The sequence below is a fragment of the Crotalus tigris genome, unplaced genomic scaffold (genome assembly GCF_016545835.1).
Source record: "Crotalus tigris isolate CLP2741 ecotype Arizona unplaced genomic scaffold, ASM1654583v1 scf7180000023718.2468807, whole genome shotgun sequence".
NCBI lineage: Eukaryota > Metazoa > Chordata > Lepidosauria > Squamata > Viperidae > Crotalus > Crotalus tigris.
Window position 1 is genome coordinate 1,051,187 of NW_024100137.1, and position 144,179 is coordinate 1,195,365.

The 144,179-nt window shown below is 37.1% G+C and overlaps 6 protein-coding genes and 1 long non-coding RNA gene across 11 annotated transcripts; 5 read left to right on the plus strand and 2 right to left on the minus strand.

Annotated features, from left to right (window-relative positions):
- Positions 1-3,725: 3,725 nt before the first annotated feature.
- On the plus strand, positions 3,726-32,573 carry LOC120297890 (vitellogenin-2-like). The gene is made up of 34 exons (XM_039321040.1): positions 3,726-9,907; positions 11,174-11,419; positions 11,977-12,144; positions 12,316-12,461; positions 13,266-13,500; positions 13,615-13,766; positions 13,944-14,121; positions 14,253-14,375; positions 14,611-14,814; positions 15,252-15,469; positions 16,479-16,576; positions 18,092-18,210; positions 18,423-18,524; positions 19,294-19,407; positions 19,495-19,681; positions 20,212-20,281; positions 20,615-20,800; positions 21,296-21,410; positions 21,984-22,161; positions 22,256-22,368; positions 22,668-23,477; positions 23,514-23,663; positions 24,675-24,728; positions 25,338-25,418; positions 26,335-26,514; positions 26,617-26,759; positions 27,549-27,687; positions 28,117-28,228; positions 28,856-29,042; positions 29,789-29,880; positions 30,285-30,382; positions 30,697-30,847; positions 31,205-31,366; positions 32,227-32,573. Exons 1-34 carry the CDS (start codon positions 9,899-9,901, stop codon positions 32,337-32,339), a joined length of 5,433 nt encoding a protein of 1,810 aa, XP_039176974.1. The 5' UTR covers positions 3,726-9,898; the 3' UTR covers positions 32,340-32,573.
- A 4,580-nt stretch (positions 32,574-37,153) lies between these two features.
- On the plus strand, positions 37,154-49,447 carry LOC120297862 (di-N-acetylchitobiase-like). Its single transcript, XM_039320987.1, has 7 exons — positions 37,154-37,415; positions 40,616-40,754; positions 43,363-43,571; positions 44,177-44,348; positions 45,225-45,322; positions 45,441-45,602; positions 46,090-49,447. The coding sequence occupies exons 1-7, from the start codon at positions 37,275-37,277 to the stop codon at positions 46,276-46,278; spliced, it is 1,110 nt and encodes a 369-aa protein (XP_039176921.1). The 5' UTR covers positions 37,154-37,274; the 3' UTR covers positions 46,279-49,447.
- Positions 49,448-51,780: 2,333 nt separating this feature from the next.
- On the plus strand, positions 51,781-65,191 carry LOC120297863 (di-N-acetylchitobiase-like). Its single transcript, XM_039320988.1, has 7 exons — positions 51,781-51,969; positions 52,959-53,097; positions 54,943-55,151; positions 61,033-61,201; positions 62,178-62,275; positions 63,152-63,313; positions 64,568-65,191. Exons 1-7 carry the CDS (start codon positions 51,832-51,834, stop codon positions 64,754-64,756), a joined length of 1,104 nt encoding a protein of 367 aa, XP_039176922.1. The 5' UTR covers positions 51,781-51,831; the 3' UTR covers positions 64,757-65,191.
- Positions 65,192-66,801: 1,610 nt separating this feature from the next.
- Positions 66,802-93,776, minus strand: SPATA1 (spermatogenesis associated 1). 5 transcript variants are annotated; one of them, XM_039321001.1, is made up of 14 exons: positions 93,684-93,776; positions 90,470-90,654; positions 86,378-86,484; positions 83,896-84,013; positions 82,757-82,810; positions 82,328-82,664; positions 81,356-81,601; positions 78,322-78,469; positions 77,926-77,986; positions 76,695-76,818; positions 74,155-74,280; positions 73,750-73,928; positions 70,094-70,192; positions 66,802-67,578 (listed from the first exon to the last, which is right to left on the minus strand). In XM_039321001.1, the coding sequence occupies exons 2-14, from the start codon at positions 90,518-90,520 to the stop codon at positions 67,474-67,476; spliced, it is 1,755 nt and encodes a 584-aa protein (XP_039176935.1). In that variant the 5' UTR covers positions 90,521-90,654; positions 93,684-93,776; the 3' UTR covers positions 66,802-67,473. The 5 variants fall into 5 exon arrangements, with proteins under 5 accessions (XP_039176935.1, XP_039176932.1, XP_039176933.1 ...); XM_039320998.1 differs by having other exon boundaries at positions 93,572-93,763; XM_039320999.1 differs by lacking the exon at positions 93,684-93,776 and adding an exon at positions 92,726-93,154.
- Positions 93,777-93,940: 164 nt separating this feature from the next.
- Positions 93,941-98,916, plus strand: GNG5 (G protein subunit gamma 5). The gene is made up of 3 exons (XM_039321004.1): positions 93,941-94,174; positions 96,536-96,665; positions 98,392-98,916. Exons 1-2 carry the CDS (start codon positions 94,094-94,096, stop codon positions 96,659-96,661), a joined length of 207 nt encoding a protein of 68 aa, XP_039176938.1. The 5' UTR covers positions 93,941-94,093; the 3' UTR covers positions 96,662-96,665; positions 98,392-98,916.
- Positions 98,917-100,417: 1,501 nt separating this feature from the next.
- On the minus strand, positions 100,418-107,616 carry RPF1 (ribosome production factor 1 homolog). The gene is made up of 9 exons (XM_039321017.1): positions 107,369-107,616; positions 106,972-107,028; positions 105,551-105,631; positions 104,776-104,871; positions 103,409-103,562; positions 103,068-103,150; positions 102,810-102,991; positions 102,607-102,733; positions 100,418-100,827 (listed from the first exon to the last, which is right to left on the minus strand). The coding sequence occupies exons 1-9, from the start codon at positions 107,573-107,575 to the stop codon at positions 100,786-100,788; spliced, it is 1,029 nt and encodes a 342-aa protein (XP_039176951.1). The 5' UTR covers positions 107,576-107,616; the 3' UTR covers positions 100,418-100,785.
- A 37-nt stretch (positions 107,617-107,653) lies between these two features.
- LOC120297878 lies at positions 107,654-111,694 on the plus strand. Its single transcript, XR_005553913.1, has 2 exons — positions 107,654-109,318; positions 109,789-111,694. It is a non-coding gene; the product is annotated as an uncharacterized LOC120297878 (long non-coding RNA).
- Positions 111,695-144,179: the final 32,485 nt, after the last annotated feature.

Genomic DNA, 144,179 nt, shown 5'->3' on the forward strand with positions numbered 1-144,179 from the left:
CTGACAATGGTGAGGGCCAAGAAAGGAGAGGAAGGAGCACAGGAGCTCATAACCTATCACTATGAGAGGCCTTGCAATAGCCACAGCATGCAGACCAGACTTCCAAATGATCTCTCATAATTGCTGCGGTCACCAACATTGTTATCTGAGTGTGTAAGTTCTACAGAACACCAGGAGCAAGCATGCCCAACTTACCCCCATCACTGATGTAAAAATGGACCCAGCCAGATACAGGTCCTCGACTTAACAGTTCATTCAGTGACTGTCACTGGAAAAAAATGACTTATGGCCGTTTTTCATACGACCATGGCAACATCCCCAGGGTCACATGATCAGAATTCAGATACTTGACAACTGACTCACATTTATGATGGTTGCAGTGTCCAGGAGTCATGTGATCACCTTTTGCGATCTGACAAGCAAAGCCAGTTGTTTCACGGAACAACTGTGTTACAAAACAACCTCAGGGATTCACTTAACAACTGTGACAAGTCATAAAATGAGGCAAAACTCAATAAATGTTTCACTTAGCAACATAAATTTTGGGCTCAATTGTGGTCATACGTCAAGGACTACCTGTACTATATAACTCACCAACATGCAGAGGTGAACCATAGTCAGATCCATTACCACTGCAAAGATCCCAGAGGCCTCTGGCAACTGAGAAACAACATGCTGGACTAAGATTGACCTTGGCTTGGTCCACCTGGTCTATTGTTACATTCTTAGCTCTTTCTCTACCCTTGCAAAGGAGAGATGGTTTGAAGGTCATCTCCCAGGGATCCGATATTGTATCTTAAACCTTCAACGGGTTTAATTAAGCTAGTTATAGCAAGATGCAAGCAAATTTAATAAAAATAATAAACTACTAATATTGTGTGTTGTTTAAAAATAAATTTATGTCTAAATTGTAACGAATACCTTGAAGTTTTAGGAAACGTGAGAAGATTCTGCCTATTATAAATACGAATGGATCAGGAGCAATTCTATTTGCTTCTATCTTAAATCACAGCAACCACCCAAATAAAGGAAAAATAAATTAATAGCAATGCAACAAAGCAAATTGCCAAGCAGTAGAGACTTCTTCAAGCAAGATTAGCAAAAATGCTTCTATAATGGCATTTCTTACAGTGACATTTGATTCCTGTCACAAAGCTAAGAGGAAAAAAAAATGACTCACGAATAAGTTATACCTGAAAGAAATAGAAATATTCTATTTGTCATTTGCTTATGACATTCACAGTTTCATGCAATATTTGGCAATATTTGACAGTGAACAAAATTAGATCTTTGATTGACCGGTCAATTGAGAATATTTGACTATTGAAGTGACTTGCCAGGTCAGTGAAAATTTCAGTAAGGTCATATTCAGTTAATTAGTATCTAACAGTGAAATTGCAATGAAGAGTTGGCCCACTGAAAATAATCTGTATTTATGACTATGTGCAACAAGCTGGACCCAGTTTAATTTAGTAAGCATTTATTTTCATAATTTGCTCCGCTGCATTCAGTACAGCTAAAATATGAATTAATGATTTTATTACATTTATAAATTAACCCTCATTCATCAAGTTCCAGGTTAATGAACTTATAAGGCCAAGGAACAGGAACTAATGTGACATAATGTAAGCTGAGAGTGGAATTAGAATACAATAAATCATTAAAGCATTCTTCAGTTATCTTTAGCATTTATAAGGGCTGCCTAATAACCTTGTTCTCATAAAGAATAATAAAAATAAAATAATAGAAAGCAAGAAATTGCAGCAGAAATAATACATTTTTATTAAATTATTTTTCTTAGCATAAAATACAAAAAGAAATAAATAGAAATAAAGACAATGGAAAAAAGAGGGGAAAAGAATAAAGGCGATAAAATGAGGGAAGAGGATAAAAGAAAGAAACCAAAAGCAGCAACTTCTGACATTTTTGGTGCAATAAGATACGTAATAAAGTTATAGTATCAATTTTTTAGTTTTTTGTTTTGTTATAATCATTAATACCGGGAGAAATATAGTAGTTTCACCTCATGTCTAAAACTATATATTACAACAGGTAACTAGCGGCTTTGTTATAAATATCAAAAGTTGTTAAGAAGGTGTCAAATGAATCTCACTGGAATGCTACCACCAAAATGATTTTCCCCATCAGCCATCCTCCTCAGATTACTTAGTGGTCAAATAGTAGTCCAATTGAGTTGAGATGGTTAAAGCAGGACTAGGACTAATTCTGTTCTTACATAATTCTTCAATCAATCTCACTCACAGACCAGAATTAAAAAAGTAAAACATTGAAATAAAACAGAACAGAACAGAACAGAGATAACAGTATATTACAGATAGTGGTGAGTTGTAAGACAGATGGCCAACCTCTGCCTAATTTTACAGATAGCAGAATGTAACTACATTCAAAGAAAACGTATAACGCTGATCCAATAGTAAAAACTGCACACAAAAAAGATCAGAATTTCCTGGATATTGCATCAAGTGAAAAGTTATGAGTCTATGAATCTTTACAGAGGTACAGTATAACAAGTCATGTTCTAAGGATTCAGTGGCCCCTTGTGCACGGGGTGGGGTGGGGGGCAGAATCTCAGCTCATATGGGACTTTTTTGTATCTGCCCTCCAGAATTGCTGTGATGAGAGCATCACTACATGCTAGAGTTAGTGCCCTTTCAAAATATAGAAACAGTTACATAATAATATACCTTGTTTCTGATTTATAGGGGCTACATAAATTTTGGCTTAATTTCAAGAACCTCTTATAACTGACGTGTAGATGTATACAGTGAGAATGATTAATCAGTGAAACAACTTGTCACCGGAAGTTCTGGATGCTTCATTATCGCAGGTTTTTCAAAAGACATTGGGCAGCCATTTGTTCATAATGTACAGGAGTTGGACTAGAAGGCTTCCAAGATCCTTTTCAACTCTGTTATTCTGCATTCTGCTATCTTTCCTTTTCTTAATGGTCTCCAGGATAAGGAAGAAGAGTATTTTTTTTTTAGAAAGGGATATCATAAAATGTGACAGAAAAGAATGGGGCTTCACTTTATTCTGACCTTACTGTAATCTCTGCCCATAAGTGCCTTAAAACAACTCATTCATAAAAGAGAGAAAAAAAATCTTATACCTGTTCTAAACACTTAAAAACTGAGTCACTTATAAACAGATCTCTTATATAGAATCTAATCTGGACATATTATAAAATAGAATAAAAAGCAAAGAATTCTGCTTAGTAACAATGAGCCTGATTTTTGCTTTCCTAAGGTGACTTGTTTTAAGAAGAACAGAAGGTTCTTATTGATCCATAGGTCAGCCTGAACCCAGCCTTCTGGAAATTTCTGGCTCATAGTCATTTCCATTTTAACCAGGCATTTACCTTGGAAGCTAGAGTATTTGCTGATCATTGCTGATATTTTCACTTTCAAATAAATTCTTTGGCCATTGTGACCTGCATCACAGGACTATGTAACCTTGGCAAGTAGTGTTGCCAGAATGTAAAAATAATTTTGAAAAATATATTGTGAATTAATATATTTTAATTTTTAGTCTTATGAATACTTATTTATCCTTCCCAGATCTTTATATGACTTGTCAGTATTTGCTTCTGGGTGTTTTTTAGAATGGTTGCCAAGATTTCAACAAAATGTGAAAAAAAATTAAATATATTAAATAATATTTTTTTTTCATTTATCATACATTAAAGGACAATTTTGGGGGAAATAGTCAAAGTTTCTGGATCTCAGGTTTGATTTGATTTAAATCCTATCACAGTTCCATAATTTCAAAACTTTCATGATTTTTACCCATTACCCTGTAGGCTGAGCCTGATGGAGGGGTCAAATGCATCATCATTCATGAGTCCCTTTGCACCAGCAAAAAGTTTAACACCACTCCACCTTGAATTCCTACTATTGTTATCTCCCACTAATTTCCCTTGGCTGCTAATAGTTCAGATTCATGTCAAGTATCAGGAAAATCAGGAGATCCAGACAGTTCAAATGGGTATAAAGTTATTGTAAGTTTGAGCTTTTACAAGAATCTGAACTACTAGCAGACAAGGGAAATTAGTGGGAGATAAGAGTAGGAGGAATTCAAGGTGGGCTGGACTTAGATCTCTTGTGAGCATGAAGGGACTCAAGACCCCTTCCTCAGGCTCAGCACAGTCATTTCCTACATGCCCCCTTTCTTTCTTTTCTTTTGGATCCTTTAGTTATCTGACTGACTTCTTCAGCCATCTCTCCCCTCCTTTCAGCCTCTCTCAGTAACATGCGGCATTGAAAATGAAGAAGAAGGGCCCAGTATAACAACTCTTAATCCTGGTTTTTTCTAGTTGTCTGAAAGTTACCAAATGAAGGATAACAACAACAACATCCTTCCAGAATATCTGTATATCACGATCTTCTTTTCTCTCTCTCCTTTACTAATTTAAGATCTAATAGATCCCTTTTCCAGTGCTAAATATTCCAGGCTCTCAGTGTTTTTTTTTAATGGTTGGCTGAGTTTTTAGTTTGATAACTTGGAATTCAATTTCAAAAGTTGTCTGTATTTTGATGCTATTAACATATGATCATGACATCTAGGAATTAACAGTAATGAATACAAAAGTATTGTGAGAGTGTCTTTTGTGATCTTACACGTAGATGCAATTAATTAATAGGTTAGATGCAATGAATTACTGTGGAACTGGGAAATCCCTATCACGATAACATTATCATACCACTGTTGGATCAGATTGTTGGATCTTTCTAAAAATGTAATTTTAAGAGCAAATACAATGACTCAGTTACAGACAAATAAATGATTTTTAAAAAAACATTTAGGTTCAGAAAGTAGGCCTAAAGGGGTGGCAGTGTGGTGCCATGTGGCTACAGTTCTTTAAGTGACAAGTTGACTGCACATGCATGAACAGATGCATTGCAGATACAGGACTCATAGTGATGCTTTTTATCAATAGTGAGGTCCAGCATGAATGAACGTAGATTTGATTTATCCTAGCAGTGCTGTTGTAGCTGAAAAATGTTACTGCAGCTGGTGTTTCTCTGGGTGTTTCTCACTGGAATTTCCAAAATTAAGCCTTTGAGGATAGGCAATCTTGTCTGCAGATCTCATGGCCCCGCTGCCTATTCTGGAGAGGTTCCTTAGCTACATTACAGGTGACAAAATGTTTCCCACTACTGTAGTGAAATTCAGCAAAGGAAAATTCTGCTAACTTTAGGGAATCTACTGTATTGTTTCACTATCTTCCTCTTCACAGGTAGTCCTTGACTTACAACCATTTGTTTAGTGACTATTCAAAATTAAAACAGCACTGGAAAAGTGACTTATGATCCTCTTTCACCCATAAATCCACTGCAGCATCCCCATGGTCACATGATAAACATTTGGGCTCTTGGCAACTGCTTCATATTTTTGATGACTACAGTATCCCTGGGTCATGGGATTATCTTTTGCAAGATAATCCGACAGTCCGACAAGCAAATCCAATGGGGAAGCCCAGATTCACTTTACAACTGTTACTAACTTAACAACTGCAGTGATTCATTGAACTAATGTGGCAAGAAAGGCCATAAAGTGAAGCAAAACTCACTTCACAATTGTCTTAGCAACAGAAATTTTTGGGCTCCATTTTGGTTATAAGTTGAGGACTACCTGTATAGGATTTCTCTATATGTATACACTAGATACATGGGACTTACTCCAGAGAAAGGACATATAGGATTGCACTGTCCTGTACAAGAAAAAAACCTCATACATCAACTAACCTTATAGATGTTATGCAAGATACCAGTATATTTTCCCCACAATGATCTGTTAAGTAAATATTTGCATCACACATTGGTCAAAATAACCCAGGCAAAGTTTTCATTCCCTAAAATACTGCCCAAATGGCCATCAGCCAGAAGCAAAAAATGGAAATAAACCCTCTTTAAAAAATATTTTTATGACATATTTGATGACATTCAAAAATAACATACCAATATATGTATGGTGAACTTTAAATATGGGCATATTTATGGGAAAAGAGAGAAAAAAAGGATTCTTTTCTCTCCAGGATTAAAAGTAGGATCAGTTCAGTAGTCCAAAAAAAAAAAAAAAAGTTTGTTGAAACTGATTAAAAAATGTGCAATCAGCAAAATCTTGGTTGACACAGATCACATGATGCTTCTCATCTCTCTATAAAATACCCAAGAATGGTGAGAGTTGCCATTCACCTTCACCATGAAGGGAATCGTCATAATTCTTCTAGTGGCCCTTGTGGGTAAGTATGCTTTTCTTTTTGCTATGTCTCCATTGTATCATTTTGCGTAGTTTAGTCAAATATATATATTTAAACTAAAAGATGATTCCATCGTACTATGTCCATATTGTAATCGCTTGAATTTCTTTCCTCAGCTGCCGAGAAGTTCCCAGCCCGTAAGTTTAATACCATGCATGTTTTTTGAACCAACATTTTTTCCACCATTGAAAAAGGGGTGATGTACTAGCTTTTGCAGATAAGTCGCAAGTCTGCTAGTGCTTGCTATTAAATCTTACAAAGAGTAGGACTATTATCTTGTCACATTAGCAAAATAGCAATAATCCTTCTGCAAGATATTTCTCTAACATTGTGAGCCACTAGAATAGTATATTAAATATAATCAATAATCAGTAAGTCAAAAGAGAAGTTATATTAACATCTGATAAATATCATGGTATATGTATGGGGGAGAGTTTTGGGGAAAAAAATTTAAAAAAAAAGAAGAGAAGTTATGTGCTTTGATCAATTTGAATGAATAGTTGTAGCCTTATATACAATGTTATAATCAAGTGCAGTACAAATATAGAATTAACACTAGAAAAAAAATAAAACATTTTCATTAACATAATATAAAATAAAACCTTTAGAAGGTACATGCTAAATAAAAATAACTTCTATACATTTATAATGACTTGCATGTCATTCAATTGTCAGTTCATATGTCAAAACCATTAGCTAGTTTTGTTCCATGTTCTTAGACAAGAATTTAAGAAGACTCAAGCACACAGAAGTATGGTCTTTATTTTTTTAAATTTATTTTTTATTAAAAAATAAATAAAAAGACAATTTTTTTGAAGAAACAAAGAAAGAAACAAAACAATATTAGTTTCCCATCCCTTGAGAAACATGACTAAAGAATTTTAAACTACTATGCTAGTAATTCTATTTGCAAGTTATTAACCTGTCATCTATATACTATATTAATGACAAAATAGTTAACCGGAAAAACAACGATAAAAAAGATAATATCCAATAAAAATGTAAATCAAATAAACTGTCCAGGAACACACTGTGATTTTCCTTATGAAAAAGCAGGAATTAATGAAAACAGCCAGATACACAAACAGCAAAAAGCAAAAAGAACAGATAAAACACAGCAGTGGGTTGAATAAATCAGCATTCAACCAGCCAGTTAACTTTTAAAGATAAAAAATAAAGCAAAACAAAAACTTCAAAAAGTGCAGTTAAAAAACAGAGAAAATAGATGTTACGAAGAAAAGGTGCATGAAAGACCAGTGACTTCCTGGATGTTTCCTCCTGGATGGATCCATGGCCATCCAAAACTCACGTTGGGTCATTCCTAAGTGCCCCCATTTAAATCCAGGGAGCAATGCTGCCAAGGAACCAGTTTTGGCAGCAATATCAGCAGATTGTCGGCAGGAGAGAAAAAAATCTTCCCTACCAGTCAGCAGCCATCTTGGGGAGGAAGTGTGCTCTTTATTTGCAATTCTGCTAATTAAAAAAACCTGCCTGATTATCTTATACTTCAATATAATTATTTAGCAAATTATACAATTAAAACATGTCAGTCTGATTATTATTATTATTTATTAAAGGCAATGGCTGTAAATGGAACATTTTAGTAGTCTTTGTGGAAACTGGTCAGCCTTGGAGAACTCTGGTGGGATTAACAACTTTTTATCATTAACCAGCATACAATATAGGATTTTTTTTTGCAAATATATTTTACATATAAAACATATGCTATGCTGTTAAAACTAACATTATAACGTGTTCATTTTCTTTCTACCAGGGAACCAGAAGTCCCAAGCAAGTAAGCTGAACAATTACAACAAGTCTAAGCTCTTGTTGAAATGACATTAAACAAAACTGTTAATTAATCAGTTGATACTCATTTCAGGACCATCACATTTAAATGCAAAGCATTATATAATTACTTTTTTGCTTGCTAAGGGAAGCATGAAACAGATGTGATTTAGTATGCAACAGTTCACTATTTAAAGGAAACAATGATACATCAAAACAAATGAGAACCCTGAAAATTTAAAATAGCCTCCCTGGTTTTCAAGTAATTTAGTTAATTTAGTAATAAGTCTGGCTAATGATTTAGCCTTTACAGTATGTAAGCAACGGATCAGCATTTGTAGGAGATGACTAGGATGAGCCTGAGAGAGGGATAAAACATATCATCAGTCTTGAATCCCTTCATACTCACAAGAGATCTAAGTCCAGCTCACCTTAAATTCCATTGACTCTTATCTACTGCTAATATGCTTTGACTGTTAGTAGTTCAGATTCTTGTAGAGAGCTTAAGCTTGCAATAAACCTATATATGCATTTGAACTGCCTAGATTCCTGATTTTCTGCACTTGGTGACACTGTTACTAAAGTATTTTCCTGGTACAAATATGAATATACTGCCCAGAATGTGGTTTATGTAATCACTCTTAAAACCTAATAGCTGGTGGTGAGGTACAACAAAAACAGAGACTGTGTGGAGCACTAAAAAAAGATAAGGATGGTATCAAAAGACTGCCATGATTTGCAGAGAGACCCATTCCTGCCAAAGGGAAAATGCCACACAACTTGTGTAGGAGAGGGAAAGATAAGACATAGTCAGACAACTTGACATTTGGATGACAAAAAAATTGGAAACAGTGGGAGGTAAAATATCCTGAAAGGGGGGGGGGGGTCCCTAGGTGACTGGAATTTTGAACAGACCAGTAGAACTATGTTGTAATTCCCACTTGTATATTTTTTACAATAAAAGTAGTTCAGAATGTTATTATATTCACTAAAAATTGCATTTGTGTCCCACAGAAACCCAGAATCCTGAACTTGGTAAGTCTAATGATAATAAGACAACTCATCAGCATACTTGTGTTAGAAGATGATCATATAATAAAACATAACATTGCAATTCTCATTTGGATATTTTAAATAAGATGTATATTTTATTGTTTTATTCTACTATTGTACTCAACAATTTTCCTTTTTTTTAATCTAGGAACTGAAAATGTTGACATCAGTAAGTATATTTGTATTTATATTTAAAACAGCATATTAAAATGACATTTTGGCTGTCACTGCAGGGTAAAGGAAAGAGCATTAGCTGACTTGGGTAAGACACATGAGTTGTAAAAAAAGAAATTCTTCATTTAAATCTTGCTTAGTGGTCAAAATTATATAATATTGATCTATATTTTGGGGTTCTTTTTTTAAAAAAAATACAGTTAAGTGATTATTCAATGCACAAAATTAATAGCAACCTGCTCAAATGGAATACATTCTTTTTGTTCCCTTTTGTAATTTGCACAGCAAATCATAAAGAGGCCCCAAATTGGCATATATAAACAGTAAGGCTTAATGAAAATATCCTACAATTGTCCCATTAGTGTTAGTTTAATAATCATGGAATTTACTCAGTTAAAACCTGTAGCCTAATATAAATGTCTTCTTTATTGAACACAGCATAAATGTTTGTTTCTATTTCTAGAACTAGAATTTCCTGCTGGAAAAACATTGATATACAATTACACTGTCATATTTGAAAGTGGAGTTGAAGACCAAAGTTATGGAAAGGCCCTTCTAAGGCTAGCAACTGATGCAGTGATCACACCAGGTCAATCAGAGCATATGATTCAGGTAAGCTTTTTCTCTAAGGATAAAGTTCCTTTCAGTCACCCTTAAGCCCATTCAGTTGAAGGGAAACTATGCTGTACATTCATGCAAGAAATATTCACATATATGGACCACAGATTGAGACAAAGAGCTAAGCTTTGTATCACAAAATGCAAAGAGATTGCCAGCTTTGTTTTGGCTTCTCAAAGTAAAATAGGCTTCATATTGAAAAGGTGCAAATAACTCCATAGCAAGCAGATAAAACAGACACCATAGAGAGAAGAATGTTTACTTGATACTGTACAGTAATGTACATTCATTCTTAGGCCTAACATTTTCTGTACAATAGACTAAGGGAAAAATGATACTTAAGCTCCAATACTTTATTTGTCTGCAGTTAAAAAAAAATCAAGCAATCTTAAACTATTCATTCATAAGTACATTCTACTCCTAACAAGAACAAGTGTGATTATAAAACTGAGACATAATGGAATTTTAAATTTGTGTTCCACAAACTAAAATGTAGTTAGCTGCTGAACTAGGATGGACCTGGTGTTACTTCTGTGGGTGTTGGTCCTCTGGGTCTTTATGCAGTGGGAAATATTGCAGAATAACCGCAATACTAAAGCTGAAGCTAGGGAGCAAGCAGCTTCCTGTGGCCTGGAATTTTTGTATGTCTTGTCTCCTGCTCTTCTTCCCACTGGGGTAGAGATGACCTGGGGACATGACACCACTTCGCTAGCCTTTTGAAAATAGATCTAGGTGATTTTGCAGCTCTTCCTCCCAGTGAATGATAATTTTCTTTTCCACATTGCAAAAACGAGTGCCATATGAAATCACGATAGGTGTGAGATGCTGATTGATGGACAATTATACTCCCTTATTGGTCAATTGGAGGAAATACTCGTCAGTACATCAGTATTTTCCCATGGCATCATGAGAACAGTAGGGATGAGGTCAATTGTAAATCAGATAAGAGGCTCTGCTGGTTTACATCACTATGACAATTAATTATTAACGGGAACAGGCTTTTTACCGTTGAATGTTGCTGTGATTGGCTAGTGCAGAAATCGTCTTTCTTTTTTTAAAAAGCGGGGAGAATAGCAGCTCAGTAAAATAATATTAGTGCATTTTTTTATTTGCTTCCTATTTGTATTTAAAATACATTTTGTAATGGGGAAAAAAAGCACTATCCCTTCCAAATGAACATTTTTTAATCTCTCTTACTGGTACCTACAAAACTTAACAATTGCTTCTTTTCATGCTTTCCACCCTCCATTTTGTTTTTAGTTTAGGAATATGAGAATACAAGATGCTGTTGGATTCCACCCAAGAAGTTCCTTGTCAGACCCACGAAGGGAATATAAACAGCTCCTTGACTGTCAGAAGTTTATAGTCTATGTCACCTACAATGGGAGATTTGGATCCATCCGTATATCAAAGAATGCAGATCCACTTTGCAGGAACGTTTTCAAAGGCTTCATGTACTTGTTCGTTGTCACACCACGGTCCCCGAGAGAGTATGAAGTACTGGAGGTTAGGCTTCTTTTCATATTTTTTTCATCTTTCCAGGCTTTACTTTACTGCAGTAGAATACCTCCTTTCTTCACAATTTACATTAGGCTAAAAAACATCTGTGGCATATTGTCTAAAGTTGACAGCGTTTTGAATCTATTAACATATGAAGAATTGAATGTCTCCTACCTTCCTGACCAATGTGATTTCAAAGCATATTGGACTGCTCTTTTAATTTTCTACTTTCCTTACCTTTTTTTCTGAATAGGGAAATAGTGACTTCTAGATGGTAGGATTTGAACCAATCGGTTTAGGTATCAATTGCTATTCTCCCTAAAATATGTGGCTATTCATGCCCAAAGGCTTCTTTTCTATTTCCTGCTAGCTTTTGAAAAATGTCAGTAAATGAATAGAATGTAAAAGAACAGATAAAGGAGGGAAAAATGATGCCTCTACGGTGTAGCCATTTTTAATGCACCTACTTTTATTTAAACCTGCTGCAAATCTCTTCCTTTGACTCTCATTGGGAATGTGAGTTTCCATGTTCTCGTACAAACTGAGTTTCTCAATATTGACAGGAAGGACTTGAAGGCGAATGCAACACCAGATATGTTCTCTATGAGGAGAAAAAGAATGACGGCTACTTGTTTCACAAATTCAGGGACCTGAACAACTGCAAACAAAAAGTTATGCTGAATGTTGGAATCCCCTACCTCCAGCTTTTCCAGCCTCTCAACTGCTTACAAGTAAGAGGGCTCTATAGTTTCTCTTAGCTTTAATGGAGGGCTTTCCTTCTCCAAACTACAAATATGAGATCCTGAACTGGGATACGAGGGGAGGTGAGTCCCCCATTTTTCCTAGGTTACAGTTCTGATCTGGACCTGGACTCATGAACTATGTCTCTTTTTGTTGTTTAGAGAGAGAAATTTGTTCAAGGTGCGTCTGCCATAGTCACCAAAGTGAAGCGTGACCGTAACGGAGATCTGATCGCTCAAGCCAAGGCTGAACAAATATATGACTTTCCTTTAGACGGAGAAGGTAGTACTGGATATATGAAAGCTGAGTAAGTAGCAACATCAAAAAAACCATTTTACAGTATGTTCAGTCTTCTTTGCCTTTTAGTCCAGGGTCTGCAACCTTGACAACTTTAAGACTTGTGGACTTCAGCTCCCAGAATTCCTCAGCCAGCATAGGCTGCAGACCCCTGTTTTAGTCCACCTTCTCCATGCATTGAAAGGCATTTCTAAGTTTAGAATGGACCTTCAATAGCTCTATGCTTCTCCATTCTGTACTAAACTCCAGTAATCTACCAGCAAATCCAGGGCTGCATGGAAATGGAAACCAATCCAGCAAATATACCTTGGCCTATGCCACTTTTCATTTTCAGAACAAAAGAAGAAGAACTTCATTTTTATGGCCTTAAATTCGAGGAAGGATAACATTAGTTCTCAAGGACTTTGCCAACGACTATATTTGTTTAATTGACAATGGCAAAAATATCTTAGGTGTGATAATACTGATCATAACCTGGCAATTAATCTGATTTGCAGAAAAACCTCACAAAAGCCACAATTTCCTATGGAATCTAATCCATTAGCCTTACATTTAGGGATGAACGCTACAATGTTGGGAATTCAAATGACAAACTTTTAGAAAATGGCAAATAGAAATGGCTTGAATATGTTTCTTTTATCCAATGTGAGGACAAGTCCAAGTCTTTGAACAGCAGTGCATTTTTGTTGGCTTATCTCTTATCTCTAGTTACCTTCTTCTGATTTTCTGGAACAATCCTGCAGTGTTTCAAATGAGTGAGCCCGCATTTCTTATGATTTAGTCATAAATGTGGGTGTGTTTTATTTTCTTCCAGGCAATTGTTGACCTTGAGAGAAGTGAGACCTGAGCAAGGACAGCAGCAGCAGCAGCAACAACAACAGCAGCAGCAGCAGCAGCAGCAGCAGCAGCAGCAGCAGCAGCAGCAGCAGCAGCAGCAGCAGCAGCAGCAGCAGCAAGGAGAGCTTGAACCAATCACTATTCGTTATGAGATTCCCAAAACTCTGTTTTTGCCTGTGTTGGATAATCTCAACAGAGATCCTGTACAACAGGTAGAAAAATATTTGAAATAGCAAACAATTTAACATTTTCTAAACCAAACAGAAAACACCACGATCTTGGCAGTTGGAATGAATACATGCTCTTTTTGATTTTTCCTTGGACAGGCTGAGGAACTCTTGCAAGACTCAGTGCATTGGCAATTCCAGGATAAAATAGTTTCCACCAAGATTATAGTGTTGGTCCGACTCATACAACGTGTATCATATAACGATCTGAATACTCTCTACAATAAGTTTTCAAGACTTCCTGTTGCTAGGTATGTTGGCTGACTTGCATATTGCATACTAGCTTTTACTTTAATCTCCTGAAACCTCAAATCTTGTTCTTCCAGAGGAATTATATTAAGATTCATGGAAAAATCAACCAGAAACCATTTCACCATTAGTGGAGAATTCATGATATTTTAAAGAATGTGTTCTTCTATTAATTGCAGAAGAGTCCTATTGATTTCATGTGGCCATGCGGGTAATTTGATCGCAATGAAGTTCATCAAGGACAAAGTAGTCAGTGGAGAACTGACATATTATGATATGATTTGGCTTCTTCCCACAACCTTCCATTTTGCCAACCCTGATATTACCAGAGTGGAGGAAACTGCTAGAATGACAGCAGTGAGTATATGTTACATCATTGTTTTTATGACAGTATAAAATGTTTTTCAAAATCTACATAGGATGCTTTATGACCCTAGATTATAATGTTCTCCTAAACAATAAGAACAATTTTGTTTTCTTCCCAACAGGAAATACTTGCCAAAATCCCTGACAAAGCATCTATCCTTGGAAAAATGGTTTATCTGGCATATGGGAGTATGGTGAACAAGCAATGTTCCACTTCTCGAACTTGTCATCCTAAATTGCTTGAGGTATGGAGCTAATTCTATCTATAGATCTAGATCTATATTATAGCTATTGCCAATGCAGCTCTAGAGCTAGATCTTGATATATATAGATATTGAAACAAAAGAACACATGTTTTTAGAGTACCCATGCATCCTGGCAGAAAGCAACAGACTATTTGGATACAGAGGTTAAAATACATGCATATGAGTGCACAGACTCATAACCTGTTTGCTTATTTCTTTTATTTATTCTTTATAGCCTCTCCACAACCTCCTAGTTGAGGCAGTTCGGGAAAAAGAAGAAAACAAGATTGTATTAGCTCTGAAAGCTATTGCCAATGCAGGTCAGATCACCAGCCTGAAACAAGTGAAACTTCTGTGTGAGTCTGCTAAATATCCTGAATACATCCAGGTCACTGCAATTCAGACCCTGGCGCAAATCAGCCGGCAGGATCCTACAAAGGTAAGTGGCAGAAGACATGTCTTTTTAAGAGTAGGTAAAAACCATAAATCTAATGGCCTTGATTTGCTTTCAGGTAATTGCAAAACTTTGTAACCCAGCTGAATGTTTGAGCTTCTGTCAAATGATTGCTGAAATCACATTGCAGAAGAATCTTTACAGCAATTTCTGGAATTGGTGGTAGCTTAAATGGGATCCATAGATAGAAAAAAGGAGAGAAAGTAGTTAGTCACTGTATACCAAAGAAAAGCAGACCACAAAGGAATTCCCCAGTCAAAGGCTCAACCACAACAGAATCATAGGAGCCATATTTGGGGTTATTTGGCCATCCTATAAGTCAAGAAAGCACATTTTTACAAAACTCATTAGCAATATTCCCACTGATTGTTTTTATGTTTATTAGCTGAACTCCAAATTCATTTGTTTCTTCTTTCCTCTAGGTTCAAGGTTTTCTCCTTCAGATCTTTATGGATGTTTCACGTTGTGAGCCTGTCCGAATAATGGCTTCCATTGTCCTCCTAGACAGTGCCCCTCCTCTGCCTATAGTAATAGCCATGGCCAACGCAATGCTCTATGAGGAGAATGTGCATATTGTCAGTTTTGTCTACTCTCACTTCAAGTCCATAACAAAGACCTTGGACCCCATGTATTACACCTTGTAAGTAGAGAGACACTTAGACTAGGTATTATATTAGATATAGATATATTTTATCTATTATAGACCAATGTTTTTCTTATAATAGCTTATGGGACGACTTAATTTTTAGCAGCAGCCACAGTTTGCATTCGAGAGATTTATTTCTGACATAAGCAAAAAGTAAGGGAAAAGTAAGCATGGATAAAGGACATTTCACCTCTATTCACCTCTGAGTAGAATATATTCTTTCTTTTTTCTTCTAAAATATTTAAATGTATGTTTTTATTAACACAGGTCATTTGTTCACTATGTAATTGTATAATGAAACAGAATATACATTATATACAATATATATATATATATATATATATATATATATATATATATATATATATATCCAGATCAAGATGATGAACACAACCATGCCACTGAAGCCTCACACCTTTTTGATATGCATCATGACATAGGTAACAAGAGCTGGCCTTCAGTGGCATGGTGGCCATCTTGGGTCCCTCCCTCTGGACAGCTCTTTGACAAGGACTGAGGTAGTCCTACAGATTTGAGGGTATTTTGTTGACCTTTAATTTTTTTTATGTGTGATAGTTTAGAAACAAGGCTCGATGGACTGACTTTTTCCATTATAATATCAGTAATGTCTCAGCCCCACTTCATTTCCGAAGGAGGCGGCAGATGAAATCCTTTCATTTGGATGGTACCTGCTCACAAGTCCATCAGGTCACTCCAGGAGTAAAGGGAATCTGCAGTAATGAAAGCTGCCGTGAATCTATATTTCAGCTGATTAGAGAAAAAGTCTTGTTGGATTGTTCTCATCATACAGTTTGGGAAGTTTGTTAAGCCTGTAGAAGGCTGCAAGATTGTTAAGCTGTAACCCTACACACAACTTTTCAGAGGATACAGGATGTTAGCTGCATTGCATAGCATCTAGTGCTGCCTGTTTTTGAGTCAGTGTATAGAATATTGCCCCAGTTAATAGAACCTAATATCAACAGTGTCCTCTTTTTTCATTTAGGGCTTCTTATTGCTCTATGGCTCTCAGAATTCTGAGCCCCAGATTTGATGAACTGACCTCTCCTTTCAACAAGGCTCTGTCTTTCATCTTTTACAACTGTGAGTAGCTGTTAATTATTTATGCGACAAGTCAGAATATTTGGAGTAGGCTCACCTGCTCCTTTGCTCAAGTGATTCATTATGTTCCAAGTGAAAAGGAATCACCTTATTGCAGGGATCTTCAAACCTGGCCTTTTTATGACTTGTGGACTTCAACTCCCAGAATTCCTCAGCCAGGTATGCTGGGAGTGAAGTCCACAAGTCATAAAAGGGCCAAGTTTGAAGACCCCTGCCTCATTGTGTTCATTTAGTTTCCTGGACAGTAGTCCTGATGTTCAAATTCTATACTGTGTCCTATTTCTTGTATTTTATAAACTCAAAAGTGTAAGAAGGATTATTTGTGTATAAATTGATCCATTAAGGCAGAATCAGACCAAATCACTGACTAGAACTGTTACAGTGATTTACATTGTAATGACTACTTAAACTTTCCCCAGTTTATAATGCCTGAGGATATTTTTGAAAATGCATCCCTTCCCTGCTTTGTGGTTTTTCTAACCATTAATTTTGCAAGATCCAAAAAAATGGGCTACATGCTTCAGGCATCTCCTTTAATTAAACCTTGCTTTATATCATACAAAACATTAAGTGTGAAATTACAGGTTGTGCAAAAGTGATATAAAAATGAACAGTTGATTCTATTGCTCTGGGCCACTTAAAAATGGCTCTGAACTTTTTTTTTTTTTTTTTTTGCAAACTCTCGTTAGGTAGAACCAGGGCTGCTAAACTGGGTTATAAAGATTAGGACTGTGGGACAGCAGTAGGGAGATAATAGAAAATGCTCACTCTTTACTACCATATTGTAGCTGTCTGAATCATTGTAGTCCAGATCTGGGAGTTGTATTCTAAACTTTATTTTGCAATGCAGTTCACATAATGAGCCCAATTGGATGCTTTGCTCATCAATCAAGCAAATGACTACATTTAGATCTAAATAAATATGTAATTTGTGGTATACACAAAAAGCTTGCATCAACATAACTTCTCAGAATCGTATGTTAGCTTAGGCTCCTCAGTAGCAATATCATTCTTGGTTTGGTACTTAAATTAGGACTAAGCCTATTCAGTTAACCAAACAGGTAAAATTTCAAACTCCCCCCCCCCAACTTCTTCTGGCTCATGAAATACAGATTTTAAGATGGACTTGATAAGGAAGCACTTTTAGTTGTCAGCAATATATATATATATATATATATATATATATATATATGTATGTATGTATGTATGTATGTATGTATGTATATATATATATATATATATATATATATATATATATATATATATTGTGGTGTGCATGGATGTGTATGTAGGTGTGTGGGTTTGTGCATGCGTATATATATTGTATATATATTTGTGGCAACAAGAATATATATCACTCTATCTCAATAAAGAAGAATTTATACTATAATAAATTCATGGGAATGTTTTTCAACAAAAATAGCAAAAGGATCTTTTTCAATTTCAAAAACCTAATAATTCCATGATGTCCTTTATGTTGTTCTTTTTCTAAAACAGCTTTACTAAACAATGGAGTTACCTTGAAATTCTTCATGTCTGGTGACAATAGATATCCTTCAACTATCATCTGGAAAGCAGATGCAACATTTTTCCATACCTCTGCTGAACTACTAGAGGTATATATTACATTTTAAAAGTTTATTACTAAAAAGCATTTCAGATGTTAGTATCACCTTACCATGTTACTTAACACATGATTCTTTCTTTCTTTCTTTCTTTCTTTCTTTCTTTCTTTCTTTCTTTCTTTCTTTCTTTCTTTCTTTCTTTCTTTCTCTCTTTCCTTTCTTTCTTTCTTTCTCTTTCTTTTTCTTTCTTTTCTTTCTTTCAGATTGCACTGCAAGTTCAAGGTATAGATAAACTGTTTGAGCAATCAGTTAGCCAGTCTGAACAACACTCTACCAAGCAGAAGATCAAAGATACCCAAGAAAAGGTATATTTATATATTTATTGCTTTGAATATAAATGTTAGAGGAAATGTTGGATAAGATTATTCCAGGAGATTTATTAGGAGGGCTGCCCTGCTAAAATCTTTAATCTGGTAGCAAAATTCTTCCCAGACTGATATTGCAATTTAAGATAATGTAAATCATCTGATCACTTTATTTAAGGGATAGAATCTAAATATAGGTTGTCCTCGACTTACAGTTGAGACCAGAATTCCTATTGTTAAACAAAACAGTTGTTAAGTGAGTCATGCCCAATTTTACGACCTTTTTCATTGGGTTGTTAAGTGAGTCACTGTAGTTGTTCAGTGAATCAAGTGGTCATTAAGCAAATCCAATTTCCCCCGTTGACTTTGCTTATCAAAAGCCAATAGGAATGTTTGCAAACAGCAATCACATGAGCTTGGATATCATAAATACGAGCTTGTTGCCAAGTGTCCCAATTCTGATCACACGACTGTGAGGATGTTACTATGGCTAAAAATATGAAAACTGGGCGCAAGTCACTTTTTTTCAGTGATGTTGTAACTTTGAGAGGTCACTACACAAACGGTTGTTAAGATGAGGACTACCTGTAAATTAAAGTGGTCTTGAGGTATTGTAGAATCATAGCATGTCAGAACTGGAAATATCTTTCTGTAAAGTGAAATATTTGAAGGGGGGATGCATAATAACCCAAAGCATTATATTGTCCGCTGCTCTTTATATACTTGAACTGATCCAATACTAAATTGCTCTCATTGGTTTGGCTTTTAGTTCCCATCATACCAAGAAGTACCTGATAAAGAGCTCTCATTGGGTCTGTCAGTCAAAATTCTAGGAAACCACATTATGTATGTCCACCTTTCAGAAATGTATCAACATTTGAAGGTAAAGATGTCTAATACATTTTCACCATAAAATCCATATTGTTATCTCAGTCAGCTTAAAGCCTCTTGTCTCTTGACCCTTTTTTAGGTAGAAGAGTATAGACCAGCTGTGATCAAAGTGTGGATGAAATTTATTGAAATGTTTTTCAAATTTGTCAGCGTTCAAATGAGCCATCACGTTGTTCTAGATATGGGGCAGGTTCTCCCTACAGCTCCTGGTTTACCATTCCAAATAAATCTTAATACTTTCTTGGGAGCAGATGTAATCTGGAAAGGTAAGGATGGAAATCACCACAATTCAAAATAGCATGGGTAAATCATATAAAGTGGGGCAAATGGCCAGGAATAACACAACTGAAAACTATTAGCAATGCAGGTTACCCAACCAGTCTGAAGCAAGCGAGATTTCTGTATGTTTCTGATAAACATACGTAATTTATAACCTTAATTATATTGTAGTGCTTAAAATGTAGTTGTATTATTGTTGTTTATAAAGGCAACATTGAGATTTCTTTCTCTATGACACACCATTTATTAGCTTAAAAATTTCCAAAGTGCGTATTATCAGGCAATCTTGCTTTATTCTTGTTTCCTTGCTACAAAACTATAGAAGTACAAGCAATGTCATCTTTCACCTGTAATCTTTTCATCTTTTCCCATTCTTATTTTGGCTTTCCCCCCCCTCCATCCCATTGTCAATTATATTATTCATCATCAATTACACATTCATGTAAAAAAATATTAGTACTAGAGGGCCCTGGTCTTTAAGTTGAATCATTTTTAAAATAATGTTTGTTTCTTGTAGCAAAATCAGAAATATCTCAGGATGATCACACCATAGCCAAAATACAATCACAACTCGACAGCAAAGTTCGGTAAGCAAAATAACATTCTTTTCTACTATCCATCCTTCCTCCTCATAAAGTAAGCAGAATTCTGCAGCAGAATGACCTCTACCCCCACCCCCACCTTCTCTATCACTGACATATAGACATACCAAATCAATGTACAGAAGTCAAAACTAGCCAAGCTGCTTTTATGGCTGGAACCGCTAATCTCAAAGGCCTTAAATAACAAAACCTTTACCACTCTTTCATGTCACTCAAATCCTTTTGGTCTGAGGTGGTGTCCTCAATCTTCTTGACATTAGATTTCACTCTGTTATTATAATCTGAAACCGTACCCTACTATTTCTCTTCTTCTATTAGTGTCCATGGTTTTGGAAATATGAATTGGGGAATTAAGACAGACGGTTTGGATAATCGAATAGAAATTTCCGCCGAGATCCATTCGGATACTGCACTCAAAATGAATGTTTCATTGGACATGCTACAAAACAGATTTAAAGTAGAAATTGATAATCTTCAAGAGAAGCGTGATACACTGGTCGCAAGGTAGAAGAAGCTATTTTATAATTTGTTTAATATCTTTTTGTCATGCTACCTGCTGCATTATGTAGGGCTTTCATCTTCTGTATACTGTAAATATTATACATATAATTCAGTCATAGCTTACCAATTGGTGTAAACCAAGAATTATGACTAGCTACTTGTTGTGTGCTCTTTCTCTGAGTTTTTCAATTTTTACTTTGTAACAACATTCTTTCTGGTAGGTTTGATGAGAAATTATAAATATATATAATAATATTCATAAACCTTTGACTCAGTCTATTAAATATCTGGCCTAGAGCCATAAAATGTACCACTGTTTTTCCTCTGTCCTTTCCTCCCTCTACTCCTGGGCCTCAACAAGGAAAATTTCATCTTATTACTTCATTCTCGGGGTGCTTTGATATAAGAGTTTGTGTTCATGTTAACTTAGAGTATATTAAGTTACTGCGGAGTATAATAGAACACTTTCTTATTTCTCCTCACTGAATTTCTACTTAGACATAGGGCACATGCTGTAATAAGGTACCCACGTAATGAGAAAATGGCTCCGATTATTCCAGAACCAATTGATATTGAAGAATGGGATGAAGAACCCGGCAAAGGCAACATCAAAGTAAATATTGTATTTGTTTATATGTGTTGACTGATATTTGGCGGTCTACTGTGCAGTTAATCTGACTGATATCACTTCTTAAAGAACAGCTATTTTTATTTTTGTAAACTTATTTAGAAATCTTAACATATTTTTGTTTATATTTAGGATTTTGTTATGGTTTCAACTTGTTCAAATACATCCTTTTTTAAATATAATGCTAAACAATATATTTAGAGCTATGTGCAAACGACAACATTTGTCAAGCTTCTGATAGTGTATGTAGAATGATAAGGTATGAACTTTGAAAAAAAATAATTAAAAAACTAAATTCATCTTATTATAGAACTGTTACCTATAGAAGTATAATTGGCATACTTTTTCTATCCTAAACATCTGTTAGTTTGGTAGCTACAGAGGCACAGAGCCCCCAATTTTTGGGTTTTGCTCATACTACTCATAAGACCCATCAACCTTTTACTATCTATGAGACTTAGGATTTTCTTTAACACCCAAGTTTGATTTCCATTTCTTGACATAGGTGAAATAGTCGGTTATTATTGTTGAATTCTGACATATCTATCTTCACTTCAGCAACAATCTAAAGGTGATCGCAGACCTCAAGAGCTTTCGGACAGTTGCTGGCCTGTAGCTTGGCTCCCAGTAAACATGTGCTGGAAAACCACTGAGACAAGAGGATATGTGCCCTCCCAGTATACACTGATGCATGTGCTGTGCTCAGAACATGAAATGAAGTATTGGTTTGAATCAGGTATTACTGTGTGGTGAAATGTTCAGTTTGTATACTTGGAAGTGTTCGTGCTAATCACTTTCTAAAATATGTGTCTGCCTTATAATCCATGCAGATCCTGGTATGACTAAGATCCAAGTAGATGTCAATCTAGACTCTGAAAAAATTAGAATGAGAAGAGAATTGGTGCCCGAAGAAGAAGAAGAAGTAAAAGCAGAAAAACAGAAGGTACGTATAACACATGGAGAAGGCACATTTTATAAGGTCTAAGTTAGCTAGGTATAAAACAAGGTGTTCCATATTTATTGTTTATTCATTCAATTTCTATAGCTGCCCATCTCAGTCATATGTGAAAGATCAGTTTTCTCATGGGGTAAATGGATATTTGTATTTTGTCCAATTCCACCTTCCCTCTATCAATAATATAGCAAAATATTACAAGGAAGAAACTCTTAATTCTTAAGAAACTGTGAATTTTTAAGAACAACTTAAAAGAAGCAATATTTTAACCTTCAACTGTGTTGCAGGGTGATGCCAAAGATCAGAAGAAACAAGACCAGGATACCAAGTACCCAAATCAGGACACCACCTCTTCCTCTGATTCTGCTCCTCCAGAGAATAAGAGACAAGACCAAAAGAAAGGTGGTACCAGCAGCAGCACCTCCACCAGCAGCAACGATAGCAAGAACAAGGACACCAGTGAAAACACCAGCAGTAAGGATAGCAGCAGTGAGAGTAGCAGCAGCAGCAGCAGTAGTGAGTCCCAAGATAGTGGAACAAAGGGTTCTTCCCAGACCCAGTCTAAAGAGAGTTCTTCCAGCAGCAATGACAGGAGTGAAAGCAGCAGCAGCAGCGAGAGTAGCAGCAGTGACAGCAGCAGCAGCGACAGCAGCAGCAGCAGTGATAGCAGCAGCGACAGCAGCAGTGGCAGCAGCGACAGCAGCAGCAGCAGCAGCAGCAGTGATAGTAGCAGTGACAGCAGCAGCAGTGACAGCAGCAGTAGCAGCAGCAGTGACAGCAGCAGTAGCAGCAACAGTGACAGCAGCAGTGACAGCAGTAGCAGCAGCAGCAGCAGTGATAGCAGCAGCGATAGCAGCAGCAGCAGTGATAGTAGCAGTGACAGCAGCAGCAGCAGTGACAGCAGCAGTAGCAGCAGCAGCAGTGACAGCAGCAGCAGTAGCAGCGACAGCAGCAGTAGTAGCAGCAGCAGTAGTAGCAGCAGTGACAGCAGTAGCAGCAGCAGCGACAGCAGCAGCGACAGCAGCAGCAGTGATAGCAGCAGCAGCGACAGCAGCAGCAGCAGCGACAGCAGCAGTAGCAGCAGCGACAGCAGCAGTAGCAGCAGTGACAGCAGCAGTAGCAGCAGCAGTGACAGCAGCAGTAGCAGCGACAGCAGCAGCAGTGACAGCAGCAGTAGCAGCAGCAGCAGTGACAGCAGCAGTGACAGCAGGAGCAGCAATGAGGAGGGTACCATCGAGAGCCAAAGCAGTGAGAGCAGTGAGAATGATAAAGATTCCAAGACGGTAATTATAATGTCACTTCTCTGAGTCTAGTTAACGGGAGCAAGGAGGCAGAACCAGTTTCATTCAAGCAAACATGTGTAGCTTTATCCTTTCTGGCTAATGTGAATTACAAGTTGGCCAAGAGCTATGAGAGTCCATCTGACTTAGGAAGGAACTCCCCAGTCGCCTTGCTTGTTAGTCCTAGGTTCTGATCCTTGGAATTTGAAAGCTAAGCATTAGCTTACACATACATCAAGTGGAGCTCACCCACAGAGATTTCAACACAATGTTATAAGACACAGCATTTAACAAGAAATCTTGACATGAAATAGGAAGGTTGGTCTCCATCTTATTAGCTGGCTATTGTGAAACTTCTGGTTGCCTATTGGACTTTCAATGGAGTATTGCAGTAAGCAATTTTACCAAAGAGTGTGCCTGCATTTAATTCCTCTAAATTCCACAAAAGCAGAATGATAGTGAACAACTATACACACTTAAAAGGTAACAAGTTGCGTGGAAGTAAGAACAATGATTTGGTTGATTTCTGTTCCTCTCTTATCATGTTGATCTGTCATCTGCTTTCTGGAGTATGAGAAATCAGCACTGGGTATTTAGTAGTGTTGTGCCCTGCAGTATTGTGTGTTTTGAATTAGCCCACAATGCAATAAGAGATAGAGATAATAGTGCTTGTAAATCAGTTATTTGGGAAAGTTTATAGTGATGGCACTGTTGTTGTATCACCGAATATTCATTTTAAAAATAGCATTTCTATCAAATATGGAAACTTTGAAAGCATCCCAAACTATTATTTTAGCCATAAAAAAGCAGTATTAATGAGGCTAGCCATAAAAAAGCAGTATTAATCAGTTTTAATCAATCATTCAACAAAGTAGACATGGATTTTGATCTTCAAAGAGGATCTTCAGGGACATTCAGAAATAACATTTCCATTCATATTATTTTAAAATTAATAGTTTATGTAGCACAGTGTGAAAATTTCTCTGAGTGTTCTTTTTTATTTATTTTTTTAAGGGAGTACCAAAAGAGATTCATAAATATTCTTTCCGATCTGTGAAGAAAGAGAAGGTAAGGCATAGGAGTACAGAAAATTTAAACAAAGCCAGAAAACTATTGATGGGATGTTATTGGCAATGCAGTACACTATTTCTTTTTGGGGGAATGGTGGAAATATAATGTATTGAGATGAAGGTATCTGATTCTTGAAATTTTTCCATTTTCTCCATCTATCAGTATAATATCTTTTGCTATTTATTATTGAAAAGATGGATAATTTCATCATACAGTTTGTGCCCCATTTGTTTAAAGTATTGATTATTACTTTCCTTTGTCAAAAAAAAAAAAGAGAGAAAACCAAACAGAAACCCTATATAAATAAATCACCACACCGCTTTTTCAGCAGTGAAGTTTCTTGTCTAATCTGAAGTAGAAGAATGGTTTTTCAGCCTGGCACCTTTTGGAGATATTGAGAATATAAATACCGTAATTCCCTGCCATCATGACAAATTAGCTTGTCCTTCATAAATGTGTATTCTTCACATTTTTGGATGGCATTAGGTTAGGGAAAGCTGTTCTCATTGAGAGACTTTCTTCCGCTGCTCTAAAGCTGCTCTAGGGAAGCTACCCTGTTCATGGCACTGCATAATCTGAAATTTGCTTTAATATTTTTGATTTCAGCAGCCAGGAAAACAATCCGATGACCCCTCTGATTCTGACTCTCAGCTGGACTTTGATGAAAAAAATATAAAAGACTCTGCGGTCAGTATCCAAGTACCTTTCTATTGGGAAACATTAATCCTGAAGAAAATTTACTTGTCTGGCTTAAGCATGAGAAACAGAAAAGGCAATAATGAGATTTAAGTAGTTTATATTTTATTTTTACCATTGTATTTGTAGATGTTATTTTAGATTTAGTATGCTACTTGGTTTTAATGGAGCCAGGGCGGCGCAGTGGTTAGAATGCAGTACTGCAGGCTAACTCATTGCTCACTCCTGGAGTTCAATTCCGAACTCAAGGTTGAATTAACTTTCCATCCTTCTGAGGTCGGTAAATGAGGGCCCAGATTATTGGGGGCAGTATGCTGACTCTGTAAAGCGCTTAGACAGGGCTGTAAAGCACTGTGAAGCGGTATATAAGTTTAAGTGCTATTGCTAATCCAACTGAAATTTCATGTACATAGTGAAAATAGTTAAGATCCTAATAGTGTGCAAAAATGATCATATATACAATTGTTATCAATAAAAAAGCAAGTAGCTAAGGATCGACTTTTAAGAGATAGACACCCCCCTCCCAAAGCCTAACAAACAAACTTCATTATTCTTTGAAAGCAAGGATGACAACCTATAATCCTGCAATTGTTATTGGACTACAGCTACTGTCAAATGTGATTGTTGGTCAGGCCGAACTAGTCTTACAGGGTCTGGGGTTTAAGACTATCTGGCTATATTAAACAGATAAGTAATTGAGAAACTTCCAGGTGTGCTTTTTAGCTCTCAGAAGTTATCCAGATGCCAGAGTGACCTATGTAAGCTAAGCATCAACTGATGAGCCTCTTTACTAATACATATGGGAATTAGTGGTAATTATGTTAGTCACTTTAAAACAATGTACTTGTTAAACCCAGAGCAGCATTTAAATAAATTTCTTCCTTTGGATTTTTTTTTTTATCTAAAGTTGGAGAGACGTATGCTCATTACTTTCCGCTACCTCTATGTTAATAAGAAAGAAAGTGGACATGATGTTGTAGTGCTCAAACATTCCTCTGGAGTTAAAGTGACAGTGAAAGACATCGCCCGCCCAACTAAACCGATGGTCTGCTTCACCTATATTGAGCTCAACCCTCATAAAATAATGGTGAGCCTTTTCAAAACATACTGGTTCCCTATGAGCATTAAATCCAAATATCAGTGACATACGTTAAGCAAAATTATATCTGATATATTTCTTCTTTCTTAGGCAACTTTGAGAGCTGGTCAGGATTGCAGAGACAGCAGTCTTTCTTTCTTCGTAGAGACCGGTTTGTTTGCTGGAAAGCCAGCTCTTCAGGCAAAATTTAAGTACCCTAAGGTTCCTGAGAAAGTGAATTATGTTATAGATCAGTAAGTAAATGTTTCTGATGATCTAATGCTGTATGCCACAGCAGCTGAGGTGTGCATGTGTGCTTAAATGAGCCTGAATCCTTCACAACAAAAAGGTGACTTTGCTTTAATCAAATGTGTGTTTCAAACTAGTTCTGGTATCCAAGTCTGGGCAATATTAGAAATTGATCTGTGAATAAATTTGCATTTATCTCATTTTTTAAGAAGAATAGCCTTCAAAAAATAGCTAGTTTTTTCCCCCTGATAAGATCAACAATTATATTTGATGGAGGCAGATCAGAATTATGGAGTACACTACTCCTTCTCTATGAGTATTACTCATACATTTATTTCTATTAACAAAATAGCTAATTTTATTACACCTGATCAACATGAATAAATGAATTGGTTCCTCAACCAAGTACTCCTTCTCAAAGGCAGCTATCTTTAAATAACTAGATTGGTTAAGGAAGGAAAGAGTATTGGCCATTTTATTTGATGTTTTCAAACTATCTATATAACCTATTGCTGTATGAATCTATATTTTGGGGGGGAAGATTCCCTATAAATGCATTTCCACTGCCACTCTATCACCCATGCAGGCAATAGAATAACAAATGTCAAAGCTAAACGCAAATCAGGCTGCTAACTGTTCTTGCCCAAATCAATCTTTAAATATCATCCACCTGCTTTGCAGACTAAATATGATATATTGTGGATTATGAAGTTTGTTCTGAGGGTTGTTTTCTTAGATACAGAATGTCCTTCCTATATCCCTTAAATTGTGTGTCATTTTCTGTCTTTGTCAAGAATTCTTGCAGTACTCCCTGGAATTGCCTACCAAGGAGGCTTCACTCACAAAATCCAAAAGAACTCTCCTAAAGAAATTTCAATAGTTATGGCTCTAAAACGTTCAAGCGAGTGTATCATGGTCATGAAATTGCCAGAAGTGAGTTACACATTTTTTAGACAACTGGGGGTTTTTTTTGTTTGTTTGTTTAAAAACCAGTCAGTTGTACATTTACTTGTTCATTCTAATCAGCTTTGGTGGGATTCTGAAAACAGCTGCTCTATAGCCGTGTAAAAATAGGAAGACTCACAGGAGAATGTTATTGCCATTTTGAGGGTTAGTTTTTGGCCTGCCAGATGTGTTGCTGAATTCTTCCTATGTATACAGTAAGGCCAGTAAGATCTGGCTGTCCAATCAGTCAAGGTAAAGCAATGAGAGAAGGAAATTGATTAGGACTAGTATACTGTCAAACTGTATCTATAAAGTAAATAAAAACAGAATCTTTGTGCCTCATTGAAAATGCACTGGGAAAAATAACTAAAGGTATCAGCTCTACTTATTTTTTTTTGTTTTCATATTTTTTTCCAGGATCTCCTCTACAATGACAGATGCACACTTCCATTTTCAGTGCCAATGGATCCCAAAGTCCAAACTTCAAAAATCTCTGAAATTCCAAAATTGCTTCTTGCTAGTCGGAATGGTCAGCAGTTTTGCTATGTACTTATTATAATTTCTGAACAAACTTGTGGACCTTTCAGTGATGTTGAATATCAGTTCCTATAATTCCCTGCCAAATGATTAGTAATCAGAGCTGATGGGATTTAACACCATATGAAGGTTCACAGGATTCCTTCCTCTACTTCAACTATTTAAAAATATATCATATTATAAAATTAATTTGATTTATTTAAATTCATTTGAATATGTAGAGAAAGCCATATCAACTTAAGATCTAAATTTTATTCCTAGCTCAAATAAAAGGCATATGTATAATTTGTATATAAGAGTATACCGCAAAGTGTTTCATAGCCGATGTGGAGCAATCACTTTAAATCTTATTTCACAAATAATTTAAAACCCAACCAGTCTAAAAATTCATCACTTACTTTAACTTAACCTGTGAGAATGCAAAGAAAATATTAAAATGAGCTGAAAATAAATCTCCCTTTAAAAATATCTGCAGATTCCTACATTAGGTTTCTGTAATCACAAATGTAAAGTTATTTTCTCAAAGTTCTAAAATACAATTTATTAGCTGCTTCTCTAAATAGTCAAAATATTAGAAGCTTAATTCTTCTCTCATTGCGTTTTTACTTGCTGTTATCAGGTGTTTGTGTAGTAGAAGGCAAAAAAATTATAAGCTTCAGCAATCAACTCATTACAAGAGGATTGCCTGACAACTGTTTTATAAATGTATTGGGAGATTGTACATGTCGCAAAAACCTGATGGTGCTGATGAAATACGAAACAGAAGCAAATAACAGTCTTCTAATTGAAATCCATACACATGACATGTAAGTAATTTCCAGTGCATTTTTAATAATCTAGCCTGAACTCAGGATAAGAGAAAATATAATTTCTAAATTATCAGAAAAGAATCATTCTATTATAAATTTTGTAAGTTTTGTGAAAACTTACACAATTTTATTCAATATTTGAGCAAATGAAATATAACTAAGTCAAAGCAATAACCCAAACTATAACAACTGCAATAAAAATGAAATCTCAACATTAGACAGTAGAATAAATCATGCATAGTAAGGATGAGGGTAATAATAAGAGCATCGGCTGCATTAGAAAATTAGAAAACACTTGTGTTACTGGAAGAGAAGAATAACCAGAAGAGTGTTTTGTGTTAAAAAAAAAAGTCAGATTTTTCTCTGAAAATCAAGAATCCAGCTTTGAGGGAGATGGATGGTTCAGAAATGTGAACAATAAATACACAAATGAAAGTTTCAAGATTAGGTTTGGCAGGAACTGTGAAGGAGGATATTCTGTGCTGTGCTTGCAGATAAAAATTCTGTTACCTCTAAACAACCAGCATTTTTCAGCCATTAATTAGGATTTTAGATATTGAGAAACTTGTTATAATTGGCTATTTTAAATGGTATGTCTCTTTATGCCTGATAAAATAAACTTTTATAAGAGAATAAGATAATGTTCAATATTAACTCACTTACTAATGTAAACATATTGATCAAAAACTCATAAATTTTGCACTCAGCAGCTAACTTTTTTTTATGTTTTCTGTTTCTACAAGCCTATGTACCATGAAGTCGCGTAATGGTGAGCTCATTGTAGAAGTAAACGGCACTAGGCTACAGGATGGAGTTCTCCCTCGTAAACTCCAACGTACGTAAAGAAAATAATCTTAATCATCAGTTAATGTAACAACTGAAGAGTTTGCTTTAAAAAAACACCAAAGAAACTAAATTCATTGCAAAGAAATAGAAAATAATGATATAGCATAAATAGAGGAGAAAAACTGAATTTAAAAACAAGTATTGATTGATTCTGGATTTAGAAATAGTCCTTCAATTATGTGTTCCCCATACATAAAGGTAGAATTGTTTATATTTTCTGACTCTAAAATATATTAGAGGGGTAGTTTAATGATCAGGAATGTTCAGAAGGGAATGGGAGAAGAAACGAAGAACAGTAGTCCCTGGACAAATTTTATTTGAGGGAAATTCCATCTATTATCCCTCTTGGTGGAATCATCAATTTAACTTTCATTTCACTTTTTACCCTGACAGATTTGCCTCTTCAATTTAAGAAAACAGTAAACGAAGTGGACTTTAGCATGCCCTTAGCTGGATTAGAAAAAGTGACCTACAAAGGAGATGGTGCCATGGTATTTTTTATTATTATATATTGCTGTCATTATTACAGAATATTTAAAGTTGTAGCATGTTAAATGATAAGAACATACAGGAATGAGTCTTGCTCCTTTAGAGATTAATTAAGTTATTGATGTGCTTAGGAGAACAGCACTTGAATCATATAAGATTTTGAAATAAATTGTTCTGAGGAATCCAGTTTAAACTTCTGGGGGGGGGGGGGGAATGAACAAAGACAATTTGAAATCCACTCAAATTATGTTTGAGGTTACATCTCTTTTCATGCTTGTTGTAAACAAAACCCCATTTTTTTTCTCTTTTTGTGAAGTTTGAAGTTAATACCTTGATAGTAAATTCATGTGGTCTCTGTGGATGGTATGGATCAGAAGCAAGAAAGTTCCGGAGACCAAGTGGCCACTTAGCTAAAGATGAAGTGAGCTTTGTTCAGTCCTGGGTGGTCCCTGATGCATGTGGTGGAGGTAAGTAGACTCTGATGGTTTGCTTTAATAGTCACCAACAATCTGATCCAGATTTTTCCTTGCCTGGCTCAGCATTTTGACATCACTGTTAGCAACTGGATTGAACCATCACTTTAATTTCCTATAATGGTTCAGAAAAGAGTAGCCAATGACTGCTAGGAATTAGTATTGCCCCAAAGTTGATCATTGTATACCTGTAGAATAAATTGTTTGGAATAAATTCATTCAAATCACATACCTTCAAAGCTAATAAGCATGAACATGATGCTTTAACAAATGCTACTTTGAGAAATGAAGCTGTAGAGCTCCTAGTTTCCTTTAGAAGGTTTAAAAGAAACCTATGTTGTTCTCTTGTAGACTGTAAACTGCGACACACAACAGTAAGACATGAGAATCCAATCCTAATGGGCCAAGAAAATCAACAGTGTGCAACCAATCTTCCTGTCGTACGCTGTGCTGAAGGCTGCTCAGCCACCAGTACTACCAAAACCTTAGCTAGCTTCCATTGTGTGCCTGCTGGTAAGTTCATGTAATGTTTACTTACAGTATTTCAGATATTCTTATAACCTGTAATATATAGGCAGACACACTAGATGATTCACTTAAGAAGTATTTTCTGGGAATTTTCTGCAGTCTCTTGGTTTTCAAATATTTTGTTCTTAGAGAGGAGCACCACAGAGCTTGATTTTATTGGGTCATTCAGAATACTATAAACATTTTGTTTGCTCAGTTGTGGGATTTATCTCTTCCCACTGTTACTTCTATGTGGAGAAGAAAGAGCCTTAAAAAAAAAAGTGTTCTGAACGGTACAACAGCCATAAAATTTTAAAAGAATCTTAATGTTTTTAACATTTTGTCTTAATAATTGATTTAAAGTGGGCTTGACTGTTACCTGTTTTCTATGATCATGATACCCCTATATAGATACCTACTGGACTGCAGTCCAGTCTTAACTCATAAATATTTAGAAATATCTCCTATTTATTATGAATAGGCTTAAATACTAAACAGGAAATATGCTCTGCTGTTCTAATTGAGCTCATTATCTTGGCATAAAGGACAGGGTCAAATTAGATTTGACTATTTGCTTGCATAAATTTAGGGAATATGCATATCTGAGCAAGCCGATTTATCCTCTGGATTATGGAAAGTGAGATTGAGGGGAAAAAATTATCCCCTTTCCCTGCTGCAGTCCCAACTGAAAGTCTCTTTCTCAACTTTTCCAACACAATAGCTTGAGGAAAATTATTCTTGCCAAGACTGGGGTGGGCTTTAATAGGGGTGAGGGAGTTTTCTTTGGCCTTGCAGAAAAAAATATTCTTTGTCTTGCACCAAGTTTCTTCCTTTAATGATTTCACTCTTTTTTCCTCTTCCTCCAGGAACAACCTTGCCTACTGACCTGACCGTGCTGGCTGAAAAGTCTGAAGATTTGGTAGACTTAGTTGAATCTCACACATCCTGCTCTTGTGAACAGGAGCGATGTGTTGCATGATCCTTCAACTGAGCAGACTCAGTGCATGTTCTCTTGTTCTCTGCTGTGGGGGCTGATATGTCAATTCTAAGCTACTACACAGTTGTTAATTAAATTATTTTAAGAAGCCTACTGTACCCTCTTAAAGAATCCAATTCTTCCTACAGTAAATCTAAGCCTTATTCCAATATAACAAAGTCAACTCTAAATGAAACAGATAATTTTCTAATAAACACTTGCATTCCAAAAGAAAAATAAAGTGATGGCTTCTTTATTTCATTAGCGAAGTGCAATAAAAGGTTGTGATTGGTAGAGCAAAAATGATTGGATATTTGGATAATAGGAAGTGCTTTTTAAAATTATATATTACTGCTAGAATTTTCATTATAATTTCTGTTTTAAATAAATACTTTCACGCTCAGTGAAAAATGTATGTTTCTCACATCATTGAGAAATACTATATGGTAAATTTCTCACAAGCTATACATGTTAACAGAGAAAGAATAATATTCAAATTTATAGAGTTAAATTACTTGGAGTAAGATAAGCAGACTGAACTACCTTCAATTATAATGCCCATAAAGCCTCCATGCTACATAAGTTAATACATTTTGTTAACTCATTCACATATCTATTCCCCAAAAAAAATACCGTAAATGCCAGCGTATAAGACGACTTCCGCGAGCGCTGAAATCGGCGCCAAAGATGGGGGTCGTCTTATACGCCGAGTCGTCTTATACGCCGGAAATACTGGTAGTTTCCGGCGTATAAGACGACGTTCTAGGAATGCGGCCCGGCTATAAAGACGGGGGTTGTCTTATACGCCGGGTCGCCTTGTACGCCAGCATTTACGGTATTTATCTTGATTTAAACCCTCTTCCCAATTACCAGGATGTCTTTATTTGTTTTAAAATCACAAATTGAAAAATCAAGCCTTCAATGGCATAAAATAATATAGTAATACCGGTATATCCATCCTATCCAGAATCAGTAAAAGGAAAAAGAACTAAGTTTGTGTGAGTGTGTGTGTGTGTGTGTGTGTGCGCGCGCACATGCAAACACACACACACACCCATGTGATTATGTTTTCATAAACAAATCTGACCATTCAATAGCCCATATTTGAGCAGAGATGACAATGGCAGTTTCAAAGTAGGGTGAATGGTGGAGATACCATTTTAATGGAGTAGAAGCTGATCCAGTGTTTACCTTTCTTCAAATTAATGTACTGTAATGAGATCCATGTTCTCCACTGTAGTCTTGGCTCCATGATCTAGTGAGATTGTTACTCCAATCCAGAGGTATTATTCTATATTTTTTAGATCATGGTGTGTGGAATGGGAGCAGAAGAGCCATTTTTAGGTAGCATTTCTCAGTAGTGCTCATCAGTACCCATAATAAAATTGTTGCCATCTAGATGGACAAATATTGCCTCTAATAGTTCAGTATGACAAAGGGTGCAGGATGGAGTGAGTTTGCAAATGTATTGACATAGGCTCCTACTGCTTCATCATCCTACCTGCTCTATTCCAGCCTATGGCTGTCCTTGTTAAAGGCACAAGGACAAAACCCCTTTTGAGAAAATAGGCTGGAGACTCAAAAGAAAACAAACCCCTTTTAATATGGGTAACCAACCTGCCAAATAGTCCAGAAACAAAAGCAACAAACACAATCCAAATGGAGGAAATTGTCCACATGAAACCATACAAAGGAGAGAAGTAGTCACTGGCAAGACTAACAGAACATGATCCCATGAAATACTTTGAAACTGTTGCCTTCAGCAACCAGCACCGCCCACACCTTCTCTTTTTATAAAGCAGACCCAAGGCATTGCCTCTCAGTGCCTTCTCCTCCTCCCCTGGAGTTGTCGTATTGGCTGCTGCTGATCTGCTCTCGCTAATTGCCTGTGTCTACGAGCATCAATCATGATGTCCATCAGGTGTGAATCCTCCAAGTCTGACTCATTCTCCCCACACAACTGAGCTTCATCAGGAACACGACTGGAGGGTCCAGGCTCTTCATCAAACCATGAGTCTTATAATTCATCAGAGCCTCCCTCTGACCCCGATGGCCCTTCAAATGCCTCCTCCACCTCCTCCTCAGATTCCCCAGACTCAGCTGTTGGGAACACAGGCTGGCACAGAATCACGACAATCTAGAAGTCCAATACTTCTACAGATTGGTCCATTGTTGGAAATAAGGAATCTACATAATAATTAAACCAGTGTGGTATTAATTGAATAGAAGAGCCTGTGCATGAGCAAAATGTCTGATCTCATAGCCCAAACCAAATTGGTCATAGTAGGTAGAGCTATATGATCAAAAGAAAAAGAATATGCCCACACGAGCTTCAAGTGGCCATTGGGATCCAAGTAAATCACAGGTCTAATCAATTCTTTTCCAACCACCTCACTGAAGTGACACAAATAGATAGTATGACAGCATTTGTATTGGGAAAAGACAGCTCCTTTTTAACAGCAGACCAAGCACACTACCTCTATATCAGGCTGCAAATGACTTAGAGTTGATGATAAAAAGTCAACAAGTTATCCTCACGGCTTGGTTAGAAGGATATAAAAAAATTAACCATATGCCTTAAAGTAGTATAAGTAGGTTTGCATTTGTCTGATTGTGTGAAACAACAACTACAACCCTGAGGAGTTGCAATGAAAGAGGATTTATGAAACTATATGAAACTTTTTTCTTTAAGCATCTATGAAGTGAAGGCGACATCAGCCAAAGCTTAAGAACTGGGGTAAGGGAATGGGTGAGAAGAGCAGGGAAGGATTAGGCAAGAATTATAGGAACACAGACCTTTACTGCTGCCAATAGAAAGAATATTTCTGTGTAATTTACAATGCTCCACAGCTAAATCAGTTATACTTTCAAATCTCACACCAAGATGGCAGCATGTGAACATAACAATCTAGAGTTGATTGTAAAGAGGTGCAAGGAGACTGTAGGCAAGTATCCTCAGAAGCAATGAGAATCAAACAGCTGCTGATGAGGAACTTTCTGCTCACTGCTGCTGTTATATCAACTGAGCTGCCGTTCTACCTCTTGGCGTTGCAGAGGTCATCATTTCCTGAGAGGAAGAACAATTGAAAGATCTACATTTGCCAGGCAGATCTAGATTCAATTAACCTGACCTACATGTGTTCAAGCTCACTACTTTATTATATTCTGTCTATTATACAGGAATATTATACAGTTCTGAATCTTTTGCAACTGTGCAAGGACTTAAGGCCACCTCCTGTAATGGCTCAGCTCCTAAAGCCACATTTGAGGCATATGTCTGGACAATAAATCTCTTTGATGGGTCTGGAGAAGGAGCTATTTGGTAAAGAGCTGTTCTGGAAAGAACTGTTGGTGGTGCAAGGATTAGAATGCAGTATTTTGCAGGCTAACTCTGCCAATAGTCTGGAGTTGGATCCTGACAAGGCTCAAGGTTGTGTCAGCCTTCCAAGGTTGGATTATTGGGGGCAATATGTTGACATTGTAAACTGCCCAGAGAGTGCTGTAAAGTATTGTGGAGTAATATATAAGTTGAAGTGCTATTGCTATTTAACTTTTCAAATGTAGATTGCTCTCTTTCTGTTCAAATGTCAAATTTCACTTTCTTTTTCAGCAATTGAGTGAGAGGCTTAACTTTATGTGCAAAGTTAGGAGTGAATTACCTTTAAAAATTAGCAAAGCCTGCTGAACCTGTTTTGCATTATAGAGGATTGTCAGGCGAGTACTGCGTGCACCTTCTGGGGATCCCATCTGTGGAAATATTTTAACCCAGAAAGCCTAACTGCTTCAAGTCAAATGCACATTTCTCCAACTTAGGAAATAGGTGATTTTCCTATGGTCTGTGCAAGACCTCTCATACATGGTGTTTATAAACTTTCTCATCCTCTGAGCAAATCAGGATATCCTCCAAATAAATCACTACAAATATGTCAAATACATCAGAAAAAAAATTGGTTCATAAATTTAGAAAACTCTGCTCCACAGTTGAAATACTAGCGTCATATTGCAGCACTAGTCATGCAAAAATGATCTGCGATCTAGTGAAGGAGTGGATCCAATTGTAGTTGCAGTGGTACTCAGTATAGTGAAACTTCATTTGGCACACCTCAATATATCAAATTTTGAATATAATAGTTGCAAATAACAATGATACAAATAATGATGGATAATGATGTTATTGTACAAATGATATAAATCACAATGACTTGCTAGCTTAACAGTTACTTGTGAATAAAACACACCTTTTCCACATTTAGTTTCTTAAAACAAGATTTTACTATCTCAGTATGACTGCAAGAATTCCAATTGGCCAATCTCTTTCCCCTGTGTGAATGCAAATATCACAGGAAAATTATGTAACACAAATGAAGTTTTGGGATGATTATGAAGTATGGATTTTTGCATTTATTATCCTCTTTTTTTCTCCAATCCGATTGAAACGAGCAGATGCATCGACTACAGAATCCAGTTCCCTTCGTGTTCGATCATAAAGAAAAAAAAAAAATTTAGAGAATCTTTTTCACCAGGGGTGTACTGTATGCATGTATATCTGTGAAATACAGAGAACACGCCTACTTTGAAACAAGCAAAACTTGTGACTTCCTCAAGAGGATTCTTCTTCTTAAAAAAATTAAAATGGGGAAGTCACTATTTCTTTCTTGACTCATTTTTTTCGCCCCATATACTGGACGGAAGACAGCATCAGCGCTAATCACGAAGACGGACGCCTCGATCGACGCTAGGGGGCGCTCACAGCCCCTACAATCGAACAACCCAGATCCCCTCCCTCTCTGAGCAGCGCCAAGTTCCCACCTTCCTAGCCAGCCGGCAGCCAAGCAGGTTCTTCCCCAGCAGGGAAGGGCAGGGCGACCGAAGCGGAGGGCAGAGGAGCGCGTTGGGGACGCTGTTAGAGAAGCCGATCCGACCCGGCGCGCCCTGGTCATGAAGAGCTCGGGAGGGGGCGGGGAGGCGCGTCTCTTGACCGCGATCCTCTTCGCCCTGCACTTGCGGTTGGGTGCCGGCGCGTGCCCGTGTCAGGATCCCGCGCTTTGCAAGCCTATCTCAAGCCCCAGAGACTTTGAGGTGAGCTCCCCGACCCCGCCCTCCACCCCCTCTCTCTCCTGGAGGGGGCGGGGGGAAAGCGTTATGCGAAGCCCACAGATCGGGCGGACTGGCTCGCTCAGTCGGTCCTCGATGAAGGTGGAAGTTTACGAGACTTTTGACCTTTGGCTGGGGAAAGTTAAGAACGCGTGGCCCGCGCGCGACCGTGGGAGCCAGTGAGGCTCCCCTTCAGATCCCAAATATCTTTGTTCGCTGTGGATGCAAATACTTCCTTAGCCAGCCTCTTCTGTCTAACACAGGGGTCCTCAAACTTGGTCACTTTAAGACTTGTGGACTTCAACTCCCAGAATTCCCCAGCCAACCACTGGCTGGGGAATTCTGGTAGTTGAAGTCCCCAAGTCTTAAATTGGCCAAGTTTGAGGACCCTTGGTCTAACATACTAGCCTTCTCCCTTTTAATGGATCTTAGACTACACGAACTGTGTGCGGCTGAGGATTTTCCCGTGATTGGTTGTCCAGTCCAAGAAAAATGGATCACTGTTGGAATGGATCGATGCCCTGTGTTCACGCGGGAAGAAAAAACGGAGGTGTCTTCTAGCCTAAGCCTTAAGGGGTAACTCGTCTCTTTTTCAGTTTCCTGGTGCTTCAGTGAAACTCTAGGACAGTGGTTGCAAAATGAAAGCAAAGGGTGACTAATCTGAAAATAACTGGCAAATATTCACAATTGCCAGAAATTACTGGAGAGGGGAGAGATCTGGCTCTCAGCCTCTGCTTTGCAGGGTGCCACAGGGCTGAAACCTTTTCCTGCTCCTGTTTATCATCTACAGTATGTGAAACAGCTGGGTGATGTGATCCATCAGCAGAGGTTGAAATGCCATCATTACGCTGATGACGCTCCATTGTATATCTGTGCTCTGAGCCACGTGGGTAATGCATAATTGAGCTGCTTTCCTAGAGCCTGGAGGCTGTGAAAGTCTGGCTGGCGAAGAAGTCCCTTGGGTTTTACCCTCAAAAGAACAAATGGCTGTGGTTTTTGAGCCCCCCCCCATATCTAGTGAATTTCCATCAGTGACTCTGAATGGGTGTTAACACTCCCCAAGGCAGAGTTTCTGTACAACCTGGGGGTTCTCCTCAAAGAACAGATGGCAGCTATGGCTAAAAAGGGGTTTTTTGTGCCACAATTACATTTTGTGCAGCAGTTGTACCCATTCTTAGACTGAGAAGCATTGCTCATGCTCACTTGTACTTTAGTCACTGGACTATTGCAACATGTTTTACATGAGACTGACCTTGAAGAGTGTTTGGAAGCTCCAGCTGGTCCTGAATGCCACGGCCCAGAGAGTAGTAGGCCCTCACAGTATGCCCACATAATGTTGCTGCTTTGTGAGGTGTACTGGCTCCTGGTGGGCTTCCAGATGCAATTTGAGGTTCTGGTTGTCAATTTTCCAAGTCCTGCATAGCACGAAGCTAGGTTACTTGTGGGACTGCCTCTCCCTGATGATCCCATCAGAAAGGGTAGAGAGAGCATCCTCCAGGTCCCATCAATGAAGCTGTGTTACTTGCTAGATCCTTGGAAAGCGTCTTTTCTATCATGGTATTGTTGTATGGAAAAACTTCTTCCAGAGATATGGATAGCCCCAACCCTGCTGGCCTTCTATACGATAAAGACCTGGGTATTCTTCCAGGGGATTGGGATATTAATGGAGTTCTGATGTGGGTGCAGGTCTATCTGTTTACCATGATGAGAGTTTGGGGGGGGGGGGCCTCAGGTGCTACTGCTATTTATTTTTTACACTGTTTTTGCTATTATAGGTTCTGTTTGTTGTATTTATTTACTATTCAGAGTGCTTTGGGAGAGAGGCAAGCTTGACATATAAGTAAGTAAATAAGTAAATAAATCCATCCCAATTTGAAGAAAGAAAAGAGAAATTACATATTTTGGCTGAACTGGAAAAGCCAAGCAGGATCATGTCTGATTAATACTTGAATGGGAGCTCACCAGGAAGTAGCAGGGCTGTAGGATAGACTGGGAAATAGGAAAAAAGAAAACACACCAGAATGTGGCAGTGGCAAGCTATTTTGTGGCTAAGAGAACTACACAGACATTAAGAGATGTGTTGGACTCATGAAGGAGGCTTTATTTTTTAACATAAACACTGTGCAGTTGACAATAGCTTCCGTATCCCTATCAGGATTTTTTCTAGTCAGTTAACATATCCTGCTTCTTCTGGCATTTTGTAGGAATCTGTCTTTAAACCATCACCAGGATGCATAAGACAAGTAGAGGGGCTTTCATAAAAGAAAATATCACACAGCCAAGATACACAGTCTGCCTAACATTTTCTAAAGCCTTTATTGTACAAACCTAAATTACAATGGCCACTTAAATAAACTGAAAGACAGGATACTATATAAATATATAGGTAGTCCTTGACTTATAACTACAATTGACCACTACAATTGGCTTTTTTTCCCCCTGGAAAATGGCAAGGAATGTTGCAAAACATGATTAATGACAATAGGATGTTGCAACAGGTAGCAAGTGCCTGAAATCATGTGATTATGGGAATGGCATAGAAATGATAATTTTGAGGACAGATTGTAAGTAACATTTTTTTGAGTCTGTTGTAACTTTGAACGGTTGTTAAGAAATAGGTTGTAAATAGAGGACTATCTGTAATGTTAATGATTTTAGAAAGCTTACAGCTTGTTAAAAGACGGCATATAACCATTTTTATAGTTAGGAAAACTTTGAATTTTAATCTTTTTAATATATCTGAATCAGTAAATACAAGCAGAAAAAATAACAGTTATGAAAGCATTTATTATACAAGAGACTTGTAGGGACTTAAAGACTTAAAGTCACTTCTTTATTAATTGGGAGAAGGAATCTTTATGTATATTTTTATGCAGAAAAATGCATGAGTCGGTCTAGGGGAGGTTTTTTATTGAACTGAGAATTTCTAAATTCCAAAGTATCAGAACGTATACTAAGCAAATAACTTTTAGGCCTTTTCCCCAATCTGGTGCCCTTTGAATATGTTGGACTTTGGATGGAAAATTATGGGAATTGGTTCAACATGCAAAAAAAAAAAAAAAATCAGGTTGGAGAAAGTTTTTTTTTCTTCCCCTAGTCCTAATTAAAATAGTTTTCTTTATCAGCTAAATCAGTTAAAGGACAGTGATGAAAGTGACACTTTTTTTTTTACTGTTCCTCTGTAGGTCTTTGTATTTGATGTTGGTGGGAAGACATGGAAAAATTATAATTGGTCACTAATTACAACAGTGGCCACGTTTGGAAAATATGACCCTGAGCTTATGTGTTATGCTCATTCAAAAGGCTCCAGAGTAGTACTGAAAGGTAAGTTCTAATCAGGATAATGGTTTTTTTGCACCTTGTCTTTATGTCTTTTCTCATATGTAGCACCCACTGAGCTTAATTAAATCTATATTAAGTGTGCGCAAGAATTCAGCTTTAATCATTGTGTAACACTCTAGCCCAGGGATAGGCAACCTTGGTTCTTTATGACTTGTGGACTTCAACTCCCAGAATTCCTGAGCCAGCATGGCATCGCCAGACTCAGGATAAAATAATGTTTTCTATTCAGTCCAATCACTTTTAGCACAAAAGAATTCTAGATAAGCTGAAAATAGTTTAATAGGCATGTGTTTCAAAATATTTAGAGTGTTCTGAATGCTCTATCACAGACATAACCTCATGTATGCATCCCAATGGCCACATGATCAAAATTTGGGTTCTTGGCAACGGCTCATATTTAAGATGGTTGCAGTGTCCCGGGATCATGTGATCCCCTTTTGTGACCTTCTGACAAGCAAAGTTAATAGAAGCCGGATTCATTTAACAACAGTGTCATCAACTTAACAACTGCAGTGATTCACTTAAAACTGTGGCAAGAAAGGTCATAAAATGGAGTGAAATTCACTTAACAAATGTCTCACAACAACATAAATTTTGGTCGCAAGTCAAGGACTACCGGTAAAACTTCATTGGAATAAATATCAGTTTCATTGTTAAACTAATTATATTCATATTTAACTCCATTACATTTATGTTGACAAAAGAACAACTCTATGGGCCCTTTTTGATATATATAAAATTCAGAGAATTGGGGCCTTCTTTCACTGCTTTTCCTAATAAAACAAAGTGGAACATTATGCTTTTCAAAAACAAACAAATCATGTTTAATATAACGTATTTTGGTCATTCAGCTTTACTTACTAATTGTTAGGAAAACACTGACATCCTAATTACTGGTTAACCAGATTATATAACAATTGGAAACAAGAATTCAGACTGCTAAAAAGATCATACTGATTGTTAAAGCATATTAACCAGACTTTCACAAAATAAATTCATTCACAAGGCTCCAATTACAACAAGGAAATAAATTTGAACAATAGTCACTTATGTCCAAAATCAACCTCTTTAAAATGGAGGTGGTCAGTTTCTTTGATTATCATGTGAAATGGAGACTTGGCCCTTTAGCCTTGGCAGAAAAAGTAAATATGTTGTCCTAACCAGGAAGTTATTTCTCAAAGCCTACTGATTTTGTTCTGGTCAGCCTTCCCCAGTCAACCCATCTATGTAAGTATTAGATTTGTAGCATGGTTGAGCGCTGTGGACCAGTTCATCTGGAATGAATCCACATGAAATGATTACTAAATCCAGTTTGTGATAATGTTCTTACATAATGAAATTTCTCTGCTAGATTTTTCTCATACACTGTTTTTAAGACAAGCCAGTATTACTTTTAACACTAAACAGTATTCAAATAATGAGTTTATCCACATAAATGTCACCAGCAAAGCAGAATAGAAAGCACAGCAGAAAAAGTATATAAATCCCAATCCATGAGTACACAAAAGCTGAACAATTTATTGTATGGCTATTATTATTTTGGTATCTTAAGCAACATCTGAAGCACTTAGGACCTTGGTGTTCCTTGTTTCAGTTTCTCTTTCATGTAATGAATTTCTAGTCCTCTCTTCATGCTCATGCTTATGGGCTCTTTTTAAAGCTATGTGATGAATAAAATTCAGCAGATATTTATTCCTGTGATCTGCCCTGATATGCTGATTAAGGCTTTTTTTTTAAAAAAAAATCATACTTAATATATGAAAGATTGGTATAAATCTTTTACAACCTGGCCCTTCTCTTCTGAAGAGATATGGGTCTTCAAAGGTGACTTTTCAATACCTAAATCCATGGACAAGGATAATCATGTAGATTTTCCTTCCTCATGGGAATTCTCCTTTCTAGAAGTAATTTTGCAAAAGCAAAAAGTGATTTAAAATCATCACTTGATTATTTTTAATGGCGTTATCAAATAGGGGTTCAGATCTACTTGTGAAATGTATAGAGATCATGATTTGTACTGTTGCTGGGCATTTACTATTATGCTTGGCAACTTTGCTTCAAATGAGAAATTTTGTACAAACAGGAATCTTCCATTTGCAAGCAGAAAGTACAACTGCAAAAGCAGAAATATATATCAGTAATAATATGCATATCAGTAGCTTGGCTATTGGTGGGGACACTTGCCCAACTTCCTTTCTGTTCTCAGAAAAGCATGATGGTAAAGAGTTCCACTGCAAGGCTACCTCACCATGACAAACAGACAGAATTATTTTAATTGCTTGCCTTCCTTTTGCTCTGGGGGATGGGAAGAGGATTTATCTGCACAAAAATGGGCGGGGTTGCCATACGCTATGAATGAATGAATGGACAGGGGTAGAGTTATGCATCTAATTGCTACCAGTATTGACTGAGACCTCTCTGTGCATTACTGGTCAGTAGCTTCAGTATTGCAAAATAGCAGAACAAAACTGAAATTGTCAGAACAGAATATACTTCGAAGATATTAAGATAAGGATGATGCTGATTTCAGAATATTTGTATTGCCTTAATAATGCAGCAATTTGGCAAATCATCACCATTTTTATTTCAGGAGACATATCTGTGAAGAAAATTATTGATCCTGCGGTTAGAGCAGCCTGGATAAATCAGCAGGTAGATCTGGCCAGAACACAGTATATGGACGGAATCAATCTTGACATTGAGCAAGAGATTAACCCATTGTCAGAGGAATATTATGCATTAACAGCTTTGGTTAAAGAAACCGCAGATGCTTTTCACAAAGAAATTCCAGGATCCCAGGTAAAAATAGAACAGTGACTCTTCTCACCTGGATATGATTCACACATGCTTGTTATCACTCCTAAGTCCTTATATGGCACAAGCCCAGGCTATTATTTGATCTCTGATTATTTCTCCTCACCCCACCAGAATTAACAGGAATGCCATGTTCCATGTTTTGTCTACTATGTAATGTCATTTTCCTGGACATGGGGGTCTTACCTTCTCTATTACAGCTATACACTGTACAGCAACACCCTCTTCAAGTTCCAGATGACGTGGACCCTGCTAGCCTTTCAGAAAAAAATAGTTCTCCTGCAGTTCCCCTAGGAATTTTGTCCATTTGCCATTAGATGCATTTTAGTTTTGGTTTCTAAGGAAAAACTTGTCCAATGTTTTATGTTATAGTATGGTGCCAGTGAAATTCCTTGGCTTCATTATAGTGTTTGAGCCTGTTCCACTGCACTTTAGCATTCCTATGGTTTCTGTGCAGACCTATGATTTATATTGCTAGTGTAGGATCAACACTTGGTTGATCCATAAAAAGTGGACCCTGCACATGTGGAAAAACACTAGGAATGAAAGAGAGAGAGAGAGAGAGATGGCTATATTTCTTTCATACACAGGTAACTTTTGATGTGGCTTGGTCTCCTGAATGTATAGATAGAAGATGTTACAACTATACTGGGATTGCTGACTCCTGTGATTTTGTGTTTGTGATGTCTTATGATGAGCAGAGTCAAGTGTGGTCACACTGCATAGCAAGAGCCAATGCTCCATATAACCAAACCTTAGCAGGTATGCTATAAAACAAGAGAAAATGTTGGAAGTCCTACAAAAAACCTACAATATCTGCAGTATTTCAAATTTGAAGAACATAAAGTATGTTTAGTTAGAGCATTTTATTCTGCTCTGTGGTAAAAATAGTCCCTAGGTAGTTTACAAAATCCAGAAATTAACCAGTCTGTGCTGTGTATACAATTAATCAATAATTAAAGCTAGTTTTTTTAAAATAGCAATTATATCTGTAGTCTTTAGAGATTTAATTGTCATTACTATATCTGAAGGGATCTAAACATACTATTTAAAAAAAAAAAATTGAGAGTAAATAAGGTAAAAGCGAAATATAATATCTATTCTTCAAAATGACGGGTTCTTGATTCTCTGTGAGCTTGGTTGTTTTTTTGTCTCGCAGATGTTTCATTAACCGAATTAGGTAACATCATCAATGCTAGTCCTACAATTTGTAGCTAGAGCTACAAATATTCTCCTTTTCTAGAATCTTCAAAATATTTGCTGAGAATTACATTGAGGGCAATTTAACATAGGAGATACCTGATTGGATTGGATGGGAGAGCTTACTTGGCTTTCATTGCAAAAGATAACCTCAGTTAGTTTGATTAATTAGCAATAATCTTGATCATGTACTTTTTCTAATGCTATGTACTATTACTTCTTACATTCTCATGAAAGCAAAATAAATAGTAAGAAAAATTAAAAATGTTTGTCTAGAAAGAGTGGACCACATCTGAGAGATCTGAAGGTTTAATTGTATCTTGAATGTTTACCTCAGTAGCCTTTGTTTGCTTGATGATGCAAATGTAAGTATAGGTATGGAAATGTATAAGAACAAAAAAAGCATGTGGATAAATTCTGAATTTTATATTAAATTAGGTTATGATAATTACATTTTCATGGGCATTAACCAAAAGAAGTTGGTGATGGGAGTTCCATGGTATGGCTATGATTATACTTGTCAAAATTTATCAAAGGTAAGAGAAAAACGGATGACTTGTTTATCTTTATCAACTGTGGCATTTACTTTACCTGAACAATAATCCTTCTTAAAGTGTTAATACAGTTCCATAATAAAAGATGTATTTTTTTCAGACTCATGAGTGCATCCTTGAAAAAATCCCTTTCCGGGGAGCTCCATGTAGCGATGCAGCAGGACGTCAGGTTCCTTATAAAACAATAATGACTCAAGTGAATAGTTCTCTTTCTGGGATTCTGTGGGATGAGGAACAAAAAGCACCATATTTGGAATATAAGGTAAGTTGTGTATTTATTTGGAACGTTATTTTAATTCATTTACTGCATCAAACATATAAGATAGCTATGTTGATTCATTGATGGGGGAAAAAAATCACCAAATAAAAGTATTGCATTAATTTTACTAGGACCAATATAACAAATTCATAAGAAAACTTCAAATCAAATCCAGTGGCAATATGTATAGAAATTAAAGAGCTTACAATAAAGGAAAGAAAGGGTAAGGGTAAAAGTAAGGGTAAGGGGAGGGGAGAGAAAGGAAGGGAAAACATGAAGGAAATGATATGAGTTGGGGACTGAATCCAAATTATTCAGCTTCATTAAACTCACTTGGTGATCTTGTCAAATAATTTGAAATATGTTTAGCGATTATATATTTTCATATTTCATGCAGAAAGGTGGCTAGTGATTTGAAGGGCTGAAGTGAAAAGAACATCAGTTAATATATTTGTTAATATTTTTGCTGTTACATTCTTTTGTCTTACAGGATTCACATGGTGGTTTTCATCAAGTATGGTTTGATGATCCCAGGAGTATTTCTCTGAAAACTGCCTATGTGAAAAAATATGGCCTGAGGGGTATCGGAATGTGGAATGCAAATTGTCTTGAATATTCTGGGAGTGTTGAAACACAACAAGAGACAGAAGAAATGTGGGATGCCTTGTTGCCAAAATAATATTTCTGTGTACACTGCCATTTTAAATTTAATCCTGTTTTAACTACGCACCATTTGAGTTTTAATTATACTGTATACACTTAATCTATTCTTGTCAACAAATAAAAGTTGCAGAATATATTCAGACCCCCTTTACTTTTGTCAGTTTTGTTATGCTGCAGCCTGATTCTACAGTTATTGAAATTCATTTTTTTCTTATTAATATACACTTAGTACCCCATAATGACAATGAAAACAGAATTTTAGAAATGTCTATAAATTTATTAAAAAGAAAAAACTGAAATATCCCATTGGCATAAGGATTCAGACCCTTCACTCAGTATTTTGTTGAAGCATCTTTGGAAGCAATTATAGCCTTAAGTCTTTTGGGGTATGATGCAACATGTTTTGCACACCTGGACTGGGGGATTTTTTGTCATTCTTCCTTGGAAGTCCTCTCAAGTTCAGTCAGATTGGATGGAGACCATTGATGGTCCCTCCAGAGATGTTCTATAGGATTTAAGACAGGGCTCTGGCTGGGCCATTCTAGGACATTCACAGAGTTGTCCCTAAGTTGTCTTGGCAGTGGGATCATTGTCATGTTGGAAAATAAACCTTCAGCCCAGTCTGAGCACTGTGGAACAGCTTTTTATTGAGGATATCGCTGTACTTCGCTCCATTCAGCTTTCCTTCAATCCTGACCATTCTCCCAGTCCCTGCTGAAAAACACCCACACAGCATGATGCTTTATTGTTGGGATGGTACTAAGCAGGTGATGAGCAGTGCCTGGTTTTGTCCAGACATAATGTTTAGAATTGAAACCAAACAGTTCAATCTTGGTTTCATCAGACCAGAGAATCTTGTTCCTCACAGTCTGAGAGTCCTTCAGGTGTTTTCTTGCAAACTCCAAGCCGGCTTTCATGTGTTTTGCACTGAGGAGAGGCTTCCATCTAGTCATGCTGCCATAAAGCCCAGATCAGTGGAGGGTTGCAACAATGGTTTACCTTCTGGAACTCTGTCCCATCTCCACACAGGAATTCTGGAACTCAGAGTGTCCATCGGGTTCTTGGTCACCTCTCTTACTAAGGCCCTTCTCCCCCAATTGCTCAGTTTGACCAGGCAATCAGCTCTTGGAAGAGTCCTGGTTGTGCCAAACATCTTCTATTTAAGAATTATGGAGGCACTGTGCTCTTAGGAACCTGCAGTGCAGCAGAAATTTTATTGTAGCTTTCCCCAGATCTGTGCTTTGCAATAAAGTACATAAAGTATTAACAAATTTTGTGAGGCCTTCTATAGAGAGGTGTGTGCCTTTCCAAATCATGTCCAATCAATTTAATTTACCACAGGTGAGCTCCAAACAAGGTGGAGAAACATGTCAGTAATGATCAAATGGGAGGCACCGGAGCTAAATTTCAAGAGTTGTTGCAAAGGGCCTAATACACTTACAGACATTTCTAAAATTCTGTTTTCACTTTGTCATTATGGGTACTGAGTGTAGATAAATGAGAAAAATAATGAATTCCAACAATTGTAGAAACAGGCTGCCGTATAACAAAATTGACAAAAGTGAAGAGGGTCTGAATACTTTCTGAATGCACTGTAAATTTAACTTTCTTACATTTGTTTGGTTTCTTCCATCCAACTAGTTTGGGTTATTATAGCCAATCCATATTCTGGTTGATTAATATAACCCAAGAATTATGAAAGCCCTAAAAATAATTGAATACCTTTGAATAATTGATTTCTTTTTTCTAATAACAAGTGTTCTTTTATCATCATCTTCCATCTCCAGCCTAAAGTTATAGCAGAACTGAAGTGCTCCTGAAGTGCTTCCTAATTTAAGCAGATTTCTAATCCAAACAACCCAGATGTGACATGAGGGAGAAGACTGAATAACAAGCACCCGAAGTGTGATGGGAGACATAAATAATGTCAAAAATCCTTTCATTGATCTTTATTTGGCCATCAGTATTGTATTCTCAAAGGCCTGATTTCTACTATCCTGAAAGAAAACTCAACTCTCTGAATCCAGAAGGGTCTCCCAGCTAGACAAGCCCCAAACTAGATCAAAAGGAAGAGTGGCCTAATTTCTATAGATGCCTTATGGGGTGTTTTAAACAGCTCTTTGATGTATTCCTTTTAGTAGCTATTGAGTATATCATATTAGCAGTCAAATGAAAATAGTAAGCAGAGGACATTGCTCAGAGGCCATTTAGAGTCTATCATCATCTGTTTTGTTTTTTTTTTTAACTCAGGTGATAAACTGAAAGATTGGAGTGGCATAACATGAAAGCTTTTCTTTGAACAGATATACAAAATGGAAGGGAGAGAAGAATATTAATGGTTAATATACTTCTTTATGCCTTCAAGTTAGTATGGATTCTGACAACTAAATGCTCAAGCAGGGGGTTTCCTGCTTGAACAGGGGGTTGGACTAGTAGAAGACATCCAAGGTTCCTTTCAACTCTGTTGTTCTGTTCTGTTTTATTCTCTGTATGAAGTCTATGCAGGGTTGTTTGGTTTTTTTTTTTTTTTTTTTACATTTGCCATAAGTGACTTGTCTTTGCCTTCTTTCTGTGGCTGAGAGAGAGTGACTGGCCCAAGGTCACTCAGCTGGCTTTGTGCCCAAGGCGGGGTTAGGACTCAGTCTCCCATTTTCTAGCCTTGTGCCTTAACCATTACACCAAATCGACTTTCATTTATTATATAGTAATAATTAAATGAACAAAAATGTTGTGTTGTAGTTCCTCTCAATGCCTTCTTTTGTATATAGTAAGCTTATATTGTATTATAATGCAATATAATTATTGTATTATAATATTATATATTGTTTTATAAAATTGCATTTTAACTGAAGTACTTGATTGTATTCAATTTAATCTGAAATAGAGCTTTTCTCTAAGTTTAAAGTTATATATCCTTAGAAAGCAAAAGAAAGAAAGGTGCTATTTGGTGCAAATGAAGTTCACATAAGAAAAAAAACTATATACAATTTTCTGCATTGTTACAACCAAAAAATTTGCAAGATTTCTTGTTTTATATAAGAATAGAAAACAGAGAATGTCTGGTTAATAATACTTTCCATGAAAATGATAGTTAAGATAATTATTTTTCCGTCACGTGAAGGTGATTGAATTCTAACCATAGATACCTAAACCTCTGAATTACATAAAGTATTAACAAATTTTGATTCTTATGTAATACTTGTGTTTTTTATAAATTCAGGGCCAGAGCAAATATTTATTTAGAAAAAGAGAAGCTAATGAGTTAAAGTGGTTTCACAATGTAGCAAGAGAACCATTCATGTGACAAAAGCAAAACATTAATCACATTTTAAGTCCGCTTCCTTAAAAACAGGCTTATTAGAGACTGAGGTTCATTGAGACTTGTTTGCTTTTAAATGGATCTCTTTTTTTTTTTTGCTACTTTGAAATGGAACTGTTGACAGTGCTATATTTATACCTTACAAATGAATTTGGATTTGATCAGTGATGATGAACCTATGGCACTTGTGCCAAAAGTAACACGTCACAAAGTTTTGGGTTGATATACCAGCATTCACCAACATCTATTTTCGAAATCGCACCTGATCTCACATGATTTGCAGAGACTATGGAGGCCATGTGAGAGTGGGCTATCTTTTGTGTGGCCTCTGGAACTTATGTGAGAGAGCTGTTTCTTGCGCAGCGTCTGCAGCCACCAAAAAATACAAGAATGGGGCATGTTTTCACACTGTTTTCAGAGGCTGCAGAAGTTATGAAAGAACATTATCTGAAACTGCTTCAAGAATAGAGGTCTTGTGTGACCTGGATCAGCCTCGGGTAGCTTCAGGGCCTGTTAACAGAAAAAGAGCACCTCCTGAAGATAGGTGGTATGTGGCAGACTCCTTGGAGAACAGTACAAGGTGGCTGTTTTGAGTGGCAGTGGTGGAGCTAAGGCTGAAGCTGATGCCTAGGCGTTAGGCCTTGCTCTGATGCTGCCATTGAGTATTGCTGTTCAGGATGGCATGTATGGTGAGGAGACAGAAAATTATTTCTCTTTTGTTCCTGGGTAATTTTGTGTGTGCGTGACATGCCAGAAAAGTCAAGTTAGGCATTTTCTGAATTTTTGACATGCCGAGCCCAAAAAGATTATCCACCACTGGACAGATTGATAAAGTTCTTTCCAAGTTAGCAAAGAGGTTCTGTTGCTTTCTAATAAATTTCCTCCTGTTCAAAAAAGCTGTATGATCAAAATCTGCCATTACTGCACAGCCCTATAGGGAGCCCATAGATACAAAATGAATCCCTGGGCTGCAGTTTAACTTCAGAGTAAAGTGAAGGATCTAGAATTAGTCTGGATTGGAATGACAGCAATGGTGTCAAAGTGTGGAAGTATGGCTTTCTATACAAACTGGCCAAGTGGGGATTTCTTGGTGCAGGATTATACTGCCCAGAAATTGACATGAGATATTTATTTTATTGGAAATCCAAAACTGCCACAACAACCTGTAATGAATGTAATTCTGTACAAAAGAATTCAGATAGAGCAGCTTTTCTCAATTGGGATTCCATGAGAGATATGATTGAAGAAAAATGAACATTTTTGGGACTTGAGCTTAATGTTGAATGTATAGCCTGGAAACCAGACTGTGTTCTAGGCCTTCCTTAAGTGTAAAAGCCTTTGGACCAATCACTGTCTCTCAGCCTAGCCCACCTCACAGGGCTGTTATTCTGGAAAAAGAGGCAGGAGCTTTAGGTATGTTAGTTGCCTTGAGTTATATATAAAAGAGCAGGATACAGATAGAATAATAATTCCATGGACTGTACAACGTTAAAACTCAAGAGTGGTAGAAATTCTTACATACCACAACGTAATTTAATTCTAATTTATTCCTCCATTTGCATGACATAAGATAAGCAATGGGTGATCAGGACTGTGGTGAACAGTCATCTCTTTCCTATCTTGGACTAACTTTGCACAAAATGCAGTATTGTACACCAAAGATTACAAAACACTTTAGTTTAACTACTCAAACATAAATCTCATATTAAGCTTTAGTGTGTGAAGTAGCTATTGCATGCAACCATAAATTGGTTTGTTTCTTTTGGGTTAGCTAGTAGCCCATGGCATCAGGGTTGCAATATTCTAACCAGCAGGACATTCAGAGTTTTCTGAATCAATTTGCTGCCACCTAGCAATAGATAAAAATATTGGTAAAGATACTGGTCAAGTAGCCAGGTGTTTTCAAATTCTCCAGAACCTAGGGCGTTAAGTTCGTGAACCAAATGGGGGTGCTGATGGCGGTATTTGTTCAGACTATGTGAACTCCAGGGTTATTTAATTGACAATATAGCAAAACCCAGGTGCCTTTGTTACTTGTGAACATTTATCACTTTTACTCTTTTCAAGCGAGGGAGAAAAAAATGGGTGGGGGATCCATGCAGTTTTCAAGCGTTCGAAGCGAATAGAATTGGCCCATCCCACTTTCCATAGCTGATTTCAACGCGGGGGTGTGGGGGGGGGGAGGCAGGGAAAGGACAAGAATGACCACAGTAACGAAAGAAACCGATTCCAAGCAGGAAAATCTCCTGGATGAAGCGGTTGCTAGGCGACGGGGGCGCGCTCCTCTGCCTCGCGCTCCTCCTTCGCTGTTGGCTCTTGGGCTCCAGCGCGTGCCCGTGCGAGCAGCCTGCGCTTTGCAAACCTATCTCGACTCAGTACGACTTCGAGGTACGCAGACGGAGGGTCTTCTGAAACGGAGCAACGGGGAATTCAAGGGCAGGGGTGGAGAGACACGTGTTACTGCCATCGGTCCCTCTCTGGTCTTCCTTCTGCAGCTGCTAAATAGGTTGCCTTGCACTCCACTTAATGTTTCTGAGCGGTCACTTAAAACGTCAAAAGTGCATCAGAGGAGGCCCTCGCAACTACTGTGGCTCCTCGCCTTTTGAAGCTGGGGCACAGCAGCTTTGTGTTCTTACAACGTGAGTAAGATTAATTAAGGATCTAGCATAGCAGCTGCGCTTGCCGGATCTGCTGAGCTTTGTTGGTATTAAACGTGTCAGGTATTTTTTGTTGTGGCTTAGAGAATCATGGGAACCTGATTTCTTTGATGGCTTCATGGTTCCAGGCATTGTTTGAAGCTAGATAGTGGTTTATGTAGTGTTCAGGGTATTATTAGAGTGGCGACCAGTGCTAAATCTCTAGACTTTGGGTAGATGGAAAAGATCCAATACTTGAAAACTGGCAAAGGACAGAATCTGAAACCTGTATTCAAAATACCGTTTGCAGCAATCCGACTTCATTTTGGACTGCTAGATTATAAAAGGTATAAGGGCCTTGTTGGTGAGGGATGGAGGACAGAGGCAATCCTAATACTGTTATTATATACAACTCATATTTTCCACTTGTTAACTGGATAAAGTCTCTTATAACAAAATGCTAGTGTGCTGGCAAAATTGTGGCAAAAGTCATATAAACACACCTTAGAATCTTTGTTATTAAATAGCAACTTCAATTCATTTAAAAAGTTGCCACTCTACATTTTACGAATTGAAAAACACAATTTTATATTTGATCATGATTCTTTATTATGGAATACATTAATTAAGGAATGTGCCTACCTGCCTATCTAATTCTATCTAATTCTAATGCTAAAAATTATCATGTCAAGAGTAAAAAAGTGGGGGAAAGAGATATTATTTTTTGCTGTGCCTTTCTAGGTCTTTGTATTTGATGTTGGTGGGAAGACCTGGAAATCTTATGACTGGACACAAATTACAACAGTGGCAACTTTTGGAGACTATGACCCTGAGCTTATATGTTATGCTCATTCAAAAGGATCCAGAGTTGTTTTAAAAGGTTTGTTTTATCCAGAGTAACATAAATTGTTAACAATTGCATTTTATACAGTTTGTTGGTATGGATCCTCTGTATTGTAGCCTTCTGAAGTCAATTAACTTTATTCCTTGGACATGTGCCTAATTATAACACATAATAATTATTCAAGAATTATGTCTTATTTTTCACAAGTTTATAGTGACTATGCCATCATTTTCCAGATAGTTCATATTCTCTATTATGTGAAACCCCTCCCCCCCAATAAATGGAAGATATGTTGACTGAATTGCCTTAGGAATCTATTTTAAATAGAAAAACATCCCACTGGTTTTTAAGTAAGTTTTGTCAAACAGGTGTCAATTTGGGTTGGCTGTCACCAAGCCAGTCTGTTCCTAAATAATATTAAATTGCTCAGCTCAGCATGATAGTTCGAAACACAGATAAAGTGTTAGAACAGCATTGATGAGACCACACTTGGAATACTGCATCCAGTTCTGTCATTGTGATACAAAAAAGATACTGAGATTCTGAAAAGTGCAAAGAAGAGCAGCAAAAATGATAAAGGATTGGAGGCTAAATTGTATGATGAATGGTTGAAACCTAAGTATGTCTTGCCTGTTGAAGAGAAGGATCAGGGCGGACATAATAACTGTCTCCCAGTACCTGATGGGCTGTCACAAAGAAGAGGAGATTGACTTATTCTCTAGGATGCCACAGGGCAGAACAAGAAGTAATGGGTGGAAGCTTGTCAAAGAGAGGTGCAACTTAGAAGAAATTCTGACAGTAAAATAATCAATGAAATAGCTTGCCTTCTGGGGTTGTGGTTGCTCCATCAATGAAGGTCTTCAAAAATAGACTGGACCACAACTATTTGACTATGATGGTATTAGACTCCTGCCCTGAGCAGGGGGTTGGACTAGAAAACCTCTGAGGTCCCTTCCAGCCCTATGATCTATGATTCTATAATAATTAGAAATAGACCATTCTCCTGAGTGAGGAAAAAAAGGAGCACTGCTGGTTTTAAGATGTTGGTTGCATCCTGCTATTTCCTTTCAAAAATTACTTATATTTTTCAAATTCTATAGACCTGTTATTCAAGAAATATTTTTAGCTACTTAAATGTGCTTTAAGCTCTAGAAACTGTTTATGATACATTACTCACAGATATTCTGTATTACAGGAGTCCCCAACCCCCCCCCCCCGGTCCGTGGACCAGTATCGGGCAGCAGCATGCCAGCAACTGGTCCACACAAACAAGCAAAGCCCCATCCATGAGATGCAGGCAGCACACAAAACCACACATCCTCCAGTCTGGAAAAACCTTTCTCCACAGAACTGGTCCCTGGTGCCCAAAAGTTTGGGGACCTCTGCTATAGTATAATACAAGTAGCCTTGTTCAAATTGTTTTTTTTTCCCCCCTGTGGAAATTCTCAAAGGAATAATACTACACAAATTCCTCATTTCAATTTATGTTTGAAGGAAAAAGGCCATATGGCCAATGCATTTGGAGATAAATGATATTGTGGTAATTTAAATGAATTAAGTATGCGTGGCTATTGATGATATGCATATGATAATGAGTGTTACTTTTTGGAACTTCATTGTTGAGTATAGCTACAGTAGAAACACTGTATTTATTTTATTTTGAATCATTTTTCATACATGCTTTGCTTCATAAAAGCAATTCCAGATCATTCATTTAGAGAGAAATGAAACTGAATTAATGTAGCTGTGATATAAAACTCAGTTCCCCCCTCCCCCACTCTCATGGGACATAACTTCAGGGCAAACATCTGGGTGATTTCTTTTTAAAATTCCATTTAGTGGTGCAAACATAGTGGCAATTAATTGTTATGTGTTGTTTAGGAAACTTATCTGTGAAGAAAATTTTAAAACCTGCTCTTCGAATAGCCTGGATAAAACAAAAAATCAGCCTGGCTAAAAAGCAATATATGGATGGAATCAATATAGACATTGAACAAACAGTTAAAAAATCCTCAGCTGAATATTATGCATTAACTGCTTTAGTTAAAGAAACAACAGAAGTTTTTCACAAAGAAATTCCTGGTTCTCAGGTAAACTAGAAGGAAAGGTTATGTTTTACATTAAATTCTCCATTTAGTCAATCCTCAGTCTTAAAATATGAGTTTGTTTTGACAGTATTGGCTGTTATGAGCGCACATTTTAATGCTGCATATTTGTTGGTGCTAATATATTGTCAAACCAGCATCAACACAACTAAAGGCTTTTCTTCACTGATACTTATCTACAGCATGGGAACCTCTTTTTTTCACTGCTGCCCTGACATTCCCCTTCATCTTCCCCTTTCATCTTCAAGTCAGCCCAGTCTATTTTTAAAGAAATTTTAGCACTTCTAGTGTTCAAGTAATGTTTTCTCCTTAAGTAGACAACAACCATAACAGTTTTATCATGGGTATCATCTGTTATGCTTCACAGAGCCATTTTGTTTTTGCCGTCAGGTGACCCCGACAGAGTGTTAGAGTGTCTCCATGCTCAAAGTTGGCCATTTCAGACTGGAGTAAGGACATTTCATTTGTATCAAGCACTGGTCTCTGTCCTGCTTTCAGCAGCATAAGAGCCTGGTTTTTTTCAAACCTGGCTCCCTCCCTATACCTGCCAGGCTCCAAGTTGATCACTGGCTCAAGATCAGCCATGGCAAAATAAGGGGAAGGAGGGTGCACTTGAGGAACGAGCACTGTTCTGCTTCATAGTACAGTCTACCTATTGAACCTCTTAGCTGTTGTTTGGAATTTTAAACATGGGCGCAGTTCTGTCTTAAACCCCACACTAGCAGCTGCTATTGGAATTATGCTAAACATGCTTGTTGTAAACCATAAGATGTGCTGCTGGATAACAGCTTTAGCTGGTTTCAAAAAAGGATCAAATCAATTCCTGGAAGTCATATGGATATATGGCTACTCGCCTTGATGGCAGTGTAATTGACTCATAGACAGCCATCTGCTGGGAGACTAGTGGGTTTCATGTGCAGTTGGTTGACCACTCTGAGAATAGACTGCTGGGCTAGATGGCCAAGGGTCCGATCCAGCAGAGTACTGCTTAGATTCTTATAATCCAGGCCTATGAGTTGGTGATTACCTCAGAAGCTGTTGGATAAAGGTCTCCCTTTTCTCTGTTTGGTCAGTTGTTACACACACAAAAAGGAGGTAGATAAAGGAGAAGCAGGTTTTGACAGATGGCTTAACTATCAGTGAAAACCATCAACAATCACAATTGTGTTATGATTGACAGATGAATTTTCCCCTGGTTTGGGAAAGGTGGGAGAGTAGAGACCAATGCTACGTGGGAAATGTAAACATCCACCTAATGACTGCAACCCAGAACAAAGGAGTTGGGATTGGTAACAGCAATGGTACAATCTGTGCTGGTTGAGTTTTCTGCTGGCTCATCAATAGGAGAGCGTTTTAATTGAGCCATGATGAAGAACGGAAATGTGACTAATAATAGAGTCACACTAGAAACAAAATAATTATATTTGGGAGGCCGCAGCAATCTGAATTTTAATTTTCTAAATGATATATTCTATCCTTGTAAATTACAAACAAGGCATTTTACAAATAGTCGTAAAATAAAATGAAAATGAAGATAGTAGCAGGAAAACAATGTGAATAACCCTGTTTTCATTAAAAATATAAAAGAAAAAGAATATTTTACATGCCATATAAAAGATACAGCTGATATATATATTAAGTCTCTCCCACCTTTCCCAAACCAGGGGATGGATGGATGGATGGATGGATGGATGGATGGATGGATGGATGGATGGATATATATATATATATATATATATATATATATATATATATATACACACACACACACACACACACACACACACACACACACACACACATACACACACACACACATATATACATACATACATATACATACATAGATACATACTACTAATTCGAAACACCAACCTATAGCTTGCTTTTTGGCTATTTACTCTTAATACATCATGTTGTCAGTATGGAATCCAATAAATTCACATATAGGTAATGTGAATGCTCCAACACTTGAAGTTTTTAAGAACAGACTGGACAGCCATTTGTCTGAAATGGTATAGGGCTTCCTGCCTGAACAGGGGGTTGGACTAGATGACCTCCAAGGTCCCTTCCAACTTTATTATTATTATTATTATTATTATTATTATTAAATAAGGTAGTCCTCAGCATATGACTGGTCACTGAATGACCATTTGAAATTATGACATTCACCCCTGACCCTGTTTCAACGTTACAATAGCTGCATTCCCCACATCATGTAATCTCATTTTGGAGGCTTGGCAACTGGCTTACCTTTATGGCCATTTGCACGTGACTTTGATTTTTGACAGGTTTTTTGCTGGTTTACTTCTGATTTCCAGCAAAAAAAACCCGCATTGTAGAAAATGGATTTGCTTAGCAACTGCAGCAAAAAATGCAGAAAAAGTGGGTCTAGTCACATGATGCCTCATTTTATGACTGCAGTGATTTACAATTGTAGTTCAAGGCTCAGCTACGATTGTTAGTGAAGGACTACGTGGCAACTCCAGATTAGCACATAGTTTTTCTGTACCAATCAAATAATAATGGCACCGAGTGCTCTCAACTCAACCAAAAGGATTGTATTTAAAAAATAACAATGAGAAGAAAATTACATACAATTTAATTTTTAAATTTCCAAATAAAGTGCCTGAAATTTGGATTGGTACCTTGAAACTAACTGACTTGAAACTGTCTGCCTTTGAATCTGAATAGCATAGACAAAATAGCTCATGAGAAGCAGAATGCAAAATTAGGTTCTCAGGATCCTTAATTGCTCTGATATATAAGATTATGGTTGAAAAATATATGCCAGTCTTTTCTGGTCAAATTGTTGCTTTGTATAACATTTTTTAACATTTATCACTCATTGTGAACTATACAAGTACATTCAAATTCTCACATCAAGTGAACAATGTTAATATAAAGGACATATAATTCAAAGTTTCTTCATATCAGATAGCAAGGCTATACAAGTTTTGAAAAATAACAAGAAAAGATGGGTCAGAATTTAATGATCAAACATCACTACTTTTTTTTTTCAGATGTGGCTGCTTTAAGGAAGTGCTGTTCCTGCATTTTGTTTATTCTAAAGTATCTCTTCCAATCATTTTCAAAATATACATATCACTATTATGTAGCTTAATTAAATATGTTTAGATTTGTTTTAACCACATTTTAGGCAACTGCACGTTTTGCAAAAAACTATGGAAAAAATTATTGGTGGGTCAATATTGGAAGAAGGATACTCTGCCTTCTTTAGAAGAATGGGTATTTAAGGTTTCTAATTTAGCAGAAATGGCTAAAATTTCTGCTTATTTAAAGGACCATTCACAAGAGAGATATTTTAATATATGGAGAAGATGGATAGAATATGTTCAGAAGAAGTATGGAACTACAAAGTTTCATTATTTTATGAGTAATGAATTTGTTTATAAATTTATGATGTTAAAGTTTGAAGAGAGTTAAGGGATAATACGATTTTGTTCATTGTATAATTAGTAAACTTAAATAGATTATGTTTAATATGTTTGTATAATCCTGTACTTTGCTCTGGGAAGTCGGGGGGAGGGGGGTGGATGGGTCGAAGTTTAAGTAGTTCAGATAAAGTAGAAATAGTTTTACTGTATATAATATTAATGTTTCAATTTGGAGAGAGGAATTGCTTAGGCATTTCCCCTGGACCGCATCCGGAATGAGAAGGTAGAAGAAGGTGAGAAGTAAGTAGGAAGGTTGAGGAGAGGGGGAGAGTGAGGAAGAGGAAGAAGAGGGAAAGAGGCAAGTTGGTTGGGGGTGGATGCGGTTTGGGGGGAAATGGGTGGGCAATACCGAAAGTGGTGTGTATCAATTTGTTTTATTTTTTATCTGAAGTATTTTTAAGATTGTAATGTATTGTAAAATTGAAAATAAAAACTTTTATAATAAAAAAATCAGAGCAGCTGATTACAAGCTAAAAAAAAAAACTATGGAAAAAAATGAAATCGTTCCAGCACACCTTTACTCATACTAGAACCTTTGGAGTTTACTAATTAAATCCCTGGTATTCAGCCCATATGTCCAGTCTGTGTGCCAGTGTGTGCATTTTAGTTCCCAGAATCCTCAGCAATCACTGTGTGGACCAGTGTTTTTCAACTTTAGCAATTTTAAGATGTCTGGACTTCAACCCCCATAATTCCATTTGAAGTCCACACATCTTAAAGTTACTAAGGTAGAGAAACACAAATTTTGAGATTTGTTCCACTTGTTTACATATTTCCCAGATTGGGAAATATCGTTTTAGCCTGAACCACCTTGATAAAATAATTCTAGAACGGATTGGTCAAATTAGTACCACAAATTCCTTTCCCAAGGTTGACATTATTAAAGAGTTTCAGTTGTAAAGTTTACTAAAATTTATAAGGCAGCTAGCTTCCACTAAAATTATGAGCTGCATTTAGACTTTGCTGATGAGCCCTGCCACAACAATCTATCCCTAATGCTTTTTTGCATTGCATTTTTTCCCCACTATATCATCATTTTGTATGGCTCCTAACTTAGATAACTAAGGTTTCTCTTTGTGCTGGGTTGGGAAATGCAAGTTGGAAGATAACAGGTAGGAGACATCCATAGGACCAAAATCAGTGTAACTGACGTGGGTTATTATTATTGGATTTATAGCCTGCCTTTGTCCTGTGAACATATGACAGAACTCACGGATAAACTGTGGATTGAGAGAAAATGACTATGTTGAACCCACTAGCGAGCCTTTTGATCAGGTAGTTTTTGAGGCTTTATTCTGTCTAGCCGATGTTTATCACCCACAAAATTAATAAAATACACACAAAAGTCAAACCTAATTAGAAGGTTTGCAAGCTTTACATATAAACCTGTGTAGAGAATGCTTATTCACAGCCAAATCTGGTCAGCAAGCTTGTGGGAAAAAGCCCCAAATATATACCAACTACAAAGAACTGATTTTTCAAAGAGCAGGATGTTGAGATAAAGGAGACAGCCACGTATTCTGTGAAATGTAGGCTGCAGATGGAGAGTCTATGAGGTTTAATTGGATATATATCTTTGAACGCTTCAAACAAAGTCTAAAACACTCAGAGGATTGTGCTGTAAGACATAGAATTTTATCACAAAATGTTTCCAAAAGAAATCTTTATATTCTTTTTAAAATACAAGTGGTCCCCAAATTACTATCATAATAGTGATCAGAATTTCCATTATTAAGCAAGGCGGTTGTTACGTATGTCATGCCTGATTTTATGCTCATTTTTTTAACCATGGTTGTTAAGCGAATCACTACAGTTAAGTGACTCAAGCATTCATTAAACAAATCTGACTTCCACTGACTTTGCTTGTCAAAAGCTGGCTAGGAAAGTCATAAATGGAAATCACATGATTCTGGGACACTGCAACTATCGTAAATGCTGGTTGCTCAGCGCCCAAATTTTGATCTTAAGTGCGAGGATAGTCATAAGTCAGTGCCATCGTCGTAACTTTGAATGGTTGCTAAACAAATGGTTGTAAATCAAGGACTACCTGTAATGGACATGGCTGTGGTTTTAATAATTTAAAAATAATTTAAATTTAATAATTTAAAAAAGTTATTTAATTGTGAAGTACTTTGTTGTATAGCCTCGGCTTGGTCCACAGTCCGAAAAGTGGGACAGATTTGAAAAGCTGAATTACAATAGTTGGTTGATCCAGCATCTTGAAAAGAGGCAATAGCAAGACATTCTCGTATTGCTGCTACATCATAGTGTTTATCAAGAGGCAAACTTGACTGAAAGAAAAATTTCACCTAACCTTTTTTTCTTTCTATACATTAGAAATGATTTTGGGGTAGTAAAAATAAAGAAAGGAAAAGAGATATACTGCTTGTGCTTTTCTTTCTCTGCAGGTAACTTTTGATGTACCTTGGTCTCCTGAATGTACAGACAGATGTTACAACTATACTGGAATTGCTGACTCCTGTGATTTCCTATTTGTGATGTCTTACGATGAAAAGAGTCCATTGTGGTCCAACTGCATAGCAAGGGCCAATGCCCCATACAAACAGACTTTAGTGGGTAGAGTATAAAGAGTTATTAGCTTCTTTAATTGGGAAAAAATAAAAAACTGGATCTTTGTATAAAACACCATCGGGGATTGAATCAAAATCAGCCCTAGTCCTACAAACTCTCTACAACCAGTTTCTAAGCTGGAAGGCACATTTCCCTTCTCCAAGTACCACACTATACTGCAAAACCTGGATACATGTAGACCTGGATACATGTAAACCTAGCTACTTATTAGTGTTCTGGTCCTCTTTTTACCTCCCGTATGTATCGTTTTGATTATCAGACTTGCGGTCAGCTTTTTGGATAGCCAGATGTTGTTTTTTTTTCTGTTGGCTTTTCTCTTCCCTCCCACCCTGTAATTGTTTGCAATTCTGCTTTAATTATCTCCCGTTTTAGGTTTGTCCACCCATTCTAAGCACTTTTTTTCTTAATGCCTTCTGCCATGAAATCCTACTTAACATTTCTTTGATGTTATTAAAATCCAAGGTATACTTTTAACTTTCCTAAGTATCTAGAATTCCAAATCTTTCCCAAATTTCCCACTAATTCCACTTTATATACTAAGACTTCTGGTTGATTAGGATCAACTCAGGAATGGCTGATCCCCTTATATCTTCCTTTCTTTTCTAATCCAAACAGTCTTTTGTAGATTTGGGAGGCAAGATTTTGGCAAGATGTCAGAGAAGGATTGTATACAATTAAGTTTCCTATTAACCGATAGGAATCTTAATTGTGTATAATCCTCTGATATCTTTAAATCTGTTAACACCTCTTTTCTTCATGAATAAATGGAAATCTAAATAAATTATATATAAATTAAATATAAAATTAAAGAATAAAATGCTATATTAAAAAAAACCCTACTGGTTTGGTTTTACTTTGAATGCCTATTTTAATTACTTTTGTCTAGTTGATATTACAAGTGTAGATGCCTGAATGCAAATAAATATAACAACCATGAAAGTGCATTTCTGTATTAAATCAGGATATGACCATTACATTCGCATGGGCATTAACCCAAAGAAACTGGTGATGGGCGTTCCATGGTACGGCTATGATTATACATGTCCAAACTTAGTTAAGGTAGGAAAAACCAATTCATTTCTATGGTTTTGTGGGCATGAATTTCACCCCAGGACTATAAGTCAAATAATGTTAAGAACCAGTTTGTCTGTCAGGTATTTGCTTTAGTTTCTCTGTCTCTAAAATCTTAAATAAGCAGTTGTATTTAAACAGGAAACCACAAGAGAAGGCTCCAAAAGTAACCAGTGGGGTGGAGGGGAAAATAAAATCTTAAAAGCAAGAATCTTAAAAGAAAGAAGAGTAATTAGGATAGAGCAGCATGGAATTTTTTTTCTTCCTATTATAAATTCAACAAAAATGGCCACCACTCAGAGAAAGAAATCCTGTAAAACGAGATGTGTAGACTGGGGAATTATGGGAGTTAAAGTCCACATATCTTGAAGTTGTCATTTTTGGAAAATACTGGTCTAAAGTGACATGGATTTTCTTCTGAAAAACATGAAAAAATCCCAGAAATACCAGCTATATCCACATTCAGGCTGCACAAATGCCCCCCTACAAATGATTCAGACACTGCTGCACAAAAAGCTAAAGCGACTGAAGGGACCTTGGTAAGATTTGAAACTCTGCTTAGTTTGTAGTCTGAAACATGTGGTTCTGAAATCAATAAAACCCATTTCTGAAATAACACTGAAAGTCCTGAAGTACCCCTCTTGCCTTAGATAATGATTATTCTTCAAAATACCTGTCTTCCTATAATAGTGTACATAAGCTTACCGCTTAATTTTGGAAATTGAGATTTTCTCAGGCATGAGACAAGTAAGAATTTATAAAGGTTTCCAGTGCTGCATATTTGAGAAATCATTGCGTGTATTAATAACAGAACCCTTTTTGAAGTTTACCATAACTACATAATGGAAATTCCCCTTTTTTCAGGATCATGTTTGCTTCTTTGCAAAGAATGTTTTCTCAGGGGCTCCGTGCAATAATGCCACAATAAGACAAGCCCCCTATAGAATCATCATGACATTGGAGAAGACTTCTACATCTGGGATCCTGTGGGATGAGGAACAAAAAGCTCCCTTTTTAGAATACAAGGTAAATTGTTCTAAGGGTTCCTTTGCATAGAAAGTAAGTGTGTGTGTGTGTGTGTGTGTGTGTGTGTGTGTATGTGTGTGTGTATGTAAACAAACAAAAATATATTAGCACAAAATTAATGTATATTTTCCTGGCTCCATGTGACCATCTTTTGTACACTTCAAGTTTCTCTGTTTAGATTTTAAAATTCCCACCAGTCTTATGGCTTTATACATATACTAAAAGAGAAAAGTACAAATTATGAACAATAGATTGCAACTCAGGTTAGAAAGAGAAAGAACGAAGTGTAAAAGATAAGAAATAGATAATTTTTAATTAAAAAACCAGAGAGACAATATAGCCATGCCAAGATCTCCACAGTCTCTACTATAACTACATTTTAATTCTTCTTACAGCCATTTTTATCAATGGCCTTAACCAACGGAGTTAGGGTTATTAGTGGAAGGAGTATTAGTGCACCCTATTTTATGTATCTTATTCAAAGACATATTCGTGTTCATTTGCTTGGCTGAATGAATTGTTTAATAGAAAATATATAAAAAATAACATTCTGTGAGTTAATTAAAAATACATTGTTCTTCAGACTATAAACTGAAGTTCTTGTTCATAGGTTGTTTTAATAATTTGTTGTATAATTTCAGAAACTTCCTTGTATAGTAGTTTTTATTCAGTTTTTCCTTTAAAATGAAACTACGAAGATGCCTATTTTCATTTTATAGAGAGCAAAATCAGACTAAGTGATAAAATCCAGATGTCGGATAAGATGAATGAATCTGTCACAACAATCAAAACATATTGTGTAGCAATTCTCTCTCTCCCTCTCTCTTCAGGATATTACTTGGGAAAACTTGAAAAGCAAAGGGAGAACACAGGAATATTAAAAATGACAGACATTCCTTCTCCAGTAAAGTTTTTTTTTTATTCCACCTGTATTTTTCACAAATAATTCAAGCTGGCAAATTCTCCTTCCTCCTCCTATTTTCCTAACCCTGTGAATTGGATTGGGCTGTGAGAGCAGTAACTGGCCCAACATTATCTAGCCAGCTTTCATGCCTAAGCAGGACCCATTAATTTCACAATAGAAACTTTTTCTGAAAGCTCCTTTTGCTTAGCCTGGCTTACCTTGCAAGATTTTTGAGAGTAAAACTGTGTGGGAGACAGTAGCCCTATCAGCTCCGCTTTAGTATGTTTAGTATGTTTATCTTTGACCTGGATAACCAGTTAATACATTCTCTTTCTTTTGGTCTTTTGTAGGACTCAAAGAGTGCTTTTCACCAAGTGTGGTTTGACAATCCTAAGAGCATTTCTTTGAAATCAGCCTATGCAAAAGAACATGGTCTGAGGGGCATTGGGATGTGGAATGCAAATTGCCTGAATTACTCGGCAAATGATGCAGCTCAACGGCAAACAGAAACAATGTGGAAAGCCTTGAAAGGCGCATAATTTATGAATTCAGACAGCCACAAATGATTAGTTAAGTTTTTAAAGGGTACAGTATAATGCACAGGAAAAAGCTTGGAAGACTACTTGATGTTCATTTACCTTGTTCCACAATGAGATATGTGCCTCGTTCCTCAGAGCTGTGACATTTTATTTATTTCTCCATAAGGAAAATAATTTACATCAATCATTCTAAGCATGTCCTCTAATTCCAGGAAAGGAAAGGGGAAATATATGTCATAAATATGGCAAATAAAGTTTTTTTTATAATTAGAGTAAAAGGTTTTTGCTTAAAGCATATGACTTATAAAATCAATAATTGGAGGGGAAGCAGAGGGAGCGAAAAATGATTGCATCAATGAACTGTTTTTAATTTACAGTTTGGTTCAGAATATGTTGTTCTGTGTACTTAGTAAATTAAACTATTTTTTTCTTGAAGCAGCTTTGATTTTTCAGATTATGTATAATTAATGTTCTCATTTAATATATACCAGAATTAGAAGTATTTGGAATGTAAAAGTCGAGTTCTTCTGGAAAGTGTTGTAAAATTTTAATATCCTCTTTCTTATCTTCTTTTGCTCAAAGCAATTTGTACTTTTCTATCAATAGCACATTGAGGCCTAATTCCTTGGTGTAGGGATAGGTTTACAACTTGTCTTTCAGGTTGAAGAATTTGAAGAAAGAGCTTGTCTAGGTTTACCACAATGAGATTTTCATTCCAGAAATTCATTCTCTAAGGACAAGAAAAGGTCCCAAATCTAAGTGCCTATTTTTAAGCAAACTATTAAATATATCTCTAGATTGTTTGGCCTTGTAAAATTGACCCTGTTTCAGTCTTTCCAAAGGAAAACACACTTGCTAATAAGGAATAGCTCCAACAGATTATGGAGCCAAGGAATTTGTTTAGGCTAGTTCATATTATCTGCTTCTTACATTCTTTCATCTCTTTGTCATAAAGAACCTTAAAATATCTATAGGAACAAAGTGCCTCATCAATGGCAATTCCGACAACACAAAACCCAGACCATTTCTGATGCAATGTTATCATATTGTCCTTAATAATAATAGCAGCTTTTGTATTTTTTCAATGTGCTTCTTTCTGGTATTGTTATTATCACTAAGAAGCTCAAAGCAGCAATATTGTAGTTATGAGAGGACATTTGCCTTGGAAGGTATTTTTACCTATTCACACATCTGCTCAGTTATATCTTTTTGTGGTAAATTAGGGCAGAGGCAACGTTAATGATTTTCCCATGCTTTGGTAGTATAGTAAAGCTTTCAAAGCTCATTGGCCCTAATCCATCCTTCCTTCCTTCCTTCCTTCCTTCCTTCCTTCCTTCCTTCCTTCCTTCCTTCCTTCCTTCCTTCCTTCCTTCCTCCCTCCCTCCCTCCCTCCCTCCCTCCCTCCTTTCTTCAGTGTCATGGTCATAGCAATTCAGAAATATGTTTACCATTCAGCCTTCTTTAAGTAAACTTATTCCTATATCACTTTAATTATGTAATAGTTATGTATTAGCTATTAATTTTACAAAACTTTTGTGCAGGAAGATAGAATTTTGTTAATTCAGGATTAGTAAAATCCTTGTGAGTAGAACACACATTAGTTTGGAAACATCAAAGGAAACCTCTAATTTTTCTGTTACAAGCAAAAATATAGACGTGCTTAAACTTCAAACATTTAAATATTAGAATGTAACTGAAGAAAAGAACTCATTTCTCTAGCTTCGTTTTATAGTAGTTGGAAACTGGCAGTCTGATTGTTTGAAAGTGCTGTTAAGATTGAGAACAAGAAAAAAAATGTTTTGTATTATGAGATAAAAGCAATCAATCTTCTGTATACCAAAATTGCATCTGGATGGAAATGTGTCTTTTCAAGAATCCAAATAGAGTTTTGCTATATACATCATGATCCCACCCATACCACTTTGCAGGATAACTAACACCTACATAAATATATATATATATTTATTTTAACACCCACGTATGTATGTATGTATGTATGTATGTATGTATGTATGTATGTAAATAAAAAACAGGAGAGAAACTGGTTCTGTTTGCTCAGGTTCAACTTCCCATATTCACAGATTCTGAGTAGTAAACATTTATTCATTCAGCTACACCAGGAAACAAAACTGAAAACACACATTTACTTGATATAGTTGTTTTTTTTACAGTAATAAAAAGTGTATTGGTATACATGACAATTGAGTAACACAGCCATCAAATGAATGTGGCTTACAGTAAAAAAAAAAAAAGGCAACCAAAAAAGCTGAAAAGAAATTGAGAAATAAAAAAATTGTTTGCAAAATCATAGATTTGCAATGAGAAAAGAATTACTAATAATTCTATCTTTAGATAGTCATTACTCTCCCTAACCCAGATGTGCTATTGTTATAGCAAACTGTTCAGTTAAATACAATGGGAGAATAAGGGCTTGAAGTCAATCTAGGCATTTCTTCACCATTCCATACTAGTCCTTCCAAATATTTATTTGGAGGTTTTCTCCCTCCATTAACAATGCTGTTGCAATGGATGCAACTGGGGTTCTCCCCTCCAAGACTGTTATTTCTGGTTTGCAGTGCTGTTGTCACATCAGCAATAGAACCAATGAGTGGTTTAGCAATGAATAATTTTTCACTAGAACAAGCTTTGTTATTTTTAATCAAAACAACTAGGTTTTTGGGTAACTACAGACTGAAGAATTTCATTAAAAAGGTTAACTAGAATAGTTGCTTTCCAGACAGAAATCTTAAAGATGACTGAACCTTCTTGTGCACCAGTTCTGCCTTCAGCGCTTGTAAATCAGAAGTTGCTTGTTTTTTCATCTACAAAAGATCCAGAGATTACGATAGGAAGAATTAAATGACAACTATTATTTTATAGATAAGAGTCAACTTTTATGTGGTTTAAGAAGCACAATCTTGGTTTTCAAATTTTGTAGTCTAATCAGTTACAGTATGATGCATTCTGAAACATGTTAATGCCTCAGGTCATGGTGGATCTTAATATACATAAGACATCATGTTTGATTTGACGTAAATGGGAAATTGGCTAAAGAAACACTCAATTATAATTATAAAGAATTTGTGTTGTGTTGTATTGTGTTGTATTCTGGGAGATGACGTCCACACATCTTCAAGTTGCCACGGTTGAGAAACACTGTGGTAGATTGTATTACAGATTTCCAAAGCTCAGTCTTCTATTCATATCATTTTTGTATCTATGGCAAATGCCTAAAATAATTATTATGATTGTACACTAGCTTCAATGTGTAACCTACTAAAAAGGAGTACAGAGAAGAGCAACGAAGAACATTAGGGGACTGGAGGCTAAAACATATAAAGAATGGTTGCTGGAAGTAGGTATATCTAGTTTAATGAAGAGAAGGACTAGGGGTGACGTGATAGCAGTGTTCCAATATCTCGGGCTGCCACAAAGAAGAGGGAGTCAAGCTATTCTCCAAAGCGCCTGAAGGCAGGACAAGAAGCAATGGATGGAAACTAATCAAGGAGAGAAGCAACCTAGAACTAAGGGGAAATTTCTTGACAGTTAGAACAATTAATCAGTGGGATGGCCTGCCTCCAGAAGTTGTGGGTGCTCCACAAGAAGAGATTGGACAATCATCTGTCTGAAATGGTATAAGGTTTCCTGCCTGAGCAGGGGGTTGGACTAGAAGACCTCCAAAGTCCCTTCCAACTCTAATTCTGTTATTTTATAAGCAAATAAAACCTTCCAAAAAGTATGCTTTGTGAAGGATTTTCTGATACACAAGAAGGAGCAACAGCACTCATGCCTTTTGTTTATGATTTTAGCCTCCCATTGCTATATCTGCACAAAGGCAATGTGTAAGATCTTACTAATGTGTAAGGCGTTCTTGGCTGTGCTACCTCAGGAGGATGAGAATTGTAGGAGTCAGTTTGAGAAGAATTCAGTAATATGATTGGTTTGAATGACAGGACTATAAATGACAAAGGTCATTTGTTAACTGCCACTCATCTTTCTACTGAGAAATCTATAACAACTTTCCAAATCATAGTTTCAAAACCATAGTTTCAAAACCATTGTTTATTAACACGCAATTAGTGTAAAATTATTTGTTAATATATGACAATTATGTGCAAATATGCTCTGAATCTACTGTGCAGTATAAGTTTATCTACATATGAAAGATGTATTAAAATGGCTATTAATGGCATAATAACACTAGATGGGGCTATAGAGCAACAACAACAACAACAACAACACACACACACACACACACAAACAAAAATTTTATGCTGGGGCATGATAATACAGGCTCGCAGTATTAGATATACCATAGAAAAAGGAATTTCTCTTCTTTTGCACATTCAGCTTTCAGATTAATGGAATCCTTTAAATTAAGATAGTAATCTCCCCACGGCTTCCAATGTTGCAAAATTTTATCAGCAGGATTAATCAGAAATTTCAAAATCCTAATAACTGAAGGTTATAAGAACAGCATTGGTATTCCATGTTGCTGGAGCCTTATCTTCCATGCACTACTATAGTCTATAATGAGGTACAATATTTGTCTTTTCAAAGGGTCCTTATGGCTGGCATAGAGATACAGTACAGCTCATGTATAGACTGACCCTGGGACAAGAGGTTTTTAAAAGTTACTGTTGATGAATGAAACAGTGATACACAGGTGTCTACAGGCAATTTTCACCAGTATTTTTCCATGCCACAAAGCCATCTTCTAGTCTTAATATCTTTTAATTTTTCTTAGTCCTTTTATAAATTATCAGTGCAAGCCTATAAGTGGTATGTTCAACAGCAAACCACAGTTGATTCAATGTATGTACTTACGAAAGCAAATGTGGAATCAATTACTCCAAGCCACTGATAAAATGGAACTGATTTTCTGTATAGCTATATAGATAATTTACTGTTGTAATACTATTGTGTGGGTTTCTGAAACAAATAGCGTTAGATGAAACTGATTCTTCTGAGAACCAAAACAAAGTACCTGGTGTGGAACAGTGATAGGCACCTGCAGGAACATTGTTAAATGTAACCAAAGAAATGCACATCTGCACAGAGCCCAACACTTTGGTAACTGGTAACCAAAACAAACAAACAAGTAACCGTCCCCTCCCCAAACCGTAATTAAGATTTGTTGACTGGAGTGTGTACACTTTGGAAGTCAGCCCTCTATGCTTCATTCTCAAAATATGTTTCAAGAACTACTATTATTTTCCTTGATTTCCAATTGTGCAAGGCCAGTCTTGAAAAAAACCTTTGATTTGTTACTGGCCTCACTGACTATATGTGTATATGTACAAGTGCAAGGACACGTGTAATAAATTAGTACAGTACCTTAATTTCTATGACAAGCTTCATTTTGGCATTGTCTAGCTTTCTCTTTAGCTGGTCAATTTCCCGCTCCAGGGTTGTAATCTGGATTATTAGATTATTCTGTCAAACAACCCCCCCCCCAAAAAAAATTGATTTAGAATATAACGTCATATATAAACAATACACTCATTCTATATATATAATTGTTAGTAATATAATTTAAACTGATGCCTAGACACTTTCCTGAGTTTCTTTTTAAATATATTTTAAGTCTTTTAGCACTCTGAATACCTGTATGTCAGAGACCCCCAACCTTTTGGGCACCAGGGACCAATTCTGTGGAGAGAGGTTTTTCCGTGGAGCGGAGGGGGCATGTTTTCGTGTGCTACCTGCAGCCCCCGGATTGGGGCTTCTTTTGTTTGCATGGACCAGTTTCTGGCATGCTGCGGACCGGTGCTGGTCCATGGACCGGCATTGGAGACCCATGCTGAATGTCATCCTTCCTCAGAAGAATATAGTTACTATCTCCACATATTGTATCTCACATAAGATGATGGATTGACTATAGAGTAGAGCAATGCTTCCACTCATTGGCTGCAATAAATTAGGTCAGTATTTAAATGTTTGTTTTGCTATGGGCAGTCTAGATTTAGCTAGTTATAAATGGATTTGATTGTCTCTTGTGAAATTGTCATTATAAAAAAACGAGAATTTTCTTCAAAAAGAGAAAATGTAATCTTGCAAAAATAAGAGTGGCCCACGAATAATCTTACCACCACATTCTTGATCAGGTGTAGCTTCTAGGTTGCCTGAAACTGCCCCATGTAGAGTACATTATAACAATCCAACTAGGTGGTGATTACTAACCCTGGTGTCTTGGTCCAGATATGGATATAAAAGATGCTCCAGCCAAAGCTGGACAAATCCTGCCCACAGACTCTACTTTCTGTTTAAGGAGTAGCTGTAGTCCAGGCAGATCTCAAGTTGCACAACAACTTCTTTGTAGGCAGCACACCCTCAACTAGGATAATCCCCAAGATCAATGTTTCTAGAAATTTATTTATATTTAGCAATTTATCTAATTTGAATTTAGTTTGCGCCCTACAGATAGTATCTGGACGTCAATTTAAGCTTTCAACAACACCCCTGGCTTGACCTGGGGTGGCAATGTACAGTATCATCAGCATCCTGATGACAACTCACTACAAACCAATAAATGATGACCCCTCCCCAACTTCATATACCTGTTTTCCCGAAAATAAGACCAGGTCTTATTTTTCTTTTCCTCCAAAAGAGGCAGTTCTTATTTTAGGGGGATGTCTTACGCACCCGCCCAGCAGGTCCACTTCTTCTGCAATCAAAGGAGCAGCTTCATTCTGCAGCAGCATTCCGGCCTGCATTTTGCAGTCAGGCCTTTCCAGTCGAGTACTAAACTATGGATTCAATAGAGGTTTTGCAGAACTGAGCTATGGATCGAATCCATAGCTTAGTTCTTGGCTGCAGAGGCCTTCCAGAAAGGCCTGTGACTGAGAAATGCAAGATTAGCTGAGAAAACACCGCAGAAGAAATGGGCCAGGAAGGAGAGGGTTGGCTGCAAGGTAAGTGGGTGTGGGGTGTGTGGGGCAACTCCAACCCCCACCCCTGCCCTAGCTTGATTTTTAGGTGTGTGCCTCGCCCCAAAACTAGGGGTTAAAGTAGGGGTAGGGTTCAAAGTAGGCCCACCCCCAAAAATCAATCTAGGGCTTATTTTTGGGGTAGACCTTCCTTTCAGGGAAACATGGTAGTTATTAAATAGCATGGGAGAAAGCAGCCAATTCTGAGGTACCGCAGACTCAACCAAAGTCTTGAATGCTTCCTACTCCTAACCCTCACAGGCAATCCAGTAAAAGGCCACAATCAATGGTATTGAAGGCCATAGAGAAGGTCAACTGACTCAGGAGAGATACTTGCTTCATTGTCAGTTTTTGACAAGGTCATCATTGGTGTGCCATGACTGAGTCTGAATCTGGCAGGAGTCTAGATAATGTCTTTCCTACAAGAATCTTTGAAGCTGAGCCATCACATCTTTCTTAACAACTTTTCAAAAGCAAAGTTAATTTTAACTGTTTTTTAGTTATCGTACAGTGATTTATTGTTCTCTTATTTATTTGCCACATTCTCATGGTAGTGTTTCCTTTAAAAGTTATATTAATTCTGGTAAGTGTGTGCTTTAGATTTCAGTGACTGTTGTGTCTGTGACCTTAATATTTATTGAAGATATTCATCTTTGTTTTGGCCAAAGTTACACAAGCTTTGGCCAATTTCCTTGGATGCAAGATATAACAAATGTCTTTGGCAAGAACAACTGATGCCCTTTCTTCTTTTTGTTCCTCTCCACATTTATTTCCTTTGTCATCATTATTCTTTTCTCTTGTTTTTGTCTTGTTCTTTGTTTTTAAATGTTTTTAACAAATGCAAACTGCCCAGAGTTGTTGGGAGACAATGGCACATAAAATGAATAAATGCACTATATGAACTATAAATGAACTAATGAACTATGACATGCTAAAAATGATCCTAGTTCAAAATGATCCAGTGACCTTTGAGATGACTCTGTTGCTATTAGTACTTGAAGTCTTCTTAAACAATCCTCCTTTTTCCTAGTTATCACAGTCTAGAAACATATATATTAGATACAAGGAGACCACTGTATTATTTGACCTACTTAAGTTAAAGCTACAAAAGAGAAACAACAGACATAGATGTTTAAAACATAGCAATTACATTTAAAAAAATTAAATTTACAACATCATTGTTTTGTGAAACACTAGACACAAACTAATAAAAAAAATCAGAAAATTCTTCTCACATAGTGAGAGTTTCACTGCAATCTATGCTTCTTTTCCTGTTGTGATCAAAACAAAACTGAATGGCATTGACATATTTTATCCCTCACTCAGAGAACTTTGCTTCTTTACTAAAGAAACAGTAAAAGAATTACTGTTAATCTTAACTAAAACTTTAGAAAGTTCTACAGTTTAGTGAAGATATTGAATCCATCTGTAGGACTGAATAGACACCACAAAGTAGGTTTTCGATATCCTCCTTAGAGAAATATAAGGCATACAGCTGGATATATGAAATTGTGACTTAGCTGGAAAAAAAACTTAACAATAGGAGAAAGTGTACTAGGTGGAAAAAAATGATAGAACATTTCTTAAACTAATTAACCAAATTCTCTTGATATTAAGAGATCATGATTCATATGAGAAGTATTTAATTAATTTTAAACTTTATTCTCATGAATTTTATTGTTGAACTAGGAAGAAAAAGATCATAGGTATATCATGTTATAATAAGAGAACGAGGATTTAAATCATTTTAGCAACTTGTAACACTAATTCAACTCAAGAGAAAAGAATCTGCAAAGTATTCTTTGTTCTTGCCAATGGTACTTTCTTTTTATTAATTAGGATCGTGATATATTTATAATAATTTATGTTAAATCTTAATTAGACTATAAATATAGTCATTTTATAAGCTGAGTTTAATTTTTGCACAAATTTTGCTTTAGGCATTTTTCAAATATATTAGCAATCTGTTTAAAACTGTATGATCATTAAGATTCCAAGATTTGCTTTACTGATGGACAAAGCTTAGTTTTTATGGGCAAGGAAAGTTAAAAAAAAATTAATTACCTTTGAATTGGTGGTTTGTGTTAAATTATTTCTTTTTTTCTTGATATCTCTAGCTTCTAGCTGCCTCAATAATTTTTGGCGGTGTAGTTCTATATTTTCCTGCAATTTATTTAAAGCTTCCTCTGAGAAAACTGTGACTTTCTTCATTTCAAAATATTTTTTTTTCCAGGAATCACGGACTGCAAGATTGAAAAAAGGATTCCAGGCAGTTCAATAGCAGCTCAATAATTTATTCTAAATGAATGTACAGAGATCACAGCTAAAGGATCAGGGAAGTATATATTTGATTCAATAATGAAATGTTAAAAAATATATTTTTATAAAACTCAGACTTGATGTTGGACAGCATTAGCTTTTATAGTTGTTGGTCAATGAAAAAATTGGATGTATCAACCCAGAACATACCATGGCATCTCCTGAGTTTGTGCTGTTCAATCAGGTTTTTCACTTTTTTAACCAGTTCCTCTCTAGTGTTTTCCAGATGTCTTCTTTCTATCTTAATATGTTTCAGCTGCTTATGTAATTCATGGCCTGAGGAAGAAGAAATCCCATACTATCATATATGCAAAAGTTAATAATGAGAACAATTCTGAATAAAATTAAAGTAAAAATGTATCATTCTTCTATTGGTCAACACAGGGTTGATCCACTACAATAAAATAAAATGAAGTCAACCAAAGAATGATGTAAAAGTTGGTGTGAGCTTGAAGAGATAAATATCTGTGTATTTTCATTTGATGCAATTGTCTGGTATGTGGGATCTACATAAACAGATTTCAGTACTCAACAGATAATATGAAGGAACAACGATAGTGTCCAAAGCCCTGTATTCTATCAAGAATTTCTTTCCATACTTTGAATCATGAATTAAAGATGAAAAAAATCTATATACTGACTTCTGCAAGAACAAATGTGACAGAATACTGGAAAAGGTAAACTTTGTGATACTATTAGGTTAGATTAAAATTGGAGAATACCATATGTTGCATTATACATTGCAACAAAACTGATGATATCTATCCATAATAGAAGTTTAGTCAAACTCCAATAGGTATGGTTCCTTTATGTCAGCGGTTCTCAATCTTCGTGTGACGGCGACCCGTCACACGGATGTGCCACGCATGCATGGCGCGCACGCACTGCGGCGCCCCCATACGTGGCGCGCATGCGCTGCGGCACCCCATGCGTGGCGCGCATGCGCTGTGGCGCCCCCATGCGTGGCGCGCATGCGCTGTGGTGCCCCCATGCGTGGCGCGCATGCGCTGTGGTGCCCCCATGTGCGGTGTGCATGCGCGGCAGCGCCCCCTGAGGGGGAAAAATGGTGGATCGCGTTGTTTCGCGACCCCCATAAAATGGTCATTCGATCCCAAATGGGGTCACGACCCATAGGTTGAGAACCGCTGCTTTATGTACAACGTATTACATAGCAAGGCAAATTTAGACCTTTGAATTATAGTTTGTAGAACTTAAACAGAAGCTAGTCACAATCTTAAGTGTTCAGTGTAAAATATAGCTGTCTGAACTGTGATCAGCATTTGGGGACACAAGGGGAAGAATAGGGGAGAATACGTTACTAGTTACTCCTTTTATAATGTGTCTTTCCCTTTTAATTTTTAACAATAAAAATATTTTAAAACTAAAAACTTATGAAAAATCCATACACACACATACTAAATATATGTACTTCTATAGCTAAACTGTAAGCAAATAAAGACCTGAAAAGCACTTTTAAAAGATGCCTAAACTGATAATAATAATACCCTTAAAATGTCTCTTGCACAATCTCTCTGAAGAACATATTTTTATTTTTGAAAAAAAGTAACAGAAACTATGTAAGAGTCATTCCTAGAAACCTGTGCTAATCCTATATACATAATGAGCTGAATGTGAACATAAGGAATTCAAAATGCTATCCATTCACAATTACTGTTGGGCTTGGAGGAAAAAGAGGAGACAATAATCTTAAGGAGAAAAACTAACAATCCAGTTAATAGTGGTTGTTGTCAGTAGACGCAGAATGAGGCAGTTGGTGGGGTAAAGGAAGTGAGAATAAAGAAAAAAAAAACCTCAGTAGATGGAGTACATACAAAGTTTTCAATCCTGAATAGAAGTACTCCAAGTAACATGCTTTTTAGGGCAATTGTATGTGGATTGCAAAAGTCCAGAGTACCACAAGAGGGCAGCAAACTCTTTGTGATATAGTTATCAGAATTTTTACCTTCCAATATCCTGTCCATGGTAGACATGGAGATAGTGGCTAGACCAGTGATGGTGAACCTTTTAGAGACTGAGTGCCCAAACTGCAACCCAAAACCCACTTAAGCATCGTTGAGTGCCTGGTGGGTGTGGCCCATTGGGTGGGCGTCGCTGCGGTGGTAACGGCAGACTGGGTGGGACTAAAAAGTTCAATCAATCAATTCCAACTTTGCAAGATCTTTTTTTTTCCCCGCGAGAAGTTGAAATTGATTGATTGAACTTTTTTTTTTTTTTGCACACGGCAGCGGAGGCCTAAAGTGAAAAGGTTTTATAAAACCCAGCTGAAGGCCTAGGACTGAGGTGACGGCACGCATACCTACAGAGAGGGCTCTGAGTGCCGCCTCTGGCACCCGTGCCATAGGTTCGCCACCACTGGGCTAGACAAATTCTGTAGCTGAATAAAAATACCCATTTAGCCTTTTCCAGAAGTCATTTATACAAAAAGAAGGTATGAATTATGCTATCTGAATTATTGCCTTAAGAAAACTGCTGATAATCACAAAGGACCCTTTAGAGGCTTTTTGATTATGTTTAGGAGACATATGAAAACTCACCATTGCTTTTTTTGCCTTCAAGCAAACCTAATCTCCTTCTTAAAAGGCAAGAGGGCAAAATCCCTATGACCCCTGCTGCTGATACCTTTTGTCACACCCTTAACCTCATGAGAGGTCTTGGACAGATCTCCTCACCTTCTGTTGGAAAACCTTTGTGAGGAAGTTGAGCTCTATTTACTGAGACAGCCAGAAGAGGTGGAGTAGGAGGGGAAAGATAGTGACTAGGATATGCAGAGTCATTTAGGTTATTCCCATCAGCCTAGGATCAAATAAAAACGTGTCAGTGTTCATTGTTATTTTTAGGATATAAGAACTCTGGGGTGAAAAATTATACATGTAAAGCTGAAAACTCAAAAAAAGAAGAAGAAAAGAAAAGAAAAAAGAAAAGAAAAAAGAGGAGACCTTTTTGACAATCCTAACAGAACATGAGTCAAACCATAGGCGGCATTAGAAAATGACTTTGCCTGGGATGTCAAAATGTCTAGTGTGTAAGTATGTCTTGAGTTACAGCAAACGTTTACATTTTAAACATCTGTTAAATGTTAAGAATGCCTAATTTATTTTAGATTTCGAATGTAGTCCAAATGTGGCAGAACACTGGAAAAGGTAAACTTTGTGATGCTATTAGGTTAGATTAAAATTGGAGAATACCGTATGTTGCATTATACATTGCAACAAAACTGATGATATCTATCCATAATAGAAGTTTAGTCAAACTCAAATAGGTATGGTTCCTTTATGTACAACATATTACATAACAAGGCAAATTTAGACCTTTGAATTATAGTTTGTAGAACTTAAACAGAAGCTAGCCACAATCTTAAGTGTTCAGTGTAAAATATAGCTGTCTGAACTGTGATCAGCATTTGGGGAAGAATAGGGGAGAATATGTTACTAGTTACTCCTTTTATAATGTGTCTTTCCCTTTTAATTTTTAACAATAAAAATGTTTAAAAACTAAAAACTTATGAAAAATCCATACACAAACCTACTAAATATATGTACTTCTGTAGCTAAACTGTAAGCAAAGTAATAAAGACCTGAAAAGCACTTTTAAAGGATGCCTAAACTGATAATAATAATACCCTTAAAATGTCTCTTGCACAATCTCTCTGAAGAACGTATTTTTATTTTTGAAAAAAAAGTAACAGAAACTCTATGTCCTATTTTAAAAACATTGCTTTCAAATTAGTTCAGAAACTGACTAGATACAGTATGAAATGATTAAACACAAGAGTTATATGTAATTGCAGCAAATCTTAATGAATCTTAGTAGACAAAATTCATTCAACCCAAGTGACAGAAATGTGTTAACGAACCATTTTAACCAACTCAGTTGTAGTGCTAGACTTCTCTGGGAACATACCTGATTGTTCTGCACATTACCAGGGTCAGCAGCAGTCTTGGTAATTCCAGCATGTTGTTGGCTAAAGATGAGATCAAAGGAACAGATACATTAGAAAGAAATCTCTGATTAAACCTGTTGGGGTTGCAAGTTGCTTTGATTGAGTTATTAATCTGAAAAATAAGATACTGAAATCAGACTGAAAGAGCTTTTTGGTGACAAACTGGATTAAGAGCAAGTATTCCTAGGCCTCACTAACCTCACACACAGGAAATTAAGCTAGATGAACTAGTTCTCATGTTTAATTATGTTTATCTGAAAGCTAATTAAAGAGCTAGCTTTTTCCATTATTCAATATGTTAGAAGTTCTTAATGTGACTTCAATGACTGACACTGACAGCATATATATTTCTTTACCTCCTCTTCTTGGGTGAGTATGTCATGTCTCGGTCTTCCAAGGATTTTGGGATTCCAAAATCAGCAGTAGTGGTACACTTTCCATTTTCAACTCCTGTTAAATTCCCTCCATTTTCCATATTTGTGTCCAACATGAGAGAAACCTCTTCTGCATCAAAGGTCAAAATATTATCTGTCTCTACATGAATGTGTATGCATATATACAAATATATGTCAACTGCCAATAGCCTTAATACAGAGCAAAACTGTATTACAGAGCAAAACTGTGACTACTTTTTGGTAGTCTTCAAAACAAAATTACTTCCAATATTTTGAATAAATGAGAGTTCTCCAAGTTCCACATATTTTCTGAATTTGGAAGCTTTTGCAGATATAGTTCTCATCAGATACATGCTATCCACATCTGGATTGGAAAGATCACAAATATACTGTGGTGTTATATACTCCCTTCCTAATTATATCAATTGTCTTATAGTTCTCTGTTACTCTAGAGTCTAGCCTTAGTTTGTTATAACTCAAACCAGACAGCTCTGGTTAGATTTAAACCCCAAACTACTGACACCATTCCACTTCAAAACACAATATCAACTCACAGACTGAAAATTAAATGTAATCATATTTTTGCTCTGTTTTGATATTACTGCAAGCAATTAAACTGGCATTTAAAATTAGAGAGCAAAGTTGGAGAAGGAAGAAAGGAAGGAAGGAAGGAAGGAAGGAAGGAAGGAAGGAAGGAAGGAAGGAAGGAAGGAAGGAAGGAAGGAAGGAAGGAAGGAAGGAAGGAAAGCATTCACTTGTGGCTATTTCCAGTCCTCCAAGCAGCATTGCTTTTGATAAAATGTGGTATTTAACAGGAATTTTACAAGAGAACTAGAGTAACTTGTGTAAGACAAAATTCTGAGATAAAGAAGTGTTAAAAACAACCAGAGAAAGCATGTAATATGTTTTAATAAAAAGAGTCCAGATCTGCAGCACAGAAGGAGGCAACAACCAGGAATTGGGATGCTGGCTGAATCTAAGCTATAAATTTACTATTTCCTGGATTGCATTTTCCTCATTTTTTTATACCACTGTCATCTACAGAATCTATTTTTTCAATTACATCAAGAGCAGAAATTGTCATTTCAATTTTCTAACTTGGTCCCATTTTAAGGTCACCTAAGTATGTTTCCAGTAAAGCTATCCTCGTATAAAACTTAGATCAGTGATGGCGAACCTTTTAGAGACCGAGTGCCCAAAAACTGGCCCTGCTCCGCTGCACCTCCCTGCTCTGCCCCCCATCCCCCACCCTGACCACCCACAGGACCACTCACCACCTCCAGGGCCTGCCGATCGCCCAGGCAGCCCAGCAGTGCTATGCTGGCCACACCCTCTGCCCACATCCTGCAGCATCAACTGCATGATGCGGCATGAGGACAGAGTCTTATCTACGCTGCCTGGCTGCCATATCCTTGGCTGCGCTGCTCCATGTGGGCCATGCTCGAGGGCGACTCTCCTTCAGGGGGGCTGCTGGAGAAGAGGGGGTCGCGGGAGGAGGCAAGGCTGGGGCAATGGCACATGTGCCCACAGAGAGGATTCCGAATGCCGCCTCTGGCACCCGTGCCATAGGTTCACCACCACTGACCTAGATCCATTCATTCAAAGAATTTATTTCTCATCAACAAGTAATAAAATGTTCTTCCACTTCTCTATCATCAGGTCTTAGAAATGCCAGATTCTTACAAAAAATGTAAATTAGGACGAGAACAGAGAAAGTTGTAATTGAATACATTCTTTTTTAAAAAAAAATTATTTTCCATTTATCCAACATAATTATACAACAAAATTCACTTCGCAAAATAAAATAAATTCACAATCATAACCATAACCATAGGTGCCGCTTGCTCCCTCCCCCCAAGCTGCATCCACCCTCCCTAATACCTTCCTTACTTCCCTCATCTTTCTCTCCTCCCCTCACTACTCTCTTCCCCTCCCCTTCTCCTCTTACCATCCTACTTCCTCCCTTCACCTTCCTCCCTTCATATCCCTCTCGAAGCAGCACCTCTCTCATAAGTTACCCTATCTATATTATCTACCTATTTAGCCACCCACCCACTCACCCACCCTCCCACCCTCAACCCCCCCCCCTCACTTCCCAGAGCAGAGTACAGGGTTATTAATAACAAAATTAACAATATACAGTAAAAAAGAAAAAAGAAAAGAATGAAAGAAAGAAAGAAAGAAAAATCATACTTAGCCCTTAACTCCCCTTAAATTATATCATCATAAACAAATCTCTTATAAAACATTTACTATAAGATTTACTCATAAAATAAATGAAACTTTATAGTCCCATACTTCTTCTGAATATAATCTATCCATCTTCTCCATACAATAATATATCTTTCTTGTGTATGATCCTTTAAATAAGCAGACATTTTTGCCATTTCTGCTAAATTAGAAACTTTAAATATCCATTTTTCTAAAGTAGGCAACAAAACTTTCTTCCAATATAAACCTACTAATAACCTTGCTGCAGTTAATAAATTCAACATTAAAATAGTTTCTTTATCATCTAAATCCACAAAAATACCCAATAAAAATAATTGAGGAGTAAACTTTATCTTCCTTTTAAAAATCTTTTGAATGTTCCACCAAATCATAATCCAAAAAGCCTTTACAATTCCACCAAACGTGAAAATAAGTTGCATCTGTATTACCACACCTCCAACATTTGGGTTGTAAGTTAGAATACATACTTTCAAGATAATTGTTCAGGATCTAAATGCCACCTATAAAACATTTTATAAAAATTTTCCCTTCAATTTTGAGCTTGTGTAAATTTAACATTTCTAATCCAGATTATCTCCCATAAATCCAATGGGATCGGTTCCTGGATATTCTGAGCCCATTTAATCATACAATCTTTAACCAATTCTGTTTCCGAATCTAATTCTATTAAAACATTATAAATTGAATACATTCTTTACATTGCTAATTGCAGATACAAATGCAAATAAAACTTATACACAATACTTCATGCAACAAGGTATACCTTTTGGCTTCTGTGAGATGGGACTTAATGGAAACTGGTTGTTTTCCTCCTTTTCATTGTTTTGATCTATCTTTGGAGATGTGACTGTCTTTCTGTAATTTTCATCCTTTCCTGGAATATTATGGCTTTCTGGGGTTGGGCTGAAAGTTTTTTTCTGATACATTTTCACTGGTGCTGATTTCTTTGCAGGGTGCTGTTTTGAGGATGGAACAGATTCTGTTTTGTTGATGTTACAACTGATTTTGCCTTAAAATGACACAATGATATATTAATAAACATAAATTGACATTAGACAGTGTTGTAAACTTCAGACTGCTGTATAATATAAGACCAGATCATTTTGATTGTATTACATGAAACCACTTTTTCCTTTCTAATATAGAAAGTATATACACATTTATATTTATTTATAATTTAAAGACATGATATTAATAAAATATAAGACAAATCGCTTAAATATCCTATTTTCTAGAATATATGAGAAAGATAAAACAATCAGATCAGATTAACAAACAAATATATTTACAAATATATGTATATGTTTATTTCTCTTGTCACGTTCTCATCATACACTGTAAAATAGACAGACAAAAAAGACTAAAATGTAAGTGAATCCAAGAAGCTTACAGTATGTAACATGGCAGAGATATCGCACACAGCCATAAATTATTATAAATTATATTAACGTAAGGCAATCCAAAAGTTCCATTGCTCAATGATTGACGTGTTGCTAGTTTCCAGGAGCACATCTTAATCAATTATCTCTGTGATATAAATGCAATACAGAAGTGGAATTTTTGGAATTGAAACCAAAGAAAGCAAAACAGGAAATATTGCTGTAGATTTAATAGCAAAACTAGATATATCTTGTTTGAAAAAATACGATGACTCTTCCTCCCATTAGTGCAAAACAACATTACCTTATTTATAATTTGACTTTGATAGGATTCTATTTAAATTCCAAAGTCTCACCTTTCCTTTGTTGTGAACTACTTTTTCCTTGAATACTTTCATTCTTTGGTTGCTCAGAACTTTGCTTTTTATGTAGAACTGGAATAGTTTCCTTTTCATTCCACTCACCAAAACCAGCTTTTTCCTGAGTCTGACTGAGATTATTTTTGAAGGAGCTATCTAACATTGTTGAGTTTTGATAAATATCAGGATTGGGAGAAATTAAACTATGTGGTCTTTCATATGATGCAGATGTAAGCACATATTCTGGATTATTATGGTGTTTCTCTGGAGTGGATGACAAAGATGAATAAATACTTTCTATTCCTGGTAACAAATAAAGTTCTGGATGAAATGCCTGCAATATGGAACATGATAGAAAATAAACTAAGAACTAAAAAATTTAGCTTTGTTCTTAAAATTGAAATAATTATAATATACTGTACATACATACGGAGGAGCAAATGATTTGAGCTTCAGTTCCATCTCTTGCTTTGTTTTCACCTTGGAACATTACAACAAAGGCAATATTATCAAAATGCTTCCAAAGGTGTCCCATCACCTTTATTTATAGAAAGTTGGCAAAGTTCCAATTTTACATGAATAAAAAATACAATTTTGCCTCATTCTCCTGTAAAACTCCAAAAATTTACCAGGAACAAGGGTTGGAAGACCTAGTAGACATCTTTTCTTCTCCAGTAAATAATGTCCCAGTCATAAAACATTACTTTGTTTTAAATGTCATATTCAAGAGCTAGCACAAAATCATAGATCATTGTAAAAGATACTTGTATAAGATTTTCTTTGTTTAAAAAGACTTTTTAGCGTTATTCCATTATTTTATTGATTTTTAATTTTAGTTTTCACATTTTATTTTTCTCAATGCGATTGTTTAATGCACTGATTTATGTAACCTTCATCCCCCTTTTTTTAATAAAAAGCATTTCATCAAGCTTGTTAAAAGAAAAAAAAATACCTTGGAAAACCTTAAAGCCCAGTATATGTTTTTTTATACTGATTTAATTACAGAGTTGCTTTTCAAATCTTATGCAGTACTTTCAACATTCTCAAAGGGATGCTTATATTTATAAAAGCCTGATTTGAAATGTATAAAAATAAACGAAACCTGCAGAGGAACTCTAAGGCATGTGTTTTCAGCAAATTATAATTTGCAAATTGGGAGCTTATCTTTGGAATCTACAAAATGTCTGCTCCCCACTCTTTGCCCTCCTCTTGTACGAGTTTTTCCTATATAGGGATTTTGCTATAGGATGCTTAAATAATCTTTCAGCCTCTCTCATGGTACTTATGGAAGTGTTCACTATTTATAGAAAAGCAGCACTTTAAATGGGAACAAACCTGTAGGTCACTTAGGTTTTTCATTTCCTCTGCAGACTAGTTAGAACATCTTAACTGATGAAATGCTCCTGGAGTTATATTATGAACTTTATAGAATTTTAGTATGTAAGTTTTACATAGTACATACACAGATATTGTATTATTAGTTTTGTTCTCAAGTGAGATTCTTGATTATATTGTATATGTTGGCAATCCTATAGGACAATCAGCAAGAAACATGAAATACTTACCACCACAAGTTTCTCTCCAATACATTTTAGAAAGACATACTTATCTACAACTGCTTCTTCACCTAGGTACTCTCCGAGGTTTTCTCTTAATATTTTCAATGTCATATGAGGTGACACCCTAGAACGTCAGATGTTATTGCTGCATTTAATATGGAGTATAAGATAATGCTCATACTGTACAGCATTTAGTTTTAGAGAGGTGGGAATATAAAGGAAATAAAACATACATAGAACACACCTGAATGTTAGAATTGAGATATTAACCCCGATAAAGGAACTAGAACTTTTAGCAGCATTCAAGATTGCAGTGCAATTTTATTAAGTCTTATTCACTTTTATATAGAAATAATGAAAAGAAAATCTAAAATATAAAGTAATGTAGGTACAACACTCTTTGGATGTGTACCTGTTTGCTTACAGCTATCACTGACCCTCTTACGATTAAATTGACACAGTAAGGTCTCTGTGGTTTGATGTGATGAGATAGAAAGCCAGTTTGGTGTAGTGCTTAAAGTGCTGACTTAGAAACCAGGAAGCTGTGAGTTCTAGGCTGCCTTGGGCACAAAGCTGGCTGAGTACAGTAACTTTGGGCCATTCTTCTCTCTATCAGCCCAAGTCACTTCACAAGGTTGTCGTGGGGAAAATAGAGGCAGAGGTACTAGGTCTGCTTGTTGCCTTGAGTTATATATAAAAAAGGCAGGATAAAAAGTATTAATAATAAAAAGCATGAAGCTTTACATTTCATGAATCATGCTTATTGCCATAGCCTGAATCAAAATTAAAAAATAAGTTTTGTTTTCCTATAAATTCAGTTAAAAGCTTAAATGTTTCTATTTACAAAACAAGTATATAAAAAAAATCCTTTTATACATGATAATCTCGTCAAATGTCTACCTATGGATTAATTATTGATCCTTACATTATTTTTCATACACCTCTATGACTATTGTGGATTTCCTAATGTAGAATTTTCTAAAAATTGATTATAACAAAAGGAAATGGCAGAAGTATGAAATACGACTCTTTATTCCCAATGATTCATTCAGGTTATATGGGAGAGCAATCGTACCATTCGGGAAGGGAGCTCAAGTGGGGAATTAATCTGGACTTTACCATTAGGTAAACTCAAGAGGGCAAGGTCTGACCCCCTCTGAATGGCCTTCAGTCCTGGCTGGAGGAGAATTATGAATAATTTAGATGATGCTGTTAATTTCACTTTTAAATAGCATCAGTACTAAAATTTCTGGTATTCTCAGTAATTTTGTAAACAATTACATCAATATTTACCTTTTTATATTCTATGCACTATATTATAATTAATGATGCAGGAATGAATCACGTAAGAATGATATTCAGTGGTTCTGATCTACAAATCAATAACTGCTAAAAATGACTAGAATCTTGGAATAATAAATACATGTGTGCAAATTCCGAACGTAGTACAATTATTAATTTAATTGAGGATAGCCGCAAGTTGGGGGTTAATTTTAGCTCTTGTCTTCAGTGGGATTGGCTGCATTTCCATACTGAGAGGTGGACACGAGACAATATAAAGTGGTACAAATGTTCTTAGTTGCCGTGTACATAAAGCATACAAAATTTTCTCATACTCTTGTATAATTAGGAAACTGTTAGAAACTGGTGTCCTTGGTAAGCAACTTATGCTCCTTTTTCTTTGTGGAAATGTTTAAACTGTGTCAATGCAAACTAGTTTTATAAATGGTATATTATAGAAATGGTCACACTGTTCAAGTGAAATATAATATTTATTCAATATCAGAACATTCCACCACTATGAAAATATTTCTATCTCTCCAAAAATATTGATTTGATGTGCTAATTTCTCTGCATAGGAATTATCAAAGCATAAATTACAAAGAAAAGAGCAATAATTCAAAAATAATGCCATGAAAATAAAGTCTCCCTAGTTACATAAAGCTGCATTATAAATTACAACATCCTTCCATTTTTTCCCCACAAGCAATGACTAAAATGAACGAAGAGTTTGCTTGCCTTCCTTATTTTCCATTCCATTCAAAATTTATTTCTCTATGAAAGAAGATACAAGACGCATGAATGTTTCCCGTATAGAGAAAAACAATTTGCATGAGAGTTTCAGCGTGGAGATCAAAGTGTCCTTTTTGCCAGTTTCTTTGCTCATGATTTCAAATTATCATAGCAGTTTTTGTTTTTTTCTAAAGAAGTTAGAAGATTCATAGAAATTCCTTATCAAATGTTTAATCTTTGGAGAGCTGTAACTTTTGTGTAGGTATTTTAATCAACTGCTAAATAGTTACAAGAAATGCTCAATATTAAGGCAAGCCTATTTATTTATTTGATTTTTATCCTGCCTTTTTTTTTATACGCAAGCATACCTAATACCTCTGCTTCTATTTTCCCTACAATCTTGTGAAGTGGGTTGGGCTGAGAGAGTAGTGACAGGCTGAAAGTCACCCATTATTATTATTTTATTATATCTCACCTTATAAATCCAGCTGAAAAGAATTTGCTAATAACTTCTATAGAAACTGTATTCAACTTGAAATTCCATACTTCTTCAGGAACATAAAATACATGCAGCTCTAAAAGCTAAAAATATGTAAAAAGAAACTGTTTAGCATTCAGCATAGCCAATTTTAATAATGGAGATAATATCTGACAATATATGGTAATGATTTGTTCTTAAGCAAAATGATGAAACTATGGTATATCATGCCATAAATGGACATATAATTTTCGAACTTAATGTTTAAATATTTCTCTCAGCTCAAAATTGCATGCAAAAATGAATACTTTTGACAAGTTGCATATAAAAAGTAAAACTTGTAAAAAGGGATTAATTGTAGAAATTGTATACAAAGATATTGGGTGACAGCAAATAAAATATTCTGACAGAGATAAATACTGATTGTGTACAAGCTGACAAATGAAAATATGGGCCACCTGATACTGCTGTGGCCAATATGGAACTGGAATCACTTGCATTCATTTTGACTTGGATGGATGCAGTGGTGAGATTCAAATAATTTAACAACCGGTTTCTTGCAGGGGGGGGCACTTCCACAAGGCAGCTACCCTATGCTCCCTGCTTACCGTGCCAAAGAGCCCCCACAGCCAGGCCTACCATGCGCCGACACCTGTCACGCCTCCCCTGTTCAGTAGTGACTTCTTCCACTTTCTCCTTCTTCCTCCTCCTTTGAACACTCCTTCACTCCCATTGCTGCTTCTTCAGTCCCAGTTCTCGGTTTGTCCGAAGCCTGTGTAGGGGGTCTTTGGAAACGAAGCTCTGCAGTGATTGGGTGGGGTGGGAACATTCCTTTCACTTTTGGACGGGCTCCGAAATGGGCTGGAAGGAGCGGCCCGAAGATGCCAATTTACTTTGCAGCAAGCAAGTTGATTGGAATGCACGCCAGTCTGGCGTCTCAAAACATCAGGGTTTTTTTCCCCGCTGCCGGATTTTCACTGCCATACTGTTTAAGTTTCTTTAAAGATTATTTAATGGAGAATGCGGATCCCTCCTGCATTCCCCTGCCGTAGCTCATAAACCAACTAAAGCTCTCCAATATATCTTAAGTAAACCAAAAGATCCGGTAGCCCAAGAAGAAAAAACAGAAGTCGTTTACAACATACAGTGTAAGGACTGTAACAGCCATTATATAGGACAGACAGGGAGAACGTCAGCATAGCACATCTATAAATATCAAATAACACTCAGAAGGCACACTGAAAAGTTGTTAATTTTTCAACACCTGGACAGATTCAGCTACAATTTCAAGCCAAATCCAAAAATGCTAGAGAATTCCTGGAAGCTTGGCACTGAGACAAATAAGCCATCAATAGACACATAAGATGAACTACATTTATATGTCATTCAATAGATAACAACAAAAAGCAAAGGAAAGCGAAGGAAAGAAAAAAGACCAAAACACATGCCCTCCAGGGACCACACCCAGATAAGCAGGGATTACTGGACAAACAAGCAAACAAAAATAAAAACCCTTAATCAAGGAATTACCAAGGAAAAAACCCACATGCCCACCAAAGCTGATAGGGCAAACTAGTATACCGGTATATAAACAGGGAGGAAACCTTCCATTCACTAGCACTGATGTTGTCACCTTATTGCTTAATGAAATGTCTGCAATAACTAGGCTCAGAGACCACTAGAGATATGTCTGGTTTTTTTTTAATCCCTCCTCGAGCTCTATTAAGTTGGATCATTCCTAGCCATTGTCCCCATATTCCATTTTGGGACAAAATCCTGTGATTTTGCTGATATTCTAGGTCAGTGGTGGCGAACCTATGGCACGCGTGCCAGAGGCGGTACTCAGAGCCCTCTCTGTGGGCACACGTGCTATGCCCCGTGATGGCAACCATCCCTCTTCAAGCAGCCACCCGTTAACTCGCCGAGGTCCCACATGGCCGGATGCATCCCAGCCACGGCTGGTTTCCCTCCCCCCCCCGTCCCGTCCCTCCTGGCCTCGCATGCTCTCTTTTTCCAGGGCATGACCCACTGCATCACCTCCTCAGCTGTTGGCCGGTTGTTGAGCTCAGAGGCGGCTTCTCTGAACTGCTGGCAGCGGGCTGCGGAGCCCCAGAGTGCGCCGGTTGAGGAGCCGGCAAGCTGTGGCTGCTGATGGACACCATCGGTCCCCTTGCGCTCGCTGGCCTCTGTGTGTGTGGGCTGATGGTGTCAGACAGCAGCCGCCATGGCCCCTACCTTGCCTTGCCCTGCAACAATGGCACCATTGCCCTGCCTCGCCTCCCCTCACCACGCAGGACAAGCCTCCTGCCCACTGCCCCACCCACGAGATCCCCTGGATCTCCCCCAACCCTGTCCAGCCCCCACAGGAGTCCCTGCCCATGAGGAATATTGAGGTGACCATGCCCACCTTGGCCACACCCACCCATTCTGCCATGACCACCACAGCCACGCCCACCCAGTGGGCCACGCCCACCTGGCACCCAGCGATAAATAAATGGGTTTTGGGTTGTAGTTTGGGCACTCAGTCTCTAAAAGGTTCACCATCACTGTTCTAGGTCCAGTTTAATATTTCTGGATTATACCAATTGTGTACCTAAATTCAATCTGTTTTGGATTTGGCTGGAGGATAGAGACAGCTTTTGTCTCATGCCAGAAACATGACAAGGAGAAAGCATCCCAGCTGGTTCTGATTGATTTCTTAACAACTTTCTTAATGGTATAAAGTTCCACAGGTGTAGAGAATAAAAAACTATTAATAATTGACAATTAGTTTATTTTATCCTTCAGGTTTTCTAGGTACAAACTGTGCAAGGCTTTCAACTTCAGAACCACTATTTTTCATGTAGCTTCTTACCATCAATCAAAATGCTGACTTAAAAGCAATGCTTATATACTCCTGAAGCTGTAGAAGCAATTACTAATAACTGCTACATTTTGATCTAGCTGAAATTTCAGAATTGTCTCTATGGCAGACATATGTACATCACACAGTAGACCAAATGAGACTGGACTGCATCCCATTCCTAATGAAGTGATACCACTGTCATCCGATCAGATGTGATTATATCCCTGTAAAGGAGGTGCAGATCTTCCTGAGATAAATCATTCCTAAATATGCTTTTTGTTGTTTAAGCAAATTATCATCACTGAACTATTTTCGTATCATTCAGAAGATGACACAGGGAAAGAGATAGAAACACCACTCTTCCATTCATTCAATCCTTTAAAAATACCGTATGTATTTTCCTTAGACTTGAAACTGGTATCACTAGAAATGTTATTGCCTGTATTTCGGTCCATTATCAAGGATAGGAAATCTGTGGTCAAGTTGTTGATGAACACCAACTTTAAAAATCCATCCACTGATCCTACTAGCAGAGTACTGCAAACTGTAGATCAATCATATTAGAACAATCATACAACCCCTATGCCTTATCTAGGTGTTATTTTTATTGCATAATTTCTTTACTTAAATTAGGAAAACACAGATTTGACATTGCAGAGAAGCTATTCCTCTTTTTAGTATGCATATTTGTATTATACTTACTGCTACTACTGCTGGTTCAGATCCAGCAATTTAGGGCAACTGCTCACAGTGCGGTACTAGAGAACCTGACACTTATGACATTCTGTTTCTAATATCTTTTTGTCTCTATTAGTCAAAGAGCATTGGAATCATTCCTGCATGTAGTTAGTAGCAGGTGCAACCATATTAATTGAATTGTTTCTGATTGCAGGACCATGACCCTGTGCTTAAAAGTTAAAATGGTGCCAAATAAAAGAACAGCTATGAAACCAATTGTTCTTGCAATCTGGAGGGAAGAGAATTATGGTAATCACCTGATTAAAAACTGTATAATCTTGATCACTGCCTATATCTGTAATCAGCATAACTAAATACTAATAATAATGTTTTCAAATATTAGTTATTATAGTTTATATTTAACCTATGTGTAATTCCATTTTTGAAAGATCTAACAAGTTTCTTTATATACCGGTATTTCTATTCTTATCAACCAACAACAGAAAATATTACAGTATAGCATACATAAAATTTATCAATGGTTATTACAATCCATTATTTCTTACCTCTGAAGTGCGTGGTCTGTTTTGATTGGACAGCATATTCCTTGATGTCATTTCTGATTTATGTGGAAGTCTGGAATTGTTTTTTAAATCACATATTGAATTCCAAGTATTATTTAACACGATCAAGATAACTCCTATAGGTATTTATGTTGCAATATTCCATATTTTAGAATTGTTTCCATATCCTGCAAATTTGGATATAAAACAGGGATAGCTTCAGGGCAGAAACTTTTGTTTATTGTTAACTGAAAGGAGCCAAGCATTTGCTAATACAGGAGCTGAACCACCTTTGAGGTGACCACTCCCTCTGTGTAAGTAAAATCACCTTAGCAACACAATGAAGTACCTAGCCAGGATTGTGCACCTGCGATTTGCTGCAGTAATCCAAGTCTGCTTTACTTGTATTGCTTACATCAAGGTCCCTGTTTCAACAACTGTTCCATAATCTGGGCAGTGCAATTTAGGGAATGAAAAGCCTTGATCAGAACTCCATATAAATATTTACTCAGTACTATGAAGAATTAAGAGTCTTACTGCTTGTTTTCTGTTCTTTCTCTTCAATAACAGCAGTAATTATATCTGCTTTAATTCAATTGACTAAAATGGACCTTATAGCTTCCTTAAAATATATACTTGACTAGACAGGAATGAATACCAACCAATCTTAAACACAATATTCTGGTTCATTCAGCAGGCTCGGCGTGTATTTGTTTATTTAATACCCAACCAAATTCCTACAGAATTCTTAACAGATTTCAGGAATACAATAACAATTAAAATATCATGGTCAGCACCCAAATGCATGCATACACATATTACTAAAACACATGCAGTACACCAAAATCACGAACACTCTCTGGAAGGGCTCTCTTTTCAACTTATTTGAGAAAGCAGTTTGGGTAGGAACTAAACTAATTAAGATAGGACATTCTAATCTAGAGAACTGGTGCTGTTACTGGGAAAATTACAGTGGCAACTCAAAGTCCAGTCTCCCTCATCACGAAAATAGGACTCTACCAGCTGTTTATCCAGCAAGACTGAATTAATGAGGACAATTCTAGTGGGCAAATGCTGTCCTGAAAAATAACTTGGTGCTAAGCCCTGGGCCTTACAGGTTAAAACCAGCGCTTTGAATTAGAAGCCTATGGGGGAAACTAGTGCAGGATTCAAAGTGAAGGTGTAATATATTTTATTGTAGAGTCACCAAACCAACCTTTCCTCTCTTATCACCAAGTAAAACCATTCATTGAAGGAGCAGAACCACTGCAAAAAGGTACCACCAATTCTCAATTACCGTAGTCCGTCAAGAAGTGTACCAAGGTCATTGATAATGAAGGCCACTGAAAGATCTCTAAAAGAACTAAGAGAGGCATATTATCCCACCCAGGTCCCAACAATTATGTACTGGGTACACTATACTATCTGTCCCATGCCCTGATTGACATGGGTCCAGAAAATCTGCTTCATTGCAGTTGATTTGTCCTTATTGTCTCAAAAACCTTTGTTAGTAAAGAAGGTAAGAGACCAGGAAGTAGTTGTCTAACCTTTCTTGACCCAAAAAAATCTCTTTTAATGAGGGAATGTACCAAAGGCTCTTTTAAAACTATCAGCAGTGGATTCTCCTCAATAAGGTGCTATCAATTTCCCAATCTATTGACACAATATACATCTTGTCACACACAAAAAAAATCTTCATTTTAAAATTTCAATTTAGGGTAGCAGAAATGTTTTATTAATACAATTGTTAAATATTTCTGTTATTGCCATTTTTGTCAGTTAAATAATTGTTGAGTCATTTGTTTTCCATCAGTAAATCCAGAGATGTATTACTTGGTACCAGGAGGAATAGTACAGTACCAGGAAGAACTTAATTCCAGCAAGTGAGGCTATTGTTAAAACTGCCACCTAATCTTAAATGTCTGAGATAAAAAAAAGTGCACAATTAAGACTAGGTGTTTACTTTCACATAAATATACACTAGGCACTGGAAGTGAAATAAGTCATAAAGTAGTGTTAAGCCTTGGCATTCATTAATTTTTAAACTGAAAATGGTAAAAGTTTTCCACTAAAACAAAAAAAGTGTGCTGATTGAACAGAGGGAAAAGCAAAAAATGAAGCTTATTTCTTGAAGTTGTTCCCTATTGAAGTATTTGTAGCAAAATCTTGGGCAGTCTTCACCGTGAAGGGATTGTGGTTTAGTAATGTCTGGTTTTGGCCCTAAGTGTTACAACGTGTAGAAAGATGTATGAGTCTCACTAGCTTGTTGCCTTTAAACTGCATCTCGATGACTTCCGAAAAGAGGCCAAACCTCTTCCTTTAAAAGCCAGTTTCCCAACTGTTCTCCCATTAGGGTAGTATGATGGTTTCCCACGCACAGGAAGTTGGCTTGTATCTTCGCTTCATTCTCCTCCCGCCCCCCAGAACCGTTGAAAGCGGCGGGAGACAAAAAAACTAGAGCTGTTTCGGGAGGGGAATTAAACGGAGAGGTTCCGTTTTACGGGGAAGCTCAACTTATGTGTGGCCCCGCTGCGATGGGTGGCAGGAAAAAAAGTGGCTCATTACACAGCGGGTCCGCCTCGCCTCTGGGTTAAAGTGTTAAAAGATTTAATAAACGTATTTCTGAACAGACTTCACACCGCAGGCCCGTTGGAAATATCAGTGTAGACCTTATATAAAACAATAGAAATTATTTGCAGTGGGAGAATTACCACCTTAACCTTGCATCTCCCCCGGCTGCGCAGACGTCTGTAGTTCTGAAAGGGGTGGGGGGGAGTTTACAACCAACCTACACACATGTACGCAGGAGTAGACTTTGCAAATTATCGCTGACGACCTGAGGGTGCTTGGAATTTCCAATCCTAAATCTCGAACTTTTGCACTGTATCGAGACGAGCTTTCCCACTTTTCTCAGCCCCAAATCCAGCGCTGGATCGCACAGACAAAACTAGCCTTTGTGCGACCTATTGGCTAGCAGATGTTACATCCAGCTGTTTGTTTGCACTGGCAAAAGAGGGGCCGAGGAGTGAAACCATGAACACACAACGCTTAAATATATAGTGCTGCTTAAACATTAACGAACTACAGAGTCTCGCCCTCACGCACCAACACTTGCGCGATAACGAACATAACGAAGAAAGCCGACTCCGTGCAGTTTTTTTTTTTCAGCAGTTACGTCCCCCAACTATTGTGGCAATACAAAGCCTGCCTTCCTGACCGATGATGCATGGGCGACGCTCCAAGTGACTTAGCGAGGAAACTTGAAGAAAGTTCGTTGTGCGGCTGCCCCCACCAGCACTAAAAGACAAGACTCCTCTCCTTTTCTGCCGCTCGAGATGGGACTTGAAGCCCCGCCCGCACAGCTTCTCAAAACTAATTTCCAACCGGCAACTTCGACTTCCGCTTCGGGGAAGCGCCAGGCCGAGTTTGCGCAGGGAGCCCGCCAGCGCGCGCTGTTGCGCACGAGTCTCCCCCTTGAGAGTCTATAGGCGGGGGAGTTTTCCAAGCGGCGGAAACTTGTCCGAAAGTTCCGAGAAGCCCCCCCCGGCCCCCCCGCGACCTGCCCGTTGCCAGCAGCGGCGTTTTTACGGGTTTCGCGCGGAGTGAAGTTGAGTGAGTGAGGGGGCCATGTCCGGCTCCTCCAACGTCGCCGCTATGAAGAAGGTGGTGCAACAGCTGCGGCTCGAGGCCAGCGTGAGCCGCGTGAAGGTGAGCCCCGGAGTGGGGCGGAGACCAGGCCGCCCGTCCGTCGGAGCGCCTCGGCCGCCATTTGCGCACCTCAGGGGAGAAGGCTGCGTGGGCGCTCAGATGCGGAGCCGCCTCGGAGTCTTTCTCGGGCCTGAGGAAGAGTGCCCCGGGGGCCTGTACAGAATGCTTTTCTTTTAAAGTACTTCTTAGAGTGTGACCCACCCCCTAGGATTCCTGAGGGACCCTCCCCAAAACTCTCTTAGGGGCATGCAAAATCGAAACTTTGTCAATTTATGTTGAAAAAATACAGCATTGAAATCGGACAACAATTTCTGTATAAAGAATATGTCCTTTCCCACAGTTACAGAGCCGCCTCAGAGACTTACTTTCTCGGGCCTGAGGAAGAATGCCCCAGGGCCTGTACAGACTGCTTTTCTTTTAAAGTACTTCTTAAAGTGTGACACCCCCCCCCCGCCAGGATTCCTGAGGGACCTTCCCCAAGACCCTCTTAGGGGTCCGCGAAATCGAAATTATTTATCAATTTATGTTGAAAAAAAATAATACAGTATTGAAATCGGACAAGTTAGGAAAGTAAATGCGCCAGTTCTAATACAGTAAATATCGATAAAAATAACCCCCGCAAGCAAAAGCTCTTTGAGGCTTCTTCATAATTTTGAAAGGTGGGAAAGGATCCCTAGAGGGAAAAAAAATGGAAGAAACACTAGCCTATATAATGCCCTACAATTTAATTGCGTCTCAACAGCCCTAACCATAATGTGCGGGCCCCTCCCTGGCAAACCAGATCTAGCCCGTCTGTTCTTGATTTTATCCGGTGCCCTCCAGATGTATTGAACCAAAGAAACCCCAAATTGTATTTTTCCCCAGGCTGTGGAAGTTGGAAGGAGGGGCACCGTCGAAGTCGGTCCCAGTCGCATTGTCCAGTTTTCCACTTGGATCAAGTTTTTGCTGATTCTGATCCTTTTGCGGTTCGTTCAGGGTTTCCCCGTTTAGGTGAAAGGAAGGGCGCAGTTTGTCATCTTGATCTAGATTCTAGAGCTTTTTTGTTCTTCAGAGGAAAAGAAAAGAATAAACGCCATCTGGCAAACCAAGGTGGGACTCCACCCTTGTTGCAAAATGGGGAGTGTGTTATTGGCTAGGAAAAGCTGGAGAAGGAAGAATTATTCGCTGGGTTTTGGTTTTCAAACCTGAATCAAAACATACTTTGCTTTCTTTGTTAATTAGAAACAATTGATTGTAATAATGCTGCTTGCTACTGTACATTAATCATCTTCAAAACATGAATTGTAACACGTTTGCTTTCTTCATTAATCGGGAAGACTCAATAAAATAATACCGCTTGCTAATGCACATTTCATAAGCATCTGGGCCCCTTCAATTCTTTTACAAGAATTCTGAAGAGCAAAAAATGCATTGTCATATTTGACAGTAGCCAAATATGAATTTTAATATTGAAAGTTAGCTTGTTGAGCAATTACTGAACTTTTAATATACTTTAGCAAACGTCCATATTTTCCTTTGATGTGCCATCAATAACAATATGCTTTGGAACAAATATCAGTCCTTAATTATTACTTTGAGATATTCAGGAAATGACATACAACACCTGCAACTGTAAAAGACTTAATTTAAAAGCTGGTGATTTAAAAAAGGCTGAATCTGGGAGTTATATTAGTTGGCAATAACTTGATAAGATTTTGGGGAATTCCTGTCATTGACAATAAACAGTCTGGCTGTGAAGAATTTTTTGTATGAAGATAGGTATGCATTTGACAATCCCAATATTCTCATGTACTGTTGATGGGATAATTTTGGGCAATATTGTAATTAATCTCATACTGTATAGGTAATTGTTAACTTATGATCATAATTGAACTTGGAATTAGGGTCATAAGTTGTTGCAGTCATAAATTGAGGGATCATATGACTGGATTGGAAATTACAATCATTTTTCCAATAATTGTTAAGCAAACATAGCAGTTGTTAAGTAAATCCATTTTTCCCAATCAGTGTTTTTTGGAAATATGAGAAACTGGCAAAAAACCCATCACAAATTGTGGTCACATGATGACAGGACAGTGCAAATGACTGTAAAGGTGAGCCAGTTGCCAAGTGCCCAAAATGTGATTACATGACCATGGGTGTGTCTGCAGCTGCTGTAACTCCAAAAATTGTAAGTACCTAACTCTGGGTAGGTCAGTTGTAACTTTGGTCATTAAATTACTGGTTGTAAGTTGAAGCACCTGTACAGTCATTGAGGAGGAAAAACCCTGTTTTTGATGTCTGGTCAGTTTAAATATCTGTTATTAATCATATTAATAAAATACAATATTACATTATGTAAATGGGGTTTTCTGTTCATAGGTTTCACAAGCTGCAGCTGATCTGAAGCAGTTTTGCCTTCAAAATGCACATCACGATCCTTTATTAACAGGAGTTTCATCAAGTACAAATCCATTCAGACCACAGAAAGTCTGTTCTTTTCTCTGATTTGGTAAGCCACTGGAATCTTTCACTTGTAAACCTTTAAAATTAACTATGACTTCACTTTCCCTAAAGCAGGGGTGGTGACCTCTGGACTTTTTTTTTTTTTTTTTTTTTTTTGCAACCTTACACAGTGTTGCTTGGTTGTAGTTATAAAAGTAATCAGAAATTCTGTTTCTGGAAATAGAAAATAAACACAAAACAAGAAACTTACCATCTCCTTTAAAACCTAGAGAAGCACAGCCTGATCTATGTATCTCTTAAAAGATATTAAGTGTCGGTCTCTCCAGCCATCCAATGGTTGCCACCCTTATCCTCGGTATAGTGCCTCGGTATCATTGATTTTCTTTTATTGCACTTTTATGCCATCAATTAACGGTTTTCTCGATGGTATTTTGTTACCTCTATTGACCTTTTACTTCTAAATAAGTTTCCTGGCAGACCAAATATATTCTGTGGTTCATTTTTTCTCACAGACGTATCTTTAAAACTCTCAAATTTTCTTTCAGACTTTACATTATTGGGAAACAGATAATAAAAAGTGATGATTACATCTAATCTACTTAGAAACAAATCATATAATTCAGCAATTTTATCAAAAATTGCATATTATAGCTGTTACATTTTTAAGTGGATGGTTTTATATAAATTCTATTTTAACTGAAAGTTTTTCTTTTATACCCTTTCAAAGAACCTTTATAAGTTAACAATTTAATCTTTAGTAATCTCTTGGCTCTCTTGTACTAGTATTTCATTGCTACATTTTTTTCCTAATTTCAATCAGAATTCTTACTGTATTTCCATGTAAGCCTATTACAAAACTGTTATTCTCGTCAATGACTAGAACAGATGTTCTGCTCTGGCTGATATGCAGTAATTTCAGTTATACATCTACTTAGAGAATAGCCTAACATTCCCCATTCCAGTTAAATACATGAATACTAATAGCAAATACCCCTCCCCACATCATGACTGAACAACAAATATATAGAAATATAAATTGAGTATTCACTTATTGCTGAACAGGACAATAATGGAAGTGACACAATCTCAATGTTTGTGGTTTTTTAAATACGCCCTTGTGAATATTTTTATAGATTAGAACTACATATGAGGGCATTCTGTTAATGCCTTTTTATGGAATTTTGTTAACAGAAAATTTAAAAATTATGTTGTCGTTACATAAGACGTAACTACAAAATATGCTCAGCCTGACCTAAGCTAGCATTGGCCTACCCAACAAACTAAGCATTTCTGACTTGCTGAAATTGTCTTGACTGATACGTTGATAATCTTTACCATATGGACTGTCTTCACCCTTCTAATTTGTTCCTTGGTGAAGTAAAAATGAGTATTTCCGTAAAGCATGGAATAACTCATTTTCTCTCCCCATCTCTTTATTCTCAAATATACATGTACACAATAATGGGAAATAATTGCGAGAAAGGGGAGTTGGGAGCCCCATTTTGTGCTGCTTTAGTGTCCTCTCTCTTGGTTTGGAAGCCAATAAAGGGGATGAAGAAGTTTAATCACAAAGTAATGTTCACTTCTGTTAGCTTACATTATAAATGAACATGGCCAGCAACTGATTTCTTTGGCTTATTTTGATTTGTTGTTCTGTATTGCAAACTATCGTTAAAATGTCACGAGTTTAAACATTTGTCAGTAAGTAACATACAACTTAAATATTATGCTTAGTTTTATTCAATGAGTTTATGCATTTTTCTGTCTTACAGATCTAACAACTTTTCCTAGCTGGTTATGTTGAATATGGAAATGAAGCAAGATGGCTTGGAACCTGTATAGAAACTTTGTATTAATGTGCCAACTTTGAGCTTGTAAGATTGCTATTGTTTCAAACCCCCTTAAAATCTACCTCTCTAAACAAGCTGTATGCTAGTTGCTATAACTCTGTATCATGAGGGAATCAATTTTATATTCAAGCAATAGTTGACATGATTTTGAATGTTAGCATAGAGTATTTCAACTTGTCCTAATACTTTGAACTGTGTATCCAAAGCTTCACTATTGTTCTAAATACTGTCAGTTCATTTTGTAAAAATATTCTGCTTTTCCAAAACAAAATAGCATCTTCATCTAAACAAATTAGTAATTTACAATCAGCAGAGTACTTTTTTCTCTTTTGTTATATAGCCATAACTAATTTGGAGTGAACTGTATTTGTCTCTAGAAGCATCCTAAATTGTGAATATCCTTCTACAAGACTCAAAAAAACAAAATAAATGCCTTGTTATACACTATTTACCAATCTAATACGATTTTATTTCTTTTCTGTTTTAAAAAACTTTTAAAGCTAGAGTGGCATAAATTAGTCAAAAAGGAAGTCAAGATTGAAACTGATTACTAAATACATAACATAGAACAAGAATATAATGTAGATTTTAAAATAGTTTTGGAACAAACGCTGCATAATCTTAAATAACTGGTTGCATAGAGTTATGGTCCATAATTTATCATACCTGACAGGTCATAGCAAGATCTAAGTTAACCAAGATGTCTGTCTTAGTTTATATTAAGTGCAGAGGTAATGCTCAGTTGGTTATAACATTCATTTGAAACAATCATTCCGTGTAGAACATTGATTTAATTTTCTGACCTATCTGCAGAGTGATTTTTAAGGTATATAGTTCAGTTTCATATCTAAAACCCTCCTTTCCTTTGAACATCTGGGGGACAATGAAAAATGGGGAATACATAGTTTATCATTGTGTTCAAACTGGGAACTGCTTTGTAGTACCTATATGTATGCAAACAAATATTAAAATGCATTTAAGATTGATCTGTAGATTAAAATTACAGATGAACTGAGTAATATCGATCAGATTATATTCAAGAGGTTTTGGTTTTTTCTCACTCCTTAAGGAAGCCCTGTGATTATAGATAACAGAACTTTCATTATTTCAAGTTTCATTAAGATGGACAGAGAAAATGGGTTATTACCTAATTTCTTCCCCCTTTTAAAAAATAAGATTCATTTCCCCATGTATTTCTTGTACAAGCATTTGGCTGAATTTTAAAATCCTCGTTTAATTTTAAAACAACTTTAATTTAGCTTACTGAAGGTCAAAATAAACAAGGTTTGTATAGCTATTTTCTACATCTGGAGTTATATTGTTTTTCTGCATTAATGAGCTACGCTTGGAACACTCACCAATACATGGTAATAGTATTTGACATGTAAAATGTTTATTTTATTTTTTTTATTATTAAATTTTTGAAATTTTACAAAAACAAAACAACCCATCCCCAAACCTCCCCAACCCTCCCATTCCCTCGCCCGACCTTCCCAGAGCTGAACATAGGCTTAATTGTAATTTCTTCAAAAAATCTTAAAACAAAAAAATATAAACCATGAATAAATCTTAAGTACTAAATACATTAATTAAACAAACTATAAGATAATTAACAATAATATATATATAAAAAAACATAAATACCAAAAGAATAATACTTGAAAGAAAAAAGAATAAAGAAAAGGAAAAAAGAAAAAGATAAAAGAAAGTATAATAAAAATAAAAGATAAAAATAAAAAAGAATAAAATCTATAAGATGTTTTAAATTTTAAATATAAGTTATTGAAAAACTAAATAATATTTTTTAATATCCAACTTATATTGTATAAAATCTATCCATTTTTTCCATACCGCAAAATACTTCTGCGATTGATCCTTCAAGAAAGCTGAAATCTTTGCCATTTCCGCCAAATAAGAAACTTTAAAAAATCACTCTTGCAAGGTAGGCAAAGATTCCTTCGTAAAATGTTTATTTTTGACAATATAACCAACATAAAACCTTATTTTAGCATCCAAAACTAGATATATTTTAATTCGGAATAAGCTGAGAAAGAGTTAAGTTACAAAACATTTCTGAGAAGGGTCTGTGACTTTTTAACATAAGAAGATAGTGGCCGATGCAGTCTCTCCCCCAACATGAAATCTTCTATTATTTATAAAAAGTAACTTGAGTTTTCAGCCCTGAAGAGAACAAAGTCATGGCCATGTCAAAAGGCGGGGAGAGGGTGCTCCATGTATAACCTGAATATCTTCAAGAGTCTTCCAGAAGCTTTTGTTGACATGAAAAATACCAAAATGTCATTTCTGTGTTCATTCTTATAAATGAAATTTTCTTCGGCTTGTATCCATTTCACGGCGCTAAAAAACAGCAACATTCATTATAGTTTGCTCAAAAATACAAATATTTATAAATTCCTGTACTACAATCCAGATTCTGGAGTAATAAATTAATACAAAATTACAAGATTTTGAAGGCATGCCTAGAATGAAAGTAATTATAATATCACAACAAACTTGTCAGCCTAGGTTTAGTCTGGACCTTTAGACTTCTTAATTGCCAAACAAGAATGTCCGTTAAAGATTTATTGGTATCATCTTAAGCACAAAGACAGCCATTAAACTTTTGTACACCCCTTTATCTGGGGACATCCTCCTGCTTTCTAACAACCTTCAAGCCTAGAACTCAAGTAGAAATCTTTTTAGTATGTAATGTAAATGCAAAAGCTTCATTTATCTCCCTCCTCTGCACCAGCTTATGCATATTTACACAGAATTCCCATTTATTTGATCTGCTTTCAATAACCTGTTTTTGAAACCTTATTGTTTCTCCAAATAATTTTAAATAAGTAACCTTAAAATGCATTGATGTGAGGATACAATACTGCCTTGAAAACGGTATAGTTATAAATAAGTAAGGCTCTCTGATTGTTTTAAAGACCATCTAAAAATTTATAGCACTCCGACTGTTCCTTTTCAATTATATTTTGAATATTTTTCTTTTGATAAATGATTCCCATTTGGTACCACAAAAGTACTTTTGAAGGCTAATATCTCTAATATGGGTTGGGCATGTGCCAAAAATAACTTATACTGATAATGAAAACTATTCTTACTATTCTCTAGGATGCAATTATTGTAATCTAAGCTTATTATTTTTATGAGTGACTTTTTATTAATTATAAAAATTATGTGTCAAGTATTTAAAAAATATCTCAATTATAATCATAGGTAGCGAGAACATGAAAATAATCCTACTGGCTCTGACTAAAGGCCAGCTAGTCAATATTCCATTTCACTGAGTGACCCATCAAATACAATTATAGGTAGTCCTTGCCTTACAGCCATTTATTTAGTGACTGAAGTTTTGATGGCACTGCAAAAAGTGACTTAGGATTGGTTCTCACATTAACCACCACTGCAATATTCCACTTAGTGACCAACATATGTTTATGACAATTGCAGTGTACTGGTCAAGTGATTGTTATTAAATGTTTTGAGGCAGTATTCCTAACCAGATTCCAACAAGCAGAGTCAATGGAGGAAGCTGGATTCACTTGACTGTATGTTTCACTTACAACTGTAATGATTCATTTAATCACCATAGCAAAAACTGTAAAATTGGACGCAACTCATTTAATGACCACCTTGCTTAGCAATAAAAGTTCTGATCCCAATTGTGTTCATAAGTCCAGGACTACCTTGTAATGGAATGTTTAGATGACCTTGGGGAATGAGGGGAAGAGATGCCTAGGAAACAACCAGACAAGAGACATAGGAGCTCTCAGTGGCTTAATGGCTAGAGAATGAAATTTAAGGAGGACCTGTATTTTCAGATCTGAAAGATTCTGTTAACGTAGCCTTACAATAAAAGAGAATCATTCATCTAGTTGTGTTGCTTGTGTGGTTTACTTGAGAGGGCTGATTATATCTGTATGTAACTTGTAAATAGGAAATCAAAGTAGCTGTCTCACTCACATATACCTAGTGTATATAGATAGGCTGCCCTCATATCTGCAAGCAGCATCCACTATTGATAGATCACACATACAACACTTTGTAAGAAATTCTTTAACTGCAAAATTCAGCCAAATACCAGCAGCATATAAGACTCTGCAATGCTTTATTGAGGGACAATACCTTGTGAATCCATTCATATTCTCCAAACTTGGAGTCAAAAGTTCCTTTTTGAAGAGACCTTAATTTTAAGGTAAAACGTGGGCCTAGTTCTTGAATGGCCACTTTTTTCTCATCTTTGAAGATGTATCTATTAAAGGCAATACACAACATTAACAAAGTGGTCATACAGACATCACTTGTAGCATCAATGTTTAAATACTTACCTATGAAATCTGAAAAAGATATAATCACGCTGATTGTGAAATGTAGCTACTTGTCTGCCAACAAACTGAGGATCATGAGGAAAGAGAGAAGCCAACATGCGACCAATGGAATGGCCCAACCGTGTTGTAAAATTATTCAGGATTATTTCAGGCTGATGTTCTGTAGGATTTTTTCCTTTTCGCTAAAAGTTGATGAAAACATTGTATTAAATGTTAACATTAACAAGCAGAGAAATTTGGCTACTGAAATAAACTTACCTTTATTTCTTTACGTAGACGAACACTGCTCACCCTAAAGTGAGCAGTTGGGCCTTCAGGCAAATGACTTAATACAAGCCCATCTATTTCAAATGTGTTAAGATACAATTAAACATATGATTTATAACTAATGCAATTTATGGAAAAAAAAATTTCCTCAGAAAATCCATACTCTAAAACAATAAATTTGGGGACTTTGTACTTCATGTCCAGTTTCAGTTTTAATAAACATGCCATACAGAAACAAGTACTAAATTCTTTCTCTTCTAATCCAATAGTAAATTTGCTGCTCTATAGAGATGTTTATACAAAAAGTACCACATAGTTTTCATGAAGGATACTTGGTATTTTACGATCTTCATTAATAACAATCAGATCTGTAAAATCCCTTGAAATACACTGTGGAATAATTTTTTTTAAAGCCAGTCCTCTTCGATAGTAAACATGTGAATTTGGAATACACGTGGATAACTGTTCACAGAATCTTACAGTTCTCTGCCAAAACAAAAAAAAAGGTTCAATATACTGTTGTGTGTGCATACACACACACACACACACACACACACACACACACATATATACACATCACCACCATACATCCACGCAAAAAGCAAACCCAAAGCCACACCGATGATGAGGCACGACCACAAACCAGAAGCCAGACCACAGCTGCATCATTAGCCACTTTAAACCCCTCCAATCCATACATGAAGCAAACTGACACCCATCATGAAGATGAGGCACGACCATGAACGTGAAGCCAAAAAATAGCAAGGCAGCCCAGCATCTTAAACCCCCCTGCAACTCAGACTAACCTGAGCACAACAAAGCCCCCACCCAAACAGAACACTCCCCCAGCCAATCAGAGCACAGCCAACCCCCCCCAGCCAATCAGAGCACAGCCAACCCCTCAGCCAATCAAAGCACAGCCAAGCCCCTAACCAATCAGAACACACCTCCACCCAATCAGAACACAGCCAAGCTCCCATCCAATCAGTTCATACCCCCACTGGCAGTTAAAAGGAAGAAACAGCTAAGACCACACATTGCTCCTTGAAGCACGAAGCTGAAAACACCAGCCTGAAGATGACGAATGGGACTTCGTCGAAACGTTGCCAAGACACTTCCAATTTTACGCGGGAGAAAACCCGAATAACCAAATTTAGGTCACACTTTAGATAGTCTCTTTATATAAGGAAAGGAGACAACTATTGGATTATGTTAATGACCCAGAACTTGCAGAAAAGAAACACTGTGCTATCTACAGTTCATGAAAAAATTATTTGAACAGAATAGAGCTGGAAGGGACTTTGGAGGTCTTCTAGTCCAGCCTCCTGCTCAAGGAGGAGAACCTATACCATTTCAGATAAGTGACTGTCTAGTCCTTAAAAACCTCCAGTGATGGAGCACCTTCCATCCCACTGATGAACTTAAGCGTTCTTATTATTTTTTATTTTTTTATTTAAACTTAAAACTTTTAAGTTTACCAATGACTATTTCTATCAATCAATTTTGGCTATAATACAGCATCCATACAACGAAAGGCAACAGTGATTGCTATAAAATTATTAAATGTTTACTGTTCATTGTATCTCACACACACAAACTAGTTTACAAAACAATATAATACATTGAACAGTCCACATTATTAAGTACACATATTCCTCAATCAAAGCAAAATATTACCAATTTTAAAAAGTTAATTTACCCCACGAGGTCTGTCAGATGTGGTGATAAGAATTTTTGGAACAGTTTGCCTATTGAAGTAAGGAGCAAATTCATCTGTAGCTTCATCTAAAGTAACCTGGGAATATATAATGACATTTGTATGACATTGCAGTGATATAGTCAATTTACAGCAGAGGTGTCAAACTGCCGGCCCATGGGCCGGACACGTCACCACGAAACTGAGCCCACCCCATTGCCGGCAATGGGGAAAAAGCTCCGATACATTGCGCAACATCACACAACATTGCGAGTTTGACATGTCTGATTTACAAGAATCAGAACCTTCCATCTAAAAATAAAAATCAATAGCTCTGTTGTCATTTATATTGTACCTGTTACAATAAAAAAAAAATACGCACAACCCTGAGACACAATCTTGCATCAAGCCCTTAGATACAGAATTATAAAAATAGTACCGTAGGCTTTAGGCTTATTATATTTTAAAAACTGGAATTTAAGTTTCTTTGTCTAGGCCAGCATCATCTGTCAGCAAGTTCCTACATCAACTTCCACATTAACTAATTATAATTACATATGCTAATTTTAAATATGGCTCATTTGCAAGAAACTTTTCAGACAGAAAAAAATGTCAGACAAAATTGTTTTAAAAGGAAGAGTCTGAAGAATGTTGAAGAAATGGATGCATGAACTTCAAATAACCATCCTGCCAACTGTTACAATATATTACAGAAAGGTAAAAATGTCTAATTATTTATCTGGCATTTGTTTCCTTTAAAATGCTTACAGAAAACTACCTCTTCGTCATTTGGATCAACTGTGGTTTCATCATATACACGCTGGTTTTCAATGGTTTTTGGTTCTGGTTTTGGTGGTGCCTAAAAAATAGAAGTTCAAATCTGAAATTGATAGAAGACCTCATACTGAACAACTGTTTCATTTAAAGAATATTGATGCAGTTTAGTAATAGCATCAAAAATGCTAGAAAAATGTAGGCAATTTGAGCTGTTATAAGCTGAAAGCTGATCTATGAATTACAGAACAATAAATGGAAGACAACAGATTACCCAACTAATAGCCAAAGTTTCAGAGGGTAAAGCAGTACAAACACTAAATTCTTGAGAAGGGCAAAATTCTTGCTAGGGATCATTAAAAAAAGGAATTGAAAATAAAAGTATCACTATTATTGCCTTTGAAGAAATCAATATTGCAATCATAGTTAATATTACAATTCTAATCATGACATCACAAAGAATACTGTAAACCAGAAAATGCTGCAAAAAATTGCAACAAGATTTTGGTCTATAAAAAAAGAAACACTTGAGCAACATTCATGTTTTAAAGAAAGTGGATTAGAAAAAATGTTTTTCTCTTTTAAACTGATAGACAGAACTGGGTTCAAAAGAAAGTCATTCTGAACATAGCAGAACTTAAATCAGAATTTATTATTATAGCATAGAATTTATTATTATGGCATAAAGAGGTGAAGATGGAAGAGAAGGCTATCACTGATTACCAATCATGATAGCTATACATTACAGCTAGTAATACAGGTAGTCCTCAACTTACAACAATTAGTTTAGTGACTGTTCAAAGTCACAATGATATTGAAAAATGTGACTTATGACCGTTTTTCAGTTACAACCTATGCAGCATCCCCATGATCATGTGATCAAAATTTAAATGCTTTCAAACTGCTTTATATTTATGACAATTGCTGTGTCCCAAGGTCATGTAATCACCTGTTGCAACCTTCTGACAAGCAATATAAATGGGGAAGCCAGATTCACTTAACAATTGGGTTACTAACTTATCAACTACAGTTATTCACTTAACAACTGTAGCAAGAAAGGTTATAAAATGGGGCAAAATTCATTTAACAAATGTCTCGCTTAACAACAGAAATTTGGGGCTTAGTTGTGGTTAAGTCGAGGATTACCTGTAGATCAGGGGTGTCAAACTGCCGGGCTGCGGGCCGGATGCATCATAGCAAAACCGCACCCACCCCATTGCCGGCAATGGCAAAAAGGTCGCGATATGTCGCGATACGTCATGTGACGTTGCAAGTTTGACACCCCTGCTGTAGATGACCAATTCACAGAAAACATGAAGTTGTGTTCTGCTTGTGGGCTCACCTATCTGATTGGCCACTAACAGTGCTAGAGCAAGCTATAATTGACCTGATTAAGTATCTCTGTCATTAATTCCTCCTTTTTACCTTATCTCCAAGGGCTTCCCGTTCCTTCTTCTTCCTTTTCTTAAGGGCTAATTTTTCCTGTAGGAGTAAGGAAGACGAACAAAAGAAATGCGATGGGTTAAAAAAAAAAATAGGCTTATGTCACCATACAGAAGAGAACCCACATGCATTGCTTTAACAATTTCCAAGTCTGGGTGCTAAACCTGGGTTCTACCGTTTGTTCTCATGCTTCTAAGGATAACGATTTGCTTATCAGTCACTGAGACCCCACCGAGCAACTTAAGACTCGAGGGCTCCATTCCTTATTTTATTGACATCTGTCCTAATTAACTTCACAACTACCAACAACACTCCAACAACTACTTAACGGGCTTAAACGCGACAGCGACTCAAAGCTCGGCGACCCTTTCCTTCGCACCTTCTTCTGTTGCTGCTTCCAGCGCAGGAACATGAAGTGGCGCCGCTGCTTGTTCTTTATTTCGGAGACGCTAAAAGTCGGCGGGAACGCGGCCTGGCTGGGTTCCGCGGCGTTTCCATGAGCCTTCTCGCCATAAGCAACCTCACTCGTTTCGTCAGCATCAGGTCGCCCCTGAGTACGTTTTCCCTCCTCAGAGCCGCCAGCCATGCCGTCTTTTCAATAGATGACCTTTTACCTCTTCGTTCTCTTCCGGGTTATCCAGCGTCCCATCGTTTGCCTACTGCGCCTGTGCAAACTTTCCTGTAGTCCGGATCGAACCTACCCGTGGGTGGAAAACGGTGCTCAGTTTATTTAAGCCTAGGGTAACGCATCTCGATATGGACTTGTAGGTTCCTTCTTTTTAAATTACAGCAACCATTTTCTACACAGTCTTTCAGGCAACTGGCCAAAACGAAACGAAACAAACAGCCAGAGGCTCGAGATATGCACGCACATTCTCAAAGTGTTCTCATATTGGAAGGATTGGAAGATAATTTGTGCAATGTGCGAAATGACGAAGTGAAGAAACTGGATGTTAAAAGGGAGTTTGGGTTCCTCTGCAGCTACGAATTTCTATTGTGTGGGAAATGATCCTTGACGTTGGAAGTTATACTTTTCGCTGCTTTAGGCATGATTTAAAGATAATCGATTAACTGTGTACCGTTTCGGTCATCGTTGACTCTTAGTGACCATGTAGAGTTTGACCTTGCTGCTGGTCATCCTCTTTCCTCCATCTTCCCAGTATTAGAGCTTTCTATAGAAAGCTGGGTTTTCAGATAATGTGTCTAAAATAGAATAATTTGAGCCTGATCAAGCCTGACTTGAGTGAAAAGAGAACTAAGGAGGCTTGTTTAATAATCCATTTGTTAAGTTTTCTTTGCTGTCCAAAGTATTCTCAGGAGTCTTCTCCAACCCCAAAGTTCAAAGGCATCAAAACGGATGCTACAGTATTTAAATTCAGAATGAAATAAGACATTGGTCAAAAAATGTTTAATGTTCTTTTTTCAAAATCTTGCTAATACAGTAAGCCACCAGCTAGGTTATCAGAGTAAAGTTTCTCTTAATGGAATGTCTCCTCAGTGGTAATCGAGTTGTCTCATTTTCAGAGTAGGAGGATATCACAGATTTGGAAGTTTTATCACTTGAAAACCAGTATATTATGCCAGTATAGATGACTAGATGTTTTTTAAGCAGCAAATATTTGAATTGCACTCAGTAAACTCAGCCATGAGAAAATACTCCCACAGCCAAGAATTATCTAATACCTTGTCTCTCAGTCAGCATTTTCTTACCAGAAGAACAGCCTGTCTGCATAACTGGGAAATGAATTCAATCCTGGCATCCTATCAGCTGATTGACTTGTAAGATAAAGGCTCTTAAATCTTCTCGGGAACTTAAGCAGAGCAGCAAATTAAAGGCAATAAAAGAAACATAATATTGTTTTGCAAAATTAGGCATGCTTTTGAAACATGCTTTATCTGAACAGAAGCTCAGCCCCAAAACCATAAATGCTAATTTTCAAACCAGAAATATGTCAGATAGGAATGGAAGGTCATTTGAGAGCATCCACAGAATGACTTACTCATCTGAGCTGAAATCTATAACCAGTACCTTTAAACTTTTGGCTAATGCGATTCTAAACATTTTTTTAAATCCCAGGTCATATTTTTCCATTATTTTGTGCTGGTTTCTTTTTTTCTTTAATGTTTAAGGGAGCCAAAATAAAGGAGAGATCCTTATACACTTATAGTACTCTTATATGAAAGGATCCTGAGAAATATACTTCAGTAAGAGAATGGATAAAGATTGCTAAAAAAAGTTCTTAGTGTTCCTGTCAAGCTACAGTTTCTTCTCAATCTTTGGGATATACCAGTTGGACTCTAAAAAGTGAAACACAAACATTATTTGGAGGTTTGTTACTTTTCATAAATTTTTATGAAAATTATAAAATACAAATGAAAACAAAGATGATAGGAAAATGAGAAAAGAAAGTTGTAGGTACAGAGTTTGTTATTTTCAATAGATCAAAAATGACCAAATATTTATTTTGGTCTTGAAATAAATACTCTGATATTCTCTCAATCTGTTTTAGCTACAAACCCCAACCAGATTGTTCTTTATATTAGCAACAGAACAAAGTGCTATTATCTTGGAGGGCAGCAAACTAGCTTTAAGGTTGCAGTATTTTAAGATAACAAGAGTGATCTTGTATTGTTGGCAGCATAAATTAGGAGGGATATCATTTTGATACAGTAGTCAGCCTGTGTGTACTTGGACATTCCTGGCCCTACTTTTAGAATTGAGAGAGAGGAAGCTAACATGCTGTAAGCGGAAAAAACTTTACTACAGAAGATTTTTCTAATTTTTCTGTTTTTATGCAGGCTTGACCAGACTATCAAAACATTACAGAAGGCACAGTGGCATTTCATTGTTAACAAAACAACTTACTTACATGACAAGGAAGTGACTTGAAGGAATCTTTATCTTTAAAACAACAAAACAAAACAAAGCCCTTTATTTACCTGCATGTTAGTACTAGTTTTTCCTATATTGTTATCACCAAGATTAAATATATCAGATGTCACAAAAACGTCTGGAATTTGCAATTCAGGAAAAGCCAGAAGTATTAATATATTTAATGGTTGCAAATTGGTCTGTCGTCAGTCCTGAGGTAGAAAAGTGTGGAATTGCTAACAATTATGCTAATTACAACTCCAAAATCAGGATGACTTGAAAAGTGCATTATGTGAAATTGTCAGTGTCTCTTTTTTCACATATGGTTGGTTGTTCTGATTATGCCTAATTCTTCAGAGACAAAAGTAACATTCAGTGAAGCTTCTGAAAACAATTTATCATCATTAAGTGCTGACTAAAAATTGTGTACCACCACTCCCAAATTTGTCACCTGCTTTACAGGCAATGTAATGATTTGGAGAGATATTCCTCCCTAGTTTGTGGTTATTTATCCTATTGTAATGGTGGAGGGAGATTGGATGGATGGATAGATGGATGGGAGAGAGAGAATTTAGAAAGTCAGCATACGGAAAGAGTAGAGCCCTTTGTTCTATTTGAAATCTCTTCTAGAACCACCCTCCATTCTAGCTAGTTGAAAACAGCTCCCTACTGGTAGCCAAACAATTCTCAATCAAAGACATAAACAGACTCTAATTTCTCTACAAAACAGAGCAAGAAAGAACATGTAATTCAAAACTTCCTCATCTCCAGATTTAAGGAAATGTCTGAGATGCTTAACATTAGCATTCCTGAGATAGCATGCTTTAATAATTGACAGCCAATACAAATTTTAAAAATAATTCTATACCACCTGATTAAATACCTCACGGACAGATCAGCTGTTTCTGCCTAGCCCATGTGGTTGGTGAAATCTTTGTTGTATTGGGATGGTTAGGAACTGGGATAAGGGAAAGAGAAGGGAAAAGCAAAGGTATGGTTCCAAGGGGGACCTGATGCCAATGAATGGTACATATGCTGATAAAGAAAAGCCACTGGGGAATGAAAAGCGAAAACTATAACCATATCTCTAAATAGTGGCAATACCCAAAGACCTATTTGCCCAAGAGATTGCCAAACAGCATTTTATACAGTTGTTTAAGCCAGAAAAACTAATTTTAATCTGGATCATGTGATCCAGGAGGAAGACTTGGGTTGCTCTGGTCAATTTGTTGTAGTGGTTAAAAGATCCTGGTCCAGAAGCAGGGGCCTGTGAGTTCAAGTCCCCTTTTAGATGCAAAACCAGCTGGGTGACTTTGCTCCAGTCATTTTCTCTCAGCCTTGGGAAGAAGGCAAGAGCAAACCACTCCTGCAAATTTTGCCAAGAAAAACATAGTTGCCAGAATTCAGGGTTGACTCAGTGGGCCATGGCTACTAATGAGATTACTCTACATCAGAGGTCCCCAACATTTTGGGCACCAGGGACCGGTTCCATGGAGAGAGTTTTTTTCACAGATTGGAGGGGGTGTGGTTTTGCGTGCTGCCTGCATCCTACAGATGGGGTTTCGCTTGTTTGCACGGACCGGTTTCTGGCATGCCATGGACTAGTGCCGGTCCATGGACCAGGGATTGAGGACCCCTGCTCTACCCAGAATTGAAAAGATTCAAGATTACCCACTATGGAGGAATGGCTGGTAAAGTTGACATACAGTATTTTTCTGAAATGGACAATTTTAACTTTTTTGATTACAGAAAAGATATCATTTACTGTACATTTATTGCTGACTGGAAGTCTCTTTGGGACTTTTGACAAAAAATGAAATAATGAACTTCTGACTTGTGGTTTTGATGATTAGATAGGATAGATTATAGAAACTTCTGCAAAGAATATCAAGCCATTTCTTTACACTTTTTTCCTTTCTATTTTTCTTTTAACTTTTTTTCTTTTCTTTCACCCTTAACATTTACTTTGATTTCTTTCTTTTTTCTTCCTTAGTTTCAGTTAGTTTGACTTACCTCTTGTCTTCTTGTCTAAAAATTTTAATAATAATTACCGGTGATCCTTGACTTACAACAGTTTGTTTAATGACCGTTCAAAGTTACCACAGCACTGAAAACACATTAACGGCTGTTGTAGCATCCCCGTGGTCATGTGATCAGAATTCAGACGCTTGGCAATTGACTCATGACAATTACGGTGTCCTGGGGTCACGTGATCCCTTTTTGCGACCTGACAAGCAAAATCAATGGGGAAGTCAGACTCACTTAGCAAGAGTTTGATTAATTTAACAACTGCAGTGACTCACTTAACAACTGTGGCAAGAAAGGTCATAAAATGGGGCAAACTCACTTAACAAATGTTTCATTTAACAACAGAATTTTTGGGCTCGATTGTGATTGTAAGTTGAGAACTACCTGTACACTGTACATAAAAATGGACAATAGCTACAACAAAGTGTAGTGGCGCTGATTTTCCCTGAAAATGTGGAGAAAGCTTATGTCTGTATACAAAGGATATTTTTCTTGTTTAGGAAAAGCTTTAGAATTGGAAAGCTTCTGTTCCTTTCCAAGCCATCCATGCGGTTAAGAAGGGGCAGCCTCCCTTCTTAGTCCTGGAAAGAAACACAACCTCTTGGGGCTCAAAAGAACAGGAATTCTTCATTTTGCTGTACTGCATATGGGAGACGGTGAGTGGCTGCATGGGTGTGCCTTTAATGCTGTAACACCATAGTACAACAATATTTGTTTGTACAGTTCTTAAATATGCCCTTGTTGACATATTGGTAGTGCACCTCTGGGAAATCTGACTTGATTGGCGTGGTTTATGTAAGGTGCCTCCTATTGTATATGGTCCATCAGTAGTATCCTGCAACTGAAATACATCAGTTGCAATATAAATATTTGGAGCATTATTTTCTGCTACAGCAATATTGTATTGTAAGTTTGGGGAAAGGGTAAGAATTGCACAGTAAGTATTGTTTTTTAGACAATCCCTTTAGAGATAGCTAGGCAAGGGTTAATCCTCCCATATCCAGGGTGGGACCCTGACTTCAGGTTGAAGCTTGAGACAGATGGCAGAAAGCATCTCCCATGTGGTATTGGAAACCTAGTTTTTGCTATCACCCACCATGTCATCTTATTGGATATGGCTGTGGTCTCCCATTTAATACAGGCACTGCTGCAAACTGCAGTGCTACATGGGGAAGTGTCCTTCAAAGAGAAACATGCAGCACAGCCCTGGAGAACATGCTTGCGTGCTTGCTGGGGGAGAACTTCCATCCCTAGACAGAAGAGAAGGGCCATACAGAGTTCACCAGCTTGCGTTTATTGTCCTTCGTGTGTGGCTAATGGCAATGATTTTGAGCAGGTTGATCTGAAGTGAGTGAATCTTCATGCAAAAAGAAGACCTTGTTCAAAATCAGTAAGATGAAGAGAGAAGAGCATCTGGAACAGAATTGCTTTGGTCAAGTGGATCTTTCAGGAGATTCCTGGAGAGGCCAGAAATTCTTCTTTCCTTAGTGAACTGCAGTGATCCTGTGGAAATGAGTTTCTCTGGGTCTTCATGGATGTACAACTCCTAGTCCAGCAACCTAACCACATATGTTCTTGTGTGGAAAAGAAATGTTCAAATTGATGCAAAGAACAGAACTTAACTATTTTCAATACAGCCAGCATCTTAGAAACTATTTTTCTTTCTCTCACACACACACGATTAATTAATAACAAGCCTATACATATTTACACAGAAATAAAGTTTAGTATTTACTGCCTTTCCAAAAAGCCACTAAATCTAGAAGACACCTGAAGGAATTGTCCTGTTAGCTCTTTAGTTAGACTTCTATTTTATAGCCATTTTCAAGACAATTTCTCTACTATTGTTTCTTTCCCCAAGGACTAAAACTTGGCTCTTTTTAAGTAATGCTTTGCACTAATGTGTGGATTGGTTGTAGGCCTGATTGATATCACAGTGTTGTCTGTTGAGGAGCTGGATCACTTTTGTTTGTTTGAATTTTTTTTTTTTTTTTGAGTCTGCTATGGCTTTTTGGAAATGGCAGCAAAATTGATCTTTTCCTTTACATTATTGCATTATAGACGTTGTAAGAAGTATGATTTTCCCAGCAAGATTTTTTTTGTCCTACTTAGTTTCTCTTTCTCTCTCTTTCTCTCCCTCCCTCCCTCCTACCCATCTCCCATATTGCCACACAGAAGTCCAGTGTCCTGTTCCTATAGATGGTCTTTTTTAATATACTTTGGTTAGAGTATATACAACCCCAACGACCAAAGTGAAAATCTGTTGATATGCCAGCTTTTCCCATTCATGGATCACATGGGCTTTTGAAGGGAACAAAGGAATGGTGGTAAAGAAGCTAGGAAAACTTGCAAGAGTTTCAATCTTTTTGTTTTTATTCTGTTTATTTTTTAAAATCAATCTTCTATTATAGCAATCTTCGTATTATAATAACTTCAAGGAACTTTTTTCAACCAGACAAATTTGCTACTATTGAAGGAAAAGTCTTCATCAAGGTTCAATCCAAGCCGGGAATAAACAACATGGTGACTGCTTTAGAAAGAAGGTTGCAGTTTATTGAAGAGGAGAGCCAGACAGAAAGATGGCTCTGGAAGAAAAGAGAGAGAGCACGTGTAGGGAGTAGGTTTTTATACCCTCTGGGGCTTTTGTTTGGAGTTGTTTCCTGTTTCTGTTTGAGGCTTTGTATTTCCTGTCATATATTCTGACCTGAGTCTGGGTGTGCACTTTGGCATCTGTGGGTTAATCTTATCATGTCCTGTCTTAGAGTTTGGGTGAGGTATGTAGATTTTAGGTGTCTTCATCTTCCTAAGCTTCTAGCTGGGGGCCTCCAACCTTCCTGAATGGTTTACATCTGCATTTCTACAGACTGGTTTCTGCTTGGGGGAGGGAGACTTGGGGCTATTAAGAAAAAAACTGGGCATGCTTTTCTGCCTCTTTAAGATCCTTTGAGGAAATATATTTTTCTGCTCTTTCAATATTTCCTTCTCTGGGGGGCTGACTTCCCACACTATAAAAAAAGTACATATATATAAGTTCTGAAAAGCATGAAGTTGAAGAGATTTCTGAATCAAGTCTCCCTAATTTTTAAGATGTAACACACCCACTTCAGACCTTCCAGATTCCTTATTTTATTATAATTTCCTAAGTGAAGAACAAAGATAGAATGCTTTCTATTTTACCTTAATTATAATTTTTGAGAAAGACAGGATATAAGTGATTATTAAAAAGAAGCCTTCCTATATTTTATGAAATTCAAAGACACTGCTTTCAGATATAAATATAATGATGCAATAAATGAAAAGGATTGGTACCTTTCATGAAATAATTATTAGTTTATAAAATTGTTTTTGGTTTTAGTGGTTTTAAGTGTGTTGAAATCTGAGAAGTCTCAAGAGCTAAATGAAGATCTTGAAAATGTTATTCCTTCACCGGTAACCAAAATGGTTTAGAAAACAATTATTCTTTCTACAGTTGAATACACAAGATAACTCAGAGAACCTTGTTGATAATTCAGAACCTTTAAGAATATTAATTTACTACATTTTAAATGTGCTCATAGGCAAAAACCTAATTGTTTTCTTTCATCTTTGGATAGGTGGTAAAATTAAACTAAATTCTTCTACAATTCACTAAACATCTTCACTTAATAAAGTTAGGAAAAGCAATTTCTAGATTATACAATTTGTAGAAATTGTATTATTAATTGTTTGTCAGAGTTTGGTGAGACAGATATGAATGATGTGATCAGGAAATCATTCAGTTTTACCAGATCATTCTGGAACTTGTACATATTCTGCTGCACACAAAATTGTAAATGTTAATAGCATATATTTTTTTGCTTTGTATATGTAATGGATCCAAATTTAAACTATATTAGAGCCAAACAATTTTATAAGTCATTATTTTTTTCAGCCAAATATTTTTCTAGAATAAAACAGATTCAATTTTTTTTATGAAAATGATGTTTCAAATTTGGAAAAGTAAATACATAGCTTTGATAAAGAATATTTCTCTTATTTCTTTAATAATCAGGATAATCATTGTGGCTGAACTGAAATAATTTTTTTGAGATAATATAATCTTTATATATTATAAAATTTTTGTAGTAATAAGGAACGTCTCAATAAAGGTCAGATAGAGTAATGTGTAGATGATAAGTTACTACAACTCTTTTAATATCTGTTCAAATCTCTTTTGGGTAATAAAAATAGTACAGTAAAACTTCAAACAATATAGCATTATACCAAGTTTGAGAATTTAATACTTCATTAGTTAGATCAACCAAAAGGAACAATCTGAAAAATGTATAGGTTATTACTGTAATTAGAAATAGGCGATCCACCCTATAGTTTAAAGGAAACTTGGGATAGTGATCTTGCTAATGCCATACAGGACACATGTTAGCAGAAGTTATGGAAACTGTGTGGATGCATCTTTGTTTCGATGCAAGAACTGCAGTGGAAGATTATATAGCTGGCACTTTACTCCAGTTAGAATGACACATATATATCAAAATTATTCTTACAAAAGTTGGAGAAATTTAAGAAAAGGATCATTTTTTTTTTCATTTGCATTAGTCATGTGAGAAAGCTGTACAGGTGATCTTCTGGTTACAACTATTCAGCAACCATTCACACTTTGGACACCGCTGAATGAGGGGGACTTATGACTGGATCTCTCCCTGAGATCATGGAATTGCAACGTGACACTGATGAATGAAGCAGAATTATGACTGGACCTCTCCCTGAGGTCATGGAATTGTGATGCTAGTGCTTGGTACACAACTCGCACATGGTATTGCAGTGAGTTACAACCATACGATGACAATTTCCAATGTTCCCTGCCAGCTTTCCACAAGCAAATCAATGGTGAAGCCGGCAGGAAGTTAAAAGTCATGGTCATCTGAGGTCCTCATTTAAGGACCTGAGTGGTCCTCACTTAAGAGCAGCAATGGGAGTCAATTAGAGACATCAAGTGGACCAATGACTAGGTCAAAAAGCCGGGCACAAAGCCGGCCGGTAATATAAAGACAACTCCCATTAACTTGCTTTTATGCTCTGATGATGTCGGCAGTGCTGGCCGACGAAAGCTCAGCATTTATATTAAACAGCTTTTAGTTTGATATTATCCTGGTGTTCGAATTTATTTATTTTTATCACATGGCTTTACCCAGGATTCGCATTTTTAACATAATTAGAGACATTTGTAAAATTGTATATGTACAGTACCTGTCTGCTTTTATACATTTAGTAGGTTTTAAAAATGTTTCGTGTATTTTTCTTAATGCATCTTGATTCATGTTAATTTAATTACTTGATAATATTTGTTAATCATGGTTCATAAAAACAATAAAGAAAATGAAATCACTGGAGCTTTCACCAGACCATTCTGGAGTTTATATATATCTGTTGCACATGAAGTTGTACACGTTAGTTATGTCAAGGTAATTTAAAAAACCCGGCAGAAGTGATATATAGAGAATGAGTCAGCAGAGTATTTTGGGGGTAGTATCCCTTTAAGAGATTGTGCCTGAGGAGAGCAGCTATTGGAATCTTTACCTCATTTGAACCATTTGTATAGGACTACCTTAATATTCTGTATGCTCCCTAAATGTTGTTGTTTTATATTATATATTAAACCACAGTTCTTTTAAGAAACCAAGTATCCCTAGACAACATTGATGGATGGTACCACATCCTGCTGATGCTAAGATCTGTAGCTTTAGAATGCTTCAGAAGAAGAGGTGGTGTTCGTGCCCCACCCACTCAAGCTTCCATGCCATAGGTCAGTGCCTACTTACTCCCTGGTTCCTACTTAAAGAATGTTTAATGGTTCTCATGGGGAAAAAAAGACAATATGCATAATTTGGTAATAGATAATATTTGGACCAGTCAAAATGTGTCAGACTAGTGAGACTTTTTTTAAATTCTCAAGAACTTTTTAATCTAATACTACAGGTAGTCCTCAATTTACAACCACAACTGAGCCCAAACTTTCTGTTCTTAAGTGAGACGTTTGAATTTTGCCCCATTTTACAATCTTTCTTGCCACAGTTGTTGAGTCACTGCAATTGGTAAGTTAGTAACCTGGTTGTTAAGTGAATCTGGCTCCCCCCCCTTGACTCTGCTTGTCTGAAGGTTGACCTGGGACACCGCAATCGTCATAAATATGAACCGGTTGCCAAGCATCTGAATTCTGATCACGTGACCATGGGGATACTGCAACGGTCATAAGTGTAAAAAATGGTCATAACTCACTTTTTTCAGTGTATTGTAACTTCAAACAGTCATTAACTGAACTGCTGTAAGTGGGGGACAACTGGTACAAAGTTGGAGTAGAGATAAGAGGGCAATAGAAACAGGATAAGAAAAAAAATACAATGCTCTATTTCTCTGAATACTAATTGTAGAATAGGTTTAGATCAGTGGTTCTCAACCTGTGGGTCGGGACCCCATTTGGGGTCGAACGACCATTTCACGGGGGTCGCCAAACAAGGCAGTCCGCCATTTTTTCCCCCTTTTCCTTAGCTGTGCTACTCCCTTTTATTCTATTGGCTTTTGAAAGCCAATAGAATAGACTCTCTTGAATAGAGTCTAATTCTATTGGCTTTCAAAAGCCAATAGGAATTGTCCAGGCTGTCTCTGCCCTGCTGAGCCCGCCAAAAGTCCCATTCTGCAAACGGAGCTGCACCAATTGAGTAGTCCTCGACTTACGACCGGTTGAGTAGTCCTCGACTTACAACCGGTTGGGGGTCGCGGCATTAAAAAGGTTGAGAACCACTGGTTTAGATAGTTCCTTCCAGGTTTTGCGGATATTAGGGACAAGCCATAAGAACTAATAGATTATCCATACTTTTAGAAACATAGATAAAATAAATCAGGTGTTACTTAGTTCCGTCTACAGGACGGTTTGATAAAAGTAGCTCATGCAATTATCTAAACCTTGTTAAATACAGTCAGATTGATATTAAGATGTTTGTATCTTTTTTTGCTCTCAATCCTGATAGGTATACTCTACATTTTGTCTGTTGCAATAGGTGAGAAAGTCTACAGCAGTGGTTCTCAACCTGTGGGTCGTGGGTCAAACGACCATTTCATGGGGGTCGCCAAACAAGGCTGTCCGCCATTCCCCCCCCCCTTTTCTTTGGCCACGCCCCTGGCACCCGGTGATGTATAAGTGGTTGGGGGTCACCACAACATGGGGAACTGTATTATGAGGTCACGGCATTAGAAAGGTTGAGAACCACTGGTCTATAGTGTTTGCTGCTCCCCAAGTTATTCCTGTTACCTCTATTTAGAATTCCACATTCATTCTGAGCAACATGTGGATGATTAGACCTTAACAACTTTTGATGTGACTACATGTATTTATAATTACTTTTCTCTCTCTTAAAAACAAATTATTTTGTCTTCCTTGCATCACACAAAATGCATAGCTCTTATAGAACATGAAAAGTAAATTCTATTAAATGATGTAGTAATTTATGGAGTTGGGTGTCAACAGTTGAAGAATTCATAAGGATCTGCTATTAATCCCCACCCTCTTTTTTTGTTGTTCAAGAAAAACTTTTGATAGAATAATTGCAGAAGTCTTTTCATGTTGAAAGTAATGCAAACTCATGAACATAATTGGATGACACAACGAGGCCACTAAAGACTCCTCACCATAATAGAAATAGGCAGATAAAATTAGCCATCCCGTTCAGGGAACTTATGTAATAAGGAATTAAATGAAATGAGAACTAAATTAAAGCTACATAGAGGACTGATGTGTCTCCTACTAATTCAGCAGACAGATTGTTCTGTCTTTGAAATTACAGTCCTGAGTAGAAAAGGCGAAACCTTTGCAGCAAATGAACCTCCCAGCAGGAAACAACTAATATGTAAATAACATGAATTCAATGATAATTTGTGTCTGGGAAAGCCCTATTCTCCTCCTTCAATGATATGGAACAAAGAAAAATTGTCTGCAATATATGGGAAAAAAAGTTCCAAAGAGAAGGGGAAATTAATATGAAACTATATATTTTGGGTTCCACCTTGTTTGTTTACCAGTTTATTGCTCTTTAGGGCTCACTGCAGATGCAAATTGGAAATGATATTATCTGGACTACCCATCACATTCATTGAATAAGGAAGTGATTCTCAACCAGTGGTCTGTGGACCCCTGAGGGGGGGCGCGATGTTGTCACAGGCGGCCCGCAATGGCTGGAAGAACGGTTATGATTTGAATGGTTCATGGCCACAAAAGATATTTTAAGGGGTCTGCAATGAAGAAAAGGTTGAGAACCACTGGAATAAGGCAATGTAATTGCAGGAGAAATGTTTTCTGTGGAACTACTCCAAACTTTTATTCCCTTAAGAACTCCTGGAATAAAATGTATTAGATATTCCATTTGCTGTAGCCATCTTAGTTATCCTCCACACCATGTGTACATAATTGAAACTACTTTAGATATAAAAGCTGCTCCCGGGATTCCACTGTTCCCTAATAAAGTTAGAATTTATTTCTCCATTCTCTTTCAACGGATCATCACTGTGAAGCATGCCGTAAGGAGGTGGTTTCCAAAATCATCCTGTTCTTTATTTCTTAATCATATGAAAAAAAAGTTGAAAAAGAACTCTTCATCTCACACCTCGTGTCTGTGTGTTTTGCATCATTTGGAGAGATGTATACATTTGACATTTTTCTGTCAACACAGTGGACAGGACACGATGTATAATTGGCCACCACTGGCACTGTCTGGCTTTTCCTCTTTTTTTTCCCAGCCTGTTTCTTCTCCAGATCCAGAGGTTTGCTTCTTAAAAACAACTTGGAGTTGTGTACTCCTAGTACCAATGCAGATAAAAACCCTGTTTTTGCAAAATGATTGTGTGAACTATTCCATTTCCACCATTCAGAGTGTATTTTCAATGTATTTATTTTGAAAAATGTGCCTACAAATTGATTTCTTTTTTTTCCCAACATTCTTTTTTTATTAATTTTTTTCCCATCAACATATGTTAATTTTTCCAATCAAACAAGTTGTCTGGTGTTTGCTAAGCTAATCCTTCACTTCCTAATCCTTCATTCTTTTCTCTAACCAAGAATAAAATAAATTCCAAATTTTATAATAGTTCGTATCTTCTTTGTCTTTCAGCCTCATAGTTAGTCTGTCCAACTCTGCACATTCCAATATTTTCATGATTATTTCTTCTTCTGATGGCAATCCTTCATTCTTCCAGTACGGTGCAAAAATTATTCTTGCTGCTGTGGTAATATGTAGAATTAAATATAATTTCTGCTCATTAATCTTTTCAGACATAATGCCTAGTAAAAAAATGTTCAGGTTTAAAATCCACTTGTTCGCCCAATATTTTTTCTAACCACATACGTATGCTTTTCCAATAGGCCTTTACCTTCCCACATGTCCACCAAATATGGTAATACGTGCCTATATGATGTTTACATTTCCAACATCTACTGTATCTGAATATTTTTAAACATTTTTGCTAATCTTGCCATCTATAAAACATTTTATACAAATTTTCTTTGTATGAAGTTGACATTGTTAATTTATAGTTTCTCTCCCATAACATTTGCCATTTTTCTAATTCTATATCATAACCAAAATTTTTTGCCCATCTTATCATTGTTTCTTTCACTTGTTCACTTTCCATATCTAAAATTAACAAAAAATTATACATTTTCTTAATTAATTTCTCATCCGAAGTTAACAAAATCTTATCAAACACATTTTGATCCTTGTAAAATCCATACATTTTTACATCTTTTTCATATGTACTTTGTATCTGCAAATGTGCCCACCAGGACAAATTTATTCCTAAATTTTCCAATTCTTGTTTAGATTTTAATTTCCCATCAATATCTAAAATATCTTTATATGTCCATACTTTTTCAAAGTCTATCAGATTCGGATGTATAAATGCCTCCATCGTTGATAACCACCCTGGAATTTTTGAATATATTTTAGTTTTAATTTTTCCCCATACAGTTAATAAGGCATTTCTTATAAAATGATTTTGAAAGTACTTATGAACTCTGTTTTTCCCATACCATAAAAAAGCATGCCACCCCAATTGTAAATCACGTCCCTCTAATCCACTCTTTCACCCATGTTAACACAGATGCTTGATAATACAATGTCCATTCCGGCAACCCAAAACCTCCATTTTCCTTAGCATCTTGTAATGTTTTCATCTTAATTCTAGCTTTTCCCCCCTGCCAAATAAAGTTCAAAACCAATGAATTTAAGTTTTAAAAGAATTTTCTCTCAAGCTTTATCGGGATCATTTGAAATAAAAATAAAATCTTCGGCAACACATTCATTTTTACTGTAGCAATTCTTCCTAATATTGACAATTTGAGATTTTTCCATCTTTCCAAATCTAGCTTTATTTGCTTCAATAATTTTATATAATTGTCTTCTTTTATTGACGAACATTTAGCCGAAAGATGAATACCTAAATATTTAACTTTTTTCACTATTTGTACCTCTGTTTTCTCTAGTATTTGCCTTTTTTGTTTATCTGTGAGGTTCTTTACTATTACTTTAGTTTTATCTTTATTTATTTTTAGTCCTGCCCCTTTTCCATATTCTGCTATCTTTTCCCATAGTTTAGGAATCATCTCTAAAGGTTCTTCCAAAATAAACACTAAATCATCGGCAAATGCTTGTAGTTTATATGTTTCATCTTTTATTTTCAATCCTTTAATTTCTATATCTTGTCTTATCCTTCTATTTAATACTTCCAGAGTAAAGATAAATAATAATGGGGATAGTGGACACTCTTGTCTCATGCCTTTCCTTATCTCAAAGTTCTCAATATAATCTCCTTTCACTATCACTTTTGCTGTCTGGTTACTATATATTGTTTTTATCATATTTATAAAATTCTTTCCAAATCCATTATTTGTAATTGTTGAACCATAAATTGCCAAGAAACATTGTCAAACGCTTTTTGAGCATCTAAAAACACTAATGCTAATTGTTTCCCTGGGTGTAATTCATAATATTCTAATACATCCATTATCACCCTTAAATTATTTTTGATTTGTCTCTTCGGTAAAAAGCCGTTTTGATCTGGATGTATAAACTCAACTAAGTATCTTTTCAGTCTCTCTGCCATTATTGAAGTAAAAATTTTGTAATCCACATTGAGTAATGAAATCAGTCTATAGTTCTTTATATACATCAAGTCTGAATCTTCTTTTGGTATCAAAGTAATATTTGCTTTTATCCATGTATTTGGGAGTTTGGCCTCTAACAATAGTCCATTGCAAACCTCTTTCAGCGGTTCACTTAATATATTTTGTAGCTTTTTATGAAGTTCCACGGTAGCCCATCTGGGCCTGGTGTTTTCCCGTTTTTTTGTCATTTTATAGCCTCTAATATCTCCATCACTGTTATTCTGTCTTCTAACATAGTTTTGAATGTCTCTGGAATCTTTGGCAATTTCATCTAAATATTGAACAATTCTCTCTTTTGCAGCCTCTTCTTTGCCATACAATTCCATTTAATAACTTTTGATTATCTTTTTTATTTCTTCCTTTTTAAATTGTAAACAAACTTTCCCATCTACTAAATTATGTACTATTTTTTTCTCTTTCTGTTTTTTAAGCTTGTCCAAATATTTAACTTAGACAAATTTATAAACTTGTGTATAAAGCAGATTGCATGCTGAAAATGATTCTTTCAATTTGATTTGAAGTTGTAAAATGACTGTATGAAGGAAGAACGAATATATCGAGGAGAAGGCTGAGAAAGACAGGATGGAATATCCTCAAAAAGAGAGGTGAGAATTTTAAAGAAGAGATGGTGTATGATTTATAGAAAAAGACGCTACACTGGATATACAAATCAAACCAGCCGATGTCTTAATAGTTAAAAGGGATATACAAATAATGGTATATGGAGCAGTGTATGGATATGGTTGAAGCAAGTTTGGTTTACAAGAATAGACAAATATGGAGAGAAATGATGCTGATTTAGCTATATATTTTTTCTTAAATCATACCTTTAATTTCTTTGACTTATATTTTTTACTCCATTTCTGTGCCCTGTATAATGGTAGTTTGATTATGTAAATTTGAATAACCAACTTTAATAATAATAAATTTGTCACGTTCAGAGAATGAGTGACACAAAATCTGGGAATTAATCAGCTTGTGTGTTCCACTGTCCTTGTCCCAATGCTGAACTTGTGGGTTCCATGCAAAGTGATCTATTTATTTGTTTATTTATTAAATTTTTATGCTGTCCATTTCCCCTATAAAGTGACTCTGGGCGGCTTGCAAGTTATAAAATAAGTAAAAAAATAATTAAAATATTAAAACATTAAAACTTCATAGATTATGATTACAAAACTATAGTTAAACCAGAACTGTTGTGTCCGGAGCCTGCAAAAGCAGGCTCGGGACGTTGCATTGGTCCCAGGCATTCCAAAAGCTGCCCAGGACCAGACTGAGTGGCGCCAGCCTTGCGCGCATGTGCATGGCACAAAAACGCTCCGCTATTTGTTGCCATTGTGTCCGGGTCTCTGGGCAGATAAAGAGAGGCCTGCATGCCGTTTGCATTGTTGGGCTGTTGCTGTTAAACGAATAAAGAGCTGTTAACTACACAATGAGTCTTCATCATTCGCCCACGATCAAAGGACTTAACAAGAACCAAGAGACGGAAATAATTATGAAAAGCTGTGGGTCAAGATACAAAGAGATTTGAAAAATTGGGAGAAGTTGCAATTATCTCTTCTGGGAAGAATTGCGGCGATTAAAATGAATGTTCTGCCAAAGTTTCTTTTTTTATTTCAAATGATACCTATTTTAAAGAACGAGGTTAATTTAAATGAATGGCAGAAAGGTATCAACAAATTTATCTGGGCAGGGAAAAAACCAAGAGTAAAACTTAAAATTATACAAGATACTCGTGAGAGAGGTGGACTCAAGGTACCGAACTTGAAATTGTATTATGATGCTGTGGTTTTAACATTAATTAGTGATTGGGTTAACTTAACAAATGTAGAAATACTCCTCTTGGAGGGTTGGGATTTACTTTTTGGATGGCATGCCTATTTAATTTTTAATAAAAAGGTTGACAGGGTTTTTAAATCTCATATTATAAGGATTTCTTTACTTCGGGTCTGGAGGAAATATTATAGAACTGATTCTAAAATTCCATTATGGGCCATACCATGGCATGCGATAGAGGGGATAAGGAGAGGAGTTAAGATGGATAGTGTTTCTTATGCACAATTACTTAGATGGGATGGTAAAAATTGGCAGTTAAAATCTTTGGAAGATTTAGCACAAGAAAATATTATATATTCATGGTTTCAGTACAGACAAATTGTGGATAGATGGAAGGTAGATTGTAATGTGGGTTTGCTTAGAGAAGATGAGAATTTTTTTAAACAAGTAAAAGATCAAAGACGAACTCACATTAAGAGAATTTATGGGGTGTTAGTAGAATTGGATTCAGAAGCAGAATTAGTTAAAGAATGTATGATTAAATGGGCACAAAATTTTGGTGAACCAGTTTTATTAGATACTTGGGAAACTATTTGGGTGAGAAATGTTAAATTTACACAAGCCCAGAATTTAAGGGAGAATTTTTATAAAATGTTTTACAGATGGCACCTTGATCCACAAAAAATGTCTCGTATGTATCCTGACTTACAGCCTAAATGTTGGAGATGTGGATGTTTGGATGCTACTTATTATCATATCTGGTGGTCGTGTAAAAATATAAAAGCCTTTTGGATTAAGATATGGTGGAATATTCAAAGAATTTTTAGAAGGAGGGTAAAATTTACCCCACAATTGTTTTTGTTAGGTATCGTTATTGATTGTGATACTAAGGAGATTACATTGATGTTAAATTTAATTACAGCCGCAAGGTTGTTAGTAGGGCAATGTTGGAAGAAGGAATCTTTGCCTACTTTGCAAGAGTGGTTTCTTAAAGTTTCTTATTTGGCGGAAATGGCAAAGATTTCGGCTTTCTTGAAGGATCAATCGCAAGGGAAGTATGTTGCGGTATGGAAAAAATGGATAGATTTTATACAACATAAGTTGGATATAAAAAAATATTACTTAGTTTTTTAACAATTTATATTTAAAATGGAATATTTTGTTTTTTTTTCTTTTTTTTGTTCTTTTTTCCTTTTTTATTTTTATTCTTTTCTTTTCTAAATATTTATTTTTTGTATTCATGTTTTTTTATATACATATACTATTGTTAATTATTTTATAATTTTTTTAATTAATGTATTTAGATTTCTAACTAATGTTAGATTCATTTATGGTTTATATCTTTTTTTAAGATTTTTTGATGAAATTTTAATTAAGCCTATATTCAGCTCAGGGAAGGTTGGGGGAGGGAATGGGAGGGTTGGGGAGATTGGGGGGAAGATTGTTTTGTTTTTGTAAAATTTCAAAAATTTAATAAAAATTATCTTTGAAAAAAAAAAAAGAACCAAGAGACGGATAGGATGGGAATGAGGTCTTAGCCCATCAGACACCTCCAGCAGTGCGTACCTGCCTCCCTTGGGGCCCCAGGCCAGCTGGCAAAGTCAAGTTTTGATACCCTAACATTTGATAACAATTGGGCTAGTTTTAATTGGTTCCACCAACTTCTCATCTCTTAACATTTTAAGAGATATGCCTGCTGGTATAAAAGTATACATTTAATTTTTAGTATATTTCGCTTTGGAGTTTTGCTTTTTATTTCCAACAGTGTAAAATACATACTATACAAATTAGTTCATTAATCAAGATAGAGTCTATAGTTGTACAAATACTGCTGGGTTTCATAAGCACCAGCTGTTATGTCCCGAGCCTTGCAAACGGCTCGGGCGTTTGCAGGCAGTCCCGGGCAGGTGCAAAGCTGCCCGGGACCAGACAGGCTGTCACCAGCGCCGTGCGCATGCACGGGTGCTGGCGCGGGAAAAGTAACACAATTACCCGGGAGTTGCCTATATAAGAGGCTGCGAGGCGTTTGGGCGTGCCAGAAGCCATCTACCTGTAAGCTGAACGCTGAATAAAGGAAACTGAGAACTCCAGCTGCTTCTCGTGTCTGCTTTCCCGCCACGGACTCAACACTGGCGACGAGGATGGGATGCCTTGCACTACCTAGAAAGGAAGAAGTGTAAGCTTACCCAAGGAGTCCTGAGCGGCGGAAAGGAACGGCGTCGACTCGGCAGCTGCCCGCCAATCCGGTGCGCATTCGGGGGTAGGCTGGCTGATAGACCCATCTCCTGAAGATCTGAAGATGGCGAAAATCGGAAGGCTTTCGGAATTCGACGTCTCACATTCAGAGCGGTGGGAGTCCTACGTATCCAGGATGGAGAATTACTTCAAGGCAAACCAAGTGAGGGAAGAGAGCTTGAAGGCTGCCACCCTGCTTTGCGTTTGCGGTCAAGACGCCTTCGAAATCACAGAAAACCTTGCAGCACCTCCTCCAGTAGAGTCTGTAAGCTACGCAGATCTGAAGAAACTGCTGAAGGAGCACTTCCACCCCAAGGTGTCCGTCATCGCATGGCGCCACACCTTCGAGCAGAGGGATCAACGGCCCTCAATTCACTTCCTCCGAATTCCAAGCTTTCTTACAGGCAAACCTGATTCGTCATGCCACATCTGCGCCTTTTCACCCGTCCACCAACGGTATGGCTGAACGTATGGTGCGCATCACAAAGGACGCCTTGAAGAGACTCACCTACGGGGACTGGCATCACAGGTTGGCTGACTTTCTCCTTTCTTATCGCACCACACCGTCCACTTCTACAGGGAGAAGTCCAGCTGAACTTCGTTGGGGGCGCCAACTTACTACTAGACTTGACCGGTTGCATCAGGACAGACTGCCTTCATCTACCTCACATCCTAGGGCACCTAGACAACTACTTGTGGGTGCCCCGGTTTGGGCTCGCAATTACGGGCCTGGTCATACCTGGGTCCCCGCTTATATTTCCAGGGTCACAGGTCCTCTCTCCTACGAGGTTGCCCTGGACAACGGTCGTGTCCTGCGTCGGCACATCGACCAACTCCGCCCTAGGCGGGACTTTTCAGATGAGACTCCTGGGTCTTTTCCAGGGGGGGAGGGGGACCCTTTGGAGCAAAGGGAAGGGCACGAGCTGCTGCCCATCTCCACTGATGGAGCTACAAACGGCCCATCCCAGTGTTCCGCGAGAGCTCCGAACAAGAATTCTATGAGCCTACCTAATTACCAGGCATCCACGCCTACTCCAGCCAGGGAGTCACCCCGGGGGCATACTCACTTTCCATACACATCACACAGCACTCCAGTCACGGAGGAAACCCGGGAGCATCCCAACAAATCATTCCCTGCAAGAGAGCTGGCACACAATCCCCAAGGTTGGCCTGACCTTACCCCAAATCCTACAGAGGATCAAACATACAGGGTGGGGGTCGAGGAACCAAGTCCCGACTACAACACCTCTAGCCCAAATCAGGGAGTAACTGAGTTTTGGGAAAGTATAGAAACCCACACACGCCCGGACACAGAACGGGGTTCAGGGAATGGACAGCCTCCTGACAGGTCTTGGACTGACCTAGGAGGTTCTACAGAGACGCCCAGCAGTGGCTATCACTTCAAGAGACCCGAGGGTCTACAGCTAGGTAGGTCAACCAGGTCGCATAGTAACAGAAGCCCTGGCCTGACGAGCCCGGTGGGCAAGCAAGCAGGCCAGGTATCGGGGCACAGTCCTTGGAAGGCACCAAGGCAAAATAAGGAGAACAGGCTCACATCTCTCTTCAGTCAGGGAACTTCTGCTAGTAATCCAGAGCTGAGAAGGTCAAAGAGGGCAAAGAAATCTCCTAAGTACCTAGAGGATTACATAACATTGCTGGCCAGGCAAAGGCCAGTGAACAGTGGGAGCACCGGGGAGCAGAACGTTGTATAGAATAAATGTTGTATGTTGGTAGTAGTTTTAGCCCGGGGGAAAGGGGTGTTATGTCCCGAGCCTTGCAAACGGCTCAGGCGTTTGCAGGCAGTCCCGGGCAGGTGCAAAGCTGCCCGGGACCAGACAGGCTGTCGCCAGCGCCGTGCGCATGCGCGGGTGCTGGCGCGGGAAAAGTAACACAATTACCTGGGAGTTGCCTATATAAGAGGCTGCGAGGCGTTTGGGCGTGCCAGAAGCCATCTACCTGTAAGCTGAACGCTGAATAAAGGAAACTGAGAACTCCAGCTGCTTCTCGTGTCTGCTTTCCCGCCACGGACTCAACACCAGCCATCATAATCAGTTTTCAAGTGTGATAACAACTGGCTTATAGAAAGCAAGATGTTTTTTATCCCTGAATTAAAGTCCTTCTATGATTGCTATTAAAATGTAAATAGAAGTAGAAAGACTTTCAATTAATTATTATATTGCCTGCATACAGTTGACCTTTTTGGTTGTTATGTATAACTTCCCTATATTAACCAATAAACATTTTTGGGGATAAACAGCAAAAGGATGACTTAGAATGTTGACCTTGGAAAGTTACTAATGGACTAAAAGTCCAGATGGATTTGAAATAACATTTTGAAATTAATTATAATAACCCTTCCCATGGAAAACAGCTGTTGTTCTGAATTCTTTAAAAAAAATAACATGTTAGGTTGAGGCTTTGAAGGTTGGACACTGGAGGGAACCAGGAAGGAACTAAAGATTGCAATTAAAAAAGTAGAACACTTCGTATTTGTCTTACTAATACAGAGTGGAGCAAAATATTTTATCATTGGACATATTGAAGGCGATTTGTGAATGATGGATCCAGACGTTAACTACAGAGTATCTGCCATTATAAATAGACTGTGTTTAAAAGATGTTATGGAAGACAGATATTTTTTTACCAGACAAGACTGACTTGAAAGTGTATTTAAAAATGATACAGCTACAAGAATGATATAGAAAAAGATGCTACACTGGATATGCAAATCAAACCAGCTGATATCTTAATAGTTAAAAGGGATATAGAAATAATAAACCAAAAGAATGACCTGGATAATTTTCCTATAGTGAATTTAGAAAAGAAGCCTGTAAAAGAATTCACAAAAAGAAACAAAGAAAAAATGAAAAGAAATCAAGTTGTAGCACATTATTTAAAGGGTTTAAAGACCTTTTTTTTTTTTAACTTTTAACAAAGGAGGGAATACAAAGTTGGTTTATTTGTGTTATCTCTGGTAACCCTTACTGAACCTTTGCCAACCAGGACTGAAGAAAATAACAAGGCTTTAAGGATTTGTTTATACTTAAGAGATAGGATATGGGAAAAAGAGATTATTTGTTTTATTTTTTAGAGAAGGTAACAAAGCACCAAAATAGTTTATACTTGCTCTGATGAAAGTTATATTGGATTTTTTCCCCTTCTTACTATATTCTATTTTTTCCTTCTTTTCTATTTTTTTCTTATTTGCTTGTCTTTTAATTTTTTCTTTGTATTCTTCTGATTTTTAGTTTTATCCTTTTAATGGCAATGTTTAATAAAATTATTAAAAAAGGAAATAGCTATATGTGAGGATTTTTCAGCCTGGTAAGATTAGTTGTGAAAAGGAATCTTACAATAGTAGTTGATACAAAATGAGTAGGAATTAGCAGTGTGATATGGTTGAAAAAAACCCACAAATGCTCTTTTAGGCTGCATTGACACAAATATGTTTACTAATCACAGCATGTATAATTCCTCTGTATTCTACTTTGGTCAGACCCTACCTCAAATCTTGTGTTCATTTTGTGCCACTACACTTTAAGAAAGATTCAGAGAGACTGGAAAATGGATCAGAGAAAAAACTATTGAGGATGATCAGTTAGACGAGGAACCAAGTCTTACAAAAACAGATCGCGAGAACTGGCCCCCGCATAAGGAGGGGAGATTGAACGGGGTTCTGACAGCACTTTTATTATTTATTTTCAATTATTTAAATAATTTATGGCAGCCCAACTCATAGTTTGTATCCCTGGCCAATGTACTTTGATTAAAAATAAAAATAAAAGCTACAAAAAAGTAAAACAAATACTAAAAATCAATATTGCAAATCCCAATAAAGATATGGTGACATACTCAAGGCTGGGTATAATAAGCACTGATTCTCACAACAGAGTGGACCCATCTTGCTCTTATCATTTTAATCTGATTTATGGGTTGGGAGGGGCTGCCCTTCCCAGGAGGCTGATTTTCTTCTTCTTTTCCCTTTTCTTTTTGTGTCACTAGTGTAAATGATAAACACTCCTGTCACTAGTGTTTATCATTTACGTCTAATCCTGCTTCTACTAAAATTACATTTCTTTTGAAATGGGCAAGAGTTATTCAATGTAAGGATAGATTAGATTGGACCTAAAGAAGCTTTCTTCCCATTTTGCACTGGTAAATTTCTTAAAGCAGGGTCCCCAACCCCCGATACGTGGACCGGCACAGGTCTGCGCAAACAAGTGAAGCCCTATCTGCAAGATGCAGGCAGCATTTGAAACCATGCCCCCTCCGGTCCATGGAAAAAATTCTCTCTGTGGAATCAGTCCCTGTTGCCCCAGAGGTTGGGGACCTCTGTCTTAGAGGACTTTATGACAGATGCACAGGCTGAAATGAACCAAATCAAGAAGCAGCTTTTGCACTTATTAATAAAACCCAATCAGTACCCCAGCCAGAAAGTTATGTAGGTCCTGATCAGCCACTAACAGTTTCTTGGTGATGTAAGGCTTCCAGCAAAATAACCTTACCAGGGTTTGTGTGTAAACTGGTCTCACAAGCTTAGGGAAGCTGTGCTAAGAAAACACTAATTATTATACAAAATTGATGTCAGGCTTCTAATTAGTTTTTTCAAATGCAACCACTGTATAGCATCACTAAGGGTTTGTTTTTATATTTTTAATTTAGCCAGTAAGTGTTGCTGGCTACGCCTATCACGTAGAAGAAAGCAGGGCCTTGATTATGATAGGATGGAAAAGAGCCATTGCGACATGCTTTCTAGACCATCGTTTGCCCCATAGGGAATGGATTCAGGATGAAAAACGTGGCTGTGTTTCTCCTGTACTATTCTCTGTTTCTGATTACACAAATTTATAAACACATAAATATATATCAGGATAGAGAATGGGTTTTATCTGACTGCTTCTGCTGGCTGTCTATGATGGGCTGAGCAACATAGCAATATATCCCTGTCAATTTGAATGTTTTGAATGTTTTTATATTTTTGTTTTTGTAGTGTTGTAAGCTGTCAGGTGTCTCTTGGACAGTGAGACGGGTAGCATTTAAATTTAAGAAATAAATAAATAGCCACCCGTCACTAGTATATGTTCTTGTTTTTTAGAGATTGCTATTCCAGGGTGGGTAAGCCAACGGAGTTAACAAAAGAGGTCTCAAGTCAGAGGTATTGGGAGGGGGGATCTTATAAGAGAACAAATAACAAAGGTAATGGCACGCTGTTGCAATGAAAGCTCCTTCGGTTATGACATTGCAGGGTGGACCTGACATCTCAACTAAATAAGGTATGTTCATCATTTCAATTAAATCCAGATGGACACCTGTACCTGAAGTGGCAGCTTTTTTTTCCCAATTCCAAGGCTGAGTGGCCAACTTGCTACCAGATTAAATACACAAGTGAAAAAAACAGAGCGAGCCCATTGATCACAACTGCTGTTTTTCTCCTTCTGGGTTGTTGCCTCTTTGCCATTAAATCTGGTAAAAGTAAATCAATCTCTCCAATTATCTGGTGCTCTCCTGGAATTGTTTGCCCTTGTTCCAGGAACATACTTAATTGGGTGAAAAAAAGAAAACGTTGCTCTAAACTCAATTATGCCCTGGATCATAGCAACTGCTGCTGATGAAATTAATTAATTAATAATTTTCTTACCTCTCATAAGAGATCTAAAGAGAGTTGATAAAAGTGAAGTTTCATTTCTATGGCTGGGCTTATGTTCACCTCCGCTTGGCTATTCAGGGGACTGGAGAAATATGAACAGAAAGGACATGGGGTAAGACCTCCCTTTGGTAATCTTATAGACTTTGATTGCATCACCATAGATTTTCTTCATTGGCTTGGAGAATAAGTAGTAAAAAGGTGGAAAAAGAAAATCAGTAGGGAATGCATGCAAAGTTTGTTTTCTTGGAATTCTTTGAAACAGTTTTATCAATAATGGTCATAGCAAGAGACATTTTCTTGTGTGTAACAAATGTCTTACATCTCTATGTTCTGGTTTCTACTGTCCCGTTGTTTGCATGTGTATATGTGTGTGCACTGGGAAGCATAAGACCAGCTGCATACACTTGGCTGAGGATCACATGGCCAGAAAAGAGGGGGGCAGTCATTTGCATTCTGAGCCTCTGCCCAATTGCCCTCCTCAAAAAGGGCTTTATTCTTAGTTGTTTGAACTGAGCTGGACATGGTCCATTTTGAAATCCAGTTTTTCTTTTGCCAGTTTCTCCCCTACACTAAATTTGGTCTGGTTCTGTTCAGTTTTGGAGAATTTTCCTGCAGATGGACAGTTGACAGAGTCTGAAGCCAACACAAATTCAGCTATCCTTCTTTGTGTGCTTTAAATATGCAGCTGTGAGCCACTTGACCAATACAGGGAGGACTGGATATGCTTTGAGAACACAACATGTTGGGCCTCCTCCTGACTGGGCCACCAAAGAATATGAGTGAAAGCAGTGACGGTGACTATTCCAAGTGACTAGTTTGTCCCTCTGAATTATGATGTAGCAGCCTTTTTCCTGGTGATCATATCAAGAGAACTTTTCTGGCAGATAAAGATGATGTATGCACATCACACTAACATAGTCACTTCCTCAAAGACAATGGTACACACACCCGTAGAAAATAAATAAGGTTTTGTTTTAAATGAGGAGAGGAGAGGAGACGGAGGAGAGGAGAACCAATTTATGCTTCTTCTGTTTAGTAATTGGATCCACTGAACAGTTGTGACACCCTTTTTAGGTGCTGGACTATACTTCTGATCTGGTTATTAGATCTGTAGACTGGGAATGATGAGGCTGACTCTCCTCCAACGCAGAAGATACCAAGCTACAAATATAACCTTAGTGAAAATCATTTTGTGATGTTCAATGTAACGCTGCTATAAAAGGCATTCAAATGATATCCCAAACAGGAATTTGGAGCCCCAAAGAAGAAAAATAATTTCGTCCTTTGTGTGGTTTCAAGTTCCATCTCAAATTAATTCATCATTCCATCTAAAACAGAACTGTAGAAAACAGGATGCTCCTGGCTAATGATCTCTCATGATGCAAGTTGGGAGTCTCCATTCCCACCCCCTGAGTTTAGCTGTGGGATGATAGCCAGATAGCAACCCTCCATTCCATCCTCCTATAATTAGTTGAGGTATTTGTGGATGGCCTCTTCTTTCCCAAACTGAGAAACGCTGTGGCTCAACCTACTTGAAAGCTACACCCCATTGAGTCTTGCTGCTGTGCAAACAGTAGTAGTTTGATCTACAGATGGGAACAGGTGATAATTCCTTTTTTTATATATATCATGCTTTAAAGTTTAACCTGTTTATTTATGCTGATCAAGCTGTTGTTAAGAATCTAAGAAAAGAAAAAGCCATTCTCAAGGGCAGGTCTACATGGATTCATGGGCTGAGACAATATTTCTATGCTGATATGCTACAGAACATGCCAATTGTCTAATTCTTCCAAAGTCATTCTCATTTCAGTTTTGCCCCTCATTTTTTCCAGAGGATACTGGACCAGAAATGCCATGGTACAATTCCAGCATGGTGAATTGACAGTCCTCTAATGGGATTATAAGCCAAACCAAATCTTAACCAACTGGGCAAAAAAGAAAGCTCAGCCAGGCTCAGGATCTGTTGGAATTGGGTCAGCTTGTAGTAGATACCCCATAAACATTGTTACTGAGGCAGCATGCAAGTAGATTGATGAATAGATAAAATAAACACATAAACAAACCATCTCCAAGTACAGCTGTCCCTCTATCTTATTTACTTCTTTCACAGACTTCAAAACAAATCTTAAGCATCAGGACTGGAGTGTTATAGCTATCAGAAGATTAAGATGAGGCCAATCCAATAATGTCAGACTTGGACAGAGCCACTTGTACTTTACTTATTTACTCTGCTTATGTGCCACCTAATTTAAGCAGACTCAGACCAGTTTACAATGCAATACTCATGAAACATAAAACCACAACTAAAATCTGAGTAAAAACATGCATAATGTCAGACTTCCATTTTGTAATTCAAGGAGCACATCTCTCAGAGCTCAGGTTGACAGCATTTTTAAGAAAGAAGGTTAAATTCACAACACAAGGGTTCCATCTTATTTCCGAACATGGCTACATGGATTCGCAGGCTGAGATGGTATTTCTATGTTGATATGCTATAGAACATTTCAGTTGTCTAATATTTCCTTATAAACAAGTAATTATGGTGGCAAAATTCTTATACATTTGTTCACACTCTTACAATGAAGGAAGTTCTCTTCTTTTGGGCAGAATGTATCCATTGACTATTTAGGTAACTGCTAATCTCATCCATGTGAAAGGTAAAATCATTTGTTCAATTTATGTCAATGCCATCCAAGCAAGACAATACTTTTAAAGGGCTTTCAAAAAGTTCATTTTCTTCAAATGGAGGTGTGCTGTGGAAAAGATTTACCTCTGTGCCCTACCTATCTAACATCAAGTGGGACGAGCACATAGGACAAGCCATGCTGAAGAATACATCCTTAAGATTAATTAAGCCAAGTAATGTCACTCTTGCTTTTCCAGATGTGAGTTTGCACACAGGTAACATATGCATGAATATATTCATTTAAGAGTATCTGGAGATAGATACAAAGGCTCATTCCATCTGAAACAGCCAAAGTCTCTTCATTGCTACCACGTCTTTAGCCACTTTGACCTTTTGTGTGACAAATTCCTATTATACTATACAAGACTCTTCCTGGAGCTCTTGGCTAATTTGGCCAAAGGATAGACTAAGAAGGGCAGTTAAGGAACTCTTTAAACACACTAAAATACAACCAACACAAACTATGAAAAGGGTAACGCTACTATGTAGCAGAAACATCTCAGAAATAAGCACAGCATTAGTATAACACACAACCCAATTTAAAGCTCTTCAATATATCTTAAGTAAACCAAAAGATGAGTAGCCAAGAAGAAAAGAGGAATCATCTACAACAGACATGTCAAATTTGCGACATCTCATGACGTTGCGCGACGAATTGGAACTTTTTCCCCATTGCCGGCAATGGGGTGGGTGAGGTTTCATCGTGACACCCCTGATCTACAACACACAATATAAGGACTGTAACAACCACTATGTAGGACAAACAGGCAGAAGACTAGCAGAGCACATCCTGAACACCAAGTAGCAGTCAGAAGATACATTGAAAATTTCTTAATCTCACAATAAATGAGAAGATTCAACCATAGTTTCAACTGAGAAACTAAGAGCATCCTAGTCCAACCTAAATCCAAAAATGTGAGGGAAGCTTGGTATTCAGGCAAGTCAGCTATCAACAGGCACATAGAGAGAAACCACATTTACACACTATTCAAAAGAAACAATCAGAAAACTAAAGGGGAAAGGAAAAGATCAAAACACCTCCTGACCACAATCAATTCCTAGATAAACAGGGATTAACAGCAGGATTGACACCAGATAAACAATTAAGCACTAAGCAATACCCTAATCAAGAACTACCAATTCAGAAAACCAAGCAATAAACAATAGCCTAATTAAGGAACTCCAAGGAAAAAACAGCATCCCCACCAACATTGATAGGGCAAGTAATTGTATATAAACAGAGAGTAAACCCCATGTCCTTCTAAGGGTGAGGAGGTTATCTAGTTTAATAACAAAATGGCTGCAAGCAAACAACCTTGCTCAGAGAGCACCATGGACTCTACAATGAGAGATTTACAACACTAACATCATCTATGTTAGTGCTTGTTAAATTAGTTGAGGCTATATTGCATTACTGTGTTGCATACTCTAATTACCTAACAAATTATTAGAGAAATGTGCAATTTCCTCTCATCATTTACAGTATTAAATACACAATTCCTTAGCTCAGACATGTTCAAATTCATGACATTATGTGACGTCACGCAACATATCGGGAGTGTTTTGCCATTGCCAGCAATGGGGTGGGCGTGGCTTCTGTGTGATGCGTCTGGCCCATGGGCCAGCAGTTTGACACCCCTGCCTTAGCTGGACCAAAAACCCACATATGATAACAATTAGTTTCCAGAAAGAGGTAAACATATGCAGCCCATTTATTTTTTCTCCAAAGATCTTTTTTTGTCATATTATTCTAAATAGTATTAAAATCAAGACATACAGACACATAGACAGGAAGTTGGCGGTATGATAGTGTGTGCTGCCAACAATATCTTGCTGTAAGACTTGAATGCATGTCAAATAATTAATTGCTCAGTTTGATTGGTCTGCCAATATTCTTCTGAAAGATTTAGTCTAGTCTGAAAACAATGTGCCAATCACACTATAATTAAGTTAACTTACTTCAATCAGCACTACTGTTCTTAATCCTATCTCTTGTCCTTCGCTGGGGTACATGTATTTTTAAAATGTTCTTTCCTTGAAAAAAAAATCAAATCAAGGAAACTAGAGCAAAACATCAAGCTGAGGCAACCCCATTTCTCAAAGTTACAGTACAGATGATTTTTCAGGTGTTTTGATACAAAATCATGTAGTGAATCATTGCAACAAATAATTTCTGTAATTGCTTCTTCTTATTAAAAGAAAAGGCAGATATAATGACAACAGTATCTTTCTACTTTTTGCCAGTTTTCAGCCAGCAAGGTGGTAAAACTTGTTGGCATTTACCAACAGAAGCATTTAGTTCTCATGGTATAACTAGGACAGTGGTGGCGAACCTTTGGCACGCGTGCCAGAGGTGGCACTCAGAGCCCTCTCTGTAGGCATGTGCGCCATGCCCCGGAGATGGCAACTGTCTCTCTTCAACCAGCCACCCGCTAACTAGCCAAGGTCCCACTTGGCCAGATGCATCCCAGCATGGCTGTTTTCCCTCCCCCCTGTCCCATCCCTCCTGGCCTTGCATGCTCTCCTTTTCCTGGGCATGACCCACTGCATTGCCTCCTCAGCTGTCGGCCATCCGTCCACCTCAGAGGCAGTTTCTCTGAACTGCTGTGTCGGGCTGCAGAGCCCCAGAGTGCGCCAGTTGAGGGGCCGGCAGGCTGTGGCTACTGACAGAAAATGTCGGCCCCCATGTGTTCGCTGGCCTCTATGTGTGTGGGCTGATGGTGTCAGGTAGCAGCCGCCCTGGCCCCTGCCTCGCCTTGCCCTGAAACAATGGCACCCCTGCCCTGCCTCGCTTTGCCTCACCTCATCCATAGGGCAAGCCTCCTGCCCACCACCCCACATGCCAGAGACCCCCTGGATCTCCCCCAACCCTGCCTGGCCCCCACAGGCGTCCCTCCCTATGAGCAACATCAAGCAGACTACGCCCACCTTGGCCACACCCACCCAGTCTGCCATGACCACCACAGCCATGCCCACCCAGTGGGCCATGCCTACCTGGCACCTGGTGATAAATAAGTGGGTTTTGGGTTGCAGTTTGGGCACTCGTCTCTAAAAGGTTCGCCATCACCGTACTAGGATTTGCTTATGTGTGGCATTTTTTTTACCCCTTCCCCTTTTTCTTGTTCTTAGTTTCTGATAGGATTAGATCAGTGATGGCAAACCTTTTAGAGACCGAGTGCCCAAAACCCGTGCCCCCGCTCTGCCTCCCGTCCTGCCTGCTCTGCCCCTGCCCTCCCCCATCCCGCCCTCCCGCAAGGCCACGCACCATCTCCATGGCCCGCCGCAGATCTCCCAGGCAGCCCTGCAGCGCCATGGCAGCCACGCCCTCTGCCCACACCCCGCAGCATCATATGCATGCTATAGGGCATGAGGGCGGAGTCTTGTCCCTGCTGCCTGGCTATGTCCTTGGCTGTGCTGCTCTGTACAGGCCGCGCCCGGGGGTGACTCTCCTCCAGGGGGGCTGCTGGTGTGAAGGGGGCCACGGGGGGAGGCGGGGCTGGGGCGACGGCATGCGTACCCACAGAGAGGGCTCCGAGTGCCGCCTCTGGCAGGTGTGCCATAAATTCGCCACCATTGGATTAGATTAATAAAATGCTAATTCTTCTTTGAACATCTGAAAAAAAACAATACATTTAGTCATGGGTTTTTCAAAATATACATAGCAACAGTGAGAAAATAATGAGTTTTGGAGGACATGCTGTTTAGCATAAGGCACTGTGGAGCCCTCAGCCAGTGCTGTTGGGGTGGCTGAATACAGTAGTGGCTGCCAAATATAGCAATAAGTCTCTGTCCTCAACTGCATTTGACAGTAAGGATGGATCTTATCAGACTAAAAGGAAGAAGTAGACACACATCTACAATAGAGTTTGTTTCATGTTCATTGTATTGTAGGAAATCAATACAGTAATGACTTCTTTAAAAAGTTTTTAAAATAATTTACTAACACATGCACATTCACAAAGTTGCCCTGGAATTCAAAAACAATTCCACTATGGTTCAGTATTCAATCTCTGTCCTTTTCTCAGTGAGCTACTATATTTAAAAAAAGGATTAATTTGAAACATAGTATAACTGATAATGGTTAATTGGCAGGCAACATGCATACCAAATGGATCTCTTGAAATAATTTTTTCTGGTCTCTGGTGATTAAACAAAAGTATGCTGATGGTTTCACTGATAAACATGTTTTAAACCTGTCTCTGACCTGATTCACATCTTGTATACGATGTTCAAAATCCACAATTTTCTCCTCCTCTAGTACGGTTGACAGATCAGAACTATTTGCTTTTAGTCAGATTAACCACATTTAATAATTATATTGTTTCATCCCGATTGTGATTAAAAACATGCCAGCTTTGTAAACATTAACCCCAGTTAGTCCATTCTGAGATGTTGGCATGCTGCAGTTAATTTAGAAAAAAACTAAGCATCTCCATTCTTTTTTGCAACCATTTCAAGAAATGATGGGCTACTGCATGCACTCCTATAACTTTGACCCATAGCTTTAAATTATTGTGACTGTTTTTTTGACTGTACATAAGAAAGCAGCCCACATATTTTGATTTCTTCTCTTTTCAAACTTCTCTTTTCAAAGAACACTACCTAATGTTCTTACAATGTCTAGTGCTTCAGTCTTTTTTTGTCAACATCATTTATGTTTGGAATTACCCCCCAGAACAATTGCAAGATGCAAATTTTTCTTTCTTTCTTTTCTTCTTTTTACCTTCTTTTTGTCTTTTCCCTGTTAAAAATTTACAGTTCCCACGAGACCTTTAAACCCTCATACCTTGCTAAGGGAAATATGGATTGAAATAAATGCATATTATCCCTAATTTATTCTTATGTCCATTTCATATTATCTTGTTTTCCCTATCCTGAATTTCTGGGGGGCAAGGATCTATCTTCATAAATTAGATCCCATCAATACCGACGGCATCACACCATTATTTTCCTACTAACTGAGCCAAATTTTTTATGCAATGTAGGACAAAGTTACATGCAATCTCTGAACTAGATGTATGTTGCCAATTCACATTGAATTAGTATGTGGCCTGTATATTTTAAGTAAACATGCCATCCCCACCACCGTCATCATCATCATCTCTGAAGTTCTATCACCATAAATCTACCAAATACCATCATCATCATCATTCTAGCCATTGCCTATCCACTGAAGAACGAAGGCCTCTTCTGCATGTTTCCAACCAACACAGTCTTGAGTTTTCCTTTGCCAGTTGGGCCTGTAATACTCCACCAAACCTATATACCGCTAAAACTTTCATTCCTGTAACCTTTAAATGCTGAAACGGTGCATCATAGAGGAACAGTTTTTGAACCAAGATACCTTAAATATGCTAACTTACAGAATGCATCCAAAATCTGAGTTTGTGGACTCTAACTCCCATGGAATTGAAATTTGGTAATGTTATATATAAAAAAAATTGCAATGTAAGAAAATATATCATAAAGCAGATAATACAAAATGACATTTCCTACGCTAATGTTTGACTATGCCCCGCAGTTCAATATGAGCTATTTTTAAGGCAGATACAGCTCTGAATGCATCCCAGGGAGCACATTAGGCAGCACATTAGAAATTATGTCACTGTTGAAGGCACTGAGGAATCTGGTAAGGAAATAGTTGTGCAAGGATCACTCAGCGGGGCACGGGTTGTTTAATATTGGGACATTGATAGCAAACTTCCATTGTTCAAATAAATACAAGCGAATTTATTCCATTGCCTAATGAATTCCTTTGTTGTCTCGCATATTTTCCTTCATTAATATTTCTGCCTGAGGCAGGGAAACATGCAGTTCTACCGGTGAGTAAACTCTACAGTACTGACATCTGTTAGGCCAACCCCTCAATCATGGCTCCACCTCACATATTATGAAGATGACACTTTGTATAAAGCACTAGCAGCAACAGTTTGCAGCCAGCTGTAGGTCTGAGTCCTTCTTGCTTTCCTGTGCCACCTTCCAAGAATCAAAAATGCAGAGACCTACTGAATATCCGCCTACTGTAAGTCTGAATTCATATCTTCTTCTCTATGCAGTAGACAACCTGAACAGACCTAAGTGTAGAGTTATATTTGTATGCGTATCTGGAATTGTCCTAAAACAAGAATAGCATCTTAATTCCGAACCCATTGAATGTGAAAAATGCCTGGGGAAACCGCATAGATTCTAAACAGGAATAACAAACAAGCAAGCAAGCAAGGGTTTAGGATAAGTCATTCTAAATAAAAGATGGTGTTATTTCAAGGTTGCTTTCAATTTACAAATTGTATAGTACCAGACACCCAGAAATACAAAAATGTAACCTGTGCTCTTCAATTAATAAAGTTTTTGAGGAAAAATCTTTTGGAAGAAGGATGAAAGAGTTCACTCATCATACATGCTTTGCTATAAGCCCCCATTACCGTGAGAAACAATGGTGTATTTCACATTAACTTGCAATTTATTAAATATCCAATCTGTCAAAATGTACACTTGTAAACCTATTTTTTTTAATATGGCACTCTATAGCATATCTGGTATACATTCTGTGTTTCGCTTTGCTGATTATTTCAGATGATATAGATCAAATTGGATTATTTTGGAATACAGACTGAGAAAAACTACTAATTTTAAGCTATTATTATGACCCATTTCCAATGTTTTGAAAAATTGTCTTTCAGGTTTTAGGGAAATCTCTCAGATAAAATTCACAGAGACTCATATCACTGGATTCTGCTTTCTTATCATTAATAGCCTTTATGCATTTTTCCCAGCAAAAACATTTATATAATATTTAGATTTCTAAATCAGATCTTTTTTTTTTTAATTTTAACTGGGTTTTTTATTTCAAAATTACAAATGGCATAAGGATAACAATAACAACTTGGAAAAATCTAAAAAAAATATAAAGATGCAGCTGACATTTCTAAAATAATTCTTGAAGAAAAGTTGTTTTACATATGAAAGAGAAGAATCTCTATTGATATATGAAAAGAAAAAGGAACATACAGTGTCAAATGTGGGATGTAATTATTCTTACAATAAAAGCAGTTGTTGAGCATATTACTATCAAGTTGAAATACGGGATTATTTTAATTGGTGTTATTTCTATAGGATTAGCAATGAGTATAAGAAAATTAAAATCTTCTTTTTAAGAAGATTCTTGCTTCCCTTATCGAATCAGGGGAATTATTCCAGATCCATTATTCCAGATCTTTGACACTTCTGAATATATATATATATTGTGACTGAAACCACATGTAGTTTTTTACTCTTCACCCAGATCACTATCATATAATGTCTTCTCTAAGTGTTTTGCTAAAGCTACTGAAAGTTAAACCTCATTTGTTTTGGATTCTTGGTTTTCAAATAAGTTCAGCAGAGAAAAATTTGGGCAGTTTGAATTATAGCTATTTTCAGTTATTTATTGTTTGCAGTTTTTCTATTAACCACTCATCTGCTCAGTGCTTCTTTGAAAACTAATGTATAAGACAAGTGCTGATTACTTTGTCCTACGATGGTATTTTCATTAAGAGCCAAATGATACTAAGACATTACTAATCAGTTACTAATCAGGTATATTCAGGATTATATACCATTGGTTTCAGACAGAAAACATAATGTATTTCGTAAATATGGAAAAGGATGGCTTAGTCCTCTTTGTCAGTTGTAGGCCAAATAAAAACAAACACTATGAATGTTAAACATTGTTATCTCTGTTCAAGAAAAATGTCCTTTTTTGTATTCCGTGATATATATGTGTATTCATGTGTATGTTATATAAAAACCCATCTCCTCTTTTGAGGGAAGGCAGTTGAGAAGCTGGAGCACAACTGCTTCAGAAGGCCTTGGATGAAGTGGATTGTCTGGATCCTTTTCAATCAGGATTCAGACCTGGGTATGGAATAGACACGACACTGGTCACACTTTTAAAGGATTTCTGGTGAGGGCAGGATGGTGGTTGTGCATCCATCCTCACCCTACTTGACCACTCAGCAGCTTTTGACACCCCTCAATCATAGTATCATTCTGGATCAACTCAGAGGAGTGTGGGTGAGCAGCAAGGTATCGCCATCTTTCTTTAGGATCAATTCCAATCTGTGATGTTATGGGGGGGGGGAGAGAAATCTGGCCCTCAACCGCTATTGTATAGGGTGCTGCAAGGGATGGTGCTCTCTCTGCTACTATTTAAAATCTACCTGAGGCCATTGGGTAAGCTTGTCCATTGCCATGGGGTGAGGTATCATTAATGTACAGACAATATCCAATTATACTCTCTATCCCTGGCAAATTAAGTGATGTTCTTCATGGCTTATCTTAGTGCCTGGAAGCTGTGAAGGTCAAGCTTCAACTGAACCCTGGCAAGACTGAGTGATTTTGGTTCTGGGACTATGCTACTTTTGGTGCTGGATGGGTGAATTCATTGCCCCAAACAGACCTTGTGTGCAATCTAGGGGTTCACTTATACTCACAATTTCTGCTTGAGAAGCAGGTGGCAGGCATAGCTAAAAGGGCCTTTGCTGCCCTTCCTATTGTGTATCAGTTACACCCATTCCTAGATCAAAGGGCTCTACTCACAGTCTCTTATGCCTTACTCGTGTCCTTGGTTGGACTATTGCAGTGTATTTTATATGGGGCTGCCCTTGAAGATTACTCAAACATTTTAACTAGTGCCAAATGCAGCAGTGTGGGTAGTTACATGTGTTTCTAAAAGAATATACATTATTCTTCTGCTCCATGAGTTGCATTGGTTATGAGT

What these genes read in the sequence shown, in the direction of transcription:
- LOC120297890 (XM_039321040.1), top strand. An exon ending in ACAGAGATCCTGTACAACAG is followed by an intron (nt 13,501 to 13,614) that starts GTAGAAAAATAT and finishes TTCCTTGGACAG; the next exon opens with GCTGAGGAACTCTTGCAAGA. An exon ending in GATCTGTGAAGAAAGAGAAG is followed by an intron (nt 24,729 to 25,337) that starts GTAAGGCATAGG and finishes TTTTGATTTCAG; the next exon opens with CAGCCAGGAAAACAATCCGA.
- LOC120297862 (XM_039320987.1), top strand. Translation starts at nt 37,275, where the DNA reads ATGAAGAGCTCGGGAGGGGGCGGGGAGGCGCGTCTCTTGACCGCGATC. An exon ending in CTCCAGAGTAGTACTGAAAG is followed by an intron (nt 40,755 to 43,362) that starts GTAAGTTCTAAT and finishes TTTTTATTTCAG; the next exon opens with GAGACATATCTGTGAAGAAA. An exon ending in AAGAAATTCCAGGATCCCAG is followed by an intron (nt 43,572 to 44,176) that starts GTAAAAATAGAA and finishes TTTCATACACAG; the next exon opens with GTAACTTTTGATGTGGCTTG.
- LOC120297863 (XM_039320988.1), top strand. Translation starts at nt 51,832, where the DNA reads ATGAAGCGGTTGCTAGGCGACGGGGGCGCGCTCCTCTGCCTCGCGCTC. An exon ending in ATCCAGAGTTGTTTTAAAAG is followed by an intron (nt 53,098 to 54,942) that starts GTTTGTTTTATC and finishes TGTGTTGTTTAG; the next exon opens with GAAACTTATCTGTGAAGAAA. An exon ending in CATGTCCAAACTTAGTTAAG is followed by an intron (nt 62,276 to 63,151) that starts GTAGGAAAAACC and finishes CCCTTTTTTCAG; the next exon opens with GATCATGTTTGCTTCTTTGC.
- SPATA1 (XM_039321001.1), bottom strand. Translation starts at nt 90,520, where the DNA reads ATGACATCAAGGAATATGCTGTCCAATCAAAACAGACCACGCACTTCA. An exon ending in TAGTTCACAACAAAGGAAAG is followed by an intron (nt 81,602 to 82,327) that starts GTGAGACTTTGG and finishes TGTCATTTTAAG; the next exon opens with GCAAAATCAGTTGTAACATC. An exon ending in GTAATGTGCAGAACAATCAG is followed by an intron (nt 76,819 to 77,925) that starts GTATGTTCCCAG and finishes ATTTGATCCTAG; the next exon opens with GCTGATGGGAATAACCTAAA.
- GNG5 (XM_039321004.1), top strand. Translation starts at nt 94,094, where the DNA reads ATGTCCGGCTCCTCCAACGTCGCCGCTATGAAGAAGGTGGTGCAACAG. An exon ending in CCAGCGTGAGCCGCGTGAAG is followed by an intron (nt 94,175 to 96,535) that starts GTGAGCCCCGGA and finishes TTCTGTTCATAG; the next exon opens with GTTTCACAAGCTGCAGCTGA.
- RPF1 (XM_039321017.1), bottom strand. Translation starts at nt 107,575, where the DNA reads ATGGCTGGCGGCTCTGAGGAGGGAAAACGTACTCAGGGGCGACCTGAT. An exon ending in TTGATCCAAATGACGAAGAG is followed by an intron (nt 104,872 to 105,550) that starts GTAGTTTTCTGT and finishes ATATATTCCCAG; the next exon opens with GTTACTTTAGATGAAGCTAC. An exon ending in TGAAGATCGTAAAATACCAA is followed by an intron (nt 103,151 to 103,408) that starts GTATCCTTCATG and finishes CATTTGAAATAG; the next exon opens with ATGGGCTTGTATTAAGTCAT.